Source organism: Bactrocera tryoni, chromosome 2, assembly GCF_016617805.1.
Source record: "Bactrocera tryoni isolate S06 chromosome 2, CSIRO_BtryS06_freeze2, whole genome shotgun sequence".
Taxonomy (NCBI): Eukaryota; Metazoa; Arthropoda; class Insecta; order Diptera; family Tephritidae; genus Bactrocera; species Bactrocera tryoni.
In genome coordinates this window covers 59,132,353-59,254,248 of record NC_052500.1, presented here as the reverse complement: position 1 = coordinate 59,254,248, position 121,896 = coordinate 59,132,353, and the positions used below count along the sequence as shown (strand labels likewise).

General features: G+C 36.3%; 7 protein-coding genes across 17 annotated transcripts in view; 4 read left to right on the top strand and 3 right to left on the bottom strand.

Annotated features, from left to right (window-relative positions):
- Nucleotides 1–422: 422 nt before the first annotated feature.
- LOC120767253 lies at nt 423–19,319 on the bottom strand. Of its 7 annotated transcripts, none has more exons than XM_040093115.1 (11): nt 18,741–19,319; nt 16,650–16,690; nt 15,967–16,588; nt 15,698–15,867; nt 15,485–15,629; nt 15,215–15,402; nt 15,046–15,150; nt 12,987–13,137; nt 12,800–12,909; nt 9,599–10,994; nt 423–2,434 (listed from the first exon to the last, which is right to left on the bottom strand). In XM_040093115.1, the coding sequence occupies exons 3-11, from the start codon at nt 16,334–16,336 to the stop codon at nt 1,950–1,952; spliced, it is 3,120 nt and encodes a 1,039-aa protein (XP_039949049.1). In that variant the 5' UTR covers nt 16,337–16,588; nt 16,650–16,690; nt 18,741–19,319; the 3' UTR covers nt 423–1,949. The 7 variants fall into 7 exon arrangements, with proteins under 7 accessions (XP_039949049.1, XP_039949048.1, XP_039949043.1 ...); XM_040093114.1 differs by lacking the exon at nt 423–2,434 and having other exon boundaries at nt 5,306–9,812; nt 9,870–10,994; XM_040093109.1 differs by lacking the exon at nt 423–2,434 and having other exon boundaries at nt 5,306–10,994; nt 15,967–16,605.
- Nucleotides 19,320–20,053: 734 nt separating this feature from the next.
- Nucleotides 20,054–23,941, top strand: LOC120769139 (HEAT repeat-containing protein 3). The gene is made up of 10 exons (XM_040096012.1): nt 20,054–20,529; nt 20,601–21,015; nt 21,073–21,252; nt 21,316–21,465; nt 21,591–21,745; nt 21,821–21,897; nt 22,496–22,739; nt 23,291–23,431; nt 23,500–23,637; nt 23,707–23,941. The coding sequence occupies exons 1-10, from the start codon at nt 20,188–20,190 to the stop codon at nt 23,827–23,829; spliced, it is 1,965 nt and encodes a 654-aa protein (XP_039951946.1). The 5' UTR covers nt 20,054–20,187; the 3' UTR covers nt 23,830–23,941.
- Nucleotides 23,942–28,780: 4,839 nt separating this feature from the next.
- On the bottom strand, nt 28,781–55,828 carry LOC120767997 (probable serine/threonine-protein kinase nek3). Of its 3 annotated transcripts, none has more exons than XM_040094417.1 (6): nt 55,764–55,828; nt 38,496–38,729; nt 37,351–37,582; nt 34,521–34,729; nt 33,828–33,999; nt 28,781–31,234 (listed from the first exon to the last, which is right to left on the bottom strand). In XM_040094417.1, exons 2-6 carry the CDS (start codon nt 38,696–38,698, stop codon nt 29,534–29,536), a joined length of 2,517 nt encoding a protein of 838 aa, XP_039950351.1. In that variant the 5' UTR covers nt 38,699–38,729; nt 55,764–55,828; the 3' UTR covers nt 28,781–29,533. The 3 variants fall into 3 exon arrangements, with proteins under 3 accessions (XP_039950351.1, XP_039950350.1, XP_039950352.1); XM_040094416.1 differs by lacking the exon at nt 55,764–55,828 and adding an exon at nt 53,730–54,112; XM_040094418.1 differs by lacking the exon at nt 55,764–55,828 and adding an exon at nt 53,730–54,111 and having other exon boundaries at nt 34,599–34,729.
- An 11,344-nt stretch (nt 55,829–67,172) lies between these two features.
- LOC120768621 (3-ketoacyl-CoA thiolase, mitochondrial) lies at nt 67,173–71,537 on the bottom strand. Its single transcript, XM_040095388.1, has 6 exons — nt 71,401–71,537; nt 70,499–70,665; nt 67,918–68,490; nt 67,648–67,848; nt 67,431–67,585; nt 67,173–67,365 (listed from the first exon to the last, which is right to left on the bottom strand). The coding sequence occupies exons 1-6, from the start codon at nt 71,417–71,419 to the stop codon at nt 67,284–67,286; spliced, it is 1,197 nt and encodes a 398-aa protein (XP_039951322.1). The 5' UTR covers nt 71,420–71,537; the 3' UTR covers nt 67,173–67,283.
- Nucleotides 71,538–74,163: 2,626 nt separating this feature from the next.
- Nucleotides 74,164–77,890, top strand: LOC120768345 (SWI/SNF-related matrix-associated actin-dependent regulator of chromatin subfamily A containing DEAD/H box 1 homolog). Its single transcript, XM_040094999.1, has 8 exons — nt 74,164–74,305; nt 74,404–74,567; nt 74,623–75,218; nt 75,318–75,650; nt 75,720–75,987; nt 76,302–76,448; nt 76,508–76,807; nt 76,888–77,890. Exons 1-8 carry the CDS (start codon nt 74,164–74,166, stop codon nt 77,506–77,508), a joined length of 2,571 nt encoding a protein of 856 aa, XP_039950933.1. The 3' UTR covers nt 77,509–77,890.
- Nucleotides 77,891–93,764: 15,874 nt separating this feature from the next.
- LOC120767204 lies at nt 93,765–117,925 on the top strand. 2 transcript variants are annotated; one of them, XM_040093011.1, is made up of 8 exons: nt 93,765–93,854; nt 106,466–106,946; nt 111,933–112,035; nt 113,268–113,406; nt 113,500–113,815; nt 113,887–114,396; nt 116,151–116,363; nt 117,427–117,925. In XM_040093011.1, the coding sequence occupies exons 2-8, from the start codon at nt 106,800–106,802 to the stop codon at nt 117,649–117,651; spliced, it is 1,653 nt and encodes a 550-aa protein (XP_039948945.1). In that variant the 5' UTR covers nt 93,765–93,854; nt 106,466–106,799; the 3' UTR covers nt 117,652–117,925. The 2 variants fall into 2 exon arrangements, with proteins under 2 accessions (XP_039948945.1, XP_039948946.1); XM_040093012.1 differs by lacking the exon at nt 113,268–113,406 and having other exon boundaries at nt 113,469–113,815.
- The window catches only part of LOC120767205, a 59,726-nt gene continuing 31,600 nt past the window's right edge, over nt 93,771–121,896 (top strand). For both annotated transcript variants that reach the window (XM_040093014.1, XM_040093013.1), the window contains exon 1: nt 93,771–93,854. The gene's annotated coding sequence lies outside the window, so the exon portion shown is untranslated. The remainder of the gene's footprint in view (nt 93,855–121,896) is intronic.

Here is a 121,896-nt window from a genome sequence, read left to right as displayed (position 1 = left end):
TAGGCGAATCGAAGAGTATTACTATAATACTTTGAAACTTTTTTGAGAAATGGAAAAAATGTTGGCACACGTGTATTAGGGCCAAGGAGGATTACTTTGAGGGGCACGACATACATAGTTTTGAAGAATAAATTTATAATTTTAAAACTATGAACAAAGTCTTACTATTTTTCGCTCATAGTTATGTGCTTTTAAAATTAGAATTACAAGACAACGTTAAACAATTGTTTCAAAAATAACTTGTTTTCATAAAAGTATGTGGCGTATACAAAATTCGGCAGCAGTAGAATTGTAGTAAAAAAAGTTTGAATTAAAAATAAAATTTCCATCTTTTAATCCCGATGTTTAATGGGATTACAAAATAAGAAATTTTTAATTCAAATGTTAATTTAATTATTTTTAATTGCATTATTACAACCCTGGTCTGTAACCATTAAAACAAATTATTTTAAAATTAGGTTTGGCGATTTTGATTTACTATTATGACTTTAAGGTGCTTTGCAACAAACGTTAGGTTAGCGTTGGTATATAATTGTTTTTAGAAGTATTAATTTACTCAAAAAAACAATTTAAATAAATAAAGTAAATTTAGAGAGAGATAATGTGTTATATGCTAGCAGTATGTACAACATTTTTTGTGTGTCTATGTTTTTAATTGTAATTTTAAGTTGATTCACACATACCTACATATTTATATGAAATTTAATATCATTATTGTACGCTTTATGAAATCTTAATAGCTAAATATCAATGTTCACCATTAATTTCATTGTAATTTTTTTCTTTTTTGTGTTTCATCTTAAACTCAATGCTGCCTCCTGCATATCAGTTTTTAGCCGTGTTTTGTTAATAGACTTAATAATGCATTTATTCCTGTTTACTTGTATTTTATTTTGTTTCTCATGAATAGACGGTTACGTTGCATACTTCTCCCTTAAATACTTCTTCCCTTTCCCTCAATTTAGCTTCAGTTATTTCTCCTCTCGCTACATACTTATATAAAATCCTGTGACATTTACTGATTTTCAATTGATTTCAATTTTATATACTGCTTGTGGCAATAACTTTTGTATGCCACATAAATGCTGCATTTGGTTACACTAATACACTAGTAACATTCACAATTTTTTTTGCGTTCAAAACATGCATTCATTTTAATATTTATATAATACGATGATTTCGATTTATATACGCATCACATTTACTGCTCATTAACATTTCAAATGTTTTCTGTCTTATTATTTCAGTTTTTGTTTCTTTGTAGGTGTATGTGTCGAGTGTGTGTGTGTTTTTTTATTGAGAGTTGACCTCTACTTTGCTAATATTTTACTGTTTTCTTTTTAATTTAACATTATAGGTTTCGTCTACATTTCGTATTAGCTCAAAGGATGGTAAATAAGTTTATTTTGAAAGCGTTTGTTTCACTTTTCTCATTTTCTTTCCTTTTTATTTGTTTCTTGTTCATATAGTACAAATACACAGATAAAGCTTTTACTATACATATACATACATACATTTTCCAGCTTTATTTAGCATCTACTAACTGCTTCCTAACTTTCACTTGGTATAACGTATTAACATTAACGCTCTTTAGAAATCAGTGCCCGGTGTGGTTGTTCATTTCGATTTCTTTCTTGTTTTTTTTTTTTGGAGTTAATAATCATAGTTTTAATACGAATTTGTATGCTTAATTAAATGTACACAAATGCAATTGTTGATTGGCTGGCTCGCGTTTCTATGTGCACCATACTTTGTGTGAATAACATATAACTGTTTTAGGGTACACCTTCGAACGTCTGAAACATTTATCGTTAACGAGTTCTTTGAGTTCCATACAAAAATATTAGGATACATTCACATTTGCAACTGGCAATCACCAGTGATGCGGTTTGTTGGCTGCTTCCCGATTTACGTTTACTTCGCGAGGCTTTCAAAGCTCTTTGGCTGACTTAAGTGGTTTCTCGACGCGTGCGTGTGTGCGGTTTTTTCAAACCATTAGCAGTGTTGGTTTGACAGCGCTTAAGGAAAATGCCAACACATGTTGTGTCACCATTATCATTATCATATTCAACGTTGGCACCGTCAACATCAATACTTATACCATTCACACTCTCCTCCATGATATCCTCTTCAATTAGTTGATAGTTCGCGGTATATCTATGTCTAGTGGTGTAAGGAGTTTTGCCGTCGTTTGAACGTTGGCTGTCATCATTGCTGCTGTTACTTTCGCTGGTGTCACCGTTGGTGCTATTGTTATCCTTATACGTGTAGTAATCACTGTTCCTATCCATACTTGCATGCAAATTTTGCTGCTCTTCTAAAGACATCTTACTTTTATTAACGTTATTACGTACGATGCCTTGACTCTGGAGCAATGCTTCCACACCAGCAGTATTTATTTGATGATGACTTATGTGCGAATTGATGTTGGCAGCTGTAAAAGAATATTTCAAAATGTTGTTTTTTGGTGTTTGCAAGTTCTATATTTTAAGTGACGAACGCAGGATTATCACAAATTTACGTTAAAATTAAGGGCATACAAATTTAAGAAAATACTCAAAAATTTATACAAACTAATAATGATTTAAGCAAAGTAAGGGAGCAAAATTAATCCTTTCTATGTCATTAGCTTGTTATAAGCAAATCTATCCGAAAGTCAACGTTTTATTTAATTTTGCGGCTGTATAACTTTGTTCAAAGTTCAATATTTTGCAAAAAACGGAGTTTAATGAATTGGAAGATATAACCAAGACACTATAAATATTTATAGCAATGTTGAGCGCCTTTAAAAATATAATCATAAACGGGAGCCTTTGCGAACTCTGAACAAGTTGCTCATATATTTGTTATGAAAAGTAAGCTATATGATAATAATGGAAAATAATAAATATTTTAAATCGGTCACGTCGCCTAACGTAACATTTAAAATTGAACAATGTGAACTGAACTTTTAACCAAATACCATATTATGGTAAAATTGTAGTTATATACTTAATAGGATATATTAAGTTTGCCACGAAGTTTATAACACCCAAAATATACACATATGTGTATACATATATAATCAGTGTGACGAGCTGAGTCAATTTAGGCACGTCCGTCTGTCTGTATACATACAATCTGTTTTTCATTTGCCGGAATCGCCGATATTGCACCACTATAGCATTTAGTTGCCATACAAACTGAACGATAAAAATAAAGTTATTGTATGGAAAACTTTTTGACTTGACAAGATATCTTCACGAAATATGGAATGGATTATTGCCCAAGGCAAGTCTACAATCTTCGAAAAAAAATTTTTCGGATCGGATCATACAAACTGAATGCTCAAAATAAAGTTATTGTATGAAAAACTTTTTCACTTGACAAGATATAACCAAGGCAGCGATACAATTCTCGAATTAATTTTTCAGATCGGACCGCCATAGCATAGCATATACATGTCAATTCTCACGACAGCCGGTTCTACGCACCGGAATAGACCCGGATTTTATCCGGCCAAGGGTTGTTTTTTCGGTGATCTAACACCGTTTGGATCGGTAAGTGTTAATCTAAGCTATATGTCATACATTTTGATTTTTGTATGCAAAATTTTTATTTGTGTAAGATATATGTATATTCGGTACTACTGAAGTTAGCGTTTCTTTTCTTGTTTATGTATCAGGCATGTCAATTGTTTCATAAATTTGTTTCACCAAATATGTTGCAGCTTCCTGCAAGTCAACGCTTATACACGTTTCGTCAGTTTGTTTTGTTTATGGTAAACAGAGCTAAAACAAAAATTCTCCCTAGACAAAAACAAAAATTATTAGTTTTACACAGTAGTAGTAGTATGCATTTCGTTCTTTTTCACTTAAATAAAATTTGTAATATTTTATTTTTTACGCAGAAAAAATAAAAATTTCATAGAAACAAAAATTAAAAAAAAAAATTAACAGATCATTTTACTTATACTTATGGTTTTTATACGTGTATATACACATTTGTTTGTTACTTATATTTTAATATAACTCAAATATTTTTCAATTTTCCAATTGTTTTTTCTTTTTTTTTTTAATTTTATCATTAACAAATTATATAAGTAATTCAATTACTTTCACTTGAGAACTTGACATTTAACGTAGACATAAACTAAACCTATACTAATTGTGTTTGTTGTTATTGAAGTTTCGAAAAAAGCAAAAACAAAAAAAGTTTTAAATCAAATTAAGCAAAACGTTATACAAGCATATTTTTTTGTATAAAATAGCGAATTAAAATGAAAATAAATATAATTTGTAATATATAGCAAACTTATGAACATATAATTTTATTTTTTTATATACGTGTATATATATTAATTAAAACAAAATAATATATTTAAAAAAAAACTACTAAATTTTACAAAACGTATTTTGTGCTTGCTACGCCTCTACAAAGAATGCCTTACTTTCGATATAAAATGTGTTTTCGCTTCGATTTTCACTTCCCAGATGTGCATAATTTTTTTTTTACAAATTACAGTATCAAATTAAATAAAATTATTTAAAAAATCTTTATAGCTAGCAAATAACAAAATTAAAATCAATACATTATAATTATATTTTTATACAAAAATTAATATTTTTACACTTAAAAATCGAATCGTAAGTAATTACATTACATTAATTTAAAAAAAAAAACTATATATACATATGTATGTATTTACGTACATTTAAATATGGTTTATTTTATTTTTTTGTATATTTTTTTATTCTCAAAATGTGTTTTTAACTTATTACGTGCATGAGTTTGTGTACAGACGTTTGGCAGACGTGGATGTATGTGTGTGTGTTTGTTATGTTTCACTAAGGTGTCAGCTTTTAGTAGTGGTGATTGATTTCCTTTGCATACATTTGTATGTAGTATATAACTACACAAGTTATTTATCCTTAAGAGTCTGTCATAAATAACATTTCTCAACTTATCTGTATGTTATGTTGTATTAAACGCATTATTTTATTTACTATTTATGTTGTTGGTCCGTGTAAGTACCCAGTTGAAAATGTTAGTTAAATAAAACCATATTACAGCAACATTTTTTATGAATTTTTTCTTAGGTAAATGTTTAAAACATGAATTTAAAATATTTAGTATGATAAACCACATGGCAATGAAACATTTTCAACGATTTTTTTTATTAAAATACAAAAGTAGAATAAATAAAAATATTAAACGCTACGTATGACACTGGTAACAAAGATGTGTAACTATAATATAAACGATTTCGAAAATTTTAATTACTAAAATATTTTAGCAAAATTATAAAAAAAAACAATAATTCTTATTTAATTGTGGAAGAATAACGACTGCAATATTAACAAGTTTTAATTTGTATCTACTAAAACATAATTTATTGAAAGTGCAAAACAAATTACCACTGAGCACCTACAGACCATGGGTGTTATTGTTTCTATTTTCAGTATTTAATATATTGTATGCAGTTTAAAAAACTCGCAGTGCGATATACCAACGTTTTCTAAACCGCATTTTCGCTAATTTTTTTATTATTGGCTATGCGGTTCGCAACTAAGTACACACACAAATTAAATTTGAGTAACGGCTATAATAAAGTTATATGATTATTAATTAAATTTCTGTTTAAAAATTGAAAAAATAACGGAGAATTTTGGCGGCGTGCGAACGTAGAAACAAACTATTTCACCAACGAACGATCGATCAAGTTGTTGCTGCTACTTACGCAAATAACAAATACAGGTGCTCGTACATAAAGGATTGCGTTGCTGAGCAGTTTGTGTGGAACAACTGCAGGGGATTGGCCTGCTGGAACAGACGCTGAGCCATTTTTAATTAATAATATGAGAACTGAGAGCACACACTGTATTCATATTAGGGTTTGTTTCATTACTGATAACTGACACTATTTAACAGGTTGTTAAGGTTTGTTTCATTACTGTGCTTGTTTATTGTTGTATTTATCAGATTGTTAAGGTTTGTTTCATTACTATGCTTATTTATTATTATATTTATCAACACTTAATTATTGTGAAAAGAAATGTTAAGCGGCTTTAGAAGAATTCGGTAAAACGCGCCACCAAATCCACGTTCACTTTTAACATACACATTATAAGAATTTATATATTTATATCAAGGAATATTTAGTACAAGTGCTAAACACAATGTTAAAGAATATGCAATTTATAGTGTTTTCATTTTAAGCACAAAGTATTTATAAAACTAGCTAATAAAATAAATGTTTTATTTCAAACCGTCGAATATTTATTATTTTAAAATCTGTTGTTAAGTTGGTTTAAGAACGTCTAGTATATATAATTATTTAACGTTTTTTTTGGGTATATTCAAATATGTATTTCTTTTTAAATATATAAAATATGTGTTAACGGTAAAATATGTATTTTTTTTTGTAAATAGGTAAAGTGTGTGTTAACGACAAACCGTTATTTAGTTCCATTTAATCCAGTATATCTACGTATGTTTAAATTGAAGGGTATTTGAAGAGGATATCTCTTTATAACTATTAAAAATTTTTTTAAGAAATTGTTTCGCTTAGTTTTTCGACACTTTGCTGGTACGGGCAATGGTAGTAGGGATTTAGTACTGCTAGTGTTGATTAAATATACTTTGTTGCCTTTTTGTTGGCAACCTAAAGAAACTTAATTACATTCATAGGTATGTATGTAATTACTTAACTAATTTTAATAATAATAAAAAAATAGAACACCAGCGAATATTAATCCGTTCTGTACATTTGTTATTTATACGAGAAGTCGTATGAGATCTTGATATTTATATGCATATATACCATATATACATATTTGTATATATATAAATAATTATATATGTGTGTAAGAATAATAAAAATAAATTGTGGTGGAAAACACCGAAAAATCGATTGCTGTGTTTCCAAATATCCAAACAGATTTTTTTCATTGCATTTATTTATGGTTCCAAATACAGTACAACTCAAGACATAGTAGCATTGTATAATGATGTGCAAGAAACGTGCAGTCACATGCTGCAATAAATTTGATGCAGTGTTGGAGCACAGCAGAAACGAAAAGTAATAAGATCAAATCAACGCGGGTTACTAAACTTGCTTGACAGTAGATAGTACCGATGTTATGACTGCATAAATAACCTACAATGGTAAAAAACTGTGCTATAGCAAAATCACAAACACATCTCCACTCTACCGTTAACTTGCATAGCCCAGTTTCCCTACTTTCTTTAAATGTTTTCAGAAACATGTTAAAATAAAATTAAAAATATTACAATCGCAAGACCACCATGAACTGCGGCCATCAATGTTTAGAATTAGTCGCGTCGCCATCCAACGAAGTTGTTGTTGTTTTTAACGCTATACTTGACAATTCTGCGCGATTTTCGTTTGCAACAAAATTTGACCGTTGTCCGGCAGCAGTTATGATAGGCGTAGGCATTTTAGAGCTTTGCTCATGACACTTACTTGATACTTCATTTTCCAAATCGCTATTATTGCCTGCAATTTGCATAGATAATTTATTAAGCTCATTTTGCACATTTGGAAATACGAATGGATAATGTTCCGTTGCAGCGCCATCAATGACATCGTCGCCAATACCAATTGTCAACTTTGGCGTGAAGTAAACGCTCGAACCCGTTGTAGCGCCATCTTGAATAATATCCTCTTCGATTTCATCAAAAGAATCAAATTTCGGTGCTAATCGATCGCGACTCACATGACCCTTAGCGCGATCATCAACGTTGACACTTTCTTGCAGTTCAATCACTTTTTCATCTTCCTCGGTTGTTATAATGGTGACATTCGCGCCAATTGACATATCGCTAGCATTCAATTGATTGGCAGAAGCAGCTTCATCTCGATTATTATTATCGTTTTGAATGTTTACAGCATTATCCTCATGCGCAAATGTCTCGTAGTTTTCTGTCGTTCTGTCTTTAGTAACATTAAAACCAATAGCATGTGTTTTAGCTGGTTTGGCTGCAACTACAACGACATTGAGTTGATGCAGCTGATGATGGTTATTGTGTTGCGGCTGTCCTAGCGCTTGTACATTCATATGCCGCAGCATGTGTTGCTCGCGTTTCATTTGCAAATGTACATTTCTCTCATTCAAGCTGGTCGCATAGAGATCTTGATGCGTTGCGCTATAAGCGCTGGAACCCGCTATATCGACTAGCGAACGTGGACTTTTACATGGCGAGTTGTTAAAGCTAAGCTGATTATCACAATTTGATGAGTAAAAATCCTCAAAGGTATCACTGCTACCACTACCGCCGTGCACACTGCGTTCAGTGCTGCCACCGACAGTCGACAAGCTGACATTTGATGCCGTTGTCGACTCGAACTCGGATAGCGAAATTTTCGTGCGCGCATCACCGACAACACCATTAACACTTACTATGTGTAAATTAACAGCGGCGGGTTCTGCCGCTAGACTTTCACCTTTCAGCGCATTCTCCACCATCTCACCGTAAATATCATAAGTGTTAGCATTCGCTCCTTCACTGTTAGCAACAACACATTTTTCGTTCACCAATTTCGGTGGCACTAACAATTGTCGCTTGGGTAATGACGAACCCGGTGTTACTGACACCGTCGTTGATGACATTGACAGCTTGCGACTACGACTACTCACACTACAGTTACTATTGCGCCGCATAGCAGTCGTATGTTGCACGAAATTCTCGCAAAATTCAACAGGATTTGCGCGAAAGTGATTCTGTAGCCAATGAGACAATTTTTTCGTATTATTCTTCAATTTATTTTTTAATTTGCGACGCGAAGTGCTTGCCAAGCCACTGCATCCGCTCGCAGGGGAGCAGCTCAGAGCTAGCATAGCAGCGTCGGTGCCAATTGCCGCAGCTGAAGTCCCATAAGCATTGGATTTTTTCACTGCAATGGCTGTTGAACTGAGTTCACTACATTTTTTAGCGTTGAATTTTTGTTGAAAAATAGGCTTCTGCGTCCAAGAACTGACGACATTGCTGACATTGCTTATATGGCTGTGTTTGCTATTGCCAACAGTGGCATCATATTTTTTAGACGCAATCAACTTATGTGTTTTACGTGACGCACTAAGTGGGCTCGCAGCACCTGCTTCAGTACTAACCCTTACCTCGGTACTGAACTTATTTGTATTTTCATTTGACCTAAACTCAGCTTCTGTGTCGCCATTCAATTTGACTGCAGCACAACTTGATCGTCGTTCGTTAATGGTAAAATTATTTTTTTGCAATTTTTCTCTTTCTTCAATATGTTTACATTCATATTTTAAATTGGTATTGTTTTCATCATCATCACAACCACAATAACTACAATTATAACTACCACTATTAATGTTTATATTCATATAAAATGTCGAGGGTTGTTGGGAAATGGAAGTGGAAATATGTTTGGTATGAGTTGTAATAGTAGCAGTAGAAGGTAAAGATGTGTGTGTTATGGTAGTAGTAGTAATATTGGGAAAGGTAGAGTTGGTATTACTGAAAGTAGTAGTAGTATTGTTAGCCGTAGAAGGCTTGGAAGGAGCTAATAGTGTAGATAGCTGTAATGCTTTTGGGACAACTGTGTGTGGCATTTTTGGATGGCACTCACCGGACTCCCAGTCTTCTTCTTCGCAATCTTTATCTCCACCAGACGTTGGCGCCGAAGACGATGAGCACGATGTTGTTGATTCTGAAGATGATGTGTGACTACTAATGCTGCTTTTACTGCTGTTAGCGCTAATACAACCGTTCACATCACTGCCACCAGTTGAACCATTAGTCTGCATTGTTGTTCTTGTACCTTCATCTAAACGCCTGACACTGTTGGCGCAATGATTGGTGTTGCCATCGCCATGCACTACTGCTGGTTGATATAGAATATTTTTGCCGCACATTAAGCCCATTGTTGTTGACGGTACGCCGAATTTCATTACGTTGTTGCCTGTGGCGGTCACTACTGTCGAAGTAGTTGCCACATGATTTGGTGCTGTTGTGAATAACGGTTTCATTGTCTGTTGTGGCGGCTGCTGCTGATAGTGTTGCATTAGTTGTTGTTTATCCGATGCAGTCATCATGTGCTCCAAATTCACATAAGTGTGTTGTGATTGCGCGTCTTGTTGTTGTTGTGGGGTTAGTGCAAATGTTGTAGGTGCAGCGCTTAAGCGCGCAAATGGCGTAACGCCTACATCACAATCATACACATCACAGTCACCACTTATGTTATTCGTCGGCATATACTGATGTCTATAGTTAACAGAAATCCGTTCCGCATGATGTTGTTGTGGTTGTAACGCATACGCTGTTGTGGGTACAGCATTTATTCGCTCGAACGACGAGATGCGTACATCGGCATCACCGTAATCATCACAGTCATCACTAACGCTTTTCGCCGCCGTGTAAAGCTGTCTGTGCTGTTGTTGTTGTTGCGGAAGTAACGCATATGTATTTGTTGGTGCAGCATGTGTTCGATCCAACGGCATCATGCCGGTATTGCAATCGAACTCTTCACAATCGCTGTTGATATTTTTCGCAGCATTGTATTTCTGCCTATGGCAAATTTGTTGTTTTTGTTGGTGTTGTAACTGTTGCTGATGCTGTATGTATTGTGCACCCACTAACGTGCTGTCCATGCGGGAGAAGTCTGCATTTGTTGTATCACCGATACTGAGCTCACCAATGCTGCCACTTCCACTGCCGCTTCCGTTGCCGCCACCAACGCCACCGCCAACACCCACTAACGGACCGCCCAAACTACTAACCGACGCCGATGCTGATGAGGAGGACTTTTGATCACAAATGTAATTTAGATCACTACCACTGCTGCTATTCTGTGGCAATTGACAATTGCTGCTACTGCTGCTTTCGCAACCGCCACCACTGCTCTGATGAGAGAGACGCGCGTTTTGAGACATCCTTTGATTATTCACAATTTGGCTGGCTATGCTACTAACATTTGCTTGTAAGCCAGGTCGCATTGAAGTTTCCGCATAGAATACAAGTTGCACCTGCCAAAAAAACGAAAAATTGGTTAATAAATACAAAAAAATTAATATTGAGTGTATTTAAATTGCAAGAACTTGAAAATTATACCGCTTGATAAATTTTGACTCGCACTGACAAAAAAGAAAAATGAAACATTGTCACCTATTTTAATACATTTATCGTTTTTGCATGAGATTCAGATTATTTAGTGCAAGCCGAGCATTAACACGACGATTTTCAGTTTCTTTAATCTTTTGGATTTTATCGTCATTGCCAAAGATGAATGGAAGGCAACATATGAAACAAATTTTCGTTGAATGGCGTTCTTGGAGTCAAACCACCACCCATAGCAGACGAAGAGCTCCAGCTGCCGCGAGAAACGCGTGTGACCCTTGCGCAACTTCGTTCTGGATACTGTAGCAGGTTAAACTCCTACTTATCCAGAATAGACCCTGACATACCGAATGTATGTCCTGCATGCAACGAGTGTCATGCGGACTGACCACCTCTTTGCATGCCCTACGAACCCTACTCATCTAACACCCTCCTCCCTATGGTCCGACCCCGTCGAAACAGCACGTTTCCTGGGCCTACCGTTAGATGACATCGACGACAACACAAATGACGTTTACCATCCCAACGGGGATTGACTTTCTGTTAAAACAACAACAACAACAAATTTTCGTTGACTCCCTAACCTTAACTGGGTACTTTGTGCACCTCTCTGACTATCCAAAACACTTCTGTAACATTTTCAACGATTTAGTAGACGTGTTTCTATTGGACGCACAAAATTTCAATCAAACTGGCTATGTATTTTTCATCGCCAGTAGTACCAAATAGCTATCAAACACACAATAATTGGCATATGGAGATGAAAAAACACATGAACATAGAAAATGTGTACTAATCTTTCTAGTATCGATTCGGTTTGCGTGCAGTTTATATGGGCCACTTTGAGTTGTTGTTGTTACAGCGGCAGAAAACATTCCTGAAGTGATTTCGAGGAAAGGTGGCGAGTTGACAGTTCTTGGTCGGATAAAAATCCGGGTCCGGGTACTTAGACCCGACTGCTGTGCGAACGGCGACAGTCGTGGAAAGGGACTGACCTAGTCAGATTGTCTAAAATTTATGAAATATTAAAAATAAAAAAAAATAAAAAAAAAAAATAAAAAAAAAAATAAAAACAAACAAAAACGTTAACTTCAATTGCACAGAATCCAAAATACCCTTCACAGAGGCATTTCTTATAGTACTATATGTATAAATAAATCTCAAAAATTAAACGTCCAATGATTTGCATGCAAGGGTCTTGATTTTGGTCGTCGCTTTGGTGGAATGGAATTTATATTTCAAAAACTGGGGTTCTCGTATATATAGACATATATACAGACAGGCGGACATATGTAGCTATATCGACACAGCTCGTCATGCTGATCATTTACATACATATATGTATGTATACATATTTTATAGGATCTCTCTAGCAAATATTTTTTCTGTTTCCGGAAATGTAAATTTAAAGAATTAGTAATAGGAATTGAAAAGAAATTATGTGTAATATGAAATTTTTAGCCTTAAAAGTTATTTTAAGTTATTTTCATCAAAGAAATGGCATTTTGAAAAACTCCTGAAATTTCCTTTATATTCTAAAATCACAACCAGTGCGCAAGAAATATTATTTTCCAACTAAATAACATTAGTCAATTTCAAAAACTTTGAACAACTTTAGTTACTAATTTTTATAATAAAAATATCTACTACAGGACACATACTACGTCAAAAAAAAGTAATCACTGTCACCTTATTCAATAATTTATATATTCACCTTAAAGCCTTCCGAAAAACATTTGTGCTCTTTGTCTTTATGTGCATCATCGATTTCGCATTTATTAAGTGTATACACAAGTTTCGCGTCCTCACCTTCTCCCTCAACGACTGCAAATAAGTGGAAAAATCAATTTAATTGTTATTAGAATGAGAAAAAGATTTGTATTCTATGTATATTTGCTTACCCGCGTCATCGCGCACAAAATATGTATTAAACCAGAAATGGAACAGTTTCTTTTTATGCGTCAGCTCTACTTTTATGTCACCGGCTACACACAGATTTTTTAAATCCAGTGTATGACTTTTTCGAAAATCGATGGGTAACCCCAGCAGATGCTGAAATAAAATATAGTCAAAGTATGTAAAAAAACAATAAATTAAAAATCTTTCTATATTAGCTCTATATAATATTAAAAAAAAAAATTCTGTGAAAAAGGAATGAATTTTGCAGTATTGCCTCTTAATTTAATCATTCTTAACAACTAATTCGAGACAGGATTACAAATAAGGCATTAAAAAGAATATTTTAAGTAACATTTGAATAATTTTTTTATCTTAATTTTATTTTAATCTTAAACAAAAATTATTATTAAATTTTTAATCCGAGTAAACATTAAACAAAAATTAAAGATACATGAAATTAAAATAAAGCAAGGAAGAGCTAAGTTCGGATGCAACTGAACATTTTATACTCTTGCAAATACCTTAAGGAGCAAAACGTCAGAGGATCGGAATTCAAGCAATTATAGTGGTAGTATCGACCCGATTTTATCTATTTTGCCAATACGACAAACTATTAACATGCCACATACTAAAAAAAATGTTCCCAGAGATTTATTAAGGTACTTCACATACCATACTCATTTGGAGTAAAGTTATCCGGATGTTATATGTTTGTTATATGGAGCCCTAGATCAAGTTTCACCCAATTTTATCCGTTTTAGGCACAACGATACACTGTTATCAGTAAAACACACTCTCTCATATTCATTGAGGTAACTCACATGTTGGCCGATGTATGCGGTATAAAATCAATGGAAATTCGAAAATAGATATATTATTTTAATGGGATCTAAGGGAAATATGGACCCGATTCAACCCATTTTTGTCACGCAGACATACATTTGTCAGGAAAGGAATATCCCTGAATTTCAATTATATATCCAGATATTCGGTATCTAGGGGCTTGAATAGTTTTTGTTGGATTTGGACAATTTTCGGTCATAAGGTGGCATACTCTAAAAGCATTATTCGCGCAAAGTTTATAAGAATTTCTTCTTGATTTGTACACTAGAAATGAAAGAGTTGCATTCCGATTTCGCCCATTTTCACACGGTGACATAAAAATGTTAGAAGAACATTATGTACCAAATTTGGTTGAAATCGGTCGATCAGGTATTGATTTTACATAAAAGTAGGCGGTGCCTCGATCATCATCCATTTTTACACAAGCACGTATATATGTATATTTTTCAAAAATTTCAACACACAGGTTCTTCTTGCTACTGCGATCCTCTATTACAGTTCGATATCTTAATTTCATGCTTAGTTATCGCACTTTATAAGTTTCCTTTTAATGACGTCTTGAGGCCGTTGTACTGGTCCGATCACGTCCATCTATGAACTCCACTCCTTTTTGCCAAGGAACATGTGTACCAAGTCTCATTAAGATATCTTAATTTTTACTCAAGTTACAGCTTACACGGACAGACAGGCTGTCACTCGGATTTCAACTCGTGTCATCATTTATATATACATAACGCTATATCTATCTCCTTGTTTTAGGTGATACGTACAAGCGTTAGGTGAAAAACTATTATACTCTGTAGCAACATGTTGCAAGAGTATAAAAGTTAGACCAAAATACGTAGTTAAAATAAATAAAAAGAAATGTTAATATCAATGCGGATTGAAAAATTTAATCCCAAGCATTCAAATAAGTAAAGTAATTGTTTTAGAATAAACTTTTTTCGCGTTTGTCTTCTACCATTTTGAACTAGAGCTCGCACAGAGCCATCATCTTCAATACTCTAGAGCACTAGACACATTCAAATTATTTAGGATTAAAAATTGAATTTTTAATGAAAACCACTTAACCTAAAAATTTGATTTTTAATTTTAAATCCCAAAATTGGAATTAAAAATGAAAATTTAATGTTTTATCAAAACAATGGAAATTCTAAATTTCAACCCTAATACCAATGGGAATGTATATCTTATTGTAAAACAAGCATCAAAACTAACCTTAACTTTTACAGAACATCCATCGTCTTCCAGCACGGAAATTGAGCAATGCACTGTGCCATAACTGTGCAACAAGTTAGCCTCAGTAAAACGAATTTCACAAAACTAAAATAATTTCATATACATTATTTACATGAAAAAAATATTAATTAAGAATGCTTAGCCATACTTGCAGAATACGCCTTTCATATGGTACACCAGATTGTATTAATTTTGCAAAATACTGAACATAACGCCTTTGCGATGGAATTGTAACACCTTTGAGATCCTTTGTGCGTTTCTCAGCATAACATTCTAAAGCATCTTCGGCAGTTTTCTGCCGTCCACTAAAAAGCATGTAACAACAAATCATTGTACCTATAAAAATAAAAAAATTGATATATATTTATCGATTGAAACTGTGGACATAGGCAAGTAGATAAAAATGTCAGCAACTTACCAGTTCTGCCTTTTCCAGCTTTACAGTGTACGGCGGCCACATTTTTCTTATCTGCTTTCAGCCATTCATCTACGTCCATACAAAATTTTTGTATCAATTCTATTGTTGGTGGGTTATGGTCTTCAAAAGGATAAACAGCAACTCTCTAAAAAAAAAAAGTAAAAAACCATTTATTAAAGAAACGTACAGCATATTTTTTGTTATTTCGCTTACTCCATGAAATTTATTGCTATCATAGCTACGCTCAAGACATAGGTTATAAATTTTATAATGATTTTGATGAACTTCCTGAAGAAACTTGTAAACATCTTCCAAACGATTTCGAAATATACTCTCTATATTGTCCGCCGGGTAACCCATAGCAATTATATTGTCGTATATATCTAAAAACAGTTATGAATATGTACAAAATTGAGTTATGTAAGTATTTAGAAGTAGTGTCAATTTTTTTTTAAATTTAATTTAATTTTTTTTTTACTTACAAGTCAAGTCTAAATTATATCCATTGTCCTTGTAGCGTATTCGCTGCTTGCTGACAACATTCCGTAAAACGTTCGTCATGACGGAAAGCGTATTTGCCATTTTATGCTTAAACTTATTAATATTGATGCCACTTGATGCGGCACCACAAATCCTTTCGGACTCCCGCAACTTTTCCGTTACCGTCACTTTCGCTGGGGATATTTTTTTGCAAACTAACTTTTTAAATGTCAGTATTCTGCAGCTTCTCGGATATTTTGAAAGGTATAAAAGTTTTTGTTGCTGTTGTAGCTTCGGATATAGCTTTTTTTCTGGATAATATGCAGTTTGGGCATTTAAAAGACTGTTTTGCAGGCTACCTTGTTTGGACATAAATACTTATTTCTTCGTTACGTTTTATATTTGCTTTAAAACCATAGGATATCATGTGTAATTTATTATCGATCGGTTATATCGTGTATCTATTCCAATTTTGTTCATAGAGGCGTTTTCACGTTTTAAATAATGGTTTAATTTGTCGTTGATTATTAAACCTCGAGTGTGTAATTGGGTGGATGCTGTGAGTAATTGTCTCCTAGCTGCCCCAATGGTCCAAATTAGTGGAGCAGTTCAAAGGAGCAATTACTAGAACATAGTACAAGCTACATGTTTATTAGGAATAAATTTTTTATACTTTTCTACTTACCTAAAATGGCAAACACGAAATTCGAGTAACAGATCCATTTTCTACAAAAACCAAAGATTTATTATAAGCAATTTTTAATAACTTTTTCAAAATTTAGTAAAATTTTTACTAAGGAAATTCCTTTCCAATACATATGCGAATTATCGTCAACTAATTCACATTTTCAGTGGCTTAAAACAGATAACTAAAGTTTCTTTTGCATTTTTTTAATACATATTAATGTTGCCTTTGAAATTATGCCAAATCCATCTAATTATTTCAATAATTACTCTTTAGACAAATCATAATATCTAGACACATTTAAGGCAACTAATGCAAATTGTTCTTATGAATTCTGTACAAGTTTAATGCTGATTTCAAGTTCAGAATTTTATAGCATTTGCTATAGCTTAATGCTGTCCTTTATCTTCCTTTCAAGACCATATATCATCACCATCTCACAGGTCCTTGTAGAGACCTATTATTTCCGTACAGCTTTTAAACTAGAAGGAGCTTGGGGTGTATCTACAAAGTTATGATCTGGATGAAGATATATAATTCGAATTTTGTTGCACTCGTGTAAAATAGACAGAATCGGCAGAACAAACCATCAATTTATAAAGTAATCGTAGAAGAAAATTGCACGAATCTGCTATACTCACGGACAAACCAGTGAAACAAACTACAGAAGAAGTCGAAGAATCAGAAAATCTGCGAAAATTGCAAAGAGTAATTGAATGTGAATGATGGAAACAGTTGAATCCCAATAACAGAGTTGCCCATTTAACTCAAAATATTTTCACATTCTAACATGAACTTCTTTTGACAGGATGCACTAAGGTCTTAGAATACCTTAACCGAAGCAGAATAAATAGCATGGAAATGGTTTAGTTCAATATATTGTTGAGCAATGGAAAGGTTTCCATAATGGATATAAAAAAACACTTCAAATTCGTTTACACATTTTGCCATATTTAAAATAATTTTAATATGAAAAGATCAAGATATAATAGAAGGTTTTCCTTTTACTTGTCGATTTTCTCCACCTACTACGCGTATGGCGCTCCTCTTCAAAAATTTCTTTTATAACACCGCAGTTATTCATTGCTTCATTCTCTTGCATTCTGCTGTACACAGCCTTGCACGCACATGATGTACATTGGGGTAGAATCCCTAAATACACTGTTATTGCCATATTATTTAATTTGATGGGAATTTTCATTAATTTGTTTTGGTATTTTTACCTTTATAGATATATTTATATATTTTACTTTTTATAAATATATATCACTATTTTTTATTAAAAACATTAGTTATTACTTTTTTTTTTAATTGTGATTGTTCACAATTGTTATATTTTATATTTATACTCCATACTGAATCATCCAAAGCAAAAAGTCACGTTTTTTCATTAGATTCCCAAGATAATGAGGAGAGGATTTAACGAAATAACAATCTTTATTATTTTTTGAACACTTTGAAGGGGAAATACGATATTTGGCGAAAAAAATCTGCTGATTTTTTATTGTTAAATAAAAATTTTAAACGAAATTGAATATAAAATTTCGAGGTTACCATAATTTATACATAAAAAGTGCTCAAAATTAAAAAAACATACCGACATACATATGAAAACACTTTTAATTTTTGAATACCAAAAAATCTGATGTAAAAAATTTTAGCTCACACGACTTGACACGAATTTCTAGGAATACTGATTAATTTCATATGAGTTAAAAAAAAAATCAAAACTTTACTGCCTAACTCCTTAACAATATCTTATAGGTCCCCGGTGAATTTATTGCCACGGGTGCTCTTTCCTAAAACAGCTAAGATATCTATTTCCAAAAAGAAAATGTGGAACATCTACTACCAATTAACTTCAGAGTTAAATTTTTTTTATAAAAATTATTAAATAAGTTACTGCATAAATTGTTCTATTTTATTGTAATTGTTAAATAATTAATAACATGAGATTCTCTAACTATATGTAAACAAATTTGGATACCATTATTACAAATTTCAGCAAACTCACATCCAAGTGACGACACTTCAAGTCAACACATGGGTTTTATGGATTTATACTTCAATATTTTAACTCATTTAACTTACCGGCCCCTGTTTATAATTGAATATTCACATGATGTGTTCAGATATTAACAACTTCCTTAAACTGCTACTTTCCTCTGCTTTATTTTGACATGCCATACATAAAAATCCACCATCCACAATTGCAACTCTGATTTATATCTCATGAATATAAGCCCCAAAAAGAGCTTTCCACAATGTCGAGTTGAGAGCAGTTCACTTCCCAGCGATTTTGTGTGTGCCTTTGCGTGCTTCTCCTTTCTCACATACACACATACACTAATTGCACACGTTCCTTCTTTGTTCTCTTTACATTTACATTCTTATTATGCTACACACCAACCACATACATATCGTTCACACATTAGCTTCTTCACGTTATTTATCGCTTCTCTTCTTTGGCGAAGCAAGTATAAAATATGCGATAGCAAAACGAGAATTCACTACAATTTTATGCACTTTTTCAAGAATTTTCTTCAAACTTATTGTCTTCATTTATAATATCCCAAGAACTAACTGCGAAGGTCACACTTTCCTTCAATGCAAACCATTTTTTTACGTAGCTATTACCTACACTAGTTAAAAGCTCCTCTTGCTGCTGGTTGCTGGCTGATACTTCGTTTCTTCAATTTTACTTCATTGCTCCTTCTCATTAGTTGCCAGACTAAATGTTTTTCCAACAATGTACAATGTTTCGCTGGGTTTTCATTAACAAATGTATCGCCACTTGAAATGCAAAAAAATTCATCATCGGAAAATTGAACATTTTAAGATTCAACTATTAGATATAACCATGTTTTAACCAAAATTAAAATTTTGTCACAATGAAGAGTTATAGCATATGTAACGTTTTTCGTTCCCCTGTTAACTTATGAAATGTGATTTTACGTTATTTTTCATTTTAGGCGTACTAATAAGATTCGAAATTATAGAGTTCCATTGAAGATTTAAGAAAAAATGCTTATAAAAATTCATTTTAAGAACATATTTCCAGAAAAGTTTTGGTTTATATTTCAGATAGTAGGGATTGCTTTGCCAGCAAAAAACATTTGCTAATTGTTGCATGTTTCTGAAAGGTAATAGGAGCCGGAAAGTGAATGTTTTAATTCCAATTTTTATTAGCTAACTAATATTATAAGTCAATGATCAATCTAATTGGAATAAATTTTGACGAGAGTATGGCAGCTTACCAATTTGGATTCTTTCGAAAATGCTGTAGAATTCGAAATACAACTGATTAAAGAGAAACGAAATAAGACACAAAACAAAACGAAACTCGAAAATGAAAATCAGTAATAAAACGAGACAACCGCTAAATATCGACTGTAGGATAGAGTAAAAAACCGATTGTTGTTGTGTTTATGCACGTGGGGGTCTGGTAGTTTTTTGTGTGAATTATTTACTAAGCTTTGGAGTTTCCTGAGCATAGAGCTATTGCTAGAGTGTCATCTATTCGTAATAGTTAAAGAAAATGGGTAAAACCAGACGCAACCGCGTACGCCTTGTAGCGAATTCGAATCCTTTGAGTTTAAATGGTGTTGCCGATTTTTTGAACCACGATGAAGATTTAATGGAAAATGGTTTGGGTCCAGTGGATACAATACGCGAACAACTCCTTAATGTTAATGTCGAGGAAAAATTGAATGCTTTGCAATCATTAGCAGTGCTAGTGCAATCTGGCAAAAAAGATAAACTAACTGCCATATGCCAGAGCGACATCATACGCATATCTGCACCATATCTCTACGATCGCGACCAACCTTTGCGAAATGCAGCAGCAGGTGCACTACGTAACTTTACTGTTTGTATGCCAGTAAGTTATAGGTGGAACATTTAAATATCATATTAAATAACTTTAAATCAAATTTACTTTATACGCTTTAGGAAGTTTGTGAGCTATTTGTTGAACAGGATGTGCTCACGCCACTTTTGACTTTATTGAATGAATACGCCCAGGATGGCGAATGGGTGCCAAACTTCGATGCTGCATTAGGTCAACTAGATATACGGTCGGATACATTTTTGCAGGCTATAAATCTTCTTTGGAACCTTTGTGAAAGTTCTACTCTTGCTTTAGAAACCTTTAACCAGTCACAATTAATAGGCAGTTTTATACGTTGTCTGGATTACAATATTTTTGGTTTGGATATTGCAATTTCCGTAGCGCAATGCTTATTAGTGGTGACGGAGGGCAATCAAAAAATTTGGAATGCATTAACTCAGCATGTCCCTGAAATATTAAGTTTGCTGAATGTTACAGGCAGTTATGGACATCAATACCTACGAACATTAGGCGCTGGTGATTAATTATTTTGTAAGAAAATAAAAACTTTTCACACCAATACACTTTTTTCAGGTATTTTATCAAATGTGCCGGCTTTGTCAGCAGCTTATACTTGCAATATATTGAATAGTATCTCAGAAACTTTACAAATTGATCAACAGGAAGCATTGTCGAATTTGTTGACTAATCATAGAGAAAATGACCAAAATGAAAGTATATCAGTAATGGACTTCAATGTTGAAATGGAAGAAGGTACGAAGCAGCAGTTGGTAAAAATTATTTATGCATTGAATTAAATTGATTGAAAACTTTTAGAGGAGACCGAAGAAAGCGCCGCATTACGAAGACGTCAACAAGAACTTCCTACACCGGCTGAAATTGCAATCAAGGACGTCGGTAACTTATTGGACGCTCAGCGTGTTGTTGCAGAAATTATTACGAACTTAGTATCGAATGATGAAGAAGGTAACGCGGCCATAACCGTTATTGAAAAAAATCCCATTGGCATTGTTCTGCGCTTGATACTTAGCTTTTAGTTATTTTTCATACATGCGTGTCAGAATTATTAATTAAAATATTTTCTGCAACAGAGTGGGTCGATTCCGATGGCGATGATGCGTCAGAGGGTGAAGGTGTTATAGACTACGAATATGAAAATGCAAATGGTAATGGAAATATACAAAATGAAGATAAACTCCCCGAAGCGCTTGTTGAAGTTATTAAATCGTTGAGCATTATTGAGAAGGTGAAAAACGATAAAATAAAATATTATGCAACTCTTTTAATGCAAAAATATGCATATTTTTTGTTTTCTCTACAGCTTTGGAAAAAGGCACAAGTTTTACCTGATAATGTTGCGCAATCCTTGAGGGATGTGAGTGTGTCACTGGTTGTGAAGTAAGTAGCGACTCCTATTAGGCTATATATAGTATATTAAGTTTGTAACCCCAAAAGCTAACTTCGGAAATCCTATAAAAATATATTACTGATTGGCGTGTTGTGCGAACTACTCCCTCAGTTTGTTAAATATCGTTCCGAAATTTTGTACACAGAGTTTCCCTCTTAAAAAGCTGCTTATTTTTCGAAACCGCTGATTTTGGACCAGTATAGCTATCATAATTAAACGATCAAAATCGACTCTTGTATGGAAAACTTTTTATTTGAGAAGATATCTTAACGAACGAACAATTCGGCATGGATTATTGTCCGAGGCAACGCTATAATGTTCGAAGAAACTGGACTACTGTAGCATATGAAATTTTTTTAATTGAAAATATATCTTTATTAAATTCAGAATGGACTATTATCCAAGGTAACGGTACAATCTGCGGAACTATTGTTGCGATGAAGCTAGTACAGAATATAGTCGGCTAACCGATCCTAATCAAGCCATTGTCAGAAAACTGTTTTACTTTAGGAAGATACAGATTATAGCTGCAGTGCAATCCAAGTTAACTTTTTATCTTAGTTTCTTACTAATATTATTATATTCCAGAGTAAAAAACTTGCGCATTTCATCTTTACTTTGCCTACAAAACCTGTGCAATGCTTTGAGCCCTGAAGACCTGGGTGGCGCCAAAGCAATCTATGATGTTTGGGTGGAGCTTGGTCAGCAAGTGTTTAAGGGTCCGCAAGACGTGTCTGTCATGGAACCGGCCACATCCCTAATGCGTGCTACCTTAGAACGACTGAAAACCAACAAAGAGTTGTTCAGTCAAATGGTTGAAAATGACTTAGAGGTATATAATAGGTTGCCAAAAAAGTCTTGCGCGTAGTTCTAGTTTTATTCGTCGCATCGGGTCATGCTATACCTTTTTGGAAAGCTCATTTCACACGCTAACACGTGTTTGATTGTCGTTCGTGAGTTATAGCGTCGCAAACATGGAGAAAATAAAGAGAAAATACGGCATATTTAACAGTACTACTACGATAAAGGCAAAAATGCATCTCAAGCTGCCAATAAAATTTGTGCAGTTTATGGACTCGATACAGTTTCCATTTCCACCGCACAACGTTTTCGTTCTGGTGTAGAGGTGGTCGAAGATGCGCCACTCTCCGGTAGGCCTGTCGTCGAAAATTGCGATAAAATCGCTGAATTGGTCGAAAGAGAGGGGCATAGTAGCAGCCGTAGCATCGGTCAAGAGCTGGGCATGAGTCATCAAAAATTCATTTCAATTTCAATAAAAAAAAATTCAATAAAAATACCGCAAGACTTTTTTGACAACCCAATATTAATTATTCACACCAACAATGATATGTATATTTTTTAAAATATTTCTCACATTTACAGTTAATTTTCAATGGTGTAAAAAACTGCAGTGTTGCTGAAATACGTGCGAACTGGTTGCGTATGTTGGGCACATTGGGTTGCCTGTTGTCAGAAAATTTAGTGCGCATAATCATCACATTCATCGTGGAAGCATGTTCTGAAGTAATGAATGAAATATTTCCTCAGTGTTATTGTTAGCTAAAGTCAATCATATTTACATTACAATTTAGGAGGAGGATGTGTGGACAATATCCGAAGCACTTGATGCTTTAATGGATATGTTTGCGGACAATGATTGGCCTAAACTGATTATCGAATTGAATTTGCCGGAAGTGCTGAAAAAATTGGAGAAAATGTTTAAGAATAAGGTAAACATTTTATTTGATTTAAATTCATGTTAAAAAATCTTAATTTATATACTTTCTTAACAATCGCAGATGCGTCAACAGCGTCGTGAATTGAAGGAACGATATCCAGCTGTGCAAACGGTGCGCACAAATTTAACGCGTTTCATTCGTTATATGGAAACCGAAGCCGACAAATACGCGAGAAACGCGTAATTTTCAATGTAAGAGAAATACATTACATTACTTCCAGTTTCATGCAATGTATATAAAAAACACGCATTTTTCTATTCTTATTTGACAATAAACATTTTTAAAAGAAATCAGATGTTAATTTTTTATTATCAGAAAGAGTGTTACTCCAACATAGCAGTTGCTTAAAAGCAATATATCTGGTTTCATTGCGGCTGTTGACTGGCCGTCTGGAATTGTCGATTTCAATCCACTGGGCTACAGTTTGTGATTAGAGTTGAATATCGTGGCTTGTTGTATAACCCACAAAAAATTTGAAAGTCTGAAAAATTCGTCAGCTCAATCTTTGTGGTAAATGGCAAAACAGGCTGTGTGTGCTGCTATTGATCAAGCCCCAATAAAGTTATCGGAATTGTATTTTCCTCAACTAGTTCTATTCAAGTGTGACGTCTTATATCCAAAAATTACCATGAACAAACTATAACATTTCAAGGCCCCCTGGTAACGAATATGACGACCAATTCCCACAACAGCCGGTTCTACGCACCGGAATTGACCCGGCCAAGGGCTGTTTTTTCGGCGATCTAGTCCCGTTTAGATCGGTAAGCGTTAATTTTTGTTTGGCGTCATTAGAGCAATGCCTTGCAGCAGGGTTGCTCCGTATCCTCCTGACTCGTGCTGGCATTGAGTCCAACCCGGGCCCAGAGGAATTTTTCTGCTGCGTTTGTGCTAAAAGGCTCCATCCAAACTCCACCTCGGTAAGGTGTAATACATGCATTTGGATGGATTCATCTTAAGACCTGCTCAGGCCTTAAGACTCATAGAGAGTGGACCATGAGTTACGTGGCTCCATGTTGACGATGCAATACTGCGACACTAGCCTCCACGGCTGTGCAATTGCGCACAGTTCGCGCGCTGCACCGCCACTTACTCCGAGTGGCCAACAGAAGATCTCCACGGTCACCATGAACTCAAACAGGCAACATAACTCCCATTATGACTTGTCCCCTCCGACGGCTGCGCAAAATGCCAAACGACTGCGTGCCACTTACTTTCACCGATAACGAGGTTCAGAATGTCATCAACAAATCGAAATCTTCCAAATCCATTGGCCCTGATGTAATCAACATGCTTATGCTAAAGCATCTAGGCTCGACAGGAGTATGTTATCTTACCAAAGTCCTCAACCTGTCGTTGACCACTCTTCAAATATCCGATGTGTGGAAAGTCGGAAAAGTGGTCCCACAACTGAAACCAGGGAAACCCGCCAACAAAGGGGAGTCCAATCGTCCGATAACTCTCCTCTCCGCAGTAGTGAAGACTCTTGAGGCCTTGCTACTCCCGACCTTCACTCACCACCTGAGCCTAGCTAGCCACCAGCATGGATTCCGAAAAAAGCACAGCACCACCACAGCACTTAGCGTTATAAACGCTCAGATAGTTTGTGGCCTTAACCAGAAACCACCCTGTAAGAGAACGATTTTCGTAGAGTTGGACTTCTCGAACGCTTTTGACACAGTCAATCACACAACTCTACTGCAGGACATCGAAAAAAATACGCTTCCTCCAGGACTGAAGAGGTGGACCATGGACTACCTGAATGGTCGACAATCATCCGTACTATTTCGAGGTGAAACATCTAAACTGAGAGAATTAAACAGGGGGTTCCGCAGGGTGGTGTCCTCTCCCCGCTACTGTTTAACTTCTACATCTCGAAACTCCCACAGCCACCAGAAGGGGTTTCCATACGCTCGTACCCAGATGATTGCACAATATTGACGTCGGGCAATGGAATCAATGGCATGTGTTCAGAAGTAAACAGCTACCTCTCTGACCGTTATCGTTTCCTCACTGCACGGAACCTAACACTTTTCCCCACCAAATCACAGCGACCATATTTACGAATTGGACGAAGGAGTATAGAGAGAGAGCTTAATATTGCAGTCGTTGGCGTCGAATTTCCGAATGTCAGTAATCCTAAGGTTTTAGGTGTAACTATTTATAACATAGACTCCTTCACTAACCATACGACCGCGATTATTGCCAAGGTACGGAGCCGCAACAAAATCCTCAAGTCGCTAGCCGGCAGCAAATGGGGAAAAGACAAGGAAACGTTGTTGGTCGGCCGATCCTCAATTACGCCGCACCAATATGGTCACTTGGATGCAGTGGTACGTAGATGAGGACACTTCAGACCTGTTAGAACACTGTACACCGGACCACGACAGGATGCCTCTTGATGTCTCCCTACATAGTGAGACGATTATGCTCCCAGTTAAGGAGCATAATGAATTCTTCTCCAAGCAGTTCCTGCTGGGATGTTTTCGTAGAAATCACCCTTGCAACCAGCGGAACCGCCTCCTACGAAGATCAAGAGGTCTTTCCTTAACTACGTCGACGACATCGAACAGTACGCAGATCGGACTTCAGACGCAACTAACTTCCAACAGGCACTGACCGCCATTCACAGTGGAGCTATCAACAACTTCACCGACTCCCGTCCAGTGAATGGCGTTTTTGAGTCACCACCCACACAGACGAAGAGCTCTAGTTGCCGTGAGAAACGCGAGTGACCCTACCGCAGCTTCGTTCCGAATACTGTAGCAGGTTAAACTCCTACTTATCGAGACTAGACCCAGACATATCCAAAATATGTCTTTCAGGCAATGAGTTTCCGCATGACACTGGCCACCTCTTTATATGCCCTGCCAACCCCACTCATCTAACACCCTTTCCATTTGGTCCGACCCCGTCGAAACAGCACGTTTCCTGGGCCTCCCGCTAGATGACGTCGACGACTACCAGGATAACCCCTAACCATCCAAACGGGGATTGGTATACGTTAAAACAACAACAACAACGACCTCAGTGTTTATAGGTGATTTTATAAGGGGGATGCGGCTACTTTCTAAGGTACCCGTCGAAAACGACCATCGACTCGTTTACCAGGAAGATGTCCTTGCCGGTCCTTGGAAACTTAGAGATGACTAATGAGGACCCATATCTGGGGTTGGGCTCCACTTTTCGTTCAAAACAGCATGTGGATCTGACCGTTACATATGGAGCGGTGTCATAGGCTTCGAAAGCATCGCAGAGACTGTAAACACATGTCTGTGTCTGTGCGTGTCTACGTGTCCGACGGCAGCACTAGAGGTCATGCTGGAACTCACACCAACCCAGATGAAAAATAATCTCATACTTACCAGCAAATGAAAGCTCTATGTGTTGCAACACCACTGACTCTTCTCACGAGGGAGAATACTCAGCAATAGTCAAGCGGCATGAGATTAAATCGCTATTAATGCAGGAGTGTTTAGAACGGGTGAATAGTTCACAACCAAGTGCACCTTATTTGAGTACCGAGTGACATACTTGTATTCCAGCTACTGGTGCCATTGCTAAACTAGACAGCAGCATGTAGACGCAGGCTATGGGCTCTTGGATCTATGTAGCCTAAAATGGATCACATCGCCTCAATACCACCTAGCAGGATTCTGGAATTTATCAATTTGCTGAGTATATCTATCTATCTTATGAAAAGAACTTCTCTTACAAAAACATGGCGTAGAGCTAAGAATAGATAAAATCAATTCATTACTTCTCTTACTCCCTATATACACTATGATTTTTGAATTTCCAGTCGACTTCATATCATAAATAATGGACAATTCAAATAATGATTTCAAATATATATACATACACACACTTTGACAAAAAGTACAAGGAAATTGTAAATAAAACACAAGATATTTAATTATTCATCAATATTTATATTGTCGCCTTCAAAGTAATCCCCACCAGATGTAAAACATTTTTGCCAACGATTTTTCCAGTCCTCGAAACACTTGTCATAAGCACTTAGGGCATCCCAAGCTCCTTCAGCGAATTTGGTTTTATCTCTTCGATCGACAGAAAACGAGTTCCATGGAGCGACAATTTCAGTTTAGGTAACAAGAAAATATCGTCCGGCGCCAAGTCTGGTGAATACGGCGGTTGTTCGATGGTTTCTTTGCGTTTTTGGCTTTAAATTCGGTCGCAATCGGGGCTCGATGCGATGGTTCATTATCATCGTGTAAATTCCATGAATTGTTCTTCCACAATTCCGGTCGTTTTCGACAATTTCTCACGCAAACGCCGGAACAAATTCACGATTAACCAAACCACGGATATCGAAAAAACAGTGAGCATCACGCGGTTTTTTGGTTTTAGCTCGTTTTTTCCCTCCATTCCGATGATTGTTGACTTACTTGTATGCCAAACTTATAAACCCCATGCATGACGGCAGTTAAAATACTCTCCATGAATGTGGAATGGGAATTCGCAGATGTTTAAAGTGACTCTTTTTGAAAAAAATTCAGTTTTATCGGAACAAGTCGAGCGAGATACACAAAATATTCACCAAAATCATTCGAACGGATTTGTGAGAGATGTCGAGCCCTCTTGCCATATCTCTAGCACTTGCCTGACGATTTTCAAGCACCATATCCTTCATTTTTAATATTTTCATCAGTTTCCAGAACGAGGCATGTCTTCAACGATCTCTCGACCGTCTTTGAAGGCTGTGTACCACTCGTAGGCTTATGTTTTTGATAAAACTGAAAAACCCTTAGCCTTTTCCAACATTCGCAACGATTCTGCACAAGGAATTTGGTTAAAAATACAAAATTTGAGACAAATTCTTTATTTGATATTTTAGTCCATTCCAAAAATTGACAGATCGTGTGCCAAATAAGAGGCACAGTAATTAAGGACAGCCCTATTAACTTAGCAAAATACATTTTTTTTGAAATACCATTTACCCGGGGAATTTAATTACAATTTCCGGGTGCTTTTTTGTCCCAATCAATGAACGGGTCTCATGTCCAGTATACGAGTAAAGACTCAATTTCTACATCAAATTTATTGTCAATCATATATTATGCCATTTATACGTAAATATACAAACATATAAATACACATATTAAAAAAACCGTTATTTGTAATAATACCCAATAATTTCAACTGGGTGAAATATATTTATTTATTTAGTCTAGTAACTAAGCATACAATTGCACATTTAGCTCAGTATAATAAAGTTTAAAGTACCAGTTATGTTAATGATTAATATAAATATATTTAAATTTAATTAAATATATGTATATGTGTGCTACCAGTGTGGCAGCTGTACCGTTACGCATTAAGTGGGGCCAACATTGCATTTTAGATCCTGCACGCTCACTCACATATATGAGTACATACATACATATATATGTACATAAATGTATGTAGATATCCTTGGTAGATCTCTTTGGTAGATATAATGTCCATAATTAAAATAACGCAAAATAAAATTATTAGAATTATTAGCAAAAATTGCTTGGGGCAGAGTGCACCATCAAGTACAATAAATCGAAGAAGAAAATGATATGGAGCACTCTGTTAATAAACAAATTTACTCGTTAAGCGAGGAAGCTGTTGAGCAGCCATAGCACCTCATGTGGTCTCACAGAAATATAAATATATATTCGCCTAAAAGTATGCAATATACTTCAATTACCGTGACACAAAGCATAACTTTAGGCTCATTTTAATCATTAATTTAAGACAATTTTCTATTCTCCACACATTTACTGACATCTCTTGTAAATTACATTAATCCATCCGAATGTAGTTAAGAGGTTTATGAAAACTTTAGTTTCACTTTAAAATTACTACCACTAGTAAACAAAGTCATAGATGAACTATTCGCTCATTGCTCCGACAGGTTTTTGTTACGCTTAGGTTTCGGCACTGGATTCCAATCGAGATTAGAAGTTGTTGGCGATTGTTCCCTATAGTCATATTGCACCTCTTTCTTTACTGTACATTTCTTAAATATTTCATTATTGTTTAGTTTTTGTGGATCTTGTGCAAGACCGCTACCATCGCCGTTCACATTATCATTCAATGGTGTTGCAGCTGCCGTCGATGTTGTAGGTAAATCATCGTTTTGCCCACCAGACGCTGTGCTATTACCATTAAATTCTGTGTGTTGTATCTCTCTGGCGAGATTTCTTTCAACCGCCGATGGACCGCTAAATTTGCGCTGTGGCAAAGGCGTACCATTAACGCTGTTTGGTCCGATGGATAAACTCGAACCATTGTGTGCTGTATCTTTGTGCGCGGATGCGTTTAACAAACGTTGACTTCTGTTGATCGATTCAATGATATCTTTGACGGATTTACGTTTTTCGGGTGGCACATTCTTTTCGAGCGGTGCCAGCGATGATTTCTTCCATTCCATATATGAAGTGGTCGGTTTGGGTCGATATAATGATTCGAGCACTTCCTCTCGCAGCTCTGTGGTCGATTGTGTTTGATGCGCGGTTGCCGTCTCATTCGTAACTGCACTATTCTTAACGTCGTTAGGTAAACCCACTTCTCGTTCTAGTAAATCTTCGTGTGATTCTGTAATGGTTAGCGCTGTTGCGGAAGTGGTGGGTAGGGCTTCTGGTTCCACTGTACTTTCTGTATTTTGTGTCACGATATTTAACGACTTCTCTGTGCCGGCTTCTTTGGGCATGGTTTTTTGTGTATGTTTTGTAAGTGTGCTTTGACGTAGTGGCGGCACAGGACTTATGGGTGGCTCCCGATGTTCTCTCAGTATTTCCTTATGCTCAATGGTTGTTGTGCTTGTAATACCTCGGGCTGGTTTGTGAATTTCAGCAACGTGTGGTTTAGTGGCCACAGCGGGTTTCACAGCTGATGGTGATGTTGTAGCTCTAGGTGTGGTGGTGTCTTCGGTAATCCTTAGCTCATCCGTTTCTGGAAATTTCAACGGCTCCGTAGTATGTAATGTGATTTTAGCTTTCTTGGTGGAGTCACGTCGTGTCGCAGGCGGTGTAGTAAGAGTAAATGATGTTTTTGCTGTGATCGGCTGTTTTGGTTCGGGCGAACGAGTTTGACTGCTTCGAAAACTTGTCAACTGATTGGCTTCGTTGGACCGTTTAGCTGCTGTTGGAGTTTGTGGAGTACCCGTGTGAACATGTATACATTCCACATGACCCACTTCCTGCTCCTTGTTAGATTGCGGTTGATTTGCAGGTAATTGCACTTTTAAGCTGTCGGCTTCTAAACTTTCTTTCGTTTCGACTGTAACACTTTCATCCGCAATCTCAGTAGTTTCTGGCGCACCGTGGCTAGAACTTGGCGGCGCATCATCACGTATAGGTTTAGCAACACCATTTTCTTTTATTACGACAGTACTACTAGTTTGTTCGTGTTCCGTCTGTTGATTTGTTGTTGCGGTTGGCGTTTCCGCTGTGTCTTCATTTGTTGTTTTAACGAAATTTTCTATAGCAGCTGTAAGATTGGCAATATCCATGCATTCTTCTATGCGCAGTTCAGGTAGCGGTTGCGGCGGTTGTGACATATCGAGACTAGAATCCGCAGACGAGTAAGTTTTGTTGACCTATTCAAAAACAAAAACGTTTTATTTAAGAAAATTTAGTATAAAAAAGTTAGGCATGTTGGAATAATATGATAGGAACTTTACTAGAGGATACTTATATCGAAAGAGTAACATTTCTGTCGATCTTAGAGCACTTTTTTTACATCGAAGATTGACCCAAATATTCCTTTCCTACATATAGAGTTCACATTAACATTAAACATGTACAGGTTGATTTACAGAAGGTCAAATAAATAGAAAAATCGCTGATGCTGAAAATGTTCTATGGATAATTCTGAACAACTATGCCTCAGAGGCTATGGGTTCAAAACCGGTTCGCTTTGGCTTTCAGAGCGTTAATATAAAAGTTTTACTCACGATCGATTGGAATTGAAAAAATGAGGGCTTATATACAGACACACGGACATGGGTAAAGGGACTTACATAGCTTGTGATGATGATTATTTCAATATATGTGACCGGGTCTACGGAAAGGGGGCTTCTTCTTCTTCTTAATTGGCGCAGACACCGCTTACGCGATTATAGCCGAGTTAACAACAGCGCGCCAGTCGTTTCTTCTTTTCGCTACGTGGCGCCAATTGGATATTCCAAGCGTAGCCAGGTCCTTCTCCACCTGGTCCTTCCAACGGAGTGGAGATCTTCCTCTTCCTCTGCTTCCCCCGACGGGTACTGCGTTGAATACACTCTGAGGTGGAATGTTTTCATCCATTCGGACGACATGACCTAGCCAGCGTAGCCGCTGTCTTTTAATTCGCTGAACTATGTCGATGTCGTCGTATATCTCGTACAGCTCATCGTGTCATCGAATGCGATATTCGCCGTGGCCAACGCGCAAGGGACCATAAATCTTTCGCAGAACTTTTCTCTCGAAAACGCGCAACGTCGACTCATCAGTTGTTCACATCGTCCAAGCCTCTGCACCATATAGCAGGACGGGAATTATGAGTGACTTATAGAGTTTGGTTTTTGTTTGTCGAGAGAGGACTTTGCTTCTCAATTGCCTACTCAGTCCGAAGTAGCACCTGTTGGCAAGAGTTATCCTGCGTTGGATTTCCAGGCTTGGTGGAGTTTACGATGGTTCCAAGATAGACGAAATTATCTACAACTTCAAAGTTATGACTGTCAACAGTGACGTGAGAGCCAAGTCGCGAGTGCGGCGACTGTTTGTTTGATGACAGGAGATATTTCGTCTTGCCCTCGTTCACTGCCAGACCCATTTCTTTTGCTTCCTTGTCCAGTCTGGAGAAAGCAGAACTAACGGCGCGGGTGTTGAGGCCGATGATATCAATATCATCGGCATACGCCAGCAGCTGTACACTCTGTACTCGAACTATTTTCTCCAGAAGGAGGTTGAAGAAATCGCACGATAGGGAATCACCTTGTCAGAAACCTCGTTTGGTATCGAACGGCTCGGAGAGGTCCTTCCCGATTCTGACGGAGCTTTTCGTGTTACTCAACGTCAGTTTACACAGCCGTATTAGTTTTGCGGGGATACCAAATTCAGACATCGCGGCATAAAGGCAGCTTCTTTTCGTGCTGTCGAAAGCAGCTTTGAAATCGACGAAGAGGTGGTGTGTGTCGATTCTTCTTTCACGGGTCTTTTCCAGGAAAGGGGGCTTAGGTGTCAAAAAAAAGGAGAACAAATAATGAGATAACGAGAAACTGACGATTATTTTTAACAGCTTTTCCCAGAAAACTAGTTTTCGCACGTTAGCTCCCTTTTCGTAGACCAGGTCACATATAGTATACTTTGTATTATTTCGTACGCTGCCTTCTGGGTCTTACAAACTTCGTAGCAAACTTAATATACCCTGTTCATGTGGATCTTGACCCTGCAGTCTTCATACGCTATTTCGCTCATCTTTTTGCGCTATTTCGCTCCTAAGAGAAACTACTGGACACTTGGTTAACAGACATACTGGTTAAGATTTCCAAATATATTTATATATTTGTATACAAAAAGTATCGAGGAAACACATTAATATGTATTCCATTAAAAATGTTCACCAAACTTTTTCTGAACCGAATATAGACCCATCTTGAAGGTACGCTGAGGAAGCAACAAGCAGTTTTCGCACAAATAGATCGTGTTCCGATCATATTGTCACAGTCAGTAAATCAACGAGTGGATAGCGAATATCCACACCTATTTTGTAAACTTCAGCAACACTTTTGATAGTGTATGATAGATGATATTGCCCTCCTAAAAGTAAAAAGATCATACTTGCAGAGGTCTAGGAATTTAGCTTTAGCAGAAATGTCACCGAATCTGAAAGATTCACTGCTACGACAAAGAGATATCCGCGCAAAACAGATTTTTGATGCTCTTTTTTAGAACCCACAAGGGTTGAGAAATTGCGTACGTCCGAAACTTCACGGTGATGTATGGTAGAAGGCGACTTGAAATACTCTTTATTAAGTGAAATAGTCTATCGCAACTCGCCAGAAATCGAAAAGACTTTAATGATTATTTTGGCTCTACGCTTCAATCGGAGTTAAATAAAATACTATATATAATATACATATGTGGATCAGTTATGAATATGTGATTTTTTAAAAATGAACGGAATTTATGAAATACTATATTTCTTACCCCAATGGTTGGTGGCGCAGGTGCACGACGTTTTTTACGGTGTATTCGTTGTTTAATGGGTGTTGAAGTGATCATCTCTCTGTCACCGGCCAGTGAAACATCTTCATTATTTTCCTCGTCATCATCGTCAGTTTCGAATGGATTTGTGCTTGCCATACTAATTTGCGATGATCTAATTGAGTGTTTGGCGAAAAAGAAAAAAAAGTAAATAACCAAAAAGAAAAAAAAAATACACAATTAACACTTTCACACAAATGCAATTTATGTAAATTTATGTAGGTAAACATTGTAATATTAACGTAAATAAACAGGTTTAGACAAATTCGCAGGTGAGGTGAGACACAATCGTTGAGTAATCCTTAACCATGAGAACAAATCAATACAGACGCACACATATACACACATTTTATACTTTTATACATTTATATAATCGCGTTTATATCGCTCTAAACCCCAATTTTTGGTAATTTATACAGATGTGGAGTATGTATTGAAGATGTGTGTACAGATATAAAGACATAACCATGACGAGACATACATATGTACGTATGTTTGTATGGTATATAACAATCAAACCCACAGTTAATCACAGGTTTATAAGAATGTTGTTGTTGTTATTCCCTTGGAAAAGCATTTCTTATGGCGCCAAAAGTAAACGAAAACGAAACGGAACGTAATGTTGCGTGAACTCACCCATGTGATAGACCAATGCCTGCACCGATATCAGAATTACGGAGTGGCTGTGGCGTCACAGACCCACCGTACACATACCTTCTTGGTTGTGGCACCGGTGTTGTGCGTGAATAGCTATTGTTGTGATTGTTGGATTTTGTGCCCATCACCTGTATGGTGCTGCGATACTGATTATTTCGATTGAAATCCAAATGTGAGTCGCCGTTATCCTGTAAGAAGGAGCAAATGATAACATGTAAGATAAATAAAGAAGTGCTATAATTATTACTTTCATTCTCAATATAAATTTGGATATAATATATAAGTATTAGTTTATTATACCCTGAACAGGGTATATTAAGTTTGTCACGATGTTTGTAACACCCAGAAAGAAGCGTCGGAGACCCTATAAAGTATATATATAAATGATCAGTATGTTGCCCTGAGTCGATTTAACCATGTCTGTCTGTCTGTCTGTCAGTCCGTCCGTCCGTCTGTATATATACGAACTAGTCCCTCAGTTTTTAAGATATCCTTTTGAAATTTTGCAAACGTCATTTGCTCTTCAAGAAGCTGCTCATTTGTCGGAACGGCCGATATTGGACCACTATAACATATAGCTGCCATATAAACTGAACGATCGGAATCAAGTTCTTGAATGGAAAACTTTCGCATTTGACAATGTATCTTCATCAAATTTGGTATAGATTATTTTCTAAGGCAATAATGTTATCTGCGAAAAAATTGTTTAGATCGGTTAACTATAGCATATAGCTACCATACAAACTGAACGATCGGAATCAAGTTCTTGTATGGAAAACTTTCACAGTTGACAATATATCTTCACCAAATTTGGTATAGATTATTTTCTAAGGCAGCAATGTTATCTGCGAAAAAATTGTTTAGATCGGATGACTATAGCATATAGTTTCCATACAAACTGAACACATAATTACTAAAAGAAATGCACCTGTAAAGGGTATATTAGCTTCGGTGCAGCCGAAGTTAACGTTTTTTCTTGTTTTATACTAAGTACAGTTATCAAGTCTTGATTTCATTATCATAATCTTGATCTTTCAGTATCAGTATGTTGAAGCTGGAATCATATATTGACATATTTTATATATTTTTGGTCCTACCACATTTTACTTTTACTTTTGCTTTGCGAAATAAACTCACGATATATTGTAAATATGTTATAGAAAATCATCAAGTTGGATTTTGTGTGTCTTAAAAAACGAACTTTAGATTTAACTTTCAAATGCACCTAGATTAATGCAAATCGGAAGAAAGCTCATTTTTAACAAAGAGCAAATATAACAAGAAAAAACTTTAACTTGGGTCTTATTGAAGCTTTAATACACTTCAAAAAAACAAAAAATTCATTACAAGAACTTTGATCGGCCAGTTTATATGACAGTTTTATGCTAAAGGGACTCGATCTGAACAGTTTCTTCGGAAATTGCTCGTTACCCTGAACAAAAGCCTATGCCGACTTTTTGAAAATATCTTGTCAAATGAAAAAGCTACCCATAAAATCATTTTATTCATTATATTATTTATGTCAGCAAAACACTTTAGTAGTCACATCACTTTTTTTCTTTCTTTAGAAGAAAAGGACGCGTGAAAAATTTCAGATCGATATCTCCCAAAATGAGGGGCTAGTACGGGCGCAACTTCTTGGGGGCGGCAAAATGGTATTTAAAAAAGGAGGCCGTCGCCCCGGGCGCAACTTCATGGGGGCGGCAAATTCCTGCAAATTGTGTCAAAAGTGTACAAGATATAGGGCAAAAATGAGTTTTTTCTATGGCTTTTAATAAGATGTCTTGTAAATTTACTATCAATTTCCTCAAAAACCGTATTGTGAGAATTTTAGAACTTCAGAATTTGCTTGGCGTTCATAAATTTTATATATTTAATATCGGAGGTATTTTGTAAAAATTCACTTTTGTTCGAACCACCTCATGAAACTTGTAGGTAGGTAAATAAAGGGGGGCGGCAGAACATCCTTGGCCCCGGGCGCCCGAAGTTGTAGCTACGCCACTGATTAATGCAAAAAGTTCGTAAAATTGTTGCTATCGATAAAAATTGTATTACAGAACGCTGACTGAAGAATTAAATAGGAGTAAAAATACCAATTTTAACTGAAGATTTGTGTAATAAGAAAGGTCTGTGCTCATTTTGCTCTAATGACTTAAATGAAGACCAATAAAGTGATGTTGAGTTTTTGATGAAAAACGGATTTCTCTCAACAAGCAACCTCCGTATTCACCTTATCTATCACCATGTGACCATTTTCTATTTCAAAAACTGAAAACCAACATGAAAGGAGTATTTTATGATGATATCCCAGCCATTCAATTAGCTTTAACCGAGGTGCTGAGTGACAAAATATATGCACGCGCTGGTTGATCGTTCCAAAATTTGTACTTAGTCTAATGGAACTTAAATATGTATTTTGAATAAATAATAACTTTCAAACATAATACAATGTGCATTTCTATATCCAAAAAAAAATCGGTTAGTTTAGTAAAATAGAGCTACCAGAAGATGTTGATTAACAGTTATAGCTTGAACAGTCCTCTAATAGACTTTTAATCTTGAACGCGTCCATTTATATATTTTTGATAACATAATACTTTCAATTATTGGTTAATAGTCGCAGCTGTGCAATCAAATTTATAACATGAATTAGCTTCTAAAAAAATATCTTATTTCATTCGAAAAGGTCTCTAATGTATATTTTAACCCTAGTACTACATACATATATAATGTGTGTCAATAACAAATTATTTAGCTCTATAATGCAAAATGATTTTGTATTTGAAAGTATGATTCTCATTACTTTTACCTTTGCAGAAGCCACATTTTGCAGTGAACTCCTGTATGCCGCATTACGTTGAAAGCTCTCATTGACGCCTGCTGGTGTGGAGTAACGAGTGCGATAATCGGGTAGGCTAAGATCATTTCCATTCAACGTATTATATGGCTGCAGATCTCGACGTAGTGGTGGTGGGCTTTCTGATGTTTTGTTTATGCCCAATGTTGAGGACTTCTTTTTAAGGCGAAATGACTTGAACGTCCTGTAAAGTAAAATAAACGCAATTAAATAGCAACTTTTGAATGATCATAGTGAAAGTTATGAGATTTCGTAGTTTAAGAGATTTGAAGCAACCAAAATCTTTTGAAGTGCTCTTTGGATAAATTGACTCAAAGACAACTCTTTGGACTAATGACACTCCCTATAACTATCGCGACAACATGGTGCGAAGTGGTTTGGACACCAAATTTTTCTCGCAATAATTCGGTTGTTGCACGTGCTGTGTTAGACATAGCCCTGTCTTGTTGGAACCATATGTTATCAAGATCAACTTCTTCCAATCGCGGCCGTAAAAAGTTGCTTATCGTAGATCTGTACCGCTCTCTATTGGCGGTAACGGTGCCATCATTTGCTTCACTTCGAAGGAAGTACGCACCGATGATTCCTCCAGACAAAAAACCACATCAAACTGTCAATTTAGGTGAATGTAATAGTTGTTTATGAATAATTTGTGTATTTTCTTTGCACCACAAACGAATGTTTTGTTTATTTACCGCAGAGAAAAGTAAGCCTCATCGGAGGATATGATTAAAAAAATAAATCGTTATCGTTTTCAAATTGTTTCAAGGTAAAATCAACAAATTCACGATGTTGACGGTGGTCTAATGGATTTAGTTTTTGAATGAGAACTATTTTATACGGATGCCAGCCCAAATCTTTTCGCAAAATCCGCCAGATTGTGGTATGAGGCAGTGCCAATTCTTGAGAACTTCTCGGAATATTAAAATGTCCGAAACGACACTTGGTAATCATATCATCCCAATTGGAAAACACAGTAGCTTGTATATTAAAAAAAGGTAAACTACTTGGACTTAGACCCCGTAATTTTGTTCGAACATAGACTTTCATCGCATGCTTAAGATACCAAAGTATAAAAGTATATACAATTTACTTACCATACATCTTTCAGACCACCTAAAGAAAAACTATTGCGGCGACCGCTTCCGTTGTTGGATTTATTTATTTTCCAGAAACGCAAACGTTTGTGTTGTTCATCCTCGTAGAATGGATTGAGGTGTTCGGGGTAGTTATAGATGGATACTTGGCTTGTGGAGCGACCGTTTCGCATAACGAAAGCATCACCATTTAAGCTTGTCATAACGGCGGCAATCAGATGCCTTCGTTAATATCTAAAGTATATTAAAAAATATTATAAGTATGTTTGTGTACATTCATATTTTTTTGTTCTTAATTAGACAGCCCGTGAAAGTAGCATAAAAGTACAGAGTCGGCGACGACAACGCAACGAATAATTTGCGCTTAAGGAATATTTATGAACCATAATTAGGCTCAATTGATGCTTACAGTTAAGTGCTTAGCTAATCTTCAGCTCTTATTTGGATAGCTTGCCTTCATCTAATAGAGATTGCAAATAGAGGAACTCACAAGTTTTAAGCAGACTCTGAATTAAAGGGCACACCTAGTGTGACGGACTAAAAAAGTCGTTTTTTGGCAATAAAAAAAAACTACCGTAATAATTATTCTAAAATTTTAAGGGTATATTTATAGTACATATTTTAAGAATGCGTACAATTTTTAGTAGTTTTTCATTGGTAGAGTTTTTTACGTGGCGGGTCCCAAACCCAGCGCACAACCCTATGTAGGAGATGTTTCATGCAACAAAATTTTATTAAAAAAATAAAAGCCTTGAAACACATTGTTCACATCGATTAACTGAGTGCTCGTCACAAACAGGTTGGTGACAATTGCCACAGGCTCCTCTGTGTCTTTCGCCGTCTTCTTATTAGCAAAGCATTGCTCACTTTAGCTCGTCTTCGAACGGATGTTCTTAAGCTACCCAGAGGATACTTGGTCAAAGACCGGAAGTCGTGAGCTGCTTGAGCCATGTGTAAAAGAATCGTTTCTGGTCACTTCCAAGTAAATGACGATCAGAGAACTTTCCTCACTTGCGTGAACTTCTACACATGACACCATCCATTAAGAATACAATTTTTGGAGAAACAGTGATTCCGGCCTTCAACGTGGATGAAACCTAAAGATTCTCTACTAAAAGATATTAATCCAGAAGCCTCAAAAACTCACTATTTGGTGTGACCAACGAGCAGATAGTCTTGTTGGTCCATAATTCTTCAAAACTGAATCTGGATATATTATTATAGGCAATAGATACAATACAATATAGACAAAAGCATTAAGTGCGGGACCAGCGCCGCGTAGCATAAGGTATGATTTCTATTTCCGGAATAGCCTTGTACAGTTACCATGTATATTGCAAAATACAGGAGGAGAGGATTCTTAAATACCTTGTCTTTGTGGCCCCGCCCACAAAACGCCATTAACCGAAAACCTATAAAGCGCCATAACTAAGCACTAAATTAAGATTTAAAGCTGTAATTTGGTACAGAGGGTCGCAGCAAGAAGGGAATCCCGTGGGCAAAAAGTTTTGAAAAAGTGGTAGCCCCGCCTGTAATAAGTTTAATGCACATATCTCCTAAGCCACTAAAGCCACAAAAACCAAGTTTACACAGCTCACATATTATAGGAACTCCTACCGACAGTGTAAAAATGGATGAAATCGGATGATAACCCCGCTCACTCCCCATATAACGGTACTGTTGCGCGATACAGCAATAACTAAATACGCCAGAGACGTGAAAATTTATCTCCGAGATAGTATGAGAAGACTCTATGGGAACCAGGGTAAAAATTGGAAAATTGGCCACCGCCCACTTTTTGGCGAAGTCACATATCTCAGGACCCGACCGACTGATTTCGACTTAATTTAGTACCCGACATTCCCCTCATAATCCTACATCATAGTGTGAAAATGGGCGAAATCGGGATACAACCACGCCTAGTTCCCATATCACATAGTTTTAAATTCTGTTTGATTCTTTCGTTTTCCAGTGTACAAATCAAGAAGTAATTAATATAACGGGATACAAATTTGCACTTATAATTCCTTTAAGTAAACCATCTTATGACCAAGTATTACCCAAATCCAAACAAAACTATTCAAGCCCCTAGATACCGCATATGTGGACCTCAATCAATGTATGGGATATTCAATAGAAATTAAGAGAAAATATTTTCGTGATAATAATATCTCTGTGTATTAAAAATGGGTTGAATCGGGTCAATACTTCTCTGAGCCCCCATATACCTAATATAAACATTTTTGAATTTCCAGGTGACTTTATACTGGACGTATCGCCCAATATTTGAGTTATCTCAATGAAAATGACAAAGCGCATTTAACTCATAACAGTGTGTCTTTTGTGTCTAAAATAAATAAAATTTGACGAAAACTTTACCTAGCCCCATATTACTAATATCAGGATTTTCAAACATCCGGTTGACTGTACCCCATATTTCTCACATTTGTTTATACTACCCCAACTCCCATATACTACATGTACTAATTTTCGTTTTTCAAACAAATCTTATGACGAATATGTACAGGGCCGGCACTCGAAGACCGTTTGCGCAGATGTCGCATTGGAATCAGATGTTTATAAATTTGCTGAATGACAGTTCGGAGTATTGTTCACAAGTGTACAAAAGCGTTTTGCCAAAAGTGAACGCAAAACAAGTAAGGAAGGGCTAAGTTCGGGTGTCACCGAACATTTTATACTCTCGCATAATAAAGTGATAATCGAGATTTCATTATCCGTCATTTACATATTTTTTTATTTTGCTGTAAAATTAATTAGATTAGTAGTTCCTGAGATATGGTTTTTGGTCCATAAGTGGGCGACGCCACGCCCATATTCAATTTAAAAAAAAAGCCTGGGTGCAGCTTCCTTCTGCCATTTCTTCCATAAAATTTAGTGTTTCTGACGTTTTTTGTTAGTCGGTTAGCGCACTTTTAGTGATTTTCAACATAACCTTGGTATGGGAGCTTTTGAACTGTATATGGAAATGCCTGAAGGAAACGACTCTATAGAGTTTGGTTGACATAGCTATAGTAGTTTCCGAGATACATATGTACAAAAAACTTAGTAGGGGCGGGACCACGCCCACTTATTACTAATTACGTCCAAATATGCCCCTCCCTAATGCGATCATTTGTGCCAAATTTCACTTTAATATCTTTATTTATGGCTTAGTTATGCCACTTTATAGGTTTTCGGTTTTCGCCATTTTGTGGGCGTGGCAGTGAGCCGATTTTGCCCATCTTCGAACTTAACCTTCTTATGGAGCCAAGAAATACGTGTATCAAGTTTCATCATGATATCTCAATTTTTACTCAAGTTACAGCTTGCACGGACGGACGGACAGACGGACGGACAGATGGACAGACAGACATCCGGATTTCAACTCTACTCGTCACCCTGATCACTTTGGTATATATAACCCTATATCTGACTCTTTTAGTTTTAGGACTTACAAACAACCGTTATGTGAACAAAACTATAATACTCTCCTTAGCAACTTTGTTGCGAGAGTATAAAAAAAGTGATCAGCGATGGAATTCAAACTGTCAAGTGTGATTGCTTTATATTTAGCTGGAAAATCACAGCCAGCAATTGTTCGTGAGCTCAAACACCTTAATGTGAATAAAGTTTTTGTTTATCGCACCATCACTCGTTACAATGATACTGGTAGCATCGCAAAACGCCATGGAGGTGGTCATCAAAAGACTGCAACGTCACGTGAGATGGTTCGGAAAGTGAAGAAGCGACTTGAGCGAAATCCACGACGAACTGCCAATCAAATGGCTAAAGAACTGAAAATATCCGACCGCAGCATCCGACGCATATTGAAAAATTAGCTCAAGGTCAAGCCTTACAAGTTCCAAAAGGCCCATGATCTTACACCGAAGCAGCAACAAGTAAGACTTGAGAAGCAGTTGCTTCGCTTGGCCGAAAACGGTCAAATTCCGAACAGGTCTGGTTCCTGTAGCTCAGTGTATAGGTTATATATGGTGAAAGTATAAGTATATAAAATTGCTTGAATTCCGGTCCTCTGGTTGACGTTTTACACCTTAACGTATTTCTCCGGCTTCGATTCCTGCAAGTTGCAAGAGTATAAAACATTCGGCTGCACCCGAACTTAGCCCTTTTTCACTTATAACGAATAGCTTCGCGTAAACGACGCATAACACTATATGTATATGTAAACATTGGTTATAGTATTATTGTCGACGTGTGAGTAACATTTGTTACCAACTGACGCATAGTCACATGCAGCTGCGCCTTCCGAAATTAGATTACATCATAAAAAATATCCAGAATTTTATAAATATTTACTTATTTTATAAATACTCATGTATTCTTCCGATTATACAACAATAACTTTTTTTTTTAACTTTTCGTTAGGCCAAAATGCCTTATCGCTAGCACTTATGTTGTCGAAGAGGCTTTGCGTTTGCCTTTCATTAATTTTGTTCAACTTTATCTAACTCATTTTGTTAATTAAATATAATTCTTACTTGCTGCTCATTTACAGTTGCAAATATCGGACTTATGCAATTTTGTTCAATGCAATAAAGCAAAAACGAAAGCAAAGTAAACAAAAAAATTGTTTAAAGAATTCGCATAGGTGCGATAAGATTGTGCAAAACGACATAAATATATACATATTTATATACTTAACAGCAAAATATATATATGTGTATATTATACGCCTTAATGTTATCGCTACATTTTTACAGAGGTACACATTATCTAGGCTCTTTGCTTTATCAGCTTCGCAGTAACCACCTAACCTAAATTTTGAATAGCAACTGATAAATCATTACGTTTTTTTATGCTCATGCTCGATCTCATGCCGGTCTCATACCGCCAAAAGTAAGAACTTCGACAAGTAAATCAAAAATGAGTACCCAAAAATTTTGATCCACACCTTTTTTAATAATGAACCATTATACAAAACGAAATAGCAATGTTATGTATGGACTGATACTTTATGCTATATATTTTCTTCAGGTAAATAAATACTTATGTACACTGGGACTACACAAAAGGAAGGTTCTGTGTATGCAAATTTTGACATTAGGGCGTTTCCATTGGTTTGACGAAACGATAAAAAATATATTGTTTTAAATTAATTTGAAATAGTCCATAATAATCCAAAGGTTGAAAGAGGATTGCTAATGCTGAAGAGGCGAACCAACTTACCATAGAAAAATTGTCAAACTTGCATAGTAATTGTTAATCAAAACATTTTCATTATTTTGCTCATGACTTTTAGCAGGTTTTTTCCTGTGAAACCCACTCGATTATCCAAAATTTAGTTATTTATTTGCAAGAATTAAATCAACTAGGAAGGTTTTTGTTTATTGGCTTTCAAGTTCATTATTGTCTATCGAGGGGCAAGTGGTCAGAGCAATGATTGAACCCAGACTTTTTAGATGTCTATTGCAATTCAGGCGTTGAGAAATTGATTGGATGACGAAAACTACATTTCACTTCATTCTTTATATTAGGCACATAACGTTTAGACCAAAGTCTAGACCAATTTCATTTATATTCAGCGGTAAACCACATAATTTTTAAGACAACTTGTTCATTTATGAAAGTATCACACCATTTATCAGTTGGATGGCCGGCAGTTTTTATGTAGGCTATATTGCGGACAGAGAAAGGGATGTGCTGATTAAATTAATTTTGACATTACTGAGGTAAGAAAATTAAAGGCACGATTGGTTCCAAATCACTAAATTTTCTCAAAAATCCGCGTGGCGTTAACGTCCGTTAAACAAAGCTTTCCGACTACCAGGTTGTCCTGAAACGTATTATTACTGGCGATGAGTCTTGGATCTATGCTTGCGCCCTGGAAACAGACGATCTATCGGCCGAATATCGTGGCAAAGGTGAGCCGAGGCAGCAAAACATCATGTCAAAATTGGTCAAAAATAAAGGTTATGTTGACAGTTATCTTCGATTATCGCGGTGTAGTGCATTTCATCAACAAGCAATGCTATTTGAGTATTATGCGTCGATTGCGCGAAGCTATTCGTAAAAAGAGGACGGAATTACGGGCCGACAACTCTTGGTTTTCGTACCACGATAATGCAACGTTGCATACTGCATTGAATCTTCGTGAGTTTTTCGCCAAATTTTCAACCAATATCGTACCGCAACCACCGTATTCGCCTGATTTATCATCGTATGATTTCTCGCTATTCAGCAAACTCAAACGACCGCTCCCCGAGGAAACCATTTTGAGTCAATTGAAGACATTAAACGTTAATGGCTACGCGAATTAAAGGCTATTCCGGAAATGAACTTTAACAACTGTTTCGAGGATTGCAAAACGTTGGCACAAGTGGACTGGGGTCAAGTGGGATTAAAATGTTTAGGAATAAATTAAGAATTATAAAATTGTGAACAAAGTCTCACTGTTTTTTGCTCATAGTAGTTAGAATTTTTAGCATATAAGAGTGGGAATAATTCGTGCACTAAATTCACATATTTTTCGGCATTAAACCATGGTACTATATATTCAATAATATACTTTAAGTTAATTTTGCTAAGACATCTTATATATTGACTTTATGGCGGTTAGGGATAGTATTGACCCGATTTTATTTATTTTTGTTAATACAACGAACTACTAACAAAATAAAATCTGAGTTTCATTAGGGTACCTCGTATACCATCAGCAATATACTATGTATGTACATAAATGGAGTAAAGTCAACCGGATGTTTGAAAATTCTGATAATATGATATATGAGGGCTAAGGGAATTATTGACCCAATTCAACTCATTTTTAAAACACAGACATACTATTATCAGAATGAACTCTCTCCGAAATGAAATAAAATATCTCACGTATTAACCGTTATTTCCGATTAAACTGTTCCGTAACTGGGGGCTTGGACAAATACTTTCCGATTTTGACAATTTTTAGACTTTTTATGGTATAACATACTCAAAGGCAATATTTGTGCAAAGTTTTGACAAAAGATATATTAATTGCTGCTTGATTTGTATACTGGAAAGTGTAAGAATAATATTTATTATTATTTAAAATTGTGCTATATGGGTAGTAGACGTAGTTGTAGTCCGATTTCGCCCATTTACACACTGTACCATACAATGTTATGTACCATATTTGGTTTAAATTGATTTGACAGCTCCGGATATGCATATGTCTTTTGAATGTGCTCTCCCCAAAATTTGGACGGTGCTACGCCAATCGTTCAATTTTAACATCGGCTCATACTAAACGCCTTTGTACCTTCTTGGATGTAAAATTTGATATCCCTGACGTATTTAGGTATGGATTTATCGCAATTTTAAAACAGTTGTATGGGAATTGGGCGGGTTTTCATCCGAGTTCACATATTTTTCCACTATCTTTAGAAAATTTGCTTCTTGGTTAAGGCTACTTGTAAGTTTCAGTTTAATTGCGATTTGTGTGCATAGCAGTGGTCCGATTACGCCCACTCCTTTCGTACCAAGGAACATGTGTACCAAGTTACATCAATATATCTTAATTTTCAATCAAATTATAGCTTACACGTACGGCAGTGTTCCCAACTTAGGGGTTTTCCCCCCAGATTTAGGGGGTAAATAAGTGAGATGGGATTTTTTTAGGGGTTTAAAATTTTTTTCTTTTATAAGATAAATATACAAATGACTGTGGTGTAAACCAATGTAGCCAACAGATACATTAATATTTATTTCTCGACCTACCGACTCATAACGACATCTAGTTTGTAATTCTACAACCACTCTGTGGTGACTGGCGCCACTGGCGGTTATTTTATAGCCTGTGCATATGGCGGCGTATGTTGGTATGTTTGACATTAGCTTATGTCAGATAGGATACCGCCAAAAAATAGGTTAAGAATATTCTTACGACAGTTGTTATTTCAATTTTGGTTTGTATTGTGTGTCGAAAATAAATTTGTTAAAGATGCCGAAGGACAATAAAAATAAAAAAACGTACAGTCAGAAGTACACGAAGATTTGGGAAACAGATCCAGACCTAAAAAGTAAATAGATTTCATTGCATGTTTGTAATTTATAAATGATCAAGACAAATAATTCAATTCAATATTTATGATTTTTTATTAGAGTACCATAGGCGTCATCTAACTACTGCTGTACGGCAGTACTCGTTCTTCAATAAAATTAAAAAAGGTTTTTTTTATATAGTTAGGTATACAGGTAGTTGTTGGAGTGGGAGTGCTGGTCAGCGGTGTTGGTGATATTTGACATGTTATGACTTTTTCAAAATTTATTTCGGGTTTAGACATTATGCATACTTGAACAATGGTTCCGTTCAGACTAACTCAACGTTGCTCAATGGCGGAATAGCTTTATGATATCATGCGGAGGCTTCCTTTTAAAGCGTTATTGATTTTTTTACAAACCGAATTAAAACATGTGACGCAATTAAACTTACTTTTTCAAAGTAACCATGCTGAACCTGTCAAATTGTTTGAGGATTTGTTTTTGTTATACAAAAATTTGCTTAAACGACTTGTTGTTCTTTCACAATTGGAAAAATTGGTAGACTCTGAACTGGTAGAATATAATATCCAGGAACATCTGATGCATTCATCTTCAATGTATTTTGGTTTTGATTTTCATACCATATCTCAAGAACTTGAGGAAAAGGATCTGTTGGATGTCAGAGAACGATGCAAGACCTTTTTATGTTCTCTGGCCAAGCAGTTTCAGAAAAGGCTTCCGGATAATTTATCATTGTTGAAAACTGTTGCTGAATTGCACCCAAGTGTTGCTACATCTCAAGTCAAACCCGATATAAAACCAATATTAAATTACATTCAGCGAACTCATATATTTCACCAATTAAGCAATAGAATATGGACAAATACCTCTTCTTCAGCTGAAAATATCTCAAAATTCGGATTAGCATTTTCCACTGTTCCAATTTCAAACGCTAGTGCGGAATAGACTATCCATTAAAATGTTGCAAAGCATCTTGATGGTCCGATTTACATTAAATCGAAATGATGGATCGTGTACAACATTTAATCCATCCAATAAAATGTTAAAATTGTTTAATGTCAATATGTACGATTTCAAAAAATGTGAATCTTCAGATGAAAAAGAAATATTTCATATATTAAATAATTTACAATAAAAAGACTTTTGAAACATATTATTTCTACATCATTATGTATTTACTACATAGATTTACAGTGGACGCTCTATAAAGTTACGTTTTTAAAAGTTTCCTTCCCCTCAAATTAGTTCCCCACTCTATTTCATACACTCAAAGAAATTGAGAGGAAATTCACATTATCATTGGCTATTGGTTACAATTCTCTAAACCAAACCTCTAAAAGTCCGTTTTTAAAAGTTACGCTACTCCCGAAAGCGTAACTTTATAGAGCGTCTACTGTAAATATTTTTTAGGGGGACAACTCAATAATTAAGGCGATTTTAGGGGTTTTTGACACAAATTTAGGGATAAATATTTTTGAGAGTTGGTAATACTGACGTACGGACGCACAGGCAAATAGTCGCTCGGATCTAAACTCCTGAGTACTTATAATGCATATATGGACTATAAGCCTCTACCTACATATATTGAATAGTGAACAAAACTATGAACCTCTGTAGCAACATTTTGCAAGAGTAAAAAATTAAAATCATTTTGAAAACTTAAATATTCCTCATTTATTTTTGATCGGATGTTAAAGAAAATTATTTAACCATAATTAAATGGTTTACCCTAATGCCAGCGCGCATATAATGTACAAATACTTCAAGATCGTTCTCAACGACGTATGAGTAATTTTTTTTTATGGACAATTTTACGACTTTTTTGGAGATCGCTTGCCATTTTCATCCCCGGTTGCTCTCTATTTTCCATATATTTTGTAGAATTTCGCGGATACAAACTACAAATTTCCATTGAATTTTCGCATTTCAAAAAATGTTCGAGAGCACAATAAACACATGTATGAAAGTATATGCTCACATTAAATACAAACGGACATGTGCAAGTACATTTATAAGAAAACATCAACAAAGCTGTGTTAAAGCAAAGAGATAGGAATGCTAGCAAACACGAATAAGAAGAAATCGAATCGGATTTATATGAACCTATACGTCTATTTATAGCAAAATTACGCGTGCTACGAATGTATTATTGAATACTATGTATGTAGATTTCATTTTGTTTTTGTTGATTATGTTCGTTTGCTGAATTTTGTATTGAAGCCGAAACAATCCTCATTGAAAGATCGGCCAATCAATAGATTTTGAATTTGTTTTAGTTCAACTACTTGTGCCGATTTGCATAGAAGCTGTTCTAAGTATATAAGTATGTATGCATGTACATACATATATGTATATGATACTTGCAAGCACAATATTCACATAAATATATACATATATTTTGTAAATCGCTTGCTTGCGTTTAATGACCATCAGTTCTTAATAAAATACATACCTACAAGTAATCATGGTATAATAAATACTCAAAAACTATATGTATATACGAGTACGTATTCTATTTTGTATGTAAATGTGAGTACAAAACATGTATGGAAGTAAATTAAGTAACCCAGAATCTTGTACATATGTATGTGTATGTATCATCATGGCCTGAATAATTGATTGGTTCCAATGCTACAAATATTGCAAGGAAGATTCTTAGGTTTTGAGTGAGTTAGAAAATTTCGTTACGAAAGAAATTAATGGAAAAATCCTCTATTACTCTAAAATGTTTTGGCTATTTTCTGCTTCAATTGTTATTTTTGAACAAGACGAAAAATAGCTCTTAAAAAATTTCTTCAATATATGTAGTACTTCTTTTATTTCTCAATAGTGGGCCACTCTTTCTGATATACGAAAATACGAGATAAAATCAATAAATAAGTGTAGGTATTGGTCGAAACTACCGACCTCGTACTACAAAAGGAAATAGTTGCCACACAAACTGAACTATCAAAATCATGTTCTTATTTAGAAAACTGTTTTATTTGATAATATATCGTCACAAAATTTGGCATGAACTATTGTTAAAGGCAACGATATAATGTAAAAAAAATTGTTCAGATCGAGTTTCTATAGTATAAAGCAGCAATATAAGTTCTTGTACGGAAATTAATTTGTGAAGGATATTAGAGCTTCGATGCAACCGAAGTTAACGTTTTCTCTTCTTCCTTAATAATAAAGATCACTCACTGGTTGACAAAAGCAAGTATCTGAGATTATTTTTAGCATGAAAACTCTTCTCATAAAAATCATCAGCCGATCATAAATCGAAAATCATTAAGAGCTCGTCTAAGAGTGACAATTTTTACCAAAAATATAATAGCTTTCCTGAAGAAAACAAAATTCAGTTACGTGGATACAGTTGCGTACTTAAGGGTCAGGTTTTCATAGAAATCTATTGATAAATACTAATTGATAAGAGTAATGAGAGTTTCTGTAATATGCTTTTGGGGAGTTTTGAGAGCTGTGGGATTGTCAGCATTTCTCCGAAAGGATCAAACAATAACAAAGTTTTGGACTTATTAGCGGAATTGATGTCAACTTACAGAAGAAAAGTATTGATATATTATTTTGAAAACTTTTGAATTTGAGAGAGCTGTGGAGAGCAAATTTCGTATGAATTAACACCAACCTTCGACTATGCGAAATTAACGCAAAGTGAAATTGAACAAAATTGCGCACAAAGCGTTGCTTTCTTTAGTAAATATGCCATATAATACATCTAGCTTCACAATTACAATAACATAAAATATGAAAAATAATTTATACTTTTTAAAGTATAAAGGTATGAAGAACATAAAGTACCATATTTTATCTATTGTTACTGCTAAAAGTAGTAATTTCTAAACATTGAATATGAATACATCAGCTACAAATTACTAGTCATACAAATCCGCATTATTTTTAATTTTTTTAATTATCATGCTTATTTGCAATTCCACTTATTATTCCCTTTCACTATGAAATGTCTTCTGTCGAATCTTAATGATTGCAATTACACACTAATAAATATCTCCAGAGAAAAGTATAAAATATTTCTCTGTGATTCACTATATTTGTAGCCAATATTTGCACAAATGCAAATTCAAAATAGTGGTAAAATAAAAAAAATAATTATTTTAGAGTTAACATTTTCTCGCGTTTTCGTGCTTTGTGTTCTACGATTTTAGTCATCTTTTGAAAGGAAAAGCTTATTTCTAATAAAATTTCAATATAGTTTGGCTCTTTTGTCTTATTTATATTTAATTGATTTAATACATACATATATTATTTCAGATACAGGGTCCGACACTCGAAGTGTAACCAACTTCTGACCGTTCGCGCACTGGAATCAGCTGTTTATAAATTTGTGTGTACAAAAGCGTTTTGCCAAAAGTGAACTTAAAAATAAGTGATCAGCGATGGAATTCAAACGTAATAGTGTGATTGCTTTATATTTAGCTGAAAAATCACAGCCAGCAATTGTTCGTGAGCTCAAACACCTTAATATGAATAAAGTTTTTGTTTATCGCACCTTCACTCGTTACAATGATACTGGTAGCATCGCAAAACGAAATGGAGGTGGTCATCATAACCACTGCAACGTCACGTGAGATGGTTCGGAAAGTGGAGAAGCGATTTGAGTGAAATCCACGACGAACTGCCAATCAAATGGCTAAAGAACTGAAAATATCCGACCGCAGCATCCGACGCATATTGAAAAATGAGCTCAAGCTCAAGTCTTACAAGTTCCAAAAGGCCCATGATCTCACACCGAAGCAGCAACAAGTAAGACTTGAGAGAGCGAAGCAGTTGCTTCGCTTGGCCGAAAGCGGACAAATACTGAACATTGTGTTTTCTGACAAAAAAATTTTTCCAATTGAGCAATTCGTAAACTCTCCAAACGTTAGGGTTTACTTGACCTACCGTTCATACGAGAATCTAAGTCATCGGTTGGCCACCAGGAGGCCGCCACAAATAATGGTTTGGGCCACTGTGACCGCAGATGGGCGCTCTCCAATTGTTTTCATCGAGCCTGTCGTCAAAGTAAATGCGACATATTATCGAAAAAGTGTTCTGGAGTCTGCTTTGAAGCCGTGGGCAAACAAACATTTCGGTCGCAAACCATAGACGTTTCAACAAGACTCAATACCGTCTCACAAAACGCGAGTGAACCAAGAATGGCTGAAAAACGACGTTCCGAACTTCATTACGACCACACAAGGGCTCTCGAATTCACCAGATGCAAATCCAATGGATTATTCTCTCTGGGCCATTTTGGAGAGCTAGGTCCGTAGTAAAAAATACGCCAGTTTCGAGATGCTGAAGAAAGCCATTGTCCGTGAGTGGGCCAAAATACCGGCAAGTCACATTCGGGCAGCTTGCGATTCGTTTTTTGACCGTCTCAAGGCCGAGGTCGAGTAAAAGTGTATTGGTCCTGAATTTATGATAATTTTCACACATTTCGTACTTTAAAATAAATAAAAATAATTTTCCAAACCGAATTTATGGCTGTTTTAACACACACTTCGAGTGCCGGACCCTATAGATATATAGTATATTTCCTTTTTTAACCATTTCCACTACAGCTTTTATTTAAAAAAAATAATTGTATTACTTTTAATTTACAAATCTATTTTCAAAAATCTTAAACAAAAATTATTGAAAAAATAAAAAAAAATATATAAAAAAAATATGTTTAATTTTTGGATAAAAATTTTTTTTCAATCCAATGTACAACAAGCATAATACGTATACAATTTCTTAAAAGCTGATAAACCTCATGCATCAATATTACAAGTCATTTCAAGAACTCTTCGCTCCTGGACCATCCTAATATAGTTAACAGTAAATCCAATATATTTATAAATATTGCAGATTTGTTTAGTAAATATACATATAATACGTGAGAAGATGTGTCTTCTGCGTATATAATCCATTTAAAATCTTAACCTAGCGCACTCTGCTAATATGTAAATCAGTGGTGATGAGCATTTTCTACTTCTTATATACTTTTTAATAAAAATTATATTTAATTTTTTATTATTTTTTAAAAAATTAGATCTATTATTTTAATTTTTATTATTTTCTTTTCAATTTATTATTATTATTTTTTTTATTGTTTTGGCGTTTTTAACTTTTTTATAATTTTTCTTAATGTTTTTACTATTTTTTTAATTTTCTTAATTTTTTTATTTTGTCACTGTTTGTATGTCGGTGTATTGCTGCATATATTTTTTCATGCAGGTAAAACGACTTGTCATCGTTTATTTATTTAGTTTTTTTATAACTTTTATTTTTTTTTATATATGTATGTATGTACATACATACATATTTTCGCATATATGTAGTTATGCTGTTATATTTTTATTACTTTTGCTACCACACTTAAACACTTTTCTAGTTGAAGTTTTTCTTGCTATTACGACATCAAGATCATCGTTCATAATCACTTTTGTTATTATTGCTCAGCAACGTTACCGTCATAATTATTGTCTCACCACCGTTAACACTATCAACACTGCGGCTGAGCAACAAAGTTCACTTGTGAATGTACTATATAGAGTGCATGGATATGTACTCGCACATTAACACACATATTTACTTATGAATATTTAGTCACACATATGTTTGTGTGTATATATGATAGAGCATATAGTAGATATCCAGCTACTTGACATTTCTACAGGCCATATTTCATAGCTTATATTCGTACCACTTAATATTGTCATATTTTGCGAATTATTGTTATACATATGTATGTATGTATGTATGTTGGTAGCTACATACACACACATGCAGGCAGATATGAAATTATATTATATAGACAAGTGTATTTATATCTATGTATGTAGATATGGACACAGGTCTAGCAGCTACTTTACGTCTGAGATATGAGATATGGCGATTGCTGATTACAGCAAACCCTCACGTGAAGAATATACGAAAATTATATGCGAGCAATTCGCAAGTTCGCTCGTTTACATTAAATTCAGCACAAATGCTAGTCGAATTTCGCACAATACATTTTCTTCTACTTCTTTTTTTACAAGACGTCAACCAACTCGAAATCACAATAACACTCATTGAAAATGACAAATAATTAGTTTTTTGCCAATCAACACCTCACATTATTCATATAAGTATATTATTTGATATCATCACACTTCGATTGCTTATACCCGTAACTCCATACTTGTACACAGCCACTTAAGCAGACGCGTACATATGCATGTATGTATGTATGTATGCTTTTACCTCAGTGAAAATTTTTGCAATATCTTTGGGTCGACGCGTGTGGTTTCTGCGAAATCTAGCTTTTCTCCTTCGCTGTTTCCGAATTCGCAGGTTGGAATTCAATAAATACCGTAAAATGTAAAGCCCCGAGCAGCTCGAAAACACGTTCGATTCGCACAACCGTTTAAAATTTTAAAGCAAACTTCAAACCATCGTCCGCCGTCACCGACGTTCACTTCTACGACTACTAAATATAATATTATAAAAGGTAGATACGGTGCGATGGCTGTTTACTTGAAAAAGCTGTGGAATAAAGCGTTTGCGGTTGTCGTCGCGCGGCGCGAATACATGCGGTACGTGTACCGGGTATGAGTTCGTATAGTCTTCTGAGTAGCTGTTGTGCTCTTCAACGATTCGTATGTGCGCACCTACAATACAATTCACATTAATTGAAAGTAGCAAAGTTGTAGCTATAGCTGGCGAGCTGCTCAATAATACAATACATTATTCCGCTCTCCTTGTGGTTGACATCAGCAAGTTAGCCAACCAGCCAGACCGCCAGCTAAGTAGCAGCCGAAGCCAGCTGTAGCGCTAGCGAGGAGCTACACAGTCAACAACGTCAAGATTGCGATCAAACGAAGAAGCGGCCGAGATAGCACACACACTTGTGTCTGTGGGTAATGACGTGAAAGCAAGCATAGTGGTTACGTGTCGATCAAAGTTAGCGCAAAGTTGGCGCAAAAATTAGTTGCTTGAGCGGAACAATATTTTCTTAAATATGCCTAATGGGTTTTAACTTCAAATTTCATTCCATAATTATCTTACCAATCATCTGAAGTTTTTCATCGGCTGTTATTTTATTCAGTTTTTATCAAACTTTTATATCATTTGATTGTTTTTCATACAATGAACTTTTCAACTGTAAGTCAAACGGTTACAGCAAGAAGGAGACTGTGAACAGGTCTAAGAAGTGAAATTGTTAGAAACTGGAATCAACTACAGTAGATATCGTCAAAAGGATACCCGTTAAAATAAGAAAATCTCACTACAGAAGCAAAAACGTTAATCCAGCAATTATGCCGACTTTAAGAGGCTTGTTTAAAAAGTAAGCTTCTAATTCAATTGTGTGAAATTCTGTGGAACATTCAAACCTCTTAAAACATCAAAATCAAATAAACAAGTTTGGAAACTAAGCTCTTATCAATGTTGTTGTTGTTATTGAAAATAAAACATATTTAGCTTGATCCAATAATTTGAACTAACTTTTAAGGAAAACATACTGTACTATTTTCCCTCTTTATGATTCCAATATACTCGCTTTCATGTTACAGCTAAAATTTCCGTAAATCCTTCTCAGTAATTTCTAAACTTTGTTAAAATCGAGACGACTAGCTTGGTAACGCCCTCTCTTAGAATATGTAATATAAAAGTAAATGAAGGAAATTTATCAGTTGATCAAATTTAACTAGCAACAGAAATGACATTTTCAGGTATTTTAATATAAATCTTTAATATCGCCTTGAAAGTAAGCTTCAGAGCTAAGCATGTCAAGGCTTAATTCAATTTTCCATATACATAATTACAAGTTTCGATCGATTCCAAAAAAATATTTGTGACACCTAGGAGTAATCCCTAGAGTACCTTGAAATCATGTACATATATTAGTATCGGACTCCGTATAAGGAAAGACACTTTTCTAAAGGAAAGAACCCTATATTATCTGCGTTACCACAACATCACACTGTTATCCATTTCTAACCTCTCACTTTTTCCCAGTAATTTGGTACTTTCCGGTTCTATTATATACCAAATGTTATAAACGGAAGTGCAATTTCCACACACTGTGCACTCTCGACAATGAGCCAGATAGCAATGATCACAATTTGTTTGTAGCGCAGCCACTACAGTCGTCAGCAGAAAAAAGAACATATACAAGCACAAACAAAATAAATTTTCCTGCGCGATATTGTGCTTTTTTGCGCCTCGTATTATTGTAATAATATTTTCCTTATATTTGTTCATTTAGCGGGTGAGAAAATATACACACGTACTTACACACAATCGAACCAATGAAGAATTATAAAATGCTCTACCTTAAATTGAGCACTAAATTGGGAGCTTGCTGCGCAGCACCGTCCTCTATTGCTTATATATTCCGGTTGTGTAAGTTGGCTACTGAGTTGTCGTAGTCGGATTTGTAGCTAGAGCCAGCGGGCGGCAACAGTGGGCAGCTTTTTGATTAGCTCTTTTGATACCTGTGAGCAAATGTGAGTAAGTTTGAGTTGTTGAGCACGAGCGATGACATGGAAAAAATATAATAACAATAATTTGCCTGATCTCAGAAGAAAGTATGCGCACACTTGTTAGCAATTTGTGGTCGGCGTTAAGTTGGCCACCTAGCATATCTCTTATGTCTCTTAAGTTCTCAGCGGTCTCTAATTGTGCTCGGAGATTCACTTATATGGAAGTACGCAATTTATTTGGGGTGTGAGCTTCTATAAGTGCCGTGTGAGAAATGCCACCAGTACCAAAGTGGGGTTATTCGTTTAACTCGCAAATCCTAAAGTGAGATCTTGAACTCTGCGAGCTCTAAGCAAGTAATATTTTTTTCAATAGACACACTTCAATTGCACGCAACGGCTTTGTGAAAATTATAGAGACGCGAAAGCTTTGCCCCCTCGCCTTTGTTATTGCTAACGACTTCCAATTCTCATAAATGGTAATATTAGTTTAAATATTTTTTTAACGAAAAACGTTGGTCACCACTCAATATGCAATATAAAAATTATATTTAAAGAACAAGAAGCCAAAAATGTTTGTGGTTTAGTGAACTTAGATTAATATAATTATTAGTTGTACAATAATATAAGGTTTTGGGCTAGACCAATAATCTCATGGGAAAGACCTATATTTGATATAAAAGGTTATTCAAACTCTATTGGAAGTAGATTTCCAGCCGACAATAACAATTTTCGACCACAGCAAAAACGTGCCGACCAATCTCTGCCAAGGCGTCAATTGTCTCGAGCTTATCTACGTAGACAATCGATTTACTGGATTATTAATGTACTTATTCAAGCGAGAGTCAGCTTCAACGCCCATTACCGAACGTGTAATGCGGGTGTTGTTCCTGCGGCATTAATTCTTGCAAGATTAGGATTTTGTAAGCCCGAGAGCCAAAATCCTACTGAAAAATTTTCCATAAAGTGTATGGGCACAGCTCCAATTGAAGGCGCGCGATGATAGATGAACTCATTCGGCCTTCTTTGATACTCCACAGCAGTAAAAGTGTCTTCGGGGCGCCCTGTACGACGTCTCTGAGGATGCGCTTTATTCACTAGAGCAAACGTGGTGTGAAAACGATCCATGGTTGCTCAAATTGCCAACTCTACTGGGCGCTTACGTCGACCGAATATTTTACGCAGCGCGTAATGCGTCGCGCAAATCGAATTTGACAATTAATTTGCGTGTGGGTGACAAAAGTACTTCATTGCAATGTATAATATTGTAGTCAGTCCAAAAATTTTACAAAACAAAACGATGTTGGCCAAGTTTTGAGAATTTTTCGAGAACTTCTTTTGCAGTGACTTCAATGTATGAAGTATGTTCGTCCTCAGCCACGTTTTCATGCGGCGAAGTGTCGAAAAAGAGTGCTCAAAGCTCGCATTCGTCACAGCAAGTGTGCAGAATATGCGAAGAAAACTATGAAATATGGAGTATATGTCTACATCGCAGTTCTTCAACGATTCCAATGCAGTAACTTCTTGTCTTTTGACTTTTGCTTCTGCCTCAAATGGCACTGCCAGTGATCAAGTTCACTTTTGAGCTTCAAACGTCGCACGGCGTTATTATTATCCAAAAGAACTTCGAATCTATTTATCAAGCAGTCAATAAGATTTTGCATTTTTTTTGGTTTTCAAAGCACATAGTTTTTCTAGAAGCAGCAAACTCAGTTGAAATCCATCCAATACTTCATTAGAAAAGCGCGTTTTCAAATCTTCGTCGATTGGATCCAACTGAGGAATATACACTAAAGCCTTATAGTATTTTTTGCAAGTTCTCACGCATAAATTGTCGCGCTTGTCGCCCGCAGATTCTTGGTTTTTCTTCGTCAACTTTAAGTTTTGCCGTGGGGGGAAATTTCCCACCTCTGAATCCGCCACTGTGCTGGATCAAAATCATAATAACACTGCTCGGCGAATAGCTCTATCTTCTGATAGTTGACATTCATTTTGTACAATAAATAACTATATTTTATTTGATATGATCTCTTTTTTAAAAGACTTAGGCTCTGTTGAAGTATGATTTTACTGCCAAAGGAAGACTCCTTTTCAACCTACATACATTTTGATGAATAATTGTCACAAACGGGATCGACAGAAACTCTTGGACTCGTCTCGTCTAATGGCACTACTGAACAAACTATAGTAGAATTAATAAAAAGGGATATTTTTTTTAAAAAGGTTTGTTGGTTGTCAGAGGGAGGATGTAGATTCTAAAGGATAGTTCAATCATACTAAATATGATTTATTTTAGAAACTTTGCTAAGTGTAGTATTAATTATTAATTATTATGTATTGAAAAGTATTATTGTAATCTCTTGATGCCTCAAATTGAACTTTGTAATTGAGTAACATAAATAAATGTGTACACATGTATGGTATGTAATGTGTTGGTTATTCAAATACGATTATGAAGTCTTAATCTACTGATAGCAATTAATTGTACTTTAGCAAAATATTATATTTACGTGCAACTAATATTAAGAAGAGTAAAGCTGCATCATGTAGCCGCATATTTACACCCTCGTTACATATAGTACACACAGGGCCGTAGAGATAAAATCGGGGCTGCGGTACCATCAATACATTTTTATTATACCCTCAACAGAGTATATTAAGTTTGACACGATGTGTGTAACACGTGGAATGTTAAAAATTTATTTTATACATATGTGTGTAGCACAGAAAATGGGTCTGGCAGTGAACGAGGGCAAGACGAAATATCTCCTGTCATCAAACAAACAGTCGTCGCACTCGCGACTTGGCTCTCACGTCACTTTTGACAGTCATAACTTTGAAGTTGTAGATAAAATCGTCTATCTTGGAACCAGCGTAAACACCACCAACAATGTCAGCCTGGAAATCCAACGCAGGATAACTCTTGCCAACAGGTGCTACTTCGGGCTGAGTAGGCAATTGAAAAGTAAAGTCCTCTCTCGACGAACAAAAGCTAAACTCTATAAGTCGCTCATAATTCCCGTCCTGCTATATGGTGCAGAGGCTTGGGCGATGACGGCAACCGATGAGTCGACGTTACGAGTTTTCGAGAGAAAAATTCTGCGAAAGATTTATGGTCCTTTGCGCATTGGCCACGGCGAATATCGCATTCGATGGAACGATGAGCTGTTCGAGATATACGACGACATTGGCATAGTTCAGCGAATTAAAAGACAGCGGCTACGCTGGCTAAGTCATGTTGTCCGGATGGATGAAAACACTCCAGCTCTGCAAGTATTCGACGCAGTACCCGCCGGGGAAGCAGAGGAAGAGGAAGACCTCCGCTCCGTTGGAAGGACCAAGTGGAGAAGGACCTGACTTCGCTTGGAATATCCAATTGGTGCCACGTAGCGAAAAGAAGAAACGACTGGCGCGCTGTTGTTAACTCGGCTATAATCGCGTAAGCGGTGTCTACGCCAATTAAGAAGAAGAAGATGTATATAAAGACGATCTGATTTGATTTAGCCATCACCGGCTGTCTATCCCTATGTCCGTCCGTTTTTCTGTGTATACGCTAACTAGTGACTTATCAATTTTTGAGATATCGATCTGAAATTTTGCTCACATTCCTTTCTTCCAAAGCAGCTGCTCATTTGATGCCAATTCGACCACTTATAACTGCTATACGAACTTGACAATCAAAATCATATCCTTAGATGGTAAAGTACTTTTATCGATAGAGTATGTTGATATGCAACAAAATGGCGCTACATGCCTTACGGCCAACGAAACAATTAATATATTAAAAGAAACTTTTGGTAGTGCTTTATCTTATGTTGTGCACTCGTGGCGTGGCCTCCAAGATCGAACGATTTAACACCGCTAGACTAGTTTTTGTGAGGTTATGTGAAGTCGCTTGCCTGCGCAGATAACCCCGAGACGATTGAAACCCTGAAATGAAATATTCGGCCCATTCTTGTTGACTTACTTCCCAAATTGCTGCAAAATGTGAGCGACTTGAATTTTATTCGAACCAACCTCTGGCAAAACCTTAGCTTTGTAATAAAACTAAATTCTTGACCATAACATCAAATTAGAATTAAAAAAACACCCTAACATATGTTTACTTTTATTTTGAATATACATACATATATACGAGGTCTATTGTAAAGCTACTAAATATAACTATAAACAGAACAATTTTGGTCTAACAATGACATTTGAGGATGGAGTCATGTGTAGAAGTTCACGCAAGTGAGGAAAGTTCTCTGATCGCCTTTCACTTGGGAGTGGCCAGAAACGATTCTTTTACATATGACTCAAGCAGCTCACGACTTCCGGTGTTTGATCAAGTATCCTCTGGGTAGCCTAAGAACATCCGTTTGATGCTAAAGTGAGAAGGCGGCCGCCACGTAAAAAAAACACTCCAATGAAAAAGCAACAACAGCCTCGGATGAGAGACCCCCCTTTTGATGACGACCATGGCAAACGGAATAAGGACTACGATTTGAGGGCATGCACCTGGAATGTTCGGTCCCTTAATTGGGAAGGTGCCGCTGCCCAGCTGGTTGATGTCCTCGTAAAAATAAAGGCTGACATCACCGCCGTCCAAGAAATGCGATGGACGGGACAAGGACAGAGATGAGCAGGTCCTTGTGACATTTACTACAGTGGCCATATAAAGGAGCGCAAGTTTGGTGTGGGATTTGTGGTGGGAGAGAGACTCCGTGGCCGAGTACTACGGATATCATTCACTCCGGTAAATGAACGTCAGCCACAATCCGCATCAAAGCGAGGTTCTTCAATATATTGCTGATTTGCGCCCACGCCCCGATGGAAGAGAAGGACGATGTGACCAAAGATGCCTTCTATGAGTTATGAGGGCTGCCCCCGCCACGATGTTAAAATCGTGCTTGGCGACTTTAACGCAAAGAAGGTATCTTTGGCACTACGGTCGGTAAATTCAGCCTCCACGAGGAAACATCCCCAAATGGGTTGAGGCTGATCGACTTCGCCGGGGCCCGAAATATGGTTATCTGTAAGATTCATCAAGCTACCTGGCTGTCTCCGGATCGAAAACTACCAACCAGACCGATCATGTTGTGATAGATGGAAGACACGTCTCCAGTGTTTTACATGTGCGTGCGCTCCGAGGTCTTAACATCGATTCGGACCACTATCTTTTTGCAGCTAAGATTCGAACCCGCCTCTGTGCAGCAAAAAATGGACGCCAACAAACACAAGGAAGGTTCGACGTCGAGAAGCTGAAATCACAACAGACAGCCGAACGATTTTCTACTCGGCTTGAACTCCTGCTCTCTGAGAGCACTCGTCAACAACTCGGTATAAGGGAACTGTGGCACGGCATTTCAAACTCCTTACGTACAGCTGCAACCGAAACCATTGGTTTTCGGAAAGTGCAAAAGAACGGCTGGTACGGCGAGCAGTGCCGTGTCGCAGCGGAGAGAAAACAGGCCGCCTACCTCGCAATGTTACGATCGACCACTACACGTGCGGGATGGGATGGATACTGAGAGTTGAAGAGGGAAGCGAGACGCATTTGCAGACAGAAGAAGAAATAGGCCGAAATGTGTGAGTACGAAGAGCTTGATAAGCTGGCCGATAGGGGTAATGCTCGAAAAAAACAGAAGGTTTCAAGACCGGAGCATACTCATGTAGAACCCCCAAAGGTGATCTAGTCACCGATGCCCAGAGCACACTTAGATTATGGAGGGAACACTTCTAGCCTGCTGAATGGCAGTGAACGCACAACACCAGGAGAAGGCGAACCCGATTCCCCAATCGATGACGATGAAGCAGACCGACCATGAATGAGCATGCATCAGCTTCTTTGTAAAATATGGTCGGAAGAAAGCATGCCCAACGATTGGAATTTAAGTGTGCTATACCCAATCCATAAAAAAGGAGACCCCACAATCTGCGCCAACTATCGTGGGATTAGCCTCCTCAACATCGCATATAAGGTTCTATCGAGCGTATTGATTAAAGCCCACCGTCAACAAACTGATTGGACCTTACCAGTGTGGCTTTAGACCTGGCAAATCAACAACCGACCAGATATTCACCATGCGCCAAATCTTGGAAAAGACCCGTGAAAGGAGAATCGACACACACCACCTCTTCGTCGATTTCAAAGCTGCTTTCGACAGCACGAAAAGGAGCTGCGTCTATGCCGCGATGTCTGAATTTGGTATCCCCGCAAAACTAATACGGCTGTGTAAACTGACGTTGAGCAACACCAAAAACTCCGTCAGGATCGGGAATGACCTCTCCGAGCTGTTCGATACCAAACGAGGTTTCAGACAAGGTGATTCTCTATTGTGCGACTTTTTCAACCTCCTTCAGGAGAAAATAGTTTGAGCTGCAAAACTAAATAGAGAAGGCACCATCTTCTATAAGAGTGTGCAGCCGCTGGCGTATGCCGATGATATTGATATCATCGACCTCAACACCCGCACCGTTAGTTCTGCTTTCTCCAGGCTGGACAAGGAAGCAAAAGAAATGGGTCTGGTAGTGAACGAGGGCAAAACGAAATATCTCCTGTCATCAAACAAACAGTCGTCGCACTCGCGACTTGGCTCTCACGTCACTGTTGACAGTCATAACTTTGAAGTCGTAGATAATTTCGTCTATCTTGGAACCAGCGTAAACACCACCAACAATGTCAGCCTAGAAATCCCACGCAGTATAACTCTTGCCAACAGGTGCTACTTCGGACTGAGTAGGCAATTGAGAAGCAAAGTCCTCTCTCCACAAACAAAAACCAAACTCTACAAGTCACTCATAATTCCCGTCCTGTTATATGGTGCAGAGGCTTGGGCGATGTCAACAACGGATAAGTCGACGTTGCGAGTTTTCGAGAGAAAAGTTCTGCGAAAGATTTATAGTCCTTTGCGCGTTGGCCACGGCGAATATCGCATTCGATGGAACGATGAGCTGTACGAGATATACGACGACATTGACATAGTCCAGCGAATTAAAAGACAGCGGCTACTACTGTTTGAAGTATATGTTTTAAAAAGTTTTACATCGTCAGCATATAATAAAACTATTGAATACTTAACAACATGTAATTGTCATTAATAAATAACAAGAACAGAATTGGACCAAGATGGCTACCTTGAGGAATGCCTGGAGAAACATTGATTATGTCAGAAAAAGTATCGCTAAACATGACTTGTTGAATTTAATTACTAAAATAAGAAGCAACCCATTTTAGAAATACGAGTATTGGTTGAAAACCGAGAAGATCAAGTTTAGTCAAAAGAACGGAATGGTTCGCTTTATCAAAAGCTTTACTAAAATCTGTGTATATCGCATCAGTATTCTTATTCTCCCTTAAGATCTTCAAAATACACATTTGCTTCCATTTTAACCAGTTTTTGAAAACATATCATCAGACTCAAAGCATTTGCATTTATAAAGTACATAAATGATGTAACCAATAACTAACTCAATCATTCTGCGGTTATCCGACACAATTTAAGAAGATTTGTCAAGTTTTCTGACGTAACTGGCTCTTGTGGATTTCCTAGACCGGAAGCTAAATTTGTGCTGGTACGAAAATTCAGCCAACCTATACTTTTTCGTTGAATATGGAGGGCCAGATGTGTCGATACACTTATCAAGCTGTTGTTTGCCATCAACGAGATTTTTACCATCTCGATGCTTTATCACAATACGAAAAACATTTATTTCCGGTCTAACATATAATAACCGAAAAATGTTACATTGAGGCCTTGAAGACTATTGGATGAAATGTCATGAAACTTTGACAGTATTCTTGAAGTATTATACAATAAGTACAATAAGAAGGAAAGTTATTGTTTGTGAGACAATCTTTCTCCTTAAAAATCCCTGGCTCAAAACCGGTTTTATACCCATAGTTTCTTGGGCACAGTTATTCAGATTGGTCTGTAGAACACTTCCCGCCTAAGCGATTTTCTCGTGTTTTTAGCTTCCTGTAAATCAACCCGTTCTAGCGGACATACAATAATCTAAACAATGAACCAAGATTTTATATTCAATTTTAAGGCTTATTAATTGCAGCTGACAGTATAGCAGATGATTAAAAAATAGGCGGAGAAGAGAAATAATATATAAGAGAAGTTTGGAAAAACTACAATATCATAAATGCTGAAGAAAAAATAAACCATTCTTGGAATGAGATAATAGAAAGATTTTTGAAAGGATTATGGAAGAAATTTGGTCAGATTTAAGATGTGGATGAAATAGTGCAATTAGAAAAACAAACTGGGCTAGATGAAGTAAATGTGGAAGATGTCGACAAAATAGTTCAAAAAACAGCAGCTAGTGATGCTATGATGAGATCACGGAATTAACTGATAAAAAAAGCAAAAATATTGACAGTAATGGTTTTGAAGAATATAAAAAAGACCAATATAAATCAAATGATGGACCAATTTTCTGAAAATGATAGAAATTTTGATTCAGAAATTTAAAAGCAAGACGGTGTGTATAGAATTCATTTATCATTTATCTTCTTCTTTATTGGCGTAGACACCGCTTACGCGATTATAACCGAGTTAACAACAGCGCGCCAGTCGTTTCTTCTTTTCGCCACGTGGCGCCAATTGGATACTCCAAGCGAAGCCAGGTCCTTCTCCACTTGGTCCTTCCAACGGAGTGCTTCCCCCGACGGGTACTGCGTCGAATACTTTCAGAGCTGGAGTGTTTTCGTCCATTCGGACAACATGACCTAGCCAGCGCAGCCGCTGTCTCTTAATTCGCTGAACTATGTCAATTTCGTCGTATAACAGCTCATCTTTCCATCGAATGCGATATTCGCCGTGGCCAATCCGCAAAGGACCATAAATCTTTCGCAGAACCTTTCTCTCGAAAACTCGTAACGCCGACTCATCAGATGTCGTCATCGTCCATGTCTCTCCATATAGCAAGACGGGAATAATGAATGACTCATAGAGTTTGATTTTTGTTCGTCGAGAGAGGACTTTACTTCTCATTTGCCTTTTCAGTCTGAAGTAGCACCTGTTGCCAAGAGTTATTCTGCGTTGGATTTCAAGGCTAACATTGTTGTTGGTTTTAATACTGGCTCTAAGATAGACAGAATTATCTACGACTTCCGAGTTATGACTATCAACAGTGACGTGGGAGCCAAGTGGCGAGTACGATGACTGTTTGTTTGATGACAAGAGATATTTATTCTTGTTCTCGTTCACAATCATTCATTTAGCTCTGCTGCTCTTATTATTTTCTACAACAATAGATTAAAGAAATCACACCACAGGGAGTCTCCTTGACTGAAACCTCTCTTGGTATCGAACGGCTCGAAGATCCCCTTCCCGATCCTGATGGAGCTTTTGGTGTTGCTCAACGTCAGGTTACACAGCCGTATTAGCATTGCGGGGATACCAAAATCAGGCATAGCGGCATAGAGGCAGCTCCTTTTCGTGCTGTCAAAAGCTGCTCAGAAATCGACGAAGAGGTGGTGTGTGTCGATCCTCTTTTCACGGGTCTTTTCCAAGATTTGGCGCATGGTGAATAACCATCGGCCCCATCCGGTTTGTTGTTCTTCATACGGGTAATTTATATTCGAACTTCTTCATGGTCGGGCAATGGAACGACTGCTCTATCGTCATCGATTGGGGAATCGGGTTCGACAACTCCTGGTGTTATGCTTTCGTTGCCATTCAGCAGGCTGGAGAAGTACTCCCTCCATAATTTTAGTATGCTCTGGGCCTTGGTTACGAGATCACTTCTGGGGGGTTCTACAAGAATATGCTCCGGTCTTGAAACCTTCTGTTAGTGCTGCATTTCTGCACGTGTTGTGGTCGATTGTAACGTCGCGAGGTAGACAGTCTGCTTTCTTTTCACTGCGACACGGCACTCCTCATCGTACCAGCTGTTCTTTTGCATTTTTAGAAAACCAATAGTTTCGGTTGCAGTTGTACGTAAGAAGCTTGAAATGCCCTTATACCAAATTCCTTTATACCAAGTTGCTGACGAGTGCTCTCAGAGAGCAGGTGGGAAAGTCGAGTAGAAAATCGTTCGGTTGTCTGTTGCAGCTTCCCGACGTCACATCTTCCTTGTTTGTTGACGTGCGTTTTTTTGCTGCAAAGAGGCAGGTGCATATCTTGACTGCAACAAAATAGGGGCCCGAGTCGATGTTAAGACATCGGATAGTACGCACGTCTAAAACACTAAGACATGTCTTCCGTCTATCACAACATGATCGATTTGGTTGTTGGCCAGGTTGCTTGATGAATTTTGTTATGCTTGAATCTAGTACTACAGATAACCATATTTCGGGCCCGGTGAAGTCGATCAGCCTCAACCCATTTGGAGATGTTTCCTCATGGAGGTTGAATTTACCGACTGTTCTTTGTCCACCCTGGCGTAAAATCGCTCTTATAGGTGCGCTCCAAGTGATCATAGAAGTTATCTTTGGTCACATCGTCCTTCTCTTCCGTCGGGGCGTGGGCCCACACCGAATTTGCGCTCCTTGTCCCGTCCATCGAATTTCTTGGATCGCGGTAATGCCAGCTTTTACTCTAATGAAGACATCAACCAGCTGGGCAGCGGTACCTTCCCAATTAAGGGATCGGACATTCCAGGTGCATGCCCTTAAATCATTATCCTTAATGCGTTTGCCATGGTCGTCATCAAAAGGAGGGTTTCTCTTACGAGGCTGTTTTTACTTTTCACTGTGGGGCGATTTTTACGTGATGGGTCCCAAATCCAGCGCACACACTTCGGAGGAATGGTTCGTCTTTTCACTTTAGCTCGCCTTCAAATGGATGCTTTTTGACTACCCAGCGAATACTTGATCTAGGACCGGATGTAGTGCGCTGCTTGCGCAGCAGTTCAGAGAACTTTCCTCACTTGCGTGAACTTCTACACATGACCCCATCCTCCGAGGACTTACTGTGCTTAAATTACGAAGGTTGAAATATTCAAATATTCGTGTTTATATTAATATCTTCCTTAGGATCCATAAATTAGCGGAGCTTGATGTCCGCGTGTAAATATTATTGTATCAGGTTTGTAAATAATGCATTGAAAATACAATTGAATCAATACCAACAATAGGTATAGAGATAAAATAATAGTTACAAAAGAGCCCCTTACCAAAAAAACAAAAAAATAGATTTCCTCTCTTGTTGTCAAAGGCAACTAACCTTCCATTGTACATATAATAAAGCATTAAAAAACGATAATTTGGTAAAAATTCTATATATGTATGTATATTAAAAATAAAAAATAATATTAATAATGCTTAGAGCTATATTGCTACACTTTAGAAGTATTGGCAAATGAATTAAATGCAAAATAGTAGTTTGACCTTCACAGCTTTTTAAACAGACTCCAACAACAGGGCGATACCTTGACCGCCACCAATACATGCCGAACCAATGGTGTACTTCAAGTTCTTGCGCCTGTAAATAAGTGATTGCATAATAAAATTTCAATTCACTACAACCAAAATGCGTTAAATACTTACTTCATTTCATGCACCAAATGACCAGTAATGCGTGAACCACTTGCACCCAATGGATGACCAACGGCAATAGCGCCACCATTAACATTCAACTTTGATACATCCAGACCCAGCGCATCAACACAGGCAAGGGTTTGAGCGGCAAAGGCTTCGTTAATCTATTAAAAGCAAGAAAGAATACATAGAATAAATATTTCTGTGAAAGTTTCACAGCAATCACCTCAATTAGGTCAATGTCCTCCAATTTCTTGCCACTAACTTTGAGTACATTTTGGATGGCTGGCACTGGACCATAACCCATAATTTCTGGTTTCACACCAACGAATGAGTAAGCAACAAGTCGTGCAAGTGGCTTCAAATTATACTCCTTCACAGCTTCTTCAGAGGCGACAATAACAGCAGCCGCACCATCAGAAATACCCTATAATGAGAACATTATTATCACATATAATAAAGTACCAAATGATTATAACGAAAATATTTAATTTACCGAAGCAGTGCCAGCAGTGACTGCGCCATTTTTCTTGAACAGTGATGGCAGCTTAGCTAATCCCTCAATTGTGGTTTGTGGCCTTGGGTGTTCATCAACAACAAAATCGACTTCTTTACCCTTCACTTTCAATTTAATGGGTGTAATTTCGCTATTAAAAACGCCTTCCTTTTGTGCTCGTGCCCAATTTTGCTGCGAACGAAGTGAAAATTCATCGACACGCTCACGTGTGATTTTGAATTGTTCAGCTAAATTCTCGGCAGTTAACGCCATTGGTAATTTGCAGTATGAATCAGTTAGTCCAGACCACAGAGAATCTTCTAAATTGTAGTTAGCGCCTAAAGTGGTGCCAAAACGGATGTTGCGTGCAACAAATGGTGCCTGTGACATATTCTCGACACCACCGGTTAGCGCGACCTTAGCACTGCCCACCAAGATGTCCTGTGCGCCGTTCACAATAGATTGAAAGCCAGAGCCACATAGACGGTTAATTGCTAGTGCTGGTGTCTCAATTGGTATGCCACAATTAAGACTGACGTGACGTGGCAAGTAAATGCCATCTGTGGCGGAAGCCTGCAAAAGGATGTAGAGCATTAAATAAATGACATTTCGCTTAACATAAAATAAATTTTTTGTTTATATTTAATATTTAAGAATTCAAAATGGATTATTCTAAAAAACAACTTACATATATTATTGATTATAGATTCACTTAGTATCATTAATATTCTCGTCCGAAATATTTATATTAACATAAAACTAATTACGTCAAATGAGATATAAGTAATATAAAGTCAACCAAAGGGGCTAAATATGGGGTATATGAGGAAAATATCAACCAGAAGATCGGAAATCAGTATTATGATAAGGATGTTAAGATCAAGGTCTAGAAAAATTTATTTCATATTCTTACAGGAAACCGTGAAACGAATACAATGCTCATCTCTGTCTGCATAACACGAGCGCTAAGAGCAGCTGAAACTGCTGCGTTAAAAAATTTGCAGATCGGCAGTGAAAAGGTTGACGACGTTAAATTAAGACAAAAACAAGAACCTTCGGGCATTGCTCGATAAGTAGGGGGTCGGTAGAGCAAAAAGACCACATACCCTTACACTTTATCTGAGACCCACCTGCGGAACTTTCAACATCTACAATGAAGGACTAAAAATAGCTAATGGAGTGAGGACCGGGATCTATTGTGCGGAGCTAGATCTCAAGCATTCCTTTAAACTGCCACAATACTGCAGAAACTTTCAGGCAGAAGAATATGTAGTCAGAAAACCGGGTACAGCCTTGGATGTACACAATCTCTCTTCGACAGTGAAACGTAGTAGAGATGTAATTTGGCTATAGGGGTGATGTCGGACAGCGGAAATAGATTTTATTGACACCAGAATGGAAAGGTTTATGTAAACATTTTGAAGCAAAGTATGAAAGAAAGTGTATATTATGCTAATCATTCATTATAATATGGGCCAATTATATTTTCGACATTGAAGTATAGAATATCTAATATTATACGTTCACTTAGTTTTGTTAAGATATCTTGTATATTGACCGATATATTGGGTATATACATATACTATGGTGTAAAACCAAACGGAAACTTGAGATTCTTATAGAGATATTGACCCGATCTTATTCAAGTTTTGGTATTACGACATGTTACCAGATAATAATTTCTTTAAGATATCTCAAATATGGATCGGTATAAAATTAACCGGAAGTTCGAAAACCTTGTATTGGGGAATGTCATTATCGTGAAAATATTCTCTCCGAATTCCGATACTAGACCTTTACTTCCGGTATAAGTTAGCCACAGGCACTGGAGTGCACATATTCGTTATATGGGACCTTGAAATTCTTATACTCCGATTTCGATAATTTTTAGACGCGAGATGGAATACGAAAAAGTCACAATTTTCTTGACTCTCTATTTAGAAACTGTAAAATGAGAGAATCAGATGGAATTTAAAATTGTTAAATATGCGAAGTAGGCGTGAATTCGCCCATTATCACAATGTGAGATAGGATAACACACGCAATATGGTTAAAATCGGATTTCACCTTAAGGTGGGATATGCTATGTCAAATTTTGGTAGCTGCTTTATGAAGTCCCTCGGCGCCCTATACACATAACCTTTGCTTAAGGAAGACTAATGGGATAATTGTCTTTCAATCACTCCTGGGTGACATTGGTTCGCATTTATTAGTTCAGTAGAAATATAGAACCGAGTTGCAGAAACTGACTCAAGGAAAACATTTTATTACGCATGTAGGACAAAAACACTGCGCCGGTGGATGTCTGGTTTTGAGGAATTTAACTGCATATGCATTTACATCATAAACATGACGAGCTTCCCGTGCATCCGCTTATCTTTCTGTATGCGAACTAGTCTCTCAGTTTTCAGATATAAGTAGTTCTAAAATTTTGCACACGTCCTTTTCTCTCCAGGATTATAGATAGATTATAGAAACCGCCATTATCAGACAAAATTTGGCATGAATTATTGTACAATTTTTGTTTTCCTTTTAAGAATATAAAGTACGTTACTAAAATGTTTAAGTAAATTCAACTCACGGCAATAACATTTCCAATGATCACAGTGTCGACTTGTTCGCCGCGTAGTCCAGCAGCATCTAGTGCAGCCTTGGCAGCGACAGTTTGTAATTGTGTTTGATTGATATTCTTTAAGGCACCGCCGAAAGTACCAAAAGCAGTACGCTTAGCGCCTACTATGTAAATTCCTGCAATACAATTAAAAAGTAAAATGCTTTTGTGAATTTGATTGCAAAAAAAAAATGATATGTACACACAAATATGTTCAAAGTTCAAATTTAAAATAGATGAGTTAGGTCCCTTTTGTTATCTCTGCTTTCTAAATAAACATTAGTATGTATAAAAATATGTTTTGATATTTGGTTATAAGTATATATGTATGTATGTATATTTACGTCACACATTGACTATATATGCAAGGCTATGTCAACAAACAAAAACAATTTATCTGAGACATTGGCTTGTGATTTCAAGAGTCCAAAGTGCAAGCATTAATATCATCAAAACAAAGGCACCGGTTCTCGCATGTATACATACATACATACAAACGTTTATATCAAAACATATTGTACATAAAAAAAAACGCTCCGATTGGCTAGATATTACACACCCACTTGTTGGGTCACGGAGGACGAAGTAAGAATTAATACCTATATATGTACCTAACTGAACAATCGTTTGAGAATGTAGATATATCAGTATTTAATTAAAAAGTCATATGTTAGTTTAAACTTATAAAAAACCAAAAAACGAATAAATGCATTTCTTTGCAATAACAAATTGCCCTCATTTGTGAAGAGCCTCACCGCATACGTATGTATAGTATGTACATGTATGCATTCTTGTTGCAATAGCGCTAGAGTACAAAGTCAACGAAGGTAATAAATAATAATAATAAAACAATTTATTCACTGTTTCCATACCTTTAGTTACTGCAGACATAATTAATATTGACTAATAATTGTTAAGAAATAAATTATAATTTAAAGTATAAAATATATAATTTCAAAAACACAAACGAGCACCACACTGAGACCTCTGTACGCGTTGACGTTTACGAATGTTATGAGTTTGCCACGACAAGAGAAGCATCGAGTTGGTCTCCATTGCTCGGCTATAGAAACGACGAATTAAATGCATAAAATAACATACGCTTAAAGAGGAGATACCAGAGAAAATATTTATAGACTCGCAACATATTACACAAGGTATAAAAGTTTTTTCTCAACTAACCGCTGTTTGTAACACCAGACTATTATATATGTATAATAGATAACGTTCTATATGTAAATTAAAGTACTCAAGGTGTCGACAATAATTTATTTGTCTGTCTATCCATCCAAAAGATAACCGAAGAAGAGGTTGAGATATAATGATGAAAATAGCGAACTTGACTTTTTGAGTAAGTGTGAAAACCCGAAATAAACACGTAATATCTATAACGGTTATGGACAAAGCTACTAAATGTGTGATAACTGCTTAAAAACGTTAAATTAACCTTCAAGGTCGACACAACAGTTTTGGGTCATTCTGAATCAGAGTTTTAAATTTTAGAAAACGACTGCTCTGAACCAAAAATGATTAATAGCATTCAAATAATGTCTTCTTTATAGTTTGAAAATGATACAAATCGGTTGACTATATGCCATAAATATATGTTAGTGATGTTTCCCAATGAAGTTATGTCTACATGTTGTTGTTGTATCGCCAGAAAACATCCAAAAAGTAATTTGGAGGTTTGCTGCCGAGTCGGTCCGACAGTCCTTGGCCGGATAAAAATTCAGTTCCGGCTACGTACATCCGACTTATGATTATTGAAACCAACAAATGACAAACTTCCGCTTACACTTTTAGCGTTTCCGGCAAACAACTAAAAAACTAAATAATGTGCAAAAAAGCAACATACATATTGTAACATATACCTAAAATAGATTAAATTTTCATAAACCTGGCGTGCTAAACATATTTTTATTAGCGACCGTTAAGCTTATTCTATCTATCTGTTAAAAATTGTATAATTTAGAAAATTTTGGGAGGACATTATTAGTATCAGTGATTATATTGGATAATATATTAATGAAAGTAGACAAAAACTGAGGTAAATTTTTACAACAGCCTGTGATACGATACTGGCATTGACCTTCTATGATATTTCACAGATTTTAGCTCTTTTGGAGACTGTCAAACAATAACATGGGCTTATCTTTAAACCACGTAAGTAATTTCATGTTGCAAAAATATCAAAGGATTAATATTATATGTATTTCAATCCAGATAGGGAGGTTGTTGTAGTTGTAGTGAACAATTATTATGGAAGCTTCCATAACGTAGATTCCGGTTACGTAGATTCGACCGTTGTGGGAACGGCAATTATAAAGGATCTTGTATTTTCGTATGTATGCCTTTCAAATATTGCAGCGGCAGGTATGGGTTAAGATTTACTCTATTTCTTATTAACTACCAACAAAAACGTAAGTATTTAAAAAATTAATTTCACGTATCTCTTTACAAATGTCTATATTCTATTACGACCCATTCCTAATATTTCCTTTATAAATATTGTGCAAAACACCGCGTTGTCGCATTTATTATATTAGAAATTATCAGTTGCAGCAAATACGATTAAGACTCTGATAAATAAAGGAATTGTTATTCAAATGTATTCATAGTATAACTTCTGGTAACTACTTACTATTTTCTAGTTTATATGACACAATATAGCGCTATATTCCAAGTTTCTCCTATAGTTAAAAAGCTCACTAACTTTTTCAATATGAAAGTCTTACCCATCTCATTTACCACGAATTGAATCAGCTCATTTCAGGATGCAAATTATGGTTTCATTACTTCGAAACATGCCTCTGCGGTAAGCTATAAAAATCCAGGAGGTAGGAGCAACTAAAATCACCAGGATCTGCTCAAAATAAAGGAAAATAATAATTGAAATATTGTGTATATGTATAAAAATATAATAAATGTACGTATACACTTTACAAGGATTTCATAGTATTAGTTCTAAATAACACTTTTTAAATTAAATTTTTAAACTTAATTATTGTGAATGTTCAACCGAAGAGAAGAAGATATTGTTTGAATATCTATACACTGAAAAAAAAAACCTAAAGACAGAATTGATGAAATTAGTTCAACTCTTATTTACGTACATATGTCATATTTTTCTATTTCTGATGTAAAATTATATAAAATAATAAAATGCGAAAGGTCATACAAAAAAACTTTTTTTGCTAATGTTCTCTGTTCACATTCATTAATGAACGCAATTGCGTTTCAACTACCAAATCATTATACTAATCATCCAATATTTTCTCAGTACTAAATAATGATCATTTTCTTATAATAAACGATAGTAAAAAATGTTATTTATAGTGGAAGGCATATTGAGATTATTTTTAATAAAAATATTTTTTAATATTTTTCTTTAAGGTTTTGGTTTCAGATTGTTACAACCGTGTTCCCGCGGAACGCATACCGCCGCTACTGAGAATAAAAAGAAGAAGCACTTTACTTAACTCAGCGGCAGCATTTATGAGTTCTGCTGGAAAGTTATGTGCTTGGAAAGATTTCATGAAGAGTTGTGAAAATAAAGCTAAATAGTATATATTTACCATCAGTTGTGAAGTTTTTAAATGTTAATTGAGTAGAATTATTTATTAAACACATTAATAATGGCTGCAGTTGGTGAGTTAAATACAGGTGACATTTCTGATGCAGAAGTAAAGCCCCCGCCAGCGAAATCCACGAGTCTTGCCAGTGATTTGCGACAATTTCGTCTAAACAAATCGGTAAATCCTACAATCAATAAGACAGGTGAGAACAGCTGATACATTTTTTAAAGTTTTAACAAGGAGTACTTAATGATGCTCTTTAATTTCCAACTTGTATTCAAATACTTAAAACTTTTATAGAACGTGTGCCAGGTAAAAAACGAATACAGGTAATGGCGGATAGTGACAGCGATGGTGCAGCTGACATTCATACACCAAAAAAAGTAAAATTGGAGTTATCTGTCAAGGAAAAGGAAGACAGATACTTAGCGGCTGTGAAAATAGCACCCGACTACGATGCTATGGTGAGATCATCAGAATTTCGAATTAAATTTTTAATATATATTTATTATTGTTTAGGATATACAAGATGCTCTTGTGCGTAACGGCTGGAACGTTTCCGAGGCATTGCGTTATTTAAAAGAAAATTTCAAGCCAAAACCGAATTCGTACGCAAAGAAAACAATGCAAACAAATAATGCCCGCAGCAATAGCAAACCTTCGCAAAATGGCAGCTCTTCTCGTTCCAAATCGCAGAACTATTCCGATTGTGATGATTCTGATGACGATATACGCGCATCCACTGATCAAGTATACGACAGTGAAGAAAGCGATACAGAAAGTTCAAACGTAATGACAGGACAAAGGAAGAAAGTCTTTGATTTCATGAATAAAGCCACGTTAATGGAACTGCAGACGGTGAAAACGTTGTCCGAAAAGAAAGCAAGCCTAATTATGGAATTACGCCCATTCAAAGATTGGAAGGACTTACTAAAGAAGTTGGAATCGAATAAGGCGCTGTCAGCAGATCTACTAAATATGGCACAGGAATTGATTAACAAACAAAATAATGTGGCTAATATCTTAGAAAAATGCAACAAAATGGTAAAGCGTTTAGAGGCTGCAATTGAAACTGGTGCAGGCATAGTGGAGCAGCCAAAAATACTTAATGACGAGTAAGTAAAAAATTCACTTCATTCTGACTTAGTTGTACATATGTATATGACTTGAACATTTGTAGTGCTAATTATTTACTTCACTTAATTGCTCTGTAGAATGAAACTAGCGGATTATCAAATGATTGGTCTCAATTGGTTAACAGTGATGCACAATCAAAAGATGAACGGCATTCTCGCTGATGAGATGGGTCTTGGAAAAACTATACAGATTATAGCATTTCTGGCATATCTTAAAGAGAACAATTTGGCTAAAGGCGCACATTTGATTGTTGTGCCATCTTCCACGCTTGACAATTGGGAAGCAGAAATAAGTAAATGGTGTCCAAGTTTAGTTGTGGAAAAATATCACGGCTCACAAGACGAACGAAGGCGCATGCGTGTGCGTTACGCCAAAGACGGCTTCACCGGTTTTGACGTGCTGTTGACAACGTGAGATAAAAATATAGTTATTTTTTATTTCTGCAATTGTATTTCACAAATGTATATTTGTATTTGCAGTTATCACATAGTCAGCTCAACGCCAGAGGAGTGCAAAATGTTTCGTGTATGCAAGTTGCATTACGTGATTTTTGATGAAGCGCACATGTTGAAAAACATGACTACGCAACGTTATGCGAATTTAATAAAAATAAATGCTGACATGCGTATTCTATTAACTGGCACACCCTTACAAAACAATTTACTGGAATTAATGTCACTACTTTGCTTTGTGATGCCGTCGTTCTTCGCCAAAAGCATTGAGGACATAAAGAGCCTTTTCGCCAAGGTATGAGAAAATGTATATCTTTTACTGTTATTAGATCTATAAAAATAGACATTTAGAAAATACAATGTATATTTGTCTCTTTGATTATGTATCTAAAGCAAAAGTGTATTCAATACTTTGGCAACAACAGCGTTGCAATTTTAATATTTCGTTTCTGTAATGTCAAAATGGTTGGAAAGTTTTGACACTCTGGAAGTTGGAAAAAAAAACAAAATATGTTCTTCCGTTCTAAGCAATTACTACCCACTCTCATCATCTTTGTGTTGTTTTCTTTTTCTATTATCATTTATATTAAATCATTTTCCTAATTTCAGAAAGGCAAAGCGGAGAATGCTAATAAGGATGTGTCACAGTTCCAGGAAACTCAAGTTGAGCGCGCTAAGCGTATTATGAAGCCTTTCGTGTTAAGGCGTCTTAAAAAGGATGTACTAAATAATTTGCCCAAAAAAGAGTCTTTTATTGTGAGTTCAAAAAATTGCTTTAGTTTTCCAAATGGCATTAACTATTGCTCATCTTATAGGTCAAAGTTCCATTGACTGAAACGCAAAAACAGTACTACCACGAATTAGTTGACTACTATTCAAATAAAAAAGGTGAAATTTGTAGTGGTGATCGCGCGGGTGTTACTATAATGATGGAAATGCGTAAAGTTGCCAATCACCCGCTTTTAATGCGTTACTATTTTAGTGACGATACACTGCATGATCTTTCCGAACGTTTAGCCTGCGCACCGTCACTGAAGAAAACCAATCCACAATATATATTCGAAGAATTGGCTATAATGTCTGACTTCCAAGTGATGCAGTTATGTAATAAGCATGTATGTACAAATTCTCAAAATCAAATTTATTCGCTCTTAATGCAATATATGTACATATATTAATTATGCTCCATATATAGGACCTCTATGATGTTACCATACCGCCTAGCTTAATTTGTAATTCTGGCAAATTTCAACATCTTGACACACTGTTGCCAAAATTGAAAGAGGAGGGTCATCGCGTCCTAATTTTCAGCCAGTTTACAATGATTTTAGATATTATGGAACGTTACTTAAAGATAAGGAAACATGGGTTTTTCCGACTCGATGGTTCGACTGCTGTCGACGAACGTCAAGATATGATAAACGACTTTAATGCCGACTCCGATATATTTATATTTTTACTTTCCACTAAAGCCGGTGGCGTAGGCATTAATCTGACGGCAGCTGACACATGCATTATACATGACATTGATTTCAATCCATATAACGATAAGCAGGCAGAGGATCGTTGTCATCGTATGGGACAAACACGTCCAGTCACCATATATCGGCTGATCGCTGAGAGCACAATTGAGGAGGGTATGCAAATGGTGGCAGAAGAGAAACTGAAATTAGAAAAGGAGATCACCGCAAACGAAAAGGGTGAAGTGCATGAACAAAAATGCGTTGTAAGGCTACTCACCATGGCACTGGGCCTGGATAAAGACGAGGAAGAACGTTTAAATAATTCTATGAACAACTCAATGACTTCCCAGTAGATTGGTGTAAACAATTCCATATAAAGAATGTAAGCAGTAAAGCAGCATAAGAGTATGTAAAGTTAGGTGGTCATTTATTGTAATTTTTTTAAAGATTAATTGTTCGAATTGTATTTGTATATGTTGCGCGCAACAATGAATCACATTCCTAAAAAATGCCGAATACACACATTTGTGACGAGTTGTAGCGATAAGATCCAAAATATCCGATTTGCATGCGTTGCTACACGTAAAGTTCAAAATTTTCCATGCAAGAATTATGTTTCTTTTAGTCGCCCTATCAGCGCTTGGCTAAAGGAGAGATGTAAGCAATAATAATTATTGTTAAAGCATGCTCAACTAATATATTAAATCGCTAATTGCAACTAAATTTGAACTTAAATTTTTTAGTTGTGTCAGTGTCTCAGCATCAAAACTCTCAAATATTTATTTATATTGTTTTTATTTATTGGTTCAAAGCAAAACTCTAAATCATATTCAATACGGAATTTCATATGTTCGTTGCAACAGCATTTGTCGAGCAATTTGTGCTAAGATAAAAGAAAATAATAAATGGAAAGTATGACATCTAAAAATAAAGGCTTAAATTATTATATACATAAAAAAGTAATTTTTTAAAAAAGTAATAAAGTTGAACGCAAATAGTCGACTACAAACATTGTCTTATTATTTTCGATTTAGATTATTGCAGAAGTCTTCGAAATTGATGAAAAAAAAAAGTTCATAGTAAGTTGAAAACCATCGGCAACGAAAGATAAAATAACAAACATTAAGGGATCTGTGGTCGGGAATGAGAGAATGGAATGAGACTTGAGATTTTTTTAAATTAAAAATTAGAGTTTTTTTCGTTATTACGTCAATATAAGGAAAAAAATAAATATTTTAAATTAAAACAAGAAAAAACGTTAACTTCGGTTGCACCGAAACTAAATACTCTTCACAGGTGCATTTCTGTTAGTAACTATGTATGTATGTGTTCAGTTTGTATGGAAGCTATATGCTATAGTTAACCGATCTGAACAATTTCTTCGGAGATTACATTGTTGCCTTAGAAAATAATCTATACCAAATTTGGTGAAGATATATTGTCAACTGTGAAAGTTGTCCATACAAGAACTTGATTCAGATCGTTCAGTTTGTATGGCAGCTATATGCTATAGTCATCCGATCTGAACAATTTTTTCGCAGATTACATTACTGCCTTAGAAAATAATCTATACCAAATTTGGTGAAGATATATTGTCAACTGTGAAAGTTTTCCATACAAGAACTTGATTCCGATCGTTCAGTTTGTATGGCAGTTTATGTTATAGTGGTCTGATATCGGCCGTTCCGACAAATGAGCAGCTTCTTGAGGAGAAAATGACGTTTGCAAAATTTCAAAACGATATCTTAAAAACTGAGAGACTAGTTCGTATATATACAGACAGACAGACGGACAGACAGACAGACGGACATGGCTAAATCGACTCAGCTCGACATACTGATCATTTATATATATACTTTATAGGGTGTCCGACGATTCCTTCTGGGTGGTGGTAATATACCCTGTTCAGGGTATAAAAATGCAGTGGTCTTGGAACATAATTTCCATAATTCCAACAATTTCGTGAAAGAAACAAACTTTTGTTCAATATGAAACTAAGAAACCCAAAAACTTGGTTATGTGAATTTTTCACATACATTTTGTGGTTATGTGAAAAAAGTCTATACAAAAGTTATAGACATTTTGTTTTCAAACATTATTTATCCTGGGCTAATTTGCTTGAAATCATATTTTACCAGTAAGATTTATTTAAATAACTTCCGTTCCCCCGATAGTCGGGTATAGATAACTTGAACAGCCCCGAATTTTTATCTAGCCAAGGGCTATATTAAAGGAACACACAACACCTCTTCGTTGATTTTAAAGCCGCCTTCGACAGCAAGAAAAGGAACTACCGCTATGTTTGAACTCGCAAAGTTAATACGGCTGTGTAAGCTGTCGTTGAGCAACACCAAAAGCTCTCTCCGGGACGGGAAGGGCCTCTCCTAGCCGTTCGATACAAAGCGGGGTTTCAGACAAGGGGACTCATTATCGTGTGTTTTCTTCAACCTGTTACTGGAGAGCTGCAGAGCTAATAAGAGAAGGTACAATCTTCTATAAAAGTGTACAGCTGCTGGCGTACGTCTATGATATTGATATCATTAGCCTCAACAACCGCGCTGTCAGTTCTGCGATCTCAAGACCGGATAAGAAAGCGAAGCGCGTGGGTTTGGTAGTGAACGAGTACAAGACAAAATATCTCCTGCCATCAAACAAACAGTCATCGCATTTGCGACTTGGTTCGCACGTCATAAATTTGTAGTCGTAGATAATTTCGTCTATCTTGGAACTAGCATCCACACCAACAACAATATCTGCCTTGAAATCCAATGCAGACTTACTCTTGCCAACAGGTGCTACTTTGGACTGAGTAGACAATTGAAAAGTAAAATACCAAACTCTATAAGTATCTAAAAATTCCCGTCCTGCTATATTATGCGGAGGCATGGACAATGACAACATCTGATGAGTCGGGAGTCGTCCTTAGGAGTTTTCGAGAAAAAAGTTTTACGGAAGAGTTATGGTCCTGTGCATTGGCAACGTCGAGTGACATTAACATCGTTCAGCGAATCAAGAGACAGTGACTGCGCTGACTAGTTCATGTTAGTTGAATGGAAGAGAACACTCCAGATTCGGAAGTTTGCGATGCAGTACCTGTGGAGGGAAGCAGAGGAAGACTTCCTCTCCGTTGGAGAGATGAGGTTGAGAAGGACTTGGCTGCACTTGGTATCTCGAATTGACGCCAAACAGCTTCTACAACAGTCATTATATGGCGTTCCTAACCTGCTGGCATGGCTACCAATTAGACACCTGTTAGCACTCCTACCGGAGTTTTTATGCCATTCCGTTTGAATTTTAATAGGCGGCATCTACATTCATGCCACGTTTGCCTGCTTGTTGAAAAATGTGTGGGATTTGCCTCTAGCGCGACTCCGTTATATTTATAACATATTCATCCTTTTTTTGGGCTCTAAAGGTAGAGTAGTGCCTGTTTTGGCTAGCGGATCTGTGGGTTTATCGAAATAGTATGCGATATCCACCAATAGGTCAAGGGATTTCTTCACTATCTTTGTCGAAACCCTGAGAGACCTTTGTGATTTGTGGTCTGTATATATAAATATATTCCTTCTTGTGCGCATACTCCTTATCAGAACAATAAGGCTTTCTTTATAAGTTGAGATCTTCGCTTGGAAGACATTGCAGTTATCTAGTTGACGAAAATCGATTTTTTGTCGAATTTTGTTGAAAAAGCATCACCTCCCACTCCATTATCAAGTTTGGACCCATCCGTATAGATGCTTATCCCTACGTCCCTGTCCACTGCGCCCTTTTCCCGCACTTCTCTGGAAAGAAAGGCAATATTGGGAACCGAATTCAATTCTATAGGATTATGTTCCCACAGTCTAAGTGCTGATTTCGCTGCCAGAATTGTTTATAGAACAAATCTGTTGGCAGACTTTTAGAGCCTGACGTGGTGTTGTTCTAAGAGTTTCACTGATGCATAATATATATGTTATACTATTTACTCTTTGTATGCTTTCGATGTGCCTTACCGCGTATTTATTTTCCATTATTGGTGTTATGTGTAGCTGTTTTTTTTTACTCTAGCGTCCAAGTCTGCTTTCTAAGAAGCTTTCCCTACCCCCTATCGTAAGCTTGTACCATTTAATAATAATGACATAACTTCTGGAGTACTGTGTAACCTGGCGAGCAATAAGATCCTAACTTTTCTGAAAATTTTCCATGTTTCTTTCCTATGTTCACCGGAAATAGTGTAGCTTCTCTACGGTGAAAGAAAACATTTCAATATTTTATATGTTTAAAAATATCATATATAATTCTACATACAATAACCTATCGGTTTTTTATCTATTCAAAAAGAAAGTTGTGGCAGGCCAAAAACGATCAAAATTGGGGTTTTATACTCTTGCAACATGTTGCTGCAAAGTATAATAGTTTTGTTCACCTAACGAGACGAGTTGAATTCCGAATGACCAACTTGAGTATAAATTGAGATATCTTAGTAAAATTTGGTACACGTGTTCCTTGACAAAAAAGGAAGGACGAGTTCGTAGAGGGCCCACAAAACGAATTTGAAAACTTATATAATGCAAAAACTAAATTAGAATATAAAACTGATTTGGTATAGGGGAGTTACAAAAGTGGCCCTGCCACCCAATAGGTTTAATGTACATACATACATAACACTCAAACCAGTAAAGCTACAATAACGATATTAACTAAGGACAAATCCTATAAGAACCCCTTCTCGCCCACTCACCACATAACAGTTTTGTTAAAAACTATTTAAAGCTCGTTAAAGCGCCAGTGACATTCAATCTGGAATGGTACAAAGGGGCTTTATAGGAGCCGCCACCAATGGGCATGGCACCTCCCACATTTAGGCTAAATAACATAGTTCCGGACCTATTCGACCAATTTTAACCAAATTCGGTACACAATATTATACTGGCGATCCCATGTTACATTGTGAAAATGGGGGACTATAACCGCGCCTATTTCCCACATAGCACAATTTTAAATTCAATATGAGTTTTCCCTTTGCTGTAAACAAATCTTCTTCTTCTTCTTCTTCTTCTTAATTGGCGTAGACACCGCTTACGCGATTATAGCCGAGTTAACAACAGCGCGCCAATCGTTTCTTTTTTTCGCTACGTGGCGCCAATTGGATATTCCAAGCGAAGCCAGGTCCTTCTCCACTTGGTCCTTCCAACGGAGTGGAGGTCTTCCTCTTCCTCTGCTTCCCCGGCGAGTACTGCGTCGAATACTTTCAGAGCTGGAGTGTTTTCGTCCATCCGGACAACATGACCTAGCCAGCTTAGCCGCTGTCTTTTAATTCGCTGAACTATGTCAATGTCGTCGTATATCTCGTATAGCTCATCGTTCCATCGAATGCGATATTCGCCGTGGCCAACGCGCTAAGGACCATAAATATTTCGCAGAACCTTTCTCTCGAACGTCGACTCCTCGGTTGCTGTCATCGTCCATGCCTCTGCACCATATAGCAGGACAGGAATTATGAGCGACTTACAGAGTTTGATTTTTGTTCGTCGAGAGAGGACTTTACTTTTCAATTGCCTACTCAGTCCGAAGTAGCACCTGTTGGCAAGAGCAATCCTGCGTTGGATTTCTAGGCTGACATTGTTGGTGGTATTAATACTGGTTCCTAAATAGACGAAATTATCTAAAACTCCAAAGCTATGACTGTCAACAGTGACGTGAGAGCCAAGTCGCGAGTGCGACGACTGTTTGTTTGATGACAGGAGATATTTCGTCTTGCCCTCGTTCACTGCCAGACCCATTTTCTGTGCTTCCATGTCCAGCTTTGAGAAAGCAGAACTAACGGCGCGGGTGTTGAGGCCGATGATATCAATATCATCGGCATACGCCAGCAGCTGTACACTCTTATAGAAGATGGTACCTTCTCGCACGATAGGGAGTCGCCTTGTCTGAAACCTCGTTCGGCATCGAACGGCTCGGAGAGGTCCTTCCCGATCCTGACGGAGTTGACGTCGTGTTGTTCAAGTCAGTTTACACAGGCGTATTAGTTTTGCGGTGAATATCTGGTCTGTTGTTGATTTGCCAGGTCTAAAGCCACACTGATAAGGTCCAATCGGTTTTTTGACGGTGGGCTTTAATTTTTCACACAATACGCTCGATAGAACCTTATACGCTATGTTGAGGAGGCTTATCCCACGGTAGTTGGCGCAGACTGTGGGGTCTCCCTGTTTGTGGATTGGGCAGAGCACACTTAAATTCCAATCGTTGGGCATGCTTTCGTCCGATCATATTTTGCAAAGAAGCTGATACATGCTCCTTATCAGTTCTTCGCCGCCGTGTTTGAATAGCTCTGCCGGTAATACATCGGCCCCCGCCGCTTTGTTGTTCTTCAGACGGGTAATTGCTATTCGAACTTCTTCATGGTCGGTCTGCTCCATCGTCATCGATTGGGGAATCGGGTTCGCCTTCTCCTGGCGTTGTGCGTTCACTGCCATTCAGCAGGCTGGAGAAGTGTTCCCTCCATAATTTAACTATGCTCTGGGCATCAGTGACTAGATCACCTTTGGGGGTTCTACAGGAATACGCTCCGGTCTTGAAACCTTCCGTAAGCCGCCGCATTTTTTCGTAGAATTTTCGAGTATTAAGCCTGTCGGCCAGCTTATCAAGCCCTTCATACTCACGCATTTCGGCCTCTTTCTTTTTCTGTCTGCAAATGCGTCTCGCTTACCTCTTCAACTCTCGTTATCTATCCCATCCCGCACGTGTTGTGGTCGATCGAAACGTTGCGAGGTAGGTAGCCTGTTTTCTCTTCGCTGCGGCGCGGCACTCCTCGTCGTACCAGTTGTTCTTTTGCACTTTCCGAAAACCAAGGGTTTCGGATGCAGCTATACGTAAGGAGTTTGAAATGCCGTCCCACAGTTCCCTTATACCGAGATGTTGACGAGTGCTCTCAGAGAGCAGGAGTGCAAGTCGAGTAGGAAATCGTTCGGCTGTCTGTTGTGATTGCAGCTTCTCGACGTCGAACCTTCCTTGTGTTTGTTGACGTGCGTTTTTTGTTGCGCAGAGGCGGGTGCGAATCTTGGCTTCAACAAGATAGTGGTCCGAGTCGATGTTAGGACCTCGGAGCGTACGCACGTCTAGAACACTAGAGACGTGTCTTCCGTCTATCACAACATGATCGATCTGGTTGGTAGTTTTCCGATCCGGAGACAGCTAGGTACCTTGATGTATCTTCTTATGCTGGAATCTAGTAGCCTCAACCCATTTGGGGATGTTTACTGGTGGAGGCTGAATTTACCGACCGTCGTGCCTAAGATACTTTCTTTGCCCACCCTGACGTTAAAGTCGCCAAGCACGATTTTGACATCATGTCAGGGACAGCGCTCATAGGTGTGCTCCAAGCGCTTATAGAAGGCATCTTTGGCCACATCGTCTTTCTCTTTCGTCGGGGCGTGGGCGGAAATCAGCGATATGTTGAAGAACTTCGCTTTGATGCGGATTGTGGCTAGACGTTGATTCACCGGAGTGAATGATAGTACTCGGCCACGGAATCTCTCCCCCATCACGAATCCCACACCAAACTTGCGCTCCTTTATATGGCCACTGTAGTAAATGTCACAAGGACCTACTCGCCTCAGTCCTTGTCCCGTCCTTCGCATTTCTTGGACGGCGGTGATGTCAGCCTTTATTTTCGCGAGGACATTAACCAGCTGGGCAGCGGCACCTTCCCAATTAAGAGACCGGGCATTCCAGGTGCATGCCCTTAAATCATTATCCTTTATTCGTTTGCCATGGTCGTCATCAAAAGGGGGGTTACTCATCCTAGGCTTGTTGCTTCCTTTCATTGGGGGTGTTTTTTTACGTGGCGGGTCCCAAGCCCAGCGCACAACCCTTGTAGGGAATGTTTCGCCTTCTCACATTAGCTCGCCTTCGAACGGATGTTCTTAGGCTAACCAGAGGATACTTGGTCAAAGACCGGAAGTCGTGAGCTGCTTGAGCCATATGTAAAAGAATCGTTTCTGGCCACTCCCAAGTGAATGGCGATCAGAGAACTTTCCTCACTTGCGTGAACTTCTACACATGACTCCATGACAAAACTATTATACTCTGTAATAACATGTTGCAAGATTCTAAACACTAGAGCTAAACGTTGTATTTATTTTATATACTAAATATCTAAGCACTTTTTCTTCAATCTCCACAGTTTGGATACCGCTGCTTTCAATTATACATACTTATATATGTATGTCTTTCGTGCAGCAGAATTTATACGAATTTACATATGAGTGTATTATAATGCGTGTGTATGTATGTATGTACATCTGTACGTAAGCACATTGTTTGACTTATCAGCTGGCGCGCGCTAAGAACGTAAAGTGCTTTTGCTTAAAACAAAGCTTGGGCGCGTCAATATCTTACACTCATACACTTATTCATGCACATACATACATACGCATACATATGACTCTATTAACGTATGTATGTATGTGCGCATTTTTATGCAATTGTGGTTTCTTGACTCATTTGGCGATGGCAAATCATTTATTAGTGTACATAAATATGTAGATAAGTATGGAATAATTGCTGCCTGACATTCATGGCTCACCAAGGCGGTGACGGCAGTGGAGCGCTTATGTCATTGTTAGCGGCTAACATTGCGATCGCATGCGTTCGCGCGATCTTCATATCAACTCTCGCGAGTATCCACGAATAGTTGTGCATACATGTACATATGTATGCACCGCCGGTCGCAGCGATGAAAAGCGCAAAGGGATATGAAAGAGATTGAGCTTGAAAACGGAAACTCTCAATTGGCAGTCAACGCTGTGCTGAGCGAAAATTCTACCGTCAGTCTTTCTCTGATCGCCCCGATGATTTAATTTAAGCTACAACTTAACGCACTGTTTGTTCTGTAATTCCCACGCGAAGTGAATTTTCTTGGACAATTCTAATGCAGTTGAAAGTTACACAAATTATATAGAAAATAGAAAATATAAATATTATAAACGAGTTTGAAGCCAACAATAACGAGTTAACGAAAAATAAATTTGTAATTGAAAAAAATATATACTAAATAATCAATACGAAACAAAAATCAGAAAGAAGGAAATAACGGCAGTGACCAATAAATAGAAACGTACGAAATTTTAAGGTTAAAAAAATATTAAAATTTAACACGAAGTCTGCTTAAATGCCAAATAATTATAAATCTGCGCATATATGTATGTATATGTAAATACGTATGTATGTATGAATGTACGTATATGTAGTTTAAAATTTTTTTCATAAGCAACACAACGTTGAGCAGTGATTCATGCCTGTGCTCGAAATAGCCGATTAGGAGGAAAAGAAGATACACTAAAGAAATTGGCTGGCGCACTTATAATATGTACATAGAAATACAAAAGAAAATATTAAAAGTGAAATAAAACAAATAAATAAAAGTTGGATATGCTACATATACATATGTATGTATACATATGTACATACACATGTGTGCAGAGACCAGCGCGCATTCGCACGAAACTTTTAACGACTTTGAGTACGCCTTAATTAAAATATGTATGTACATACATACATATGTACAAGTATAAATACATAAATACAGACATACATACATACATACATACATACATATATGCATATGAAAAAGCGTGTGGCATTGGCTAACATAAAGTTATATATACTTTAGATACCGCCGACCCACAAGTAACAAAACTTTTTCATACATACTATGCGCATACAAACATACAGCGATATTTATTAGATGAAAAGTGCGAAATTTGTTACCTACTGTGATTAGCGCAAGACAACAGAAAATCAAGAGAAAAACAAAAGTTGAAAAGTATAGCGAAAATAAGAATTTTTAGCAGCCAAACAAATCTACTAAACGGATAAACGACACAGAACTCACAACCCAACAAACAACGAACGGAAGATCCGTAGAGTATTCGAAAACGATCTGGTGGGCCACAGATAAAAACAAAAACAAAAACAACGACTAACGAAGCATACAAATAGAACGGTGCAGCGCAGGAAGAAGGCGGCACTACAACTACAACTACCAATAGATAGATACAAACGACGTACGCACACTCCACATATGCACATACATACAAATTTGTACAACTTTATGCATATGTGTGTGTAAGATCGAGAACCGAGAACTGCGAACGGAACGAGGCAAAAATCTATTTTTATTTTTTCGTAATACCCGAAGTTGGGCGCACAAAAATTTCTAAACACCACGACAATTAAATGCAAAAACAAATTAAGTGCAGAAATAAAATAAATCGAAACGAAAAAGCGTGCTTGAAAGTATTAAAATTTTAAGAAAAATTATTAAAAAAAAGCTACATAATTTTTAAATATATATACATTATATATAAACGACGCATGTGCCTTCATTAGCAACAGCCTACTAAACTTAAAACGGCATTCAGAATAAGAAAAAAAAAAACGTAATACCGCACAGTTCTCAGGCGTGTGGTCACTGTATACTAATTAATAATAATTCAAAACAGCTAAAATATAAAGTTTATAAATACACTTTCAGAGCTATTGCGTTAGAAACCAATTATTCGTATTTCTTCCGGTGCGATTACGATCAAAACGAACGAAAGTAAGTAAAAAGTCAGCATAATAAAATAAATAAAGAGCAAAAGTTGTAAAAAAATAACAAAAAAATAACTTTTTTTTTCTAAAAGTACTTTGCATAATTATAGTTTACACTGCTTATTCAAAAAGTTTTGAAAGTAAAAGTTAAGTTTCGAAAATTGGAAGAGTGCGCAAATTAAAAAAAAAAAATTGTGAAGAGTAAAAGTGTTTTTTTTTAAACTATTAAAAATTGGTTAGATTTTTTAAAACAAAAAATTGTTAAAAATTAAATAAAAATTTTTGAATGATCAAGCAAGAAATATGTATGTACAATGTACATAGTAGTTATTCAAAATTTGTAAAACATGGTCACTTTACCCTCGTTGCGGCACGTCTTCCCATTATCCAATCGCCAAAATTTTTTGCAAAACATAATATTATACTCTAATGCAACTTTTGGGGGGGTGTGATGCCCTGTACGCTATATATTTTTTCTCCCTTATAGCTAAGGTGCACCCTAATGTACATATCGTCACCTAAAATGCAAAATAACGTATCATCAAAAAATTCGAAATTGAGTATCTTATTGATTACGATTCACTACTTCAAATTACATACATAATATTACATATGTCCAACATTTTCAGGTTCTGCGCTCAAATATGTACCAGTTTTAACCAATATTAAATTTTTTTTTTTGCTCTTGTTCCATTTTATTTCGTGTTTCATTCACGCCACTGTAAATTTTCGAAAATGTTGTTACGTTATTTTGCATTTTAGGTGACGATATGTATGTATATGATGGGAGGCACACACTATACAGCTTAAGCCAACAATGACTCGATCATGGTTTATCTCTCATACATATACATATGTATGTATGTATATACATAAACCGGCAAAATTTGTTTTATTCTACTTACATATATATTCCATCAGTTATAATTCCTAAAAGGACTTATACACGACCTATTTTATTATTTATTTTAAACTTCGACAGAAGATTTTGAAAAATTTAATAATCAAAAGAATCACTATCACACAAGTATGTGTGCAAGTGTTCACACATACCAAGCAGGCTGAAGATTTCGTATAGTTAGATAGATCCAACCTTCAAAAGACACATGTTCAAATTTCACAGCTGTCGAGAAATTGCTGAGTGAGATTTACTGAGATAGATTGATATAAAGTCAAATTTTTAACACAAAAAAATATATTTTGTATTACCACAAAAGTGATGTGATAACGGACTGCGAACCAGGGAATGCAAATATTCGTAAGTGTTCTTCTTCTTTATTGACGAAGATATCGCTTACGCGATTATAGCCGAGTTTACTCTTTAACAGCGCGTCAGTCGTTCTTTTTTATCGCTGTTTGGCGCAAATTGGAGATTTCAAGTGTAGTCCTTCTCCACATCATCTTTCCAACGTAGTGGAGGTCTTCCTTTTCCTCTGCTTCGCCCGGCGGGTACTGCGTCGAATACGCTCAAAGCTGGAGTGTTCTCAACCTTTCGGATGACATGACCTAGCCAGCGTAGCTGCTGTTTCTTAATTCGCAGAACTATGCCAATGTCTTCGTATATTTCGTACAGCCCATCATTCCATCGACTGCGGTACTCGCTGTTGCCAACGCAGAACCTTTTTCTCGAAAACTCGTAACTCGTATGTTGTTATTGTCCAAGCCTCTGCACCATATAACTGGAAGGGGATGATGAGTGACTTGTAGAATTTGGTCTCTGTTTCTCGAGAGAGGATTTACTTTTCAAATGCCTATTTAGTCTGAAATAGTACCTGTTGGAAAGAGTTATTCTGCGTTAGATTTCTAGGCTGACATTATTGTTGTTGTTAATGCTGGTTCCAATATAGGTGAAATTATCTACGGCTTCAAAGTTATAACTGTCAGCGGTGATGTGGAAGCCAAGTCGCTAGTGGAACGACTGTTTATTTGATGACAGGAGGTATTTCGTTTTGTCCTCGTTCACTACCAGACACATTTGCTTCGTTTCCTTATGGAGATCGCAGAACTAACAGCGCGGTTGTTGTGACCAATGATATCAATATCATCGGCGTAGGCCAGCAGCTTCGCAGCTCGAATTATTTTCTCTAGGAGTAGATTGTACAAGTCGCACGAGAGGAAGTTGCCTTGTTTGAAACCGCGTTTGGTATCAAACGGCTCGGAGAGGTCCTTCTCGATTCTGACAGAGCTTTTGGTATTGTTCAAGGTCAGTTTACACAGCCGTATTAGATTTTGCAGGGATACCGCATTCAGACATTTTTAGACATCGAGTTGAAAGCAAAATATCTTCCCCTTTTATAACGTAACAAGAGTGGTATAAAGTTTAATCTAATCAATGCTGGATTTAATTGTTTAACTTTGGTTTTCTTTCCACATTATTTATTTCCAATTATTATTTATAATTACTCATACAATATTTATATTAAAAAGCAATATGTATACACTGAATAGGGTATATACCCTGATAGAAAATAGGGTATATGACCACGAAGTCTGTAACATCCTGAAGAGAACTCCGGAGATCCCATAAAATACTTTATACTAATACTAGATACGTCCGTCTGTTCAAAAATTTGCACACGTCCTTTTTTCCTCAAGAAAGTAATACTTTGACTGAACTGTCAATACACTGAAACAAATGTGTCCTAAAACTATGGAAAATTTACTTGTTTTAAGGAAAAAACGGGAATGAAATAGCACTAAAGACATGTCTTCCTTAAGTTAAGGAAACACGATTCTACTTTTAAGTACATATGGTTTCCTTAAAAAGAGGAAAATATTGCCTTAAATTAAAGGAAATTTTCTTAAACGAAGAACATTGTTGTCTTTAATTTAAAGTACAGACGTTCTTAAAATAAGGCCATCATATGTATAAAAACCACTTCCTTAGATTAAAAGGTATTTGACTCTAGAATTTAATCTCCCTGTCTTTACATTTAATACTAATAGAATTGCCTTAAATAAAAATGCAAAAACATATTTTTTTTTCCTTTATTTCATTTCATTGTTCTTAAATTAAATTCCTAATAACGAAATCTTCTAAATTTTTTTGTAAGTTACTCAGAAACGCAAAATAATACCTACTTCATTTAAATCATTAACCGCACCAAGAAAGCTAGAAGAAATGGATTATGTTGATCCTGATCCGGGTGTTGTGCTTTCTGATGAAAAAGATAAAATTTCAACGCGCTGCAATTTGTTTTGATTAGTTATTTCATTATTTAGATTTTCATTTCATAATTACCACTCCTTGTTCTATTTGCCACTCCTTCAATCTCTGTTCAAAAATAATTTTGCGTCCCAAAAGTTCTTTGGGGAATAATTCATTAATGTGGCTGCTCTGCATAAACATTAAACTTTCCTCCGTAATGTTGTGTTCTTAAAAAAAAACAACAAAAATTAATACAAAGAAAAACGTTCGCGGCGCCTTTTTTCTTGTGAAATATATTCAAAAATACATATGTACATACATGCATATGTATAGTTAACAGTTAACTTTGGTTATGCTGCACAAAAATTTAATGTATGTACATATGCATATTCAAAAGGTAAATGTTTGCACTTGTATCTACTTATTTCACAATGTTATTTTCACACTTACCTTTCAGTAAATCGTACAAATCTATTGAATCAAATAATTCCAATATTTTGTACACTTTGTCCACTTCGAAAACAATTTCCATATTTGTATTTGACATATTTTATAGCACATAAAGAAATTCCATCACTCACTTGTCACTGTTCAATAAAATATGATTATCGCTGCTTTGTTTTGAGAGAATTCATGTCTGCTTGCATTAGAGTAAAGAGAAACAATCCATGTATGCTTGAACTTAATATAAGGAAGCATGACCTTATATCAAAGTTTGAGTTAAGTAAATAGTCGGTTCGCACAAGGTTGAGTCATCCTTGAATTGAATAAATTTTTACTTGTTGAAAGTTTAAGTAAATATTGTCCTTAAACCAAGTAAAATAGAACTTCTTTCACTTATAAAGTCTAAAAATGACTTGTGTTCAGTACAATTTTACTAAAATATAGGAAAATGCCATGAACTTAAAATAAGACATCGATTTTCTTATTTTAAGTACGATCGTCCTAAAATTGAAGGGTACGACTTACTGAAATTAAAATAACTTTACATACTTTGAGTAAATTTTACTATATTTAAGTATATTTTGAGCTCTTTAAAACAAGGGCGCACTTTCCTTAATTCTAGTCTGTCCATTATTTTCAGTGTAAATACAAGATATAGCTGACATACAAACTGATCGATCAAAATCAAGTTCTTATATGGAAAACTTTTTCGTTTGACAAATTATTTTCACGAAATTTGGCATATATTTATTGCCCCAAGGCAAATCTATGAGCTCCAAAGAAATTGTTCAGATGGAACCATTATATCATATTGCTACCATTAGAACTGTTCGATTAAAATCAAGATAAATAACTTTTTACTATAAGAAATGCATGTATGAAGGGTATTAAAGAGTCTATGCAGCCGAAGTTAAAATTTTCCTAGTTTTTATATTTTTAAAAATATGAAAAAGCGTATGTCGCGCTATAATTATGCAAAGCACTTTACGGAGTACAAAACATAAAATTACAATATACCAAAAATATTATGTGAGCAAATAAAAAAAATACTTATTATCAACAAAAAACACAAGAAAGTAGTTGAAAGTAATAACAAAATGCGTTTAACGACGTATGATCTATAAATAAATATATTGCAATATGTAGATAAAGAAAAAAAACAACTAAAGCAAACGACAACCACAAAATAAAACACTACCTGCTTATGACATTTGATTAGATGAATGAGTATGCGGTGTGGTTAAGGTGAAAAAAGACTGCCGACATGAGACAATGTGTTAATTCTTTTACTCTAATAATTATATATGCAACTTGTGTATATGCGTTTTGTTTTTAGAGAAAAATTTAAATAAATATATACATAATAATAATAAACTGATCTTGTTTAAAGGGTTAGTCAGAGGTGACACTTGTTTGAAAAGAAAGAGCAATAAATATGTGCATATTTTGCAGTACTTTTATTTAAGCCTCATTGACAATCATTTCAGCCAGTTGGCGTCACAGAACCAAATTTTCGTTGGTGGTTTTTCATTATACGCGTAGCAAATACTTTGTTTACATATGCATTCGTTGGTATTGATCTTATCTGCCAAGGAATTTGTCAGTTGATGCCTTAACGTAATGGCAGCTACATACTATACAACATAAAATACTTCGCAATTTCTGCAGTACGAGCTATTATAATTTATGTAAATTGCAAGCACACTCTTCCGTTGATATTCTGCGATATTTTATGTGAGAGCAAATGCACACTTTCGCTCGATTATTTCTTTCATAGAGATAATTCTTTCAATTATTAATTCTAGCCGCAAGAAGGCGGTCATACGCAAGCCGCCTACTTGACATTCCCCACTCGCTGACTCATCAGTCCAGCTGTCTACGGGCAGTTAGTGTAACTAATGCTAATTTACTATTTGCTAGACATTAGCGATAATCTTTAAATATGTACATACAAATAGCATTTACAGCGTAAACAAAAACGAAAAGTTTTTGGAAAATGTGAAAGGTAGTATGGGGAAATGAAAATTGCGAAACATTGCATACAAAAGGAGTTTTATTTAAATGTAAATAATTTATATCAAATTTTCTTTTTTATAATATTATAATGTTGTCAATATTGCTGTTGTTGTGTGAATGTTCAAGTGAATTGGTATAATATTTTTTAAAAAGAACGGTCAAAATACAAAACAAAATTAAAAAAATTATAATTAATAATAATAAATACGCCAAAATTAGACAAAATGTTTTATTAGCATTATAATTGGTTTTGTGTGGTATTTTTGATTTAATAAATTCAGTAGAAATGAATATAAAAAATTAATTAATAATACGCCAAAATAAAATTTAAAAAATATTCTTATAATTTTCGACTAATTATATATTTATATGCAAAACTACGCATTCTTTTAGCTAAAACGATTTGCGAATTATTAATACAAAATAAAAAGCAACAAAAATTCTGAACATATACGCCAACGATCGACAAAATCGGAGTAAGGAAGAATTTGATAAGACAGTCAATTTCAAATAAAAGTAAGTACCAACAACAAATTTCAATTCAGTTAAATATGTTTGTGTGTATATGCATAAGTATAGTGTGTTTATAGAATTACAAACGCACATTTTCTTCCATCTGAGCTCATAATTAAATGTTAATTAAATTCTTCATTGTAAATATATGTACATATATTTTTTGTATTCCATTAACTACCACCGGCTCTTTTTTCACAAAATTTACATGTGCTAAGCGTTTTTCAAGCGGAAGTATGCATACCATGTTTAGTTTGTATATTTCAAGTGAACCGCGTGGCGGCGACAAATATGGTACCACGGGGCGTATGAATTATAAATAGTGCTGTCATGTCTGCAATTTCGTTTGATGTTCTATGATTGTTTCGAGTTGTAAGCAATGTAATAATTTTAAGTGCAAGAGTGCGCAAATTCTCACATATATTTACTGAATTATGTTATGTATAACTTTTGTTCAATATCTTCATTACCTAAATGGATTCAAATTTTATAACAGATTTTGGAAAAAGAATTTCGACAAAATAATTTTGGAAAAAAATTAAAATAAACTGCATGCTCTAAGTTGCTTTGATTTCGACTAAATTGTGCATATCAAAATAAATTTGGCAAAATAATAAAACGTGTCGCTTAATTATATTTTTATTCATATGAGTCTTCCTGTAACATGTAACGTTGACAGTTTAAAGTCAAAACACAATTTGTTAGTCGCAAATTAAAATTAATAATTATTATTACTGCCATGAGGTTAGTTTAGGTTAAAAAGTCGTAAAAACGAATCTCCCATAGACGGCTGGTATTATTGACTGAAAAGACTCTCAATTTCCGAATTTCCTCAAGCTCCGAATTTGTTGAGTTGGCAAATGGTTATTTCGCCGCAGATATAACTGACGAGATATTTCAACCTCAGTCTTGCAAAAGCTGGAAAGAGGAGGGGAAAGTTAGAGCGCCACAAAATTCAAAATTTTATAACATTTTCCATTATAGCCAGATCGGACAAAATAATAATTTTTGGGCATTTAAATTAAAACACCCAATATTTATTACAATTGAAAATTACTATATAGTGGTCATTTAATATATGGAGTAACAATATAAATATTTTTATGCTATAAAATAACTGACTTTTGAACATTCAATACTTAACAAGGGCATTAAGCTTGTTAGCTTTCAATTAGTAAAAGTTTTTAATAATTTTCCATTGAAAATGAATAGTATGATGCATCACATGACAAAACATTTCATCAAATACATTTATTTTTCGTGTTTTCTTTAATTATCGTTGTTTTCCAATTTTTTAATGTTCTAGAGCGAGGCACAAATTCCTCCGTTAACATTTTTTTTGTTAAGATTTCAATCTGGCCATCCCACGTTTCCAATTGTTAAACGTCAAAACCTAATGAACTTTGACAGCTGATCGAGTTCAGGAGGTTTTGACGTTTAGCAAGTGCTCTCTCACTTCCAATGGGAGATGAGTTGGGCATCTCTTTATGTCTGGCAAAAGTATCCATATCAAGAGCAAAAAGATCAGTGAATTACCTACGTTATACACTAGCCCAGAAGATTTTCGCAGAAGCTAGCTGTTGACCAAGGCATGCTAAGCTCATGCGAAGTCCAGAGGTCCAGCCGCTAGAATGCAAAAGACCAACAGAGGTCCAATTCCTTCCAAACCGGTGCAATCGAAAAAAGGGCGCCCTCTCTTACGAACTCATCGGCTTTTCAGCGAATCTGTCATGACCAGGTTACAGTATCTGATTAAAAGCAAAACAGAAAGTAACAGTTGGACGTGAAAATACTCAGCAGGCATTTAAAAATATATTCCAATTGCATTTAAGATAGTGTATTTGTGAATGTTCTATGTATCAAGAGTGGGAATTAGCACTAAACAATAGAATACTCAACAATGGTCGAACTAATTAATAATTCCCAAGTTTCCAAATACAATAATTTAATAAAAATTTCCATTATAAATACATAACTTTAAAGTAAATATGTAATAATTTACCTTTGGCTACAAATATGCTTAGTAGCCCGACACATAATTTTTTGCAATTACTAATTATTAACTTATGCATTATTCTATTAATAGCTTATAATCACATTTGTTTTATATTCACAAAAGAAAGTTATTATTAGACACTTTTATTAAACTAGCTCGGGTTGCCGTCTGATGCCGGTTTCTAACCCACATATTCATATGTGGTTATACTTAAGTAGTCTTGACCGCAAATTTTGCAAAAAAGCGAAACAAACTAGTAAATTTCTTAAGATTTTTAGCATCGTAGGTAGCAAAAGTAATTTATTAGATTTTGCTGATCTCACGTTTAATACGAAAGAAATATACAGAGCAACGCTAGAGAAACTTGCACGCCCACATGTCATTCAAAAAGATAAGTACTATATAAATGAGTAGTGTGGATATATAAAAGTACAAATGTATATAAAGGGTGATTTTTTTGAGAACAATTAGTTGGTAAAATAAATTTTCTGTTAAAAAAGTTTTCGATAAGTGAAACTGATTTTGGAAAGAAATAAAATTAATAATATTAATGAATTAATAATGTTAATGATTTAATAATATTAATTTTAATATTATTTTTTATTTTTTTTTTACCTAAATAAGGATTATTCTTAAATCTCTATTGGTTAAACCTAAATTTGAACGTTTTTCTGTTCTATGCTGACTTTAAGAACTTCACCAAATTATTTTTTATTTGTAAAGTCCCAAGACTTACAATTATCCATGTACTTAGTCATTATACATACTTAAATCCACTACATTTGAGACTTCTCTCAATTGATAGAACTCGGGTTGGCTTGTTTCGTTCCAAATAAGAATTGAAAATTATTTCTTTTTGGTATTAAGTGGGCATAATTTGTGGATTTCCTTTCTCAACATAAAGTCACATGGATTTCCCGTGAACTGCTAATTTTTATTGTAGAAACTAGTTGTAATTAACGTAGTTCTCTGCCCCAGATTTATATTGTTGTTGCAGCGGAAGCAAACCGTTGAAGACTCGTATATAATTACAATAGAAACCCAGGAGAAGTTTTTGCGTACTGTGTAATTACGTAACTGGAAAATTCTCCGAGTTAAATTAGATGCTAGATTTGAACCACTGCGCAGTGAGACGTACTTTATGTACTTGAGTACTATGAGCACCTAGTTGAACTTGACAGACAATATTTAGCCTTTTTATACTTGTTGCTACAAAGTATAAAAGCTTTGTTCACCAAATGTTTGTTTGTTATACCCGAAACTATTCGAGATACATAAATACAAATATAAATAAATGATCAGAATGACGCGACGAGTTGCAATTCGGGTGACTGTCTGTTCATCCATCCATGTTAGCTATTACTTGAGTAAAAATTAAGATTTTTTCATGCAACTTGGTACGAGTACACATGTTCCCAATTGAAAATAGCAAAAAGTGTGATAACTCACTAAATAAGTATGAAAAAATCATAAAATTTCACCGGCTTCCTGAGAGCTGGTGTCAAAATTGGCTCTAACTCGTGAATAAATGGCAATGCCATCGAGTAAAGAAGACCCATAAAGAATTCAACAGTACTCAATAGAGAAGAATGAAACAATGGAACTGTTTTCCAAGGACGAAATTTTCACAGTTGGCTCAGAGAGTGAAATAGGAACAAAGCGGGCTTCTTCTGTAGTAATCCATACACAGAAGGGAGCTTCATACTAAATGGTTACCAGGATAAAATTGTGGGCATAACAGAAGGTACCAAGTGGACTTCTGCTCTAACCACCAAGTACATAAAACCACCAGTTGATAGCCATGCGGCAATTAAAGCTAGGTATGTAGGTACGAGTGCTGCCACATTGGGCTGAATTGATGCATTATCGTCGGACTTCTATAAACTTGCTGTTTCGTTTCATCTTTGCGCTCAAACCACTTTATGCTTTCGATGAAACTACTTATGTCCGCTATGCGTTTAGTGGACAGTCATTCAAGGTATGGTGTCTGATGTGTTCCAAATATTCTGTGTCTGGTTTGTGCTAGAGATGGACACTCACAGAGGAAGTGGGAGACTGAACCATATCTGGTGCTGGCTGAGTTTCGTAGTCGGATAGAGAGATAGATTTCGAGATCATCGGAGTATACACCCGCACCTACTCCGTAGTCCATTTTGGACATGGTGGTATAGGTAGAGACTGCATAATACTCTTCTAGAAAAACTCTTCTCCACTCACGTCTAGAGGGTAGTCTCATCCGTAGTGACTATTAAAATCTAACCTTGGAGAAATATAGTATATATGTATATATATAGAAATATGTGCATAATCCTTCCTATGCCAACCTTATAATTTCTGTATTCTTATAGCAGAACATGCAGCTATTCCCCGAGTAAATACGTCAATGGGCAGCTGATGCAGGAGTGTATTGAGTACATCAGTCGGTCATGACCTTATAGCACCCTGACAGGCTGGTCTTTGTACTCCTATTAGTTTCCTGTTATCAAAAAGTTTCTTTATGTCAGAATTGGCCTAATGACGGCCGTTTACAACCACATATAACTATTTGGTCATTTAGAAAGTCCATATATGCTTTATTTGATCTGCTTTCAATGTTAATCTGTGTTAGGTTATGCAAGCAGGCTATATCTAGACCCTCAGTGTGTAACTCGAAGAAGGAAATAAAAGGGAAATCGAGCTGGCCCTAAGCTGCCCTGAACCATTCAGCTCCTTCAAAGGTTGTTTGAAGCAACGAACCCTAGAGAAACACCTCAGGTCTTGGAACACTAGCAACACGGGACACTCCACAAATTTACTTTGGAGTAGTGTTGATGGTAAACTAACCAAAAAGCTCTTATTTCTAAGAAAAAGGCAATCAAGTAATACTATAAAGGTCATCACAGGGCACCTACTCTAAAGATCTCATCTGCAGATAAGACTTAATTTGGCTACCACGGGAGCACAATGATTCTAATGATGGCCTAGGTATGACCGCTTGTGGTTTAGCGCTCTCTCGCGTACTTCTTTAACCAACCAACCAAGTGATTTCTTAAACATAATGTGGTGTAGCGTTGAATATTAGTGAAATTAATGTATACTTTGGTCTTAAACTCTTCCTTAATACTATGAATTTGTTTGGTTGGCTTTTTTCATATACTCCATATATTAAATTTAATGTTTTTGGTTGAATTTATACTACATTTAAGTCATTCGGAAAATATGCCCCAGCTTTAATCTTACTTCTTTCATATAAAATTTGGTTTTTGTTCTAACATTTGAACAATACACAAATAATTCAATTGTTCTGAATAAAAAGTAATTTGAAGAATAAAAAAGACCTACAAAAGATTTTCTAATGCAAAACCACAACCCCTACCAAAGTCACTTTTTACCTTGCAAAAAATTGGTTACTTTTCACAGTTGTGACTACACATTGAATTGCCAATCACTCAAAAACGCATAAGCAAAATTCCAAAGAAACTGAGCTCTGACTTACATATATGGCATAAATATCTTCTTTACAATTAACATGCACTTACTCATACATACATATATTTATATGCCATATGCAAATAACTAGTTATATAAAGTTATAAATATGATTGCTCAAGGTTAAGTTATTTATTTATTTTGTCGTATATAAAAACAATATTTGCAAGAGTTCTCTTCACTTCGGCGTTTTAATATTAGCAAAACTTGGTATAAACTTAAGTATGTGCGTACAACTTCAAGTCGTGGTTGCAAAATGAATATATTTATGCATAACCAGTCCATTGAGTGTCACAAATAATGTCTACAAGTGCGCCTGTGCTCGTACAATATTAATATTAGTTCTTTGGACCGACAAGCAGAAGGTGAAAAAAAGAGTTTACACAAACTTGCACGACGTTTTTATACTCATAGATGAGCAGTTTACTACGGCAGGTATATGTATCTCTGCTTATTAGTCACTTACTGCTTAGAACTTCTAAGCTTTACACAAATTTCAATACTTGTTATTTCGTTAATGAGCTTTGGCGGATTTGGACATATTAATTTGTATCTATGAGTATACAGGAACGACAATTTATTAATATGTATATCCACATAAAAGTGCAACAACATGCTTATGGTGACTAAATTTTAATTTTAGAATTGAATTTCGATAAAATGAATAATGTCGATTTTCTACGAATAGACCTAATACCTAGTATATAACCGGAAATTATGCAAGACGCAATTGAAATGAATGATTTTGGCTAGAAATATGTATGACGGTTCAATTAACTGTTTTCTTAAATAATTGCATTAAAAATTAAAAGCCATTAAAATATCTCTTACATTTTAGTATATCCAGCTCAAATTTAGTATTATTATTTGGGAAAGTGCTGTCAAGTACAAAAATTTGTATGCATTTAATAAAACAAGAAAAAACGTCACCACCTTTACTTTAACACTTTTCTCTGGATTATTTCGATTACATTAGTACATAAGTATGTGTGTTTAAAAAAAATCCGAAAAAATAACGGGAAATGGCTTGCAACTATCGGAAAACGTTCCTTCTAGCTACGCTGCTTGATATGAACAACCTTCAACTCGAATTGAGGTAAGGGTTTTTATGAAAATCTTTGTATTGATCGAAATCCGAATAATGCGAACATCACTTTAAAATACGTTAGTGTAATAAACAGGATAACTGAATTTACGAAAAGACAGTTATATTAGTGTTACCTGATATCCAATTTAAAAAAAATATATTTATTAAAATGAACAATACTCCTTTTTTCCTATTAGGCACTTTGTAGGATGATGAATGACCAAACTATTTTTTGCAGTTTCTTGTAGATAATAAAAAGGTGTTTCATACCACGACTGGAACTGTTAAATCAATTGTTGCTTGCATTCCATATATCACAGATTTAAGCTCCATTTCATTATTTCACTTAACAGTATATACCAACAATAAAGTTATCGAAGTTAAAATGCTCAAATAATTGTTTGAGTATTTTATTTTACGACTAAATACTGTTAAGGGGGTATTCTGATCTAGAAGCATGAATTTCAGGTAATTTTTAAAGTGTCGTAAAAAAAGGCAATTAATATTTTTACTATCCATTTTTTTATTAGTTATTTGTTAATTTTAGAAGAGTACAGAAAAAAATTAAAAACTAAAAAAAGTAAAAAATTTCAAAAATTATGAGCTGACGAAGTGGGGGGTCTCTAAAAATTTCCACATGACCATACCCATGATATCAACCCTCCTAGTTATCTGAAACCAAAAAAAAAGATGATTAATCTAGAATAATGTAGCAATGGCTGGAACTACGGAAAAGTGGGAAAAAATTTTTTTCACAAAATGGCGACTGCCTGAAAAAAAAAAGTTCTTTTGGATCACTTTTTCTGACTATTTCGAATTTTTTAAAAATAATAAAAATACAAATTTGGGGATGGGGCTGGTTCCAACCATAGACAAGTCTATAAAGAAGACTCTATAAAAATTTCAAGTAAATCGGTCCAGTAGAACTTGAGAAATCGTGGGTAACGTTTCGAAAAAGTCAGTTTTGAGAAAATCGCGTTTAAAGTTTCGCGTAAAGTCTTTTGTTCGATTAGTTCTGGCCGAACCAATTCGGATGTCGGGTCAGAAAAATGCCTATATCTCCGAAAATAATTTGAATTTTGAAAAATCCTCTTGTACACATATATTTGAATAGTTAAACTTTGAAAAAATAAAAAAAAATCGATCTTTTTTTAATTTCTAGACCAGAATACCCCCTTAAAATCGGACCACAACTGTTCAAACCACCAGAATACTATATATACCGAATATTTATATAATAATAAGTGTCTATGGCCGACTTTTTTTTATCGAAATATTGCTCAATCTATGAATTATATTATTGAAATTCAGAGAATTTTTTCCCAATCATAACGTGGCCTTGTGTCAAAAATGAGTAAAATCGGGTCAAAACTTAACTTAGCCTTTATTTCGTATGGGTAAAATCCGTTCAAGACTTCCCTAGCCCCATACATTTAAGAAAAGGTGATCCATTTTAAGGTACCCTACTTTTATTTAAGAAAAAAACACAGAAACTACAAATTTAATGGGGAATGTTTATTATCTTTCGGAAGAATATTCTTTGACATTTATTTTTTTGGAGATTACTCTTTCAAATGTTGGCCACGCCGACGTCTCAGATGGTCTATCCGTTTTGCTCCAAGGTCTGATTCGAAGCGGGATTGTCGCCTACTCTTTAAACTTTACCTCTCAGAAAAAAGTCGAATTGTGTGATATTACACATGCTTGGTGGCAAATCGACTGGCGCAAAACGTGAAATTATCTGCTTACCGAAGTGTTCTCTCAATAAATCCATTGATTGATGCAATATGCGGGAAGTAGAGCCGTCTTGTTGAAACCAAATATCGCCGAGATCACGAGCTTCAATTTCAGACATCAAACAGAAATATAAACGGATGATTTCACTGGCTCACAAACCACACCAAACCTTTGTTTTTTCTGGATAAAATGGCAGTTTTTGAATCTTCATACCGGCTTCATCGCTGAAAGGATGGAAATTGGAAGAAATTTTCAAGAGCTCATAGAGCGAAGCGATGTCGCCTGGGAGGTTCGAGCGGCTTCAGTTCATACACAAGCTGTATTTTGTACACTTTCAATTTAAGATCTTGAAGATTTAAAATACGCCAAGACGTTTCATACGTCAGTCCGAGTTGCAGCGAACGGCGCCGAATCGACTCTACACGGTCTTCGTGTACACTCTCAGCTGCGGCTGCTATATTTTCTTCACTGCGTGCTGGACGTGGTCTATTCGGTCGAATAGTATCCAATAGTGAAAGCTGACACGACTCACATGTGATCCGTCAATAAAGGCTATTGATAAAGAATACCTCTACTTGGTTCGCTTCAATTTGACTTTTATCCAAATATATTGATCAACATGTGAGTTATCTTAATGAAATTCAGAGAGCATCTTTAACTGGTAATAGTATACTGTGGTGCTAAAAGAGGTCAAAAAGGTAAATGTTTTTCTTAGCAGCCACATAATACAAGTATATCTAATACAAGTATAAGAATTTCAAACTTCCGGTTGGCTTTATACCACATATTATACATATATCGTCGATATGTTAGATATCTTGAATATACACACTATAGTTTAATGCCGAAAAAGTGCTTTTAATAAATAGTTTTGCTAACAACTGAAAGTGATTCTGTAGAACTTGATTTTTTTATTTTTTTGGAAATAGTCCAAATTTCGAAACATAAAACATTTTACGTAACAACCTTAATGCCATTTTGTTAAGTTTTTTACGTTTTGAAATATAACGTTAGCCATAAGTAAGTTTTATAAAAAATTGCGGGTAACCACTAAAGCTGTTTAATTAATATAATTAGGGGTTTCACATAGTCTCATAAAGTTTTAAGTTATAACGATCCGAAAACATCGCGTCATACCCATTTGAGAAAATTAAAAAAATGAGTTCTGGGGTAAAACCGTTTAAATGCGAAGCACTGCATTGACGTGGTTTGATGCGAGGAACTTCCGAACTCGAATCAATTTGAAGTTTTGGGAGAATATTTGATACATATTATACCTACTATTTTACACTGTGCAACTATCCAGATGTGCTTAAAACTTACTATCCAAAACAGAAGAACTCATCATAACATTCGAAATTGGTTTTTCTTGGATAGTCTAAAATATTGGTTTTTCATACTACATGGTAGAGGTTATACTCTGCGAGAAGATTCCATTCCCATCTTTTTGAAACCGAAAATAATAGAAATATTTTATTAATCATTAGCAGATCACTGCATTAGCCATCCTACATACTTGTGGGGAGAGGACCTCGTTTAGAGGATGAGATGTGAACTTTTAATATTATTTGTATTCAATTTCGCACAAGACGGCTTCTTAGAGAGCCACCTCGGCTAGTGAGCCGCGCTGCACTTTATTTTATGGCATTGACTCCCCTTCCTTGACCCAATGACGCATATATCGCATATTAGTTGCAGCGTAGTCAAGCGGGTCGCCGCTAGCCATGTGATTTTTTTCTAATACTTACAGTTTAAAACTCGTGATATCTTTCGAATCAACTATTTAAAAAAGTTATATAAAGGTATTGAATCTGTATTGAATATGAAGTAATTTATTTTGGTAGAAATGAAAAGCGTTTAGAGAGGCGGCATTTTTTTTTAATTAAAGAACACTTATTGTGACGAAACCATAACAGTTAGACCTATGTTGTCGCGACATTTTCTATAGATAATCATACGACGATGGAGCAGACGTTCCATTGCCCGACCATGAAGAATTTCGAATAGCAATTACCCGTCTGAAGAACAACAAAGCGGCGGGGGCCGATGGATTACCGGCCGAGCTATTCAAACACGGCGGCGAAGAACTGTTAAGGAGCATGCATCAGCTTCTTTGTAAAATATGGTCGGACGACAGCATGCCCAACGATTGGAATTTAAGTGTGCTCTGCCCAATCTACAAACAGGGAGACCCCATAGTCTGCGCCAACTACCGTAGGATAAGCCTCCTCAACATCGCGTATAAGGTTCCATCGAGCGTTTTGTGTGAAAGATTAAAACCCACCGTCAACAAACTGATTGGATCTTATCAGTGTGGCTTTAGAACTGGCAAATCAACAACCGACCAGATAATCACCATGCGCCAAATCTTGAAAAAGACCTGTGAAAGGATAATCGAAAAGGTGCTGCCTTTATGCCACGATGTCTGAATTTGGTATCCCCGCAAAACTAATACGGTTGTGTAAACTGACGTTGAGCAACACCAAAAACTCCGTCATGATCGGGAAAAACCTCTCCGAGCCGTTCGATACCAAACGAGGTTTCAGACAAGGCGACTCCTAATCGTGCGACTTCTTCAATCTGTTACTGGAGAGCTGCGGAGCTAATTAGAGAAGGTACAATCTTCTATAGTAGTGTACAGCTGCTGGCGTAAGTCTATGATATTGATATCATTAGCCTCAACAACCGCGCTGTTAGTTCTGCTTTCTTCAGACTGGACAAGAAAGCAAAGTAAATGGGTCTGGCAGTGAACGAGGGCAAGACGAAATATCTTCTATCATTAAACAAACAGTCGTCGCACTCGCGACTTGGCTCTCACGTCACTGTTGACAGTCATAACTTTGAAGTTGTAGATAATTTCGTCTATTTAGGAATCAGTATAAACACCACCAACAATGTCAGCCTGGAAATCCAACGCAGGATAACTCTTGCCAACAGGTGCTACTTCGGACTGAGTAGGCAATTGAAAAGTAAAGTGCTCTCTCGACGAACAAAAGCCAAACTCTCTAAGTCGCTCATAATTCCCGTCCTGCTATATGGTGCAGAGGCTTGAACGATTACAAGAACTGATGAATCGACGTTGCGAGTTTTCGAGAGAAAAATTCTGCGAAAGATTTATGGTCCTTTGCGCATTGGTCACGGCGAATATCGCGTTCGATGGAACGGTGAGCTGTATGAGATATATGAGGACATTGGACATAGTTTAGCGAATTAAAAGACTTGGCTAGGTCATGTTGTCCGAATGGACAAAAACACTCCAGCTCTGAAAGTATTCGACCCGCCGGGGGAAACAGAGGAAGAGGAAGACCTCTACTCCGTTGGAAGGACCAAGTCGAGAAGGACCTGGCTTCGCTTGGAATATGCAATTGACGCCACGTAGCGAAAAGAAGAAACGACTGGCGACTCGGCTATAATCGCATAAGCGGTGTCTACGCCAGTAAAGAAGAAGAAGAATCATATTTTATGTTCTACTAAGTCGTAATACATTTTTGTTCAATAATCAGTAGTACTCGCAGCGCACATTGTTGGCTTTTAAGAATCCCTAAATGTTTGATATTAATAATATAGTCTATGCTCACCGGAGAAAGTATAGCTTCCCAACGGTGAAATAGTATAGCGATTTTGACCTCGGACCTTTTTTGTAGCAAATAAAATTTTCTACAAATTTGTGATGAACATTTTTTCTATAGCTCTTGTCATTTACGAGATATATACAAAAAAATGCGAATTTCATGGAAAAATCGGGTTTAGAGCCCCGTACCACCTCGCCGGTGTGAGTTACGACTTTGTTGCACTGGGAACTTTTGTAGAGTGAACAATTCTGAGAAACATGCGTCTAAAGTCAAAGCGATGCTATGAAATATCTCTGATCTGTAGGAATTTAAAGATAAATAATCACGATTGTAGTGTATTTTCTATGGAAAATTTTTACATGCCTTGGTCCAGTTCTTAATGTTAATATTAAGGGCTAAAATTTTCAGGGAATTTTTTTTAGGGTATTTCCAAGGAATTTTCATGACGGGACTGAAAAAATTAATAGTTCAAAAAAAAAAAAAAAAAAAACACCCAATACTACATATAATGATTTTCGTTTTTCTAACACACCTTATACCGAATATATCGGTCAGTGTATGAATTAGAATAATATACATATATAAAATTAATTAGATTCCGATCCTCTGGTTAAGGTTTTATTCTTTAATGTATTTCTCTGGCTTTGATTCTTGCAAGTTGCAAGAGTATAAAATTTTCGGTTGCACCCGAACTTAGGTCTTCCTTACTTCTTATAAATATGCACTTATTAATTTTAATATCTTTCTTTTGCAGTCGAACCAAGGAGAATTCTTCATATACTTGCGCCGCTTAAAGCCATTAGGCATTCAGCAATATACTATGTATATGACAGCATAAATATATTCAAATTGTATTTAGATTTGTAATGCAAATTACTTTGTGATATTTAAAAACAAAAAACACTCATTTTAATTGAACTGAAGCTTCAACATTAAAAAGTTATATTTTGAAAATTGTGTTGAAACAACAAAAAAAAACCAAAGATTTTTATAATTTCACAAAAAAGTGTTGTAAGTTGTAAACAATTAGCAAACTAAACGATATTAGACACGTGGTCAAAGTTGCCAATTACAAATAAAACATTGAAATGGCGGAACAAGTGGAACAATCGCTCAACAATCAACAAAATGACGCGCGTAAAATACGCAAATCACCGGAATTTCAACCGATGCCCAATCTCACACCTGGCGCCATACTCAGAGAACGCAGTTTTGTGCGCACCTCCAATCAACAGGTAGGCAAATGCAATTAATTTCATATACATATGTATAGTAAGTTGATTTTGAATGGAAAACACATTCTCGAGGTATTATGAATACATAACACAAATGTTTGCATACTCATATGCATATGTTTATACATACTTGAATACATACATATATGAGTTTTCTTCACTTTCGAAACTTGTGCAATTTGTGTGATTTAGGTTTTTCGGATACATTTATTTAGAGAACACTCGTTACCGCAAAATTTACCGAACATTAAGCAATAAACATTAAGCATGAGGTTATGTTTAATTTCTTTCTCTGAGTACTTATTTCACAGGGTGGCTAAAAGTACCATCAATCGATCCAAGTTAAACTGTATTCGAGCTATTCACCTTTAGATCTCATGTAGGCCATGTTTTAGAAAAAAACTTTGAAGCCTCAAAACTTAAAGTAGAGTATGGGTAAATGAAGCGTCGGTGGTCTTATATTACTGTAGTAAGGAAGCTAACTGAAAATGAAGTAGTTCGTTCTATAAAACATGCTGGACGTGTAAGACGAGCGGCTTTATCCCTGAAAGGACATTAATTGAAGTATATAGTGTTGAGTGCAATACTCTTCATGTTGACTAATGGTGAGTAGCGGTGGATAGCGGGCTAATGATTTTTCAATTAAAATAGTGCTTTTGGTTTCTTGACGCTTTTTGGGAATGAGTCGAATAAAGCTACGTTGTAAAATCCTAACATATTATTAGTAAATTTCTAATCACCCTATTTAAAATTAATAATGAAGTCCTTTGTCGATTTTGTTTCAATCGTGTGAAAAAATGCCAAATTAATCACAAAGTTCAAATATAATAAGGCTTTAGAAATATTTTTTAAGATGTTTTTAAGGGGTCAGTAGGGTAATTTTTTTTAATTTTTTTTTTTTTTGCATTTTCTGTTCCCTTATACCTTTAGAATTAATGTAGAAACCCACTTTACCATTGGAAGGTTTCGAAAAGGCCCAAAAATAATAATACCGTTCGATGTTCGGAGCGCTCGGAGTGCACACCTCAAATGGCGGACATGATTCCGGTCGAACTCTTCAACCGGTTTGCTTATTATACCCTAAACAGGGTATATTAAGTTTGTCACGAAGTTTGTAACACCCAGAAGGAATCGTCGGATACCCTATAAAGTGTATATATAAATGATCAATAAGTCGAGCTGAGTCGATTTAGCGATGTCCGTCTGTCTGTCTGTCTGTATATATACGAACTAGTCCCTCAGTTTTTAAGATATCGTTTTGAAATTTTGCAAACGTCATTTCCTCTTGAAGACGCTGCTCATTTGTCGGAACGGCCGATATCGGATCACTATAACATATAGCTGCCATACAAACTGAACGATCGGAATCAAATGCTTGTATGGACAACTTTCAAATTTGACAAGATATATTCACGAAATTTGATATATGTTATTTTCTAAGGCAACAATGTAATCTCCGAAGAAATTGTTTAGATCGGTTAACTATAGCATATAGCTGCCATACAAACTGAACACATAGTTACTAACAGAAATGCACCTGTGCAGGGTATTTAGCTTCGGTGCAACCGAAGTTAACGTTTTTTCTTGTTTTTTATTTTTCTCAATGTTCACACAACGCCTGGCTATCGTCCCAACGTTTTTTTTATAATTTATTGATAACTCTATGACAAAACTTATGTAAAACAAGAAAAAACGTTAACTTCGATTGCACCGCAGGTAATATACCCTTCACAGGTGCCTTTCTTTTAGTAATTATGTGTCCAGCTTGTATGGAAGCTGTATGCTAAACATAGTAATCCGATCTGAACATTTTTTTGGAGATTATGTTATTACCTTAGCAGTAATCCATGTCAAATTTCGTAAAGATACCACGCATTTGACGTGAGTGACGAAAGTTTTCCATACAAGCGCTTGATTTCGATCTTTCGGTTTGTATGGCAGCTATATGCTATAGTGAGTCGATCTGGACAATTTCTTTCGATATTACATTATTTCTATAAACAATAACTCATACCAAATATCGTGAAGATATATCGTTAAATGAGGAAGTTTCCATCTTTTTTACTTTTTTATTTATCAACATTTTTTCATGATTCTAGTAGGGACGATAACCATTCACAAACCTTTTAAGAATAAATTGGGGTTTTGTGTTTCAGATGATCCAAAACGTGAGAAATCGTGTCCGCCAGTGAAAAAACGCATCTCATTCACCCATCCATTTCTCCGACAGATGTCACCAAAAAAATCCGAAAACATTTGTTTATACACTCCACGATATACCTCATGATATGTGAAAAAAGTTCTATTGTAGAATAAAATTTTCTATAAAAAAATGTCAAAAAAATAGGCCAGATTACCCTACTGACCTATTAAAAATTGTTGTCAGCTAAAAATATTTTCCGAGAAAGTGCAAATTTTATCAAAATTTGAACGTCTATGGATGAAAAACACGAAAAATAGCATTATTCAAAGTTCTGTCTATCTGAGGCTATAAACTTCTTTTCGACCTTTCTGGTAATTTGTGAATTTCATCCCAAAAGCACTGCGCCGGCTTGGCGACCAAAAATAAATCAAACCAATTTTTGATACCACGTTCTGACGTGAATCGTATTTCAGTGAGGACGTTCAGAACCGATTGGAACAAATGGTAGTCAGAAGGCCAAGGACTGACCTTAAGGACAGCAAAACTTCCCAGCCGCTGTTTTCCAAATAGCTTTTAACCGGTCTTTCAATATCTAGCCGAGCGTAATTATGGTGGAAAAATATTGCCTCGTCTAGTGGTGAATTCCCGGCGTTTTTCAGCAAACGATTTTTAAAGTGTTGTTGCCGGTAGGGTTCCTCATAACGGTATCAGCTGATTTTAGAAGCTAATAATGCAGTACGCCCTTCTGATCCCATCATTTTGAGAATTGTGGAACTTCAGAAGTAGCGTGGCTTCTAGTTCCTAAATTTTATATACTTAATATCGAAGGTATTTTGTAAAAATTCACTTTTGTTCGAACCACCTCATGAAACTTGTAGGTAGGTAGATTAAGGGGGGCGGCAGAACATCCTTGGCCCCGGGCGCCCGAAGTTGTAGTTACGCCACTGATTTTTTGCATTTAGGGGTGTATGAATGGATCTATTTTTCATCAACAGTTATAATCTGATACAAAAACGACTTATTTTTGCAGCATTCAAGCAACATTTCTGAGATGCAAAATCGTCTTTCAACTTTACTTTGCTTTAATTCACATAGCATTTACTTTTCTTGCATTTGAATGTATTTAGCAAACCACTTTTAGAAAGTTCGCTCAGATAGAGCATTTTCATCATAAACTTCCACCAAAGTGCAATGACTTTGCTAGAGTTTTATTCATATTATAGTAATGATGAAGAACATCCCGCGAAAACACTTTCCCTGGTATAAAGTTCGACATACTTGTATTTAAGTTAAAAAAATGCTATTGTTTGTGCTTCAAATGAATGACAGAAAAAGAGCACAAGGGCAGTAGCTCTCCAACGCATGCTAAAAATATTGGAACAATGAAATAATAATAATCAAGTTATTCTACTGTTCTTTAGAACTACTCTAAATTTGTCTGATAAACTTTACTCTCCAGATTCACTTACTGGAATGCAACATTCCTTGTTTGGAAAACTTTTTTATTTAAAAAGTAAATTTCACGAAATTTGGCACAAATTATAAGCCAATACATCGCTCCAAGTTTGAAATAAATTGTTCAGATGTAACTACTACTATTAGCAAAAATAGTATGACTTTGTTCATAATTTTAAAATTCTCAATTTATTCTTCAAAATCTATGTAATCCACCTCAAAGTAATACCTCTTGTCCCAATACACTTGTGCCTATGTTTTTTCCAATTCTTGAAACAGCTGTTAAAGTCAATTTCCGGAATAGCCTTCAATGCGTGTAGTAATTCACGTTTAATGTCCTTAACTGACTCGAAACGGTTTCCCCTTAGCGGTCGTTTGAGACCCGGAGCTAAATCAGGTGATTACGTAGGTTCCGACACGACATTGTTTGAAAATTTGGCGAAAAACTTTCGGAAATTAAATGCAGTATGCGACGGTGCATTATCATGGTGGGAAAACCAAGACTTGTCGGCCCATAATTCCAGCCTCTCTTTACGAATAGCTTCGGGCAAACGATGCATAATACTCAAATAGTATTTCTTGTTGACAGTTTGGCTGGTCGGAAGGAATTTGGAGTGCACCACAACTCAATAATCGACGAAAATTGTCAACGTAACATCTATTTTCGACTTGCTTGAACGGATTCGGTTTACCTTTGCCACGATATTCGGTCGGTTGATCGTCTGTTTCCAGGTCCAATTCTCATCGTAAGTAATAATACGTTGCCTGACATCCTGGTAGTGGGAAAGCATTGTTTCACAGACTTTGATTTTGGAACCAATCGTTTTTTCACTTTTTTAGGCCTAAATGATCTTTCAAAATGGTTTTCACTGATCCTTCTGATATTCCAACAATGTCAGTAAGGTCTCTGACTATAATTAGGCGATTCTCAAGCACCAATACTTTTATTTTATTAACGTGTTGATCATCAGTTGATGTTGATGGCCGTCCTGGACTTGGTTCATCACCACGCCTTCTCGACCTTCTTTGAATCATTTGTACCAAAACACTTTCTCGCGAAAAACTATTATAACCGAAGGACTTTTCCAACATTCTGTACATTTTAGGCACCAGAAATTTGAGTCCTCACATAAAATTTAATGGAACTTTTTTGTTGAATAATTTCACTCATCGTAAAAATCGCTGAATGCAATGTGTACTTCGGAAAGACAAGCGTATACTAAACACTAATGATTATTTTGATGTGACATTTGGACGAATGGGTTTTTGCGCGAAATATAAATTAAAATAATTAAAAATTAATTAAAATTAATAATTTTAATTTTTCAAATATAATAAAATCTGATACAAAGAATATTCAAATTATTTTCTTTTAACTTCCTTTATAGAATATCAACAAAAGGCGCAGTCTCGCTTTCAATGTACAAACTGCTGCAAATCAACACGGGCAAATGCGTGGAAAACCTGCTATAGACATCTATAGACCACCGAGTAAGTGTGAAGCTCTTAATATGTTTGACAAGCTTATACTAAAAGTGTTATTTAGAAATAATCAGATATAATTAAAATGCCAATAAAAATTAAGTTTCAATACTTTAGAGCTAAAGTATTCGAAAACATGAAAATCTCATTGGTTCACATACGTCTCCCCTTATAAAAGCTTCTTGTCTTTAGTGCTTTTTGAGGCTATAGATGTTTAGAAAAAAGGATGGCTCAAGACGAAAAAAGCTGTTATACATTTAGCTGCGTTTAACGTTTATAGCCGTATACCAGAGATATTTCTTTGTTTTAATTGGATATGTTAGAAGTATATTTTAAAAACAGTAGACCACCTGAGGAACCGATACGTTAAAATTTACATGAATTACAGTTAACAGAGTTTCCACACACATTTTTTATCTAATTTACAGGCAATTTTCATTTATGTTAAGAAATATTTTCGAGGGTTTGGAAAATTTCTGCAATGATAAGTAGAGAAAAGAACCACTATTGCTGGATATAACATGAATAAGGTTTAGACGTTAAAAAAGGATCATTATAAATCAGTGATTATTGCTTTGCTTAAATTATATTCTATATACAATATTTTATTCGGGGATATATCCATGATTAAATCTATGACACAGTGTTTTCCCATTTTTTGAATTAATTGATTGACCAAACATGGATGCAATCAGGTTAAGAAAAATTTCCCTTTGGTTGATTAGAGTTTAGTTTGATCCAGGCAATATATTGTTAGATTTTATTATATCATTCTGAAAAACCGAAGGACCCAAAAACCGACTTTTTATTTTATTGCATAATTTATTTCTTATGTATATGAGGACCCTGCGCCATAGCTTTTTGGACTCACCCAACATTAATGAACAACTCTAATGCTTTCTTTTTTTAAGCCAGGCGTTTTCGTTTTTAAAAGCTGCGCTAACTTAAATAGTATCTACTCCAAGCGGCTTCGAATGCTTCAGCTGTTACATTGCATGTGCTCCACTTTTCGAAATTCACTTCAAAATGAAATTGCCGACACTTTCTTAATCGAAGCATTTTTTCCTTTCTGTATTTTTCCGAAATTTCACACCATTTGCATACCGCATCCCACACCCATCTACGAAAACGTACTATCTGTGTTTATCATATTCGATGGTACAATTTACCACAATGGTCGAATGCAATTCGAAATGTGTTTGTGGCAAAAAAAATCTGTTCTAAACGCATGAAATACCCAGATGTTCGCAATGATGGCGGCTCTTCACCGGCAACCTTAAATAGGTTAAACATTAATGCGCAGGAGTTCCAAATGGGTAGTACGAATGCCGCGCGCACCACACCTCCACGTGGAGATGGAAATAGGGCTGGAGATAGTCGGTAAATACTGCCTGTCGCAAGGCTTTGCTAATAGAATTTCGCTTTCGATTTTCCATTTACAGAACTTAACTTCAACCTACAACATTCTTCCAGTTCATCGGCGGTTATTTATCCAACGGCGACTTCACCTCAAGGCTTAGTACCACAATCGAAATCATCGGTAGCACTGCATCAGCAAATGCAATATATGGCAGCCACAAATGCGATGGCCAATCGTCGACAGGCGGGGCTCTCCCTGGGCAGTATGCCGATGACAACGAACCCGATCGGCAACAAGATGCATCATGTGGGCGCTCATCGACCCATTTTGGTCACACATTCACATCCGTTGGCCGTGAATCGGTTTTCGGGTGGTGTGTCACAACAAATACCACTAATTAACTCACCATCCAGTGGCAATATATTACACGTATGTATAATACACTTTATCAGTTACGTATTTCTAATATTATTATGAATTAAATAAATTTATGTTTACAGCAAACAGCGAATACGAATCGTGTAAAATTCGCCAATGAACCACACAAACATCACAGCCATAAGAATGGACAAAATCATCTAAGTCACGACTATCAACAGCAGCAACAACAATTGAATGCCATGTCACAATATGCCGCCGCCAATGGCATCAGCGATTCATATATAAATGTGAGCCCGCTACAGCGTTCGAAATCGTTGTCTTCAGCAGATGCTTTGACACGCGGCATTGCTGGCCTTGGGTTGGCTTTGGGCAACGAGGTGACCGACATCGGTCAATTCAGCCCTGACATACAGGCATTGATCGATACAGCTTTGGACGATCCAAATAAATTGAATTCGCGCGCTCTTATGGAACTGACGTCACACTTCATTAAACGTGCCGTTGAGGGTCGCCGCTATGCTTTGCCCATCTCACGTCTCTGTCTAAATATTATAGCCAAGGAGCAGAAAGAGACTTTCTTGGAAGCCCTCTTGAATACGTGCCGACAGTGGTATCAGGAGCGTGAAAAGGTAAATAAACTGTACATTTATTTTGATCGTAGCTACCAAGTTGGCGTGTCAAAAAGTTGTTAAAAACAAGAAAAAACATTAACTTCGGCTGCACCGAAGCTAATATACCCTTCACAGGTGCATTTCTTTTAGTAACTTTGTGTTCAGTTTGTATGGTAGCTATATGCTATAGTTAGCCGATCGATTTCTTCGGAGCTTACATTATTACCTTAGAAAATATTCTATACCAAATTTGGTGAAGATACATTGTCAAATGTGAAAGTTTTCCATTCAAGAATTTAATTCCGATCGTTCAGTTTGTATGGTAGCTATATGCTATAGTTAGCCGATCTGACCAATTTCTTCGGGGCTTACTTTATTACCTTAGAAAATAATCTATACCAAATTTTGTGAAGATACTTTGGGCAACGAGGTGACCGGACATCGGTCAATTCAGCCCTGACATACAGGCATTGATCGATACAGCTTTGGACGATCCAAATAAATTGAATTCGCGCGCTCTTATGGAACTGACGTCACACTTCATTAAACGTGCCGTTGAGGGTCGCCGCTATGCTTTGCCCATCTCACGTCTCTGTCTAAATATTATAGCCAAGGAGCAGAAAGAGACTTTCTTGGAAGCCCTCTTGAATACGTGCCGACAGTGGTATCAGGAGCGTGAAAAGGTAAATAAACTGTACATTTATTTTGATCGTACGCTTCTTTCTTCGTGACAAACTTAATATACCCTGTTCAGGGTATAACAAGTAAGGAAGAGCTAAGTTCGGGTAAAACCGAACATTGAATACCTTCAGGTACATAAAGCCTGTTAGTTATGTGGGGTCTAAGGCGAGTTTTTACCTGATATTATGCATTATAAGCACAAATATCAACCGTTTTAAGAAAAACACGCACTCTCACTTTTATTAAGATAACTCACATATTGACCGTTGTATGCGGTATAAAGTAACCCAAAAGTTGGAAACCTTTTTACTAGGTATATGGTGGCTAAAGGAAGATCCCACTCAAGCCATTTGTCGTACACAGACATACAACTATTAGGAAAGAATTCTGAATCTGACACAATGACCTATATTATCGATGAAAAGTCAACTATAGGTACTGGAGTCCACATATTCGGTATCTAAGGACTGGAACAGTTTTTTTAGACTTGGACAATAGGAGTCTCTGATAGCTCTTTGGTCTTTTGTCAAGTGAGGTGTCAGCCTGGAGCCTGGCCTTTGGCAATATAGATCATAATAAAGACTGCCCTCTGGTACCGCCTTTTCCTCGCCTGATTTGGGGATTTCTTTCTCTTCTTGCGTTGTTCGTCTTTTTTAGGCGCCAGTGTACTTTAGTTGGTATTCATAGCTGCTCTAGAAGTGGGGGTTCCGTATTTATACTATGAGTCCTTTGGCAGGTACATCCTGGAGCCCTCTTAATCGTCTCTTAACTGGAGGAAAGGAGGGTGTCTTCAACGAACTCCGTTAGGGGTCCTGGAGTACTATAGGTCATTGTCGACCGCTGAATACCTTGGCTTACGGTGCTGCTATTATAGGTATTCTCATACTACCACAATAGGAAATCGGAGTAAGACCGAAGCTTTATTCGTCCATATCCCCATTACGGCAATTATGAGGTGTCTCTTTTACTTCGTAAAAGTAGTAAGTGTACCCAATTGGGTGCATCCTTTACGATTAGTTAACCCCCTTCGCCACGGCAAGGCCACCAACGCTGAAGAAGTTTTTAACAACAATATATTTTTTCTCTTTCAGTTACTATACTCCATACAAGGCATGAAATCGCCGTCCCGTCTACGCTTTACCGCTTTCATGGCTTTCCTTACCGAAATGTTCTGTCAACTTAAGCGTCGTCAATTACAACTTCGTACTCAACGTGAAGGTGCACCGCCACCATTGGTCTTACTGACGTTACTATCCAAATGCTGCGAAGACTGTGTCAAGCCACCTGTGCGTTCGCTGTCCGAGGTGAGTATACATACATACTTTATAAGTCAAGTCGAAATATAAAGCAAAAGGCTAAAACCGGAAACAATTTGTATACGTTGAAGAAAAATTTACACAATACACAACAATAAAACTTTCTGAACTATGGTGAAAGGCTTCTACAGGCTTTTATCATCAATCTTAAATAAATGAAATTTTAAATTAAGATTGAATAACTAAACTTCGAGTCAATCTTAAGGCGTACGGAATTCCTGTAATGACCATACATTTTGTTTGTAATGTCAGTATGTTATGCCCTGAGGCTAGACCGCCAACCGTCTTTTCGAGACCGTATGAGTAGAAAGCTTGCGTGTTTTCCTTCTACTCCATTCACATGTTCTTGGCGATTCTGCATGCCCTTAAGGCATTCCATCTCACCCTGATACGTCTGTTAGCACTTACAGAAATTTCATTGTGTGTCCTTTTTAGCGACTTGCGTATTTCCTGAACTGGTACGGTAGCCAAGTGGATGGCACATTTAGTAATCGTACCGGCTATTTTGCTTCCCGGACACAAAGCGATGTGGGATTAATTACCCGTCTCATCAGCTTTTCTAACTCCAAGGGCTTCTGCCTGTAACCTTATTGTTGTAATAAGGCAGCTTGAGATCTAGCTTCACTTTTTGTCTTGAAACTTTCTCACTAAGCTAAACCGATCCCCTTCTTATCGAGCTTTGCCCGAAGATTCTTGTGAAAAACTCACCTAATGCTGCAGAGCTTTCTATTGTAATGTTAGTAGGTGTCAGGTTGCGTAACCTTTCTATTGCAGCCTTTGGAGTGGTTCTTAGTGACCCCGTTATGAAAAGAGCAATTCGCCGTTGCATTTGCTACAACGATTTCCTGTATAAGATTTTACTGGCAATGGTACATCACACCAGAGCACTGTAAAGCAAGATTGACTGTTCATCGCGCTAAGAACTTTCCCATCATTAGTTTAGCTACATATGTCATCTACATCAGTTTGAGCCCTCTTACGTCAAATTTATATCATATTTGATTATTAAACGAAATTTTACATTGTTCTTTGTTTTTGTTTTTTTTTGCAGATCGAATGCCTTTTCTATGTTCTAACCTGTATCGGGCAAGATATGGAATTGCAGTTGCCGCAACAATTGGAATTGCTATTGTCGCTGGTGCGTGATGCTTTCTTGAATGCAAGTGACGCCGCACCGGCCATTCGTCGCACCTTATTGCAATTAATTGAGCTACAAGCGTCACACTGGCAATTGCCCGGAAACACTGTCTTATACTACTATCCATCGGCAAAGTAGTGAAAAGGCCAACACCACTCACAACTCAACTCAACTCAACTCAACTACCACTTGAACCAGACTCAACTTTTGTTTGCACTCTTCTTGAAACTGAAACTCCTCAGTGCGCCGGACGCTGCGCAGCGGCTTCGTGTTCACGCAATCATTTCAATTTTTATTATGTACTCATACACTGTATGTGGCACTTTACTGTTAGATTAATATTTATACATATGTACATACATACATATATGTATGTAATTGCAGTTGTGCCTTTTATTATATTTATTTTATTATGGAATAAGATAAGAGTGAATATTTTTTGTGAAAGCATTTATTGAAAATGATGCAAATTGTATTAAAAAAGCTAAGCGCCTGCACTGACTTGCGAAAAGCTTCTAAAAAAGCCAACATTAGTAGTAAATATAGGCTGAAACTATGCATATACATATTAATCGTAATTTCGGAAACGTACTAACCCTAAAGAAAGTCTGTCATAACACACTTTCTTGACACATGACAGAAATAAAATTTCATTGGAAAACAATTTTTACATTTTCATTGTTTAGGAAAAAACGCAATATTTTTTCAATTCGTGTCAGTAAGTTTTAGAACATTTACATACATACACACATATCGTATATAGCGAACCTATACATTATAATTTTTTAATTGTTTTTCGTCTGTGAAACTTTAGACATTTAACAAAAAAAATGAAATTTATTTATTTTGTATAATCGTACTCCTATAACTTCATTAAGTTTCTTATGTGTAGAAAGATAGAGAAGCTCAAATTATTTATAAAAACACACAATTGCACTGCACACTCGTATACAAACCTTACAAAAATATTATAAAAATATTTCTCTAAGGAAATAAGCGTAAAAACTATTTCTTTAATTAATGCACGTGAAAAATGTTTAACAAATAAAAAATAAGAAAAAAATAAACTTTAAATACTAGTCAGAGAACAAGAAACCAGTGGTACTTTTCTTTAAGAGAAACTCGTGAGTAATTAACACTACTTTACTCCCGAACTAACAGGTCTTCTTCTTCTTCGTTATTGGCGTAGACACTGCTTACACGGTTATAGTCGAGTTAACAACAGCGCGCCAGTCGTTTCATCTTTTCGCAATTCGACGCCAATTCGTGATACCAAGTGCAGTCAAGTACTGCCCCGGCAAATACTGCGTCGAATACTTTCAGAGCAGGAGCGTTTTCATCCATTCCGACGACATGATCTAGCCAGCGTAGCCGCTGTCTCTTAATTCACTGAATAACGCAAATGTCGTCTTGTAACTCATACAGCTCATCGTTCTAACGAAAGCGATATTCGCCGTTGCCAATGCGCAAGGAACCATAAATCTTCCGTAAAACCTTTCTCTCAAAAACTTGTAACGACGACTCATCAGATGTTGTTATCGTCCATGCTTTTGCACCATATAGCAGGACGGGAATAATGAGTAAATTATAGAGTTTGGTCTTTGTTCGTCGAGAGAGGACTTAACTTCTCAATTGCCTACTTAGTCCGAAGTAGCACCTGTTGGCAAGAGTTTTTCTGCGTTGGATTTCAAGGCTGACATTGTTGTTGGTGTTAATACTGGTTACGACTTCGAAGTTATGACTGTCAACAGTGACGTGAGAGCCAAGTCGTGAGTGCGACGACTGTTTGTTTGATGATAGGAGATATTTCGTCTTGCCCTCGTTCACAACAAGACCCATTTGCTTCGCTTCCTTATCCAGTCTGGAAAAAGCAGAACTACCGGCGGTGTTGAGGCCAATGATATCAGTATCATCGGCGTACGCCAGCAGCTGTACACTCTTGTTAAAGATTGTACCTGCTCTAGTCAGCTCTGCAACCCGAATTATTTCCTACAGCACTAGATTGAAGAAGTCGCACAATAGGGAGTCGCGTTGTGTGAAACCTCGTTTGGTATCGAACGGCTCAGAGAGGTCCTTCACGATCCTGATGGAATTTTCGGTATTGCTCAACGTCAGTTTACATAGCAGTATTAGTTTTGGGGGATACCAAATTCAGATATCGCGACAAAAAGCCAACTCCTTTTCATACTGTCCAAAAAACCTACTGAGATAGTCAAAAGAGCCGAAACCGAACCAGTTAAGGAAATACGCAAATCCTACTGCCAGACGTGAGAAGGGCATGCAAATCGCCAAAATCAAAGATAAGTGAGTGGAAGGGTAACACGCAAGCTTTCATCTCACACAGTATCGACAAGATTGGGGTACGGCTGTTGACCTAGTCACCGGTCACAAAATATATTATTAACGGTCACATATATGTATGTATACGTCGAAAGTGCAGAAAAGTAGGCATAAGAGTAACGTTGGAACACCTCCTCTGCTTTTGTCTGACTTTATCTAGAACTCGGCATAGATATCTAGGAGCTTCGCAGTTCAACGGACTCGGTGAAATATCAGAATTAGATACTAAGCCGTCTTGCACAACGTAAACTTCAGCTCGTATTAATAATGAATCTCTTTCTGGCATTACAAAAGATCTGTAGGCCTATGTATGAATTGACAACCAACCAATATGACCTAACCTAACCTAAAAGCTGTATTCACCTCGCCAAACATTATAGTTTAAATTGAACAAGCAACTAGTAAAATGAGGTACTTATTTGTACAAAGGAGCAAAGCGGGTGAAAAGAAAATATGCCATTAGAAATTTAAGAACTATCCATGTCACGAGCTTTAAAGTGATTAAATTCAACCCGGATTGGCACAATATATAATACAATTAAATACAATTTCATACCATCGCGGGTGTAAAATTACATGTCTCTGTCGTTTTTAGTTATTGATTTATCGCAATTTTAGTAGTTTTTAACAGTACAGTTATATGGAAAGTGGGCATGGTTATCTTCCAATTTCATCAATTTTTTACAGTGTCGATAGGGGTGCTTAACGGCTTTATTCTGGGCGAATTTAATTTTGTAGCTTAAATGGCTTGGAATATACTATATCGTCACCTGAAATGCAAAATAACGTATCATCAAAAAATTCGAAATTGAGTGCCTTATTGATTATGATTCACTACTTCAAATTACGTACATAATATTACATATGTCCAACATTTTCAGGTTCTGCGAACAGATATGAACTAATTTTAATCAATACTAAATTTTTTTTTCACTCGTGTTCCATTTTATTTCGTGTTTCATTCATGCCACTGTAAATTTCCGAAAATGTTGTTACGTTATTTTGCATTTCAGGTGACGATATGTACATTAAACTTAGTAGAGGTCGGGGCCACGCCCACTTTTTCAAATTAATCACCCACAGGTGCCCCTTGCTACTGCAATCCTTTGTGCCAAATTACAGTTCCATATCTTAATTAAGTACTTAGTTATAGCACTTTATAGGTTTTCCTTTAATGGCGTTTTGTGGGCGAGACGGTGGTCCGATTACGCCCATCTTCGAACTAATCCTTACTTTTTGCCAAGGTAAATGTATTCAAAGTTTCATTACGATATCTCAATTTTTACTCAAGTTACAGCTTGCACTGACGGATAGACAGACAGTCACTCGAACTCAACTCTTCTCATCATTCCGGTCATTTATATATACAAGGTGCATTCCAAAGTAAACAGGACTTAAAAAAAACAGAACAAATGGTTTTTTTCGGAAAATCAATTTATTTTATTGAAAATAGTCTCCTTCGGCTTCAATACAGCTTTTTGCACGGTCCAAAAGCATGTCGAACGAGTGTTTTAGCTGGTTGGCTGGAATGGCCGCCAGAATGCCGGTGCAAGCCTTTTGATTGGCCTCTACGTCTGCATAACGCGATCCTTTCATGGGCAAATGCATTTTGTCCGAAAAGGATGAAGGCGCACGCCATATCAGGTGAATACTGGGAATGGTTAATGCTTAAAATGTGATTTTTAGTCAAATAATCGTTTTGAATGTTGGATTCTGAGCAATTTTTGGTCGTCAGTCAATTTGTGCGGAATAAACCATGCATACACCTTTCATAAGCCCAAATGTTCGGTCAAAATGCAATAAATCGATGTTTTGAAGATGTTCAATTCCATTTCCATGAATTTCAACGATGATTTCGGCTGATTTTTGTTGAATTAACGCACAGTTTCGATGGCATTTCCGGTGATTACGGATTTTGATTGGCCCACATATTGATCGTCATTTATGTCTTTACAACCACTTTGAAAACGTTGAAACCATTCGTGCACTCTGCTACAGGATAGGCAATCATCGCCATAAACTAGTTTCATCAATTGAAACGTT

What these genes read in the sequence shown, in the direction of transcription:
- LOC120767253 (XM_040093109.1), bottom strand. Translation starts at nt 16,336, where the DNA reads ATGTCCAAACAAGGTAGCCTGCAAAACAGTCTTTTAAATGCCCAAACT. An exon ending in ATATAATTTAGACTTGACTT is followed by an intron (nt 15,868 to 15,966) that starts GTAAGTAAAAAA and finishes AACTGTTTTTAG; the next exon opens with ATATATACGACAATATAATT. An exon ending in ATAGCAATAAATTTCATGGA is followed by an intron (nt 15,630 to 15,697) that starts GTAAGCGAAATA and finishes TTTTTTTTTTAG; the next exon opens with AGAGTTGCTGTTTATCCTTT.
- LOC120769139 (XM_040096012.1), top strand. Translation starts at nt 20,188, where the DNA reads ATGGGTAAAACCAGACGCAACCGCGTACGCCTTGTAGCGAATTCGAAT. An exon ending in CAATGTTGAAATGGAAGAAG is followed by an intron (nt 21,253 to 21,315) that starts GTACGAAGCAGC and finishes GAAAACTTTTAG; the next exon opens with AGGAGACCGAAGAAAGCGCC. An exon ending in CGTTGAGCATTATTGAGAAG is followed by an intron (nt 21,746 to 21,820) that starts GTGAAAAACGAT and finishes TTTTCTCTACAG; the next exon opens with CTTTGGAAAAAGGCACAAGT.
- LOC120767997 (XM_040094417.1), bottom strand. Translation starts at nt 38,698, where the DNA reads ATGACAAGCTTAAATGGTGATGCTTTCGTTATGCGAAACGGTCGCTCC. An exon ending in GGTGGTCTGAAAGATGTATG is followed by an intron (nt 37,583 to 38,495) that starts GTAAGTAAATTG and finishes TTTACTTTACAG; the next exon opens with GACGTTCAAGTCATTTCGCC. An exon ending in CTGCGCCACCAACCATTGGG is followed by an intron (nt 31,235 to 33,827) that starts GTAAGAAATATA and finishes GTTTTTGAATAG; the next exon opens with GTCAACAAAACTTACTCGTC.
- LOC120768621 (XM_040095388.1), bottom strand. An exon ending in TCATTGGAAATGTTATTGCC is followed by an intron (nt 68,491 to 70,498) that starts GTGAGTTGAATT and finishes ATCCTTTTGCAG; the next exon opens with GCTTCCGCCACAGATGGCAT. An exon ending in TCACTGCTGGCACTGCTTCG is followed by an intron (nt 67,849 to 67,917) that starts GTAAATTAAATA and finishes TTCTCATTATAG; the next exon opens with GGTATTTCTGATGGTGCGGC.
- LOC120768345 (XM_040094999.1), top strand. Translation starts at nt 74,164, where the DNA reads ATGGCTGCAGTTGGTGAGTTAAATACAGGTGACATTTCTGATGCAGAA. An exon ending in CCAAAAATACTTAATGACGA is followed by an intron (nt 75,219 to 75,317) that starts GTAAGTAAAAAA and finishes ATTGCTCTGTAG; the next exon opens with AATGAAACTAGCGGATTATC. An exon ending in TTTGACGTGCTGTTGACAAC is followed by an intron (nt 75,651 to 75,719) that starts GTGAGATAAAAA and finishes TTGTATTTGCAG; the next exon opens with TTATCACATAGTCAGCTCAA.
- LOC120767204 (XM_040093011.1), top strand. Translation starts at nt 106,800, where the DNA reads ATGGCGGAACAAGTGGAACAATCGCTCAACAATCAACAAAATGACGCG. An exon ending in AGACATCTATAGACCACCGA is followed by an intron (nt 112,036 to 113,267) that starts GTAAGTGTGAAG and finishes TGAAATACCCAG; the next exon opens with ATGTTCGCAATGATGGCGGC. An exon ending in AATAGGGCTGGAGATAGTCG is followed by an intron (nt 113,407 to 113,499) that starts GTAAATACTGCC and finishes ACATTCTTCCAG; the next exon opens with TTCATCGGCGGTTATTTATC.